The sequence below is a fragment of the Tiliqua scincoides genome, chromosome 1 (assembly GCF_035046505.1).
Source record: "Tiliqua scincoides isolate rTilSci1 chromosome 1, rTilSci1.hap2, whole genome shotgun sequence".
NCBI lineage: Eukaryota > Metazoa > Chordata > Lepidosauria > Squamata > Scincidae > Tiliqua > Tiliqua scincoides.
Genome location: NC_089821.1, coordinates 237,204,342 through 237,348,520, shown reverse-complemented (window position 1 = coordinate 237,348,520; position 144,179 = coordinate 237,204,342). Strand labels below are relative to the sequence as shown.

The following is a 144,179-nucleotide window of genomic DNA, read 5'->3' as shown; positions in this document are numbered from 1 at the left end:
CTTGGTCAATACAATTTAAGTAGCCTAATTTTAGGCAGAGTTAAAGCCTCAAGCTACATTCTTCTGTGCGCTTTCTTGGAAATAAATACCACAAAGGCTGCAGTCCTAGACATACTTACCTGGAGGTAAGTTGCATTGAACTCAACAGGGCTTACTTCTGAGGACATGCATAGGATTGTGTGGTGAGTCCATGGAATTTATTTCTGAATAAGCATACATAGAATTGGGCTGGTAACATCTGTGGTAAAACAAAACAGAAGTGTCTAGAATGCTACCGTGCCTCGATTACTCCATACAACCAATTGGTAAGGAAATGCAACCGGCAGCAGTACATGCGTCCCAGCCTTTGCACAGCTGAAATGTTGATATAATTGAATCAAAACTGAATGAAGCAATTCTGTTGAATTTGAACTTGATGAGAAAAGGGAGTGGTTTCCTCAAAAAAGGAAGTAAATATTGTATCTGCTTTTACTATGCAGTGCCATCACTAATGACTGCTACTTGGGTGTATCTTGTACCATCTGCCTGAGGTGCAAGTGAGGCATGCCTCCTCCAACTGGCTTTGAAGTCATGTGCACTCTGCATAAGATTGACACCTGCTATTTATTTGCTTAATTTTAATGACTTGTATCCTGCCTTTCCAGTCAAAGGTAGGCCAAAAGTGACTAGCAATCATCTAAAAATATGTATAATACTACATTACATACATTATATGCTAGCTCTTGTGTGTGTGTGTGTGTACAATTTTTAGACCACTTTGTCCACTGGACAAAATGGCCACCGACCCACAAAAGATTGCCCAACAATTAATGTATTTGAAAGATGCCAACAGAACTCTTTCATATGCTTTTCTTTTCTGCATCTCTCACAGATGCAGGTCCATATCACACTTTACATTTTCGATGACAATGCCTCCTACTTTAGCACTGCACATCTTGGGAGGGGGGGTGGTTGACATCACACATTCCAGTTTGATAATTTATTATTTATAAGTCTCTTTCCCATCTCATTTCTGAAGTGCTCAGGTTGGTTAACTTTGTAAAAATTAAAAAAATTATAAACTATTAAAACAGTAAAAGTGACTTTTAAAAAAAAATGTGGCGAAATAAGGGGGAAATAAGGGGGATAAAAATTCACAAGCCGGCCAAGTCAAAGGACTAGTAGAACATATCAGTTTTCACTCTGTTACTGTTAGTGAGGGGGCAGGCAAAACTTTTGGCAGGAAGTTCCACAGCTGAATGCTACCAAGAGGCCCTTTCCTGTGTTCCCAACGATGGAGGGAAATGAAACAGTGTCTCCCTTGACAATCTAAGTGAATGGGCACAATTTCATTTAAGGTGTGCCCCTAAATTTTGTGTGTGCGAGGCCTCGTTAGTACTTGGATGGGAGACCGCCTGGGAATAGCGGGTGCTGTAGGCTTATACCATAGTCTTTCGAGACTGAAGGTTGCCAACCGTGTGTGTATCTAAAAGAAAGCAAAGTTCAGCATGTAGGTGAGAAACATACTTAGCATGCAAACATGCCTATCTTACAAGTGAGTGTACTTTCTCTAGTGAAAGTACAAACAGTGAGAAACCTGGATTTGCCTCTCCATGGCATGTTGTGGCGTGTTGAAGTTCATGTGGCATCTGTGGGGTCACGAAGAGTCGGACTTAACGAATGAACAGCAGCAACAACAAATGTATGAATATGAAATGTTCTTTATTCTCCCTCCTTTTCCAATACAACACTACTTTTCAAAGTTAACATCTTGTACCTTTTTATGAACAGTGCCCTTCTAGAGTGTCTAATTTGAATTTACAAGGTTATTCACTTTGAACTCTACTGAACATAAAACCTTTACAACAAAATTGAGACTTTAGAGTTGTTTAGCTCCCAGTCCTGAGCATAAATTTTAATTAAGTATGAGTCACAATATTCTGCTCCAACATAATTTTATTATACTATACCAAAAAGGAAAAAAAAACAAAACCTTACAAATAAAGCTATAAATTAGATCGCCATGAAATGCCAAATAACCATCCAAAAAAGATTCACTAAAAGAATTTAATAGAAAGATGGGTTAATTTTGTTAAAGTTGCCTCATCTGAATTAATAGTTTGTTTTTTTTCCAGCCCATCTTGTAGGAATTCACCTTCAATTATTTCATTACGGTTCTTGCCCCAAGGGACTCTAATTTTCATTTAAGTTAATTGAATGTTGAACTGGAATGTAACCCTCTCTGCCCAACATTAATATTCAAACATGTGCTTTTCTCATAGCTCAAGATGTCTGTCTGGTATTCAATGATCTTTAATTAAAAACAAAAAACACCCCCCCCCCCCCAAAAAAAAAAATCCTCCACAACGAAACTAAATACGCGGCACTCAGGGTAATCATACTGTACATAATTTATTCTGCTTTGGTTTTTAAAGAATGTGGAATTTTTTGGAAGGGAAATGGAAGGGAGGGAGGCATGGGCACAGAACTGTGGACAGATGGAGATAGTGAGAGGCAAGGGAGCTCTGTCTCAAAGTAGTCCTTAACGGCACATTTAGGATTAAATGGAACTGGTTGCCACTCTGATCTTTAACGCAAGGCATAGGTGGCTTTCATCATAGAAATGCATAGTGATCGGTAGCACAAGACAGAGGGTGAGGGTAAGCAGGTGCCCCCAGATAAGCTCACCCCCTGCTTCCCCCTATTGTTGGACTTCATGGTAACTTGAAGGAAAGATTCTTTTCATTATCGTAGTGTTTTTCTTTATTATATTAATCTGTATGTATAAAAAGTGCATGTGTGTGTGCACGCACATGAGAGAGAGAGAGAGAGAGACAGAGAGAGAGAGAGAGAGAGAGAGAGAGAGAGAATAAGCTCCTCATATGCTCACTTCCATTTATATTTTCGAAGAAAGTGTTGAATATGAAAATTATTTTTATCAGCTATATGATGCTAGATAACTGTGTGCCCAACCTGGATGCTAGATGCAGGATTTCTCTCCCTAAACTCACAGTGCACCCATCAGTATATCTGTAATTTGATTCAAAAAGGAGATTCATGCAAGTGCAAGTAAGCCTTCTTGGAACAGGAACTATTAAGGGGCAATTCATTAGTAATGCTGCAACCACACTGAACAGGAAGCAATAAGAGACAGAAACCACAAGGAGGATGCTTCTAGAAAATGTTGTAGAGGGTGTTGCAGAATGTAAGTAAGTCCTTTTCACAAGTTCCCCTCCCATGCTCAGTGAACAAATTACTGACCATGCTCTCAGATGGGATGCACTTGGTATTGTGGATAGCATACAGCAGGGGTCTCCAAATCCTGGCTCTGGGGCCAGATGCGGCCCGCGACAAGATGCTATCTGGCCTGCGGCAAGCCTCTGGACCCCTGCAAGCCTCTGACCTGCTCAACCGAATGTGACCAGAGCTGTGCTCCATTTGCGCCTGGAGGGTGTTCTGAGGGCTGGGAAGGTCATGCACCTCCCTTCAGACTGCCTTCTAAAAGCCTAAAAACATCACTTCCTGGTTTCCCTGAAAAACCAGAAGTGATGTTTTTGGGCCATCTGAAGGCTGTCGTCATTCTGAAGCTTTAGAATGTATTTATTTAAATTTTATATTTAAAATCAATTTATTTTTCTGGGCCTCGACACTATGCCAGGTATTTGATGCGGCCCTCTGGCCTAAACATTAAGAGACTGGAAGCGCCTTCTGTTACATCAAGGAAGCTTTCTGAGACCTGGGGAGACCACCTGCACATGGTACATAGCACATGGCCACCCCACATGGTAGTCTTTTATGGTCACTTAGGGTGACCCATTTTATGGTCACCCACTTATTTTTTTCTAACTGCTATTTCAAAGAGTAAATTCAGTCTGGAAGAAGAAATAAATAGGAACTTCTAGAAGTACATAAGAAGTACAATCCTATACGCACTTTCGTGGGAGTAAACCCCACTGAACACAGTGGGACTTATTTTTGAGTAGACATGCATAGGACTGTTCTACTAGCCTACTAACAAAGTTTCTACACTTCAGATATATTTTGGAGTCTGACTTGGTGTACTGAGAATGGATAAATAATGTTTATGTCAATGAAACAGACCTTTCAGAGGCTGAAAGATCTTCACAAAAGTTGAGCTCCAGCTAGCGTGGGCTCTGTAGCTCTGTGAAAGAACAGAAATGGCTTCAAAAAAGCAACCAGGTGCTGAAAGCAGTACCAGTACCACAAAGAGCACAGAGAAGAGGGTGAGTAAGGGGCTGACTCTTAGTGAGAAGATCAAAATCCTGGACATGCTGAAAAGTGGGATGTTTTCAACTGAGGTTGTGCACAAAATTGGGAAAAAATTTAGCAACAGTTTGCATACTTTAATGAGGCATGTTACAGTACAGTATTTACAGTACAGTACCTGTAAAACTAAACTGTTCATATTTTAAACACCTGCCTGTGGTCCTCTTCCTTTGTCCCTGGGTGGTTTCTATTTAAATGTAAATTTCTATAGGCTGCCCAAACGTTGGTTTAGGCCGAAGCGCTGTTTGCGTATGTCTTAGTTAATTTGCGTATCCAAATAGTAGAATCTAATGTTATTTGCGTAACTTACGAATGTACTTACTTACCAAAAAATGTCATTTCCGGTTCCGGTTTAGATCTACGCGAATTTTTTTATTCGCGGAGGTCTCAAGAACGGAACCCTCACGAATAATGAGTGTCAACCTGTATTCCTATAACCCAGCAGTTCCCAAACTTACTCTGGTCATAGCGCCCTTCTTCCACAGCACCCTGTTGTGGAGGCCAAGCAGTTGCCTGCACTCCCCCAAGATCATGCAAGATCTCAAGCAATCTTGGCCCAGCCAAGATAGCAGCTCCTAGTAGAGCCAGAAAGACCTTCAGGGACATCCTGCAGCACTCCTGTGAGTTCATTCTGGGGTGCTGCAATGCACAATTTGGGAACCACTGCTATAACCCTACAGACTTCAATGAGGTTTCAAGCAAGGGTTTTCTGGCTGTGTTTCCTCACTTATAAACTCTCACTTTCCTTTTCACTATGAGATTGTAGACTAGAAATAAAATAATATCCAGTGTCATAGCCAACAATAACAGAATGTGAGCATGCCTGGTAGAGACTTTTGTTTTTGTTTCTTAATAATCAGGACTGAATTCGTAAGGACATTGAAAACATGCGATGTGTCTTTAGATTTATATGTTTATAAGTCCAATTTATATATAGGCAAAAAACCTCTAGGGTTGGAACATTTGTTCTCATGAGCCCTTTTCTCATGGGGCACAACCTGATGTTTATCAGATTGTTCCTTCTCTGTTTCTTCCTGGGGCATTTTTTCTTCTTCTCTGCTACTTCATGTAAGTTTCCTTAGACCACATTTTTAAAATTCTTTGTACATTTGAGTACATTGCTAACACAAGTCTCATAATCTCCATGACCACATACACACCCCTCTATTTATACCAAAAATGGCTCCTTGAAGTCAAAGGAGTTGGGCATGATTCAGCCAAAATTAAGCATTCCTAATCTTGTGGCTATCCTTGGAAGAGATATACAACACAGTTCCATTCATGTTTACTCAGAAGTGAGTTACATTGAGGAACTTACTTCCAAATAACCCTGCATATGACTGAAGCACATGCCAGGTAGCCTAATCCTATACCTCAGAAACATGGTACTGAGTTGTATATGTATATTTACCTTCAGGTGCTGATACAACTACAGCTGCACCCATGGGGGCAAAATCCTGCCACTGTAGTCCTAGTTTCACCAGCAGGTGTACCATGGATATTGTTGGCACAACACTACACCAACAACCTTCCCCACTGGTGGAACTACAGGGGGGCTTCAACCCCAAAAGGGGATGGAGATGTGCACAGGAGTTAGACAAGATGTGATCAAGAATGTAAAGGAGCCCCCTTATCCATAGGAGTCAGTGGGTTTGTGCTCACTCACTCCTCACTCATTCCACCCCCCTTGCCCCACTCTTGCCCTGCTCTCTCACTCCTTGCTTGCCCAACTTGCTACCCACCCACCCCTCACTCCACTTGCTTCCTAACCTACCTCACTTGCTTGTTTGCCCACCCCCTTGTTCATCTGCCCCTCCCTTCTCATTATACACTGGGGGCGGGTACATGCATGGCAGGAGTAGCATAACTGAGGGGATTCAGGAAGCAGGGAGGGCTGCCCCTGCCACTGAACCTGGAGTTAGCACATAGCCTTCATGACTGGTAACCACTGAGAATTTCTCCTCCATGACTTGGTCCAATCATTTTTTAAAGTCATCAGAGCTAATGACCATCACCACATCTTGTGGCAAAAAATTCCATTGTCTAATTATGCACTGTTTTAAGAAGTGCCTACCATTGTCCATCCTAAATCTCTGACCAATCAGTACGACCTATAAACTTCTTTCTTCCTTTCTTCCTTTCTTCCTTTCTTTCTTTCTTTCTCCACACCATGCATCTAAGTCTCAACCATATCTCCCTATGGGTTTCTTACCCCTCCTCCACTTGCCTCAAGGGGTCTCAAGATTCTAGAGCTTAATTCCTTGTCACTTCTCTTTGACTCAGTTCATCAGACTTTGTCCCCAAGTGGGTCTGTTCTGGCATGGGTATCTGCCCTACATCTGCTGTCTTGAAGACACATGCAAAGGGTTCATTCAGTTTTTCTGCAATCTCTATATCCTCTTTAAACTTCCCTTTTAATTCTTCATATTCTCTTTTTGCATGATTTATTGTTTCCTTACATTTCTTTTGCTGGGGTGTGTTTCTTTTTGTTTTCATTTGGGCAAGAGTTTCATTTTCAGAAGGAAGATTCCCTGCCTTTTATCATTTCCTTGACTTACTCATGAGCCATGCTGGTTGTCTCCTGGACCTGGTAGTGTCTTTCCTATTTAGTGGTGTTCATTCTGGTTGAGCTTCCCTCCACATGTCCAGTCGCACAGCCCACAAGGGAAGCCCACAGCATGCCTGGCAGCAGAGACCAGTGTGATCCCAGCTGTTTGTCTGTGGGTTGCTGACCTACTTGTCCCAGACATGCCACTGTCACTTTGCAAATCCCATGACACACAGTAATATACCTGGTGCAGCCAGACTTCGTTGACAGCTGCTATATTGCCATTTGTCAGATAACTTGAAAAGGGATTAGAGCCCTCCTGGGACAAGATGGCTGGCAGCCACACTTGTCTGTGTCTCAGATGCTGTTCCATCTTTGATACTATGCAATAAAAACTTCGACTTGTTTCAGGCTTACTGTCACTTCGAGAGCAAATAGGGATTCCTTCTCCCCACCCTAGTTGCTTCTTACTTCAGTGGGCCTCAAGGTGGAACTCTTCACAGGAAGGAGGACGGGCTTCTTTGCTACCAGGCTCAGGGGCTCTTTGACTTGTTGGGCTCCCCTGGGGGAGGGGGGATACACCCACAATGGTCACAAGCCTCCTTCTCTCTGCTACCATAATGCAGACAGATGAGGAGAAGAGAGAGGCCAACATGTGGCACCACTGTGGGCAGCTATGTGGGACCACTATACAGCTATGTGGGACCACTGTTGTGGCAGGTTCAAAGCAATGATACAAAGGGTGCAGTGTGTGTGTGGGGGGGGCTGGCTAAATGACTGGGTTTCTGCCGTAGGGGCCCTGTGCCACATGCAAGCACAATAATTGTTCCCTGCAGTGTTCCCTCTGATTGGTCCATGTATTATAGTCTCCCAACCAGGTGTGCTTATTTGTAGTGCAGTGGAATGCTAAATATCCCATGAGGTGCTCTTTGCAACAGTCTCCTGCTGAGGATGAATGGTTAGTGAGCAGCTGTGTAGTCTGGCTAGAATGGGCGCCAGACCCCCTCACTTCTTTTGCCGCTGCTATAGATGTTTCTGGCCAGTCATGCGAAAGATCAGTGTAACACTCCACCAGGGAGTTGTTGCTGGACAGGCTTAGGATTGCTGTTCCATGTAGCCATGTGTAGCCATGAAGCTGTAAACAGAGGCCCATGCAGCTTGGAGTTCAGCTTCCTGAAAGTCAGTGATGATTGTCAGAGGCGTAGCTAGGTCATTTGACACCTGGGGCCCATAAATTTTTGTCACCCCATACGACATAAGTAATTAACATTTTTGTACCACCCTTCCTCTGAGCAGCTCAGGGTGTTGTACATGGTTCCTCCCCTTATTTTGTCCTCACAACAACCCTGTGAGGTAGGTGAGACTGAGAGATAGTAATAGTCATGACATGAAATGAATAATAATAATGGCCAGAAAATAAATGTGCAGTGACTATTTCCCTATAAGCAATGGATGAAATTCTGCATCAAATGGTATATAACATGATGGTATTATTCCTAAAAGCCACAATTTGCAGAGTTTTGGTCACTAGGATGACCCCCCCTCCCCATGTCTCATTGGCCTGTTTTGAGTTAAGGCAGTGGTTTTTAAACTTTTAACACTGGGACCCACTTTTTAGAATGACAATCTGTCCAGGACTCACCAGAAGTGATGGCATGGCTGGAAGTGACATCATCAAGCACAATAAAATAATTATAAATAATTAAATTAAAGAAAAACATAATTAAATAAGAGGAAACTAGCCCTGTTCCATCAAGTGAATTTTCTCTGTAGCCTGCCTGCAAAAACACCCCCCCCACACACACACACACAAAAACATCAGTGAGATTTTCAGCCCTGCCCAGTTCAGTATAAATTCTTATATTCCAAGCATAGCACTATCAGGACCCACCTGGCTTTACAGGTCTACAAACAAATAAAATGGACCTTACCAGCGGAAGCCTCTGTTTTATTCTTTGTGGGGTGCTGCCTTCTGGAGCATTTGTTGAGCTCCACTTTCATCAGATTGGGACCATGCAGCTAGCCTTGCATTCCCCTTTGCCTGACTCAACCAGGAGCCAAGGCATGTTTGCTTACTCACGAGTAAATGCGACCTTGTGGCTTGCTTTCTCTTTCCATAGGGCTCAATACATTTGTCTGCTTGGAGGGAGGGACTTCCTTTTTGGGTGTTTTTGGGAGCTGCTTTCATTGGATATGAACCATTATGGTGTCATTGGATTCCTCTCAGCCTGCCCTTTGCGACAAACTATGGGAAGTTAGCCTACTCATGAGTAAACACGCAATATGGCTCGGTTTCATTTTCTATGGGGTTCCATGCATTTTTTTGTTTCCAGTTTTTTGGCCATAACTTTTGATGGAAAGGAAATATTTCAATCTGGTTTTTTGCATTGCATGCCGCTGGAAATTCTGCATCCAACGGCATATAGCATGATGGGGTTACTCCTAACCTTTGTGATGTTAGTGATGTTGGGATATTTGTGGTGTGTCACCACCCCCAAGGCTGGTATCCGGGGCAGACCGTCCCCGCCCCCCGCTAGCTGATGATGGTGATGTTATTGTGAGTGCTCTTGAACTGCCACCATGCAGCCAGGGAAGGGTTCCATGCAGAGAAAATTAGGGGGAACGATGCTTAGGAAATGACAGATGTTGCTTGGACATTGCAGAAACATAGCAATGACACTACAGCCCACCTTGAGGCATGGGCAATGCCATGCACAGCAGCTATGCTCCAATCTCTCTTCACAAAGACTTTCCCCCTAAACTAGTTGATGACTGTCCCATGGGTATTATAGAACAGGTTATTGCCTTATCCCAGTCACTAGAAAGACACCTTAACCTTTCGTAAGTGTCCAGTGCCAGGTAGGTCAATCACAGATACAGTATACCCAATGTAAATGAATTGAACCTTAAGGCCTGGGCAGAGAGATCAGAAACCTGTGACTAATTTCAGAACAAGATAAAATCAACCTTTTTCTCTTTGAATAGTGCTATGAAATTGTTTCCATTCTTTTTTCTTTAAATTAAGCGATAAACAGCACATTCTGATTTATGCCTTTCTTTTATTTAAAAAAAAACAGTATGATTCAAGTTCTGTCTGAACCCCACAGGAGTTATTTGATTTTTCTCTGTAAACCGCTTTGTGAACTTTTAGTTGAAAAGCGGTATATAAATACTGTTGATTGATTGATTGTTGATTGAGTTAAAAAGATGATGTTCCTTTTTCCTCGGTACTAACTCCATCTATATAACTGCAGGAACCTTCATTTTCTTGCATGTACAGTATGATATGCACATTTTACAAACGTGTTTAGTTGAAAGTTGTCTCCTATTGAATGAAATACAGTGGTTGGCATTTCCATTTCAACCAATCCAGTAAATGTTTCCAGATTGCTTTCCAACTTGTCTGGTAAAGTTTGCCAGACAGAATACAGTATATCTTTGTGTGGTGTTAATGTGTGGAGCTTCTGGATTAGAGAACACTTTCTGACAAGAGTACTTTCAGTGGAAAGCGTATACAGTACTATGATATGGGCAGAGGCAAAATCAAACTGCAGGTGCGTGATCTCATTATTGCTGATTGTGAATTAGTTTTTCATTCTGGCTGATGAACAGTTCTGTGTAACTCAAACTTGCATACTAACTGCGGTGATCAATGAGTTACATTACCTTTCTTGTTTAATAGTAGGATAAGACATGATGCTGTCTTATTTTGATTCTGACCATTGGTCCATGTAGCACAGTACTGTCTGTAGCTATGACACAGGTTTTCCCTTTAAGATTGTTAAATTGGGTCCAGATTGTGACTGGAAGATACATGAGGCAGCAGCCTTGCTAAGTTAAGCAGCCTGACTTTAATCATATGGGAACCCTGAGCTCAATCATGGAAGCAAGGTTGACTGTACATTTAATAAAATAAGCAATCAAACTGTGTTCAACAACCACCTTGCTTTTCTGCCACTCTGCCACTAAGCTATGAGCCCTTTCCACAGCGTTGGACATTTTGTACACATGGATGAGATGGGAGAGATAGTAAGTTGCCTTATTCACCCAATACATTCATGGCTGACACAAAATTTGCATTATGGACTTTCCAGTTCTCATACTTGTTGAATTCAGCCACAAATCTTGTAGCACCTTAAAGACTAATTTTCATCTCACGCTTTCATGGACCACAATCCACTTCATGCTTCCAATGACATGGATTGTGGTTCTTGAAAGCTTATGCTGAAATAGGTCGGTCAGTCTTTAAAGTGCTCCAAAACCCTTGGCTGATTTTGCTACAATAGACCAATTCTGATATCTTTCTGGAAATTGTAGAATTCAAGGTCCTGGCACAAATGAATCATTATTAATCTGAAGGATGGATTTAAGCAAAACTCTTTGTTCCCACATCTAATTTGGAAAATCCTACCAATGTCTTAGTTTTTTGTTGTTGTATTTTGGCTAAAATTAACTCATTTTTGAAGCAGAATCTTCCCCTGGATGCAATACATTGCCCAGCTAACGGATGTAACACTGTCTTCTTGCGTATGCAGAATTGCTTATTGATGCTTAGCTATCCATACGTCTTTTAAAGAACTCTTTCACTTATAAGGGAAACTGAAATATAAACTCCAATATCATCTGGACTGACCTGAGACTTTTATCACATAAGGGAAACAGCTATTATGGACTGGGACTGGCACTTAGATTGACTGCAGGTATGACTTTCTTCACTTCCTTTAGGCAGCTCCTATTTCACTTTTTATTTGATGAAATTCTCCTGGGTATAAAATAATGCGGACCTGTAGGAAGTAGAAAATGCTACAATATACATTTTATTGGTAGGAACGGTCAAGCTGAGAAGGGTGAAGAACAATAAATTGTATGAGTTTCTATTCACACTCAATTGATGGTGCCCCTCAGAGTGTGTTGCTACTGTGCAAACGCCTTTTCTTTTCAGTAGGATCCTGTTTCATGGAAAAAATGGAAATGGCACAGCAGCCACATTGCAATCAGGAGATTGATGATTTAACTTTAATACACAGATTAAAGGAGGAGGATATTGCAGCGGAGTTTTCTCTTAACCTTTCCTTTCCTGTTCCTTTTGTCCATACACACAATACTTTCTGTGGTGAGCAAACCTCTGACTGTAAGGGCACCTCCCTTACAAGGAAAGGCTACAATGTTTGGGGCTCTTCAGCCTAGAAAAGAGGCAATATGATTGAGGGTGCAATCCTAATCCCTTATGTTAGTGCTTTCCAGCACTGGCATAGCTGTGCTAGTGGGACGTGTGCTGCATCCTGCAGTTGGGTGTCACTCACAGAGGCCTCCTCAAAGTAAGGGAATGTTTGTTCCCTTAACTCAGAGCTGCATTGCCCTTATGTCAGTGCTGGAAAACACTGACATAAGGGGTTAGGATTGCGCCCTGAGGCATATAAAATTATGCATGGGATGGATAGAGTGGATAGAATGAAATTCTTTTCCCTCTCACATAACACCAGAACTAGGGGACATCTATATAATTTTCCGTTACCCAGTGTGTAATTAATTCTTGGCACAGGATGTTATGGGGGCCCTGGCCTAGATGCCTTTAAAAGGGGATTGGATAGTTTTAGGGATGGAAAGTTCATCACATTTCAGGTTTTAGAGGTAGCCAAATTCTGAATGCCAGATGCAAGGGACTTGCAACAGGACACAGTTCTTGCTGTTTTGTAAGCTCCCAGAGGCATCTAGAGGGCCAATGGGAGATAAAGGAAATGGGACTAGATGTGCCCTTTGCCTTGATCCAGCAAGGCACTTCTGATGTTTTTATGTTATACTATTCAGCAAATGGGACACCAAAGGACCAGGAAATGAATCATCAGGAAAAACTGAAGCTACTATTTCTTCCACATGATCAGTACTTTTAAAGAGACAATGTGAATCTCTGGGTTGTGAACTGCAACCCAACCCAAAATTAACAGGAGCTTCTAAAGCTCAGTATTTCCAAAAACAGAATTCTGGGTGCTTTATGATATGCCCACCTTCAGATGTTAAAAGACAAAAAGTGGCTGAGTTCCAATGAAGAGATGTCTGAACTTCCTGTTCAGCTTCTCATTAAGGGATGAACTTAAAAACATAAGAACAGCTCTACTGGATCAGGCCATAGGTCCATCTAGTCCAGCTTCCTGTATCTCACAGCGGCCCCACCAGATGCCCCAGGAAGCACACCTGATAACAAGAGACCTGCATCCTGGTGCCCTCCCTTGCATCTGACATAGCCCATTTCTAAAATGAGGAGGTTGCATATACACATCATGGCTTGTAACCCGTAATGGATTTTTCCTCCAGAAACTTGTCCAACCCCCTTTTAAAGGCATCCAGGCCAGATGCCATCACCACATCCTGTGGCAAGGAGTTCCACAGACCAACCACAAGCTGAGTAAAGAAATATTTTCTTTTGTCTGTCCTAACTCTCCCAACACTCAATTTTAGTGGATATTCCCTGGTTCTGGTGTTATGTGAGAGTGTAAAGAGCATCTCGCTATCCACTTTATCCTTCCCATGCATAATTTTGTATGTCTCAATCATGTCCCCCTTCAGGCGTCTCTTTTCTAGGCTGAAGAGGCCCAAATGCTGTAGCCTTTCCTCATAAGGAAGGTGCCCCAGCCAAGCACTCATCTTAGTTGCTCTCTTTTGCACCTTTTCCATTTCCACGATTTCCTTTTTGAGATGTTGCAACCAGAACTGGACACAATACTCCAGGTGTGGCCTTACCATCGATTTGTACAACGGCATTATAATATTAGCTGTTTTATTCTCAATACCTTTTCTAATGATCCCAGGCATAGAATTGGCCTTCTTTACTGCCGCGCACATCGGGTCGACGCTTTCATCGACTTGTCCACCACCATCCCAAGATCTCTCTCCTGATCTGTCACAGACAGCTCAGAACCCATTAGCCTATATGCGAAGTTTTGATTTTTTGCCCCAATGTGCATGACTTTACACTTACTTACATTGAAACACATCTGCCATTTTGCTGCCCATTCTGCCAGTTTGGAGAGATCCTTCTGGAGCTCCTCACAATCACTTCTGGTCTTCACCACTCGGAAAAGTTTGGTGTTGTCTGCAAACTTAGCCACCTCACTGCTCAACCCTGTCTCCAGGTCATTTTCATAAATGAGGTTGAAGAGCACCGGTCCCAGGACAGATCCTTGGGGCACACCGCTTTTCACCTCTCTCCATTGTGAAAATTGCCCATTGACACCCACTTTCTGTTTCCTGGTCTTCAACCAGGTCTCAATCCACAAGAGGACCTGCCCTCTAATTCCCTGACTGTGGAGTTTTTTCAGTAGCCTTTGGTGAGGGACCATGTCGAACGCCTTCTGAAAGTCCAGATATATAATGTCCACGAGTTCTCCCACATCCACATGCCTGTTGACCTTTTCAAAGAGTTCTAAAAGGTTTGTGAGACAAGACTTACCCTTACAGAAGCCATCCTGATTCTCCCTCAGCAAGGCCTGTTCATCTATGTGTTTTAAGATCCTATCTTTGATGAGGCATTCCACCATCTTACCCGGTATAGATGTTAGGTTGACTGGCCTACAGTTTCCTGGGTCCCCCCTCTTTCCCTTTTTAAAGATCTGCATGACATTTGCTATCGTCCAATCCTCTGGCACCGTGGCCATTTTGAGGGACAAGTTGCATATTTTAGTCAAGAGATCAGCAACTTCATTCTTCAATTCCTTAATAACTCTTGGGTGGATGCCATCAGGGCCCAGTGACTTATTGATCTTTAATTTATCAATGAGGTCTGAAACATCTTCTCTTTTAACCTCTATCTGACTTAATTCCTTGGTCAGGAGGGGCCGTTCGGGCAGCGGTATCTGCCCGAGGTCTTCTGCCATGAGGACAGATGCAAAGAACTCATTCAATTTCTCTGTCATCTCTAAGTCTCCATTTATCTCCCCTTTCCCTCCCTCACCATCCAGAGGACCAACTGCTTCTCTGTCGGGTTTCCTGCTTCTAACATATTTAAAGAAGCTTTAATTATGCCCCTTAATGCTGCTGGCCATTTGTTCCTCATAGTCTCTTGGCCTCCCATATCACTTCTTACATTTCTTTTGCCACAGTTTATGTTCCTTTTTATTCTCCTCATTAGGGCATGACTTCCATTTACAGAAGGAAGCTTCCTTGCCCTTTATGGCCTCTCTAACTTGGCTGGTCAGCCATGCGGGCACCCTCCTGGACTTAGTTGAGCCCTTCTTCCTTTGCGGTATACACTTCTGCTGGGACTCTATTACTGTTGATTAGAGCAACCTCCATGCACTCTGTAGAGATTGGACTCTTTTTACCTTCCCTTTCAACCTCCTAACCAGCCTCCTCATTTGAAGGAAGTCTGCTCGTTGGAAGTCTAGGGTTTTTGTGAGAGATTTGCCTGGTATTCTTCCCCCGATGTGCATGTCGAAATGGATTGCAGCATGATCACGGTTCCCCAATGGCTCAGTAACATTGGCATCTCTAACCAGGTCCTGAGTACCACACAATATGAAATCCAGAGTCACCTCTGGTGGGCTCCATGACTAGCTGCTCTAAGGCACAGTCATTAGCATGTAAAGGAATCTGGTCTCCTTTTCGTGACCAGAACACAAAATGACCCAGTCTATATGAGGATAATTGAAGTCCCCCATGATTACAACCCTGTCCCTCCTTGTCACCTCCCTGATCTGTTTCCGCATTTTAATGTCCCCTTCCGGTTTCTGCTCAAGAGGACGATAGTACGCCCCCAGTATTACATCACCCCTCAGGCCTGGTAATTTAACCCATAGAGATTCTACGGTGGAGTCGGACCCACCTTCAATCTCTACTTTGCTGGATTCTATCCCTTCCTTAACACGAATGACCACCCCACCTCCAACACGCCCTTCCCTGTGCCTCCTGTAGAGTTTATAGCCTGGGATTGTGGTATTCCACTGATTCTCCGCATTCCACCAGGTTTCTGTTATGCCCACTATGTCAATGTTTTCCCTTGTCACCAGACATTCCAATTCTCCCATCTTTGCTCAGAGACTTTGGGCATTTGCATAAAAGCATTTGTACATGGAATGCCCCACGATGGGCTGCTTATTAGCTCCTTTATCCCTGAATCCACTCATTGTGCCAAACTGTCTATCACATCCCATCATGTTACCATTCCCAATTTCTTCTCCTACTCTGCCTTTGTCCTATTATTCTCTAACCTCCCCATCCTCATCCCATAGGGATGAGGGATGCCTGATAGGGATGATGCCCATAGGGATAAGGAGTTCCAAACTGGATACCCCTCGGCTCCTGTCGGCCTTCCCCCAGGGATCAGTTTAAAAGCTGCTCTGCCATCTTTCAAATGTTATGCGCCAGCAGTCTGGTTCCATTCTGGTTCAAGTGGAGCCCGTCCCTCTTGTACAGGCCCCGCTTGTCCCAAAACGTTCCCCAGTGCCTAACAAATCTAAACCCCTCCACCCTACACCACCATCTCATCCATGCATTGAGACCCCTGCTCTCTGCCTGCCTAGCTGGCCTTGCACGTGGAACAGGTAGCACTTCAGAGAACGCTATCTTTGAGGTCCTGGCTTTCAGCTTCCTACCTAATAGCCTAAATTTGGCCTCCAGGACCTCCCAGCTACACTTGCCCACGTCATTGGTGCTGACGTGCACCACAGCCGACATGCACCACAACGACTTGACATTTTTGTTCATTTTTGTTCACGCTTTCCAACAAATCTTGTTTTTAATACAGGTCGTCCCTGACCTACACACAGATTCCATTCCAAATGTTTGTAATTCAGTACCAACGTAAATCAGGACAGTACTATTGTGCGGGTATGAAAGCCAAGGGTAGACAGATCATAGCCATGTGAACTTGCAAATGCAGCTATCTATAAGTCAAGCTATGCATAAGTAAAGCATCTGAACCACAGGAGCTAGTGCTATTCAAAGCTGAAAATATGTGAAGCCTTGCCTTCAGTGCAGACAATCATTATCCAATGCTATGTACACAAATTCTGTGTACCCACATGTATGTGCATGACTTACAGCATAATCCTATGCATATTTGCTCAGAAGTAAGTCCATCTGTGTTCAACGGCATTCCCTACATAAACATACATAGGCTTGATGCCTGATTGTCTTAACACTTGATTACTCAAACATTTGATGAATCACAGTAAAATGTGTGACCTGTCCACTGAAAAGCACTGAGGTGATGAGAAGTGAAATTTCTGTTAGTCGTGTTTGATTTGAGATTGGTCATTCACTGGATGTCAATCGTCACCTAAAGTTAGAGACATCAGCTGGTAATTATTCATATGTGAACCAGCCTTTACAGACATCAAAATCCTAGAATACAAATAAATATAAAAATTCCAGGCTAGTGCCCATTTAACAGAAGAGATAATAGAGAAATACTGCTTCCTTTTACGCTTGCCATTTATTCTGGAATGGACCTTGCTTGTTCACCCAGGTGTTACAAAGAATCCACGTGACATCGCTGTTGGCTTGTTGCAGTCCAATATTTTTCATGTTGTCCTCCCATCTTTTTTCATACCTGATATGTGTTGAATTTTTGTCCAAAACTGAAGCTGCAATGCCAGCCTATCCAGTCTGGACTGGAAAATGCTATTGAGGCTTATAGGTCAACTGACACTTTAATTAGTATATTCCTCCTTGCCCTTTTCTTTTAAAGAAGCTAATTAATTGCTTCCTTTCACTGGCTGTGGAATTGTACTTTAATTCAGTTCCAGCACCCTGCAAGGGGAGAGGGATTTAATTGCTGATTTTTTCTTTATAGGAAGAGCATTTGCTAATGAATTTTTTTTAATCCTTACTTTTTTATGAGCACAATTTTGCAACATGTTTTAAGAACAAGGTCTGAGGAGAGTCATGATCTCTACATCTCTTTCTTGCTTCCTCCTCCCCATCCCTATCTGCTATGTAAGAATAAAAATGTTTATCTTAACAGGGTTACTGTAACAGTTAACGATATCATGCAAGTGGTTTGAACACTATATAAATGCAAAAGATAGATAAATATTGGAGAAAAGAAGACCACAAAATATATGCTTCGTTTATTTGAGTCTGCATATACCATTTCATTCTTGCAAACATGAAAAGAGAGTATACAATTATAAATTCTGCAAATACTTCTGAGACAAATATCAGTAAAACAGATTCCACTGAGGGCAAAAGGGCAATGATAGCTAGTCCAACCTTTAAACAAATTTGTATGTCTTGGATTCCATAGCAACCCCTCTGGAAATTGCCTTTGAACTGAGGGAGATAAGTGATAAACCATCTTCAGAGGAAGAGGCAGTTTTTTGAAAAAATAGAGTTGAACATAAATTTCCAAAATATAGAGGCTTGGGTTTGTTTAGACTTGAGTTTGCTTTTCCAATTTCAACTTGGTTTCAGTTCTTTGGATTGTGCCAAGTTATATTTGGTTTATTGAGCTTCTTACTCTGTGGTGGGTTGCAGGAGTCCTGTGAACTCTTTTAAAAAGATTGTTTCTCTGGAGCAAGGACGGACTGACAATGGCAGGTTACAGCACTGCTTGTTGACCCATTGCAGGGGGAAAGCCTTCTGCATGAGGGATTTGGGCAGCCTCATCCTAACCAAGCTCCCACAAGCCAATGCAGAGGTGCCAGCATGGGCTCTGCTGAATCCTAGGGAGGTTGTCAGAACTCTGGAGGGCTCTGCAAGATAAGGGGACATCCCCTTGCTCCAGGATAAGCCCCAGCTGTGGCAATCAGTCTACTCAGACATGTGTCTGCTAAATTGCTGGCACAAGTCTGAATGGATCAGTGTTGGTGGATATGGCCCATGAAGGGGTTAGGTTATGGCAAGTGCCACTGCTGCTGATCTCACCCTCCTCCGAGGCCAGGTATGCTGAGATTGAACAAACTAAATCCAGACAAGACAGAGGTTCTTTGTGCTAAGTAATCCACAATGCAGGTACTGGATCATAGTCCTTCTCTGAATGGGGTTGCAATCTCTCTGAAGGAGCAGGTCTGCAGCTCTTAGAGTGCAATCCTAACTGACTTTCCATCACTGAGATAAGACCAATGCAACTCTGCAGTAAGGGAACAAACATTCCCTTACCTTGAGGAGGTCTCTGTGACTGTCCTCTAACTACAGGATGCAGCACATGCCCCATTGGCACAGCTATGTCAGGGCTGGAAAGTTGGTTAGAATTTGGGCCTTAGATTCTTAACTATTCTGACAGCTGTGGCAAGGGGAGACTTTGCCCAGCTTTAGCTGTTGCACCAGCTGCAGCTGTACCTGGGTTGTTTGGACCTGGCCACATCAAGATTAGACTATGGTAAAGAAACTGCAGTTAGTGCTGAATGTGGTGACTTTTGTGGTTACTGGAGGTTGGCAATTCGACTGATGGCAAGTAAAACGTTTGGCTGCATAACTAGTACAGCAACAAGAAAGAGTGGGAGAAGACACGGAGATGGAACGGGAAAAGAAAGAAAAACCCTCATCTTAAGCATATTTGCTCAAAACTAAATCCCACTGAGTGGGAGGGACAGAGAGAAAAGAAAACCAACCATGTGCAATGTAAACCTTGAGACAACAAACTTTATCCAGACTGTCAGGAAGCCTCTACTCCCTTGTAAATAATCTTTATAAATAGGAACTGTTTTCCAAATCTCCAAAGAACCCTTCTATCTGAAGATTAGATTTATTGAAAAAAGCAGAATTCATAGAAATTGTTTTTCTAGTTGCATGCTCCAGTGGTCAGGGAAAAAGATGGTCCTGATGTTTGAATCAACCTTCTGGGCATTTGTATTTTCTGGGAAATGTTGTCTTACTACCCACAAGGCAAAAACAGCTTTTAGTTTGCCCTGGGCACACATGAATAGATCTACTGTAGAGGTGTTATACATTGCCAATAAGGTGTTTCCTTATTCCTTCTTTGTAGACTAGTATGAATTATGGGTTGATCCTGGAAATGAAATCTTCAGCTCTGCTTTGCATAATTCACCATAAGCAAATGGCTTATTTATCACCCAGGAGCACATGCAAATTCAGCTATGTTTGAAAGGCCGTGTGCCTCTGTCCCCATCCAGCTCAAGGCCCTTACCAGGAGGCATCTGGTTACAAACATCGCAACCACCAAGAGACACAGGCTGTATTTTAGTTCTTTCGTGATACAAGTTCTTCTGGCACTGGCAGATGTCTCTATGTTTAGGGACTGTCATTTTGCTACCCAAAAGAAAACTGGTTTAGAGGTTTGGCTCACAGTTTGGCTCCATAGAATCTGAACCATTCTAAGCCCCAAACCCCCCTGTCAGTTGCAACCATCTCTGGGCCTAACCAGCTATTACCTCCCTAACCCATCCTCCACAATACAGTCTTTTCATCATGTACAAGCTATGCATGCCCATCAGTGAGGAGGAGGCCAGTTTGAACGTGGGTGAAATGGACTCCGGAGCTTCTTCAGAGGAACAATTAATGCATTCACCAACTGCATTTTCCTAATAGCACAGTGTTTTGTGCTAATAGTGTGCTACCTGATCTACATGAAGGAGAGCAAATAGTCTGGCTACAGGGGGAAAGCTGTGCAGCTATTTGCCCCTCTGGATTTAGGTTATACCTGCATAACTTGTGCCTTCACAATACACAAGTCCAGTGTTTCTCAATGTTCGTCCTCCTACTGTACCACTTTGCATGATCCATCTATTTGAAGTACCACCAGAAGTAACTGGCGATGGCATCATCACCAGTTACTTCTAGGTTGGGAGGCTAGATGTGACCCAACAAACACCAGTAAGAGGCCCAGGATGGACAAAAGGGCTTTTTCTAGAATGGGAAAAGCATGCCCCTACGCTGTGTTTGTTGTGTCGTGGCCTGGCTATCTGGTGGTGGATGGCCAGGGGTCTTGCAAGTACCACCAGACACCTCTTCACCACTGGTGGTACCTATACCACTGGTTGAGAAACACTGCACTAGTCATTTATGGTGGTCCACCAGGGGCTTATTAAGGCTCCTGGTTTTGTTGCCTGGTTGAGGATTTTGACATTGAAAGACTGTCAAGTACTTGACAGGCTATAATATGTTGCTGGTAGGTTGTGTTTTGCTTGGTCGGTGCAGGCCTGTTTTCAGGGTTCTAAATCTTATGTGCAGAGCCTACACAAACACTTTGTACAAGCGTATTCTAGGTTTGCTGAATGCATGTAGGTCAGGATGGACTCTGCTACTATAATCTCACTTCCCCTATAAACCTATATCATAAACCTTCACGGATTTACATGGAGTCTGGATGAAACTAGTCCTGGAGATTTTTTTTCTCAACATGATATAATGATAGAAATTCCTGAAGGCCCTATTAAAATTGCTTTCTGTGGTCACCTGGAGGTGGATGTTGATTCCTGAAAACTCCAGGTCAATCTTGGATGATTAACAATCCTAAGGAATCAGCATCCATCTCCAGGTGACTACTGAAAGCAATCCTGGAAATTTTAATAAGGCCTTCAGGAATTTCCACCATTATATCACATTGGGGGGAAAAACAGCTCCAGGAATAGCTTGACTTAGAATTGGTAACTCTAACTTTCATCTACTCAAGATGGACCATTCCCAAGAGCTTCCAGAAACATCTTGTGATTTTTCTATCAAGACATCTTACATCTTTATCTGAACCTGAATGCAACCCTATGATGTGGGTAGATCAGAATAGTGGTCCGCATAAGCAGGGATTTCAGCCTAGTTTGTCAAACATTACTCTGTCCACTGCACAACAGTGGTGAAGGATAAGCAGGGTTGTTCTGATTTTTGTTTTAACACTGAATGAAAAAGCAGGAATGGATCATTTTATACTTTTGCTTTTGTAATTACTACTGTGGATTAGAGCCACTGTTTCTAGTTTTAAGCTTGCTTTCAAGACTTCTTTTTTAAATTCTCATTTTCAAAGATATGTTAGAATATACAAACAAGTTTGCACAGGCTTTGTTTATATTTCCTTGGTTGTTTTATTTTAAATTTCGTCACTGAGAACAGGGCTTTAATTTAATCCTAACGAGTACTCTCAAAATCATATGGCAGATTAGTTAGCCCTTAACATGCTTTCAACATCCATCTGTTCTCACAAAGAGCGATAAAAGGGGGGAAAACGCTTTTTGACAATTTCTTTGCTTTTTCTTTTTTAGCGGGAACAAAAAGACACTTGAAGTACATAAAAGAGATTATTCAAAGATAGCAGGCTAAAAGTCTACAGTGATCCTATTAAACTGCATCGGTGATGAACATGGCAGTGGAGGTGTTTTTGCCACTGTGCCAAGCTCTGCTTCCTGGCACATGTATTTGGCATGCACTGAAGTCAACCATTTGCCACACGCACATGTTACAAGTTTTACAAACACATGTAAAATGCCTGGCCTGCTCCAATGAGAAACTTTAAAAACATTTGTGATCCCTGAGGCTTGTACACATATTACCAGCAATCACAAAAATTGATACATGCACCTGGATGTCAATCCTGTTTGCAGCATGGAGATGGGGATACAGGACCCCTTACCATATGCATAAGGTAAGAAAAGATGTGGAAGATCTCTGCATCTCATCATTTTATCATACGTGCATAGGCTTAATTCATGGGATAAACCCCCATCCACACATTATCTCTGTTACGTTATAGGTCTGGTAGAGGAGATGAGCATGCAGTGGTGAACTCAATTTCTGGCTGTTTTTCAACCATTTTGAACCTCAGAGGCCTTTGTGATGTCTCTGCACCTTGAAGGAGCCACTGAGTCATTTGAAGACAGTAGCCATGTTTTTCCTGTTGTATTGCTTATGGTTTGAGCATTCCTTCTTCCCCAACTGACCAACAAACCACCTGTTTTTGAGCCAGTACTTGGGACCAGGACTCCAGTGACACCCACCCATCCACCCACCCCAGTATCCAATCCCACAGTGTGAGTAAGCAGGGAGGGAAAATATACAGAGAAATCAAGTCAGGTTTTATTTGCTGTTTCCATCTTAATATCCTTGCCAACATTTGCCTCTTCCCCTTTTCTCCTTTTGTTGACTTATCAGTGTATTTTTAAGTGTATTTTCCCTTCCCTTGTTTTTCCAGCCCCTCAATAAGTTTCTTGTAGTTTACTATTTGACCCAAGTTTCACTTCATTCAGAAGGGGGCAGGTTGTCATGTCACCCAGACTGCCCTGTTCCACGGCTGTCTGATTTAAAGATTGCCCCTGCCTGTCGCAGGGCAGCAACAGGAGGGAGAACTTCCTCCTGGGCAGCAACTTCCCTACTAGGAGGGAAGCTTTCCCAAGCTTGTCTGGACTTCCCAGCCCTGGGTGGTGACAACCCAGTTTAACAAGGGTGAAGAAGGAAACAAGGATCTGGGTCCTGGTTACTAACCACTAGGCACTGCACCTGTCTAGCTTTCCATCTACCCTTACACATGTCCATTCCTCTGCTATGCAAACAGACCTGATGGTCAGCTAACAGCACAATCCTGTGTTTACTCAGAAGCAAATTCCACTGTGTTGAATGGGGCTTCCCCATGTAAAAGTGTTTAGGAGTGCAGTCTAAGGACCCAATCCTAAGCTTCATGCATCGGCTCACTGCTGGCACGCACTGTTGCAAACGTACCATAAGACACGTTTGCAGGGCCCTAGCACCACCGGTGCTAGCCCAGCACTGGGCTAGTGCTGGTGGAGCACCAGAGCTCTGCCACTCGGCGGTTGTGCAGTCCACCAAGCAGCAGAGAGGTAGGTGGGAGCATGGGGGAAGGCGGGGAAGAGATGTTCTGGGGCAGGGGGGAGGCAGAGGGAAGGTGGGGAGAGGGTGCGGAGGAGGCATCCTGGGGGGAGGGAGGGAGATGGGCTGGCCGCCCAACACAGAGGCTCTTCATTCTACGCTGACCTTCAGATCGACATAGAATCGAGTAGCTGCATTGCGGGGCTACTTGTTTTACCCAGGGGAAGCGGTCAAAAGTCCTCTTCTTCTGAGGAGGAGGCGGCAGCTGCCTGGAGTGCACCAGATGTGGCGGCAGCCATTTTTAGCATCGCTGCAGCCCCACTTGCTGGGCAGCTCGGGATTGGGCTGTAAGTCTAGGAACTTGTTTAACTCAGTTAAATCCAAGTCTTGGAAATGCACTTCATATTTTAACACACACAAAAATTGTGTAAGAACATAAGAACAGCCCCACTGGATCAGGCCATAGGCCCATTCAGCTTCCTGTATCTCACAGCGGCCCACCAAATGCCCCAGGGAGCACACCAGATAACAAGAGACCTGCATCCTGGTGCCCTCCCTTGCATCTGGCATTCTGACATAGCCCATTTCTAAAATCAGGAGGTTGCACATACACATCCTGGCTTGTAACCCTTAATGGATTTTTCCTCCAGAAACTCATCCAATCCCTTTTTAAAGGCATCCTTTAAAGGCGTCCTTTACCCTTTTAAAGGTGTAAATAGAAATGTGCTCCCTGCAAGTGTCAAAATAAGTCTGTTTTTTTTCCCCCCAGAAATAAATTCTTACTTCTGGCAAAACATGACATGGTTGCAAATAGCCTTTAATTGCTTGTTTGCTCAAAAACATCATATTAAGGGGAAAGCATGCAGAAGCCGTGGCAAAATCATAGAAACCAATTTCCCAGCACTGGATTCTGCCACGGGTCTCGAACCTGAAGCAGGAAAGTGAAATGCTTGAAAGTTGCCCCCACCAAAGGGAACGGGAGAGCAAGTTGAAGGAAAGTACAAGGCTGGGCAGCCCCATCAGAAATGCTTAACATTCCAGGCTCTCCACAAAGGGCAGGTCAAGAAAGAGGGAATGAGTGGTTGGGAGAGAGCGCATGCCACAGATATTTTGAAAGCACTGTTCAGCACAAGCTCTCTGCTCACATCAGTGGCCACAAGAAATAGAGCAGGAGTTTGGTTGAGAATGTGGCAAACGCTTTGAGTAAGTGCACATCTGCACAATTGGAGCAAACAGGGGAAGCCAAAATAACAGATGTTTGCCGAATTCACAGGCTGGGATTGCAGTGAAAGCTGTGTGTGTCCTGAGCACCAGACGTTTCCAAAATGAGTAGGTTCCATTCAAGGTGAAATTGAGTTCCAAATTGGCTCTCCATGTTGTACATCTGTTTTTAAAGCCTGAACTAAACAACACATTTCATAGTTTATTATGAATGCCATTTTATTCCTAAACACCCCAGCTACGGAGAGATGCCATGAAAGGTACAGACGGCAACTTTCTCAAATTATCTGCACCAGTTTGCCAAACAGCCTTTCATGTGAGTTGTACAGCAGCAGGAACCAGTCCAGACAGACCCTGCAGGATGGACCCAACAAAGGACCCAATCCTATCCAATTTTCCAATGCTGGTGCAGTTGTGCCAGTGGGGTGTGCACCGCATCCTGTGGTGGAGGGGCAGACACTGGGGCCTTTTTAAGGTATGGGCACATGTATGAGGTGGCTGCATTTTGGCTACACCAGAGCTGGAAAGTTGGATAGGATTGGACCCAAAGAAAGCTCCTATGAAGCCGTCACCACCACCACCCATCTGTGGCCTCCCTATAGAGCACTGTGGACTGGTCCTCAAGTATATTTAAAAGACAGTTTCTGGGTTTTGTCATTTTTTGCATATTAGCATGATAGCAACTGTTACCCTGCACATGCCTGATCTCATCTGATCTTGGAAGCTAAGCAGGGTCAGGCCTGGTTAGTACTTGGATGGGAGACCGCTTGGGAATACTGGGTGCTGTAGGCTTATACCATAGTCTTTCGAGACTGAAGGTTGCCAACCATTTTAGCATGATAAAGGCAGAGCCCAGACTGGTGCTATGTAGGCAGAGACTTGATCTGCTCTTCATGGTTCTCACTGACTTTTGTAGTAGAATACTAAAAAGAGGCAAATTGTGATTGCAATTGAAGAAGGACACAACCTGCTTCTTGCCCCAAACACTAGAGTCAACAGGGTCAGGGAGCAGATTAGCTAATATCTCAGTTGTGTAAACCAGTGGTTGCCAAACTTTTTTGCACCAGGATCCACTTTTTAAAAGGTCACTCAGGGCCCAATACTACCCAGTTTTCCAGCACCAGTGCATAAGAACATAAGAACATAAGAACAGCCCCACTGGATCAGGCCATAGGCCCATCTAGTCCAGCTTCCTGTATCTCACAGTGGCCCACCAAATGCCCCAGGGAGCACACCAGATAACAAGAGACCTCATCCTGGTGCCCTCCCCTACATCTGGCATTCTGACTTAACCCATTTCTAAAATCAGGAGGTTGCGCATACACATCATGGCTTGTACCCCATAATGGATTTTTCCTCCAGAAAATCGTCCAATCCCCAAATCTGCAGTGCAGCCCCAAAGTAAGGGAACAAATGTTCCCATACCATAAGGGGGCCTCTGTGACTGCTGCCTCACCACAAGATGCATGCATGCCCCATTGGCAAAACTGCACCAGCACTGGAAAATCGGATTGGGCCCTCGGTCTGTAAGGACTAACCTAGCTTTACAAACCTAAAAAAAAGTTTCACCAGTTGCTCAAGCTTCTGTTTTTATCTTTTTTACTATGGTGGGGTGTGTGTGTGCCTTTTTCAGCATTTGTTGAGCTCCAGGTTCATTGGAACAGGACCATTCTGGTGGCCTTGTGTTCCCCTCAGCCTGCCCTTTGAAGCAGATGAAGGCATGATCGCCTGCTTGTGAGTAAATGAGCATGTGCTGCTCCTTTTCAGTTTCCGTAGGGCTCCATACATTTTCCTTGTCAGCTATCAGCTTGTTAGTTTTGTGGCCCACCAAAAATTGGGTTGTGACCCACTGCTGGGTCACAGCCCACAGTTTGAGAAATGCTGGTGTAAATTGATTGAAACAACAATCTTTCTGTATGGCATTTTGAGGCTAGAAGAGGGAGGGAAAGGATTACACTGGAGTGCAAATAGTCTGGGTGGGGTTGTCTTTGTTTCATGGTTTTACTGATTTCAGGTTTGTTTTTTTCCATCGGCTGTTGGTGGAGCTTTGTTCTGAGTGACACCCCAGAGAGGAAGAAGGATAAGTCTCACAGAGCTATTTTAAACCCTGAATGGCTTGACTCAAGCCAGGATGCTTTTACCTTATTGTGCAGTGTGCCAGTGATTTCTGTGGGTGCTGCTTTTGTCACTGGAGTTTTGAAAGCAATTGGCACCAGCTGATTTCCTCCTGGCTGCATGTTGTAAAAATTTGCCTTTGGGGCTACTTTGCTAGCGGTTATCTTGGGCACTCTGTGGTGGGTAAAGGAGAAGTTTACAAAGCTGTTTGCTGCCATCCCTCATGTCAGTAAATGTCTGTTTTATTACTGCTATTAGGTTTCCATTCTTTGTACTGATTAACAGTCCAATCCTATCCAAACCTTCCTGGGAGCAAGCCCCATTGACTACAGTGGGACTCACCTCTGAGTAGGCATGCCTAGGATTGGGCTGTAAATTAATGTTGTGGCTTATGAATAAAGGGGGATGCCTTGCTGCTATGGGTTTCTGGGTGGGCTCTGTGTCTGTGTGCGTTTATGAAATGTTTTAGTGGAATTTTTTTTATGTTTTGTTGAATGTATTTGTATTATTTATTCAAAACAATACAGCACCTTGAGCTGTTTTTTTTTTTTAAAACGTGAGGTAAACATCTTTTTATAAATAAATAAGGATCTGCTGTTTATTCTTACAGGAAAAAGTAATGTGATGAACTTGCAAAAAAATATGTTGCAGTGCAACAAAATCCAGCTTTATCTCCTTGATCTGGTCCAGTGAGTAGGATCCTGCCACCATTGCACTTGCGAAGAATGCTGAATTGGAACGAAACCCTCAGAGTGAAATCAGGAACAGCTTTGAGGAAGGAAGGCAATGTATGCAATTCTTCTGACTTCCAAGTGCTCCAGAAAGGGCCTAGGTCAGGGTATGGTCTGAAGGTGCGAGATACAGCTACACTAAGCAGGCTTGAGATTGGTCATTGCCTGGAAAGGAGATAACCTGGGATCCCTCTGCGTGCTGCCTTGAATTCCATGATAGAGACATATTAAATAAACATTAACATATTTTTCCCCATGACAATCTCAATATGCGCCACAACTACTTGTTTTGCCTGTCTTCTAGAATGCTGTGTTTTCAAGGATTCCCTAATTCCCCCATGGTGGAGAAGTGAACCTGAATTAAAAGTTCTGCATCACATCTGCCTGGTGTGATGCTCACCTAGAAATCTGGAGTCCTAAGAAGTCGACAGCAGAATTGCTCTAATATATCAATTTGAAGAGGGCTATAGAGTAACCACTCTCCAGGAGTGATCGATCATTAATACATGTTAGGACATTAGACAGGAAAAAGTAAATTACCATTCTTGGAAGCTGGTTACAGATGAGGCTCCTCTGATCTTTGCAGAGATGGCTATTATCTCACAGGGTCAGCTGCCAGACATCTTTGGGTGGTGCCCACTCAGCCACCCACTTAATAAGTGGTCATTAAAGCCATTTTTGTTTCTTAACCCCTTAAAAGAAGCTTTCAAATAAGTTTAAGTTCAAAGAAGCCTTCAGCCCTATCAAAGCCACTGACACGCTCCTTCAGGTTAATGCAGCAGCTTTCAACCGGTGTGCACATTGGTTTGCTGCAAAAGGTCTGCAGGTGTTTGGAGCACAGTGCTTGAAAATAGCTGGAAAACTCTTCTGGGTCCTGTGGCTCTGTTTCTAGGGCCAGCCGAGGAAAAGGGACAGACAATTTGTTACTACAGACAGTTGACCTAGAAACAGAGCCACAGAGCCAGGATGAGTCTCCCGGAAGCCAAAACCGACAGCATAAGAGGAGGAGACCACAGAGGGCAGTGTGCCATGAGAAGAAAAAGCTGAAAAATTGTCATTAATGGAAGGAAGAAATGCTGGTTTGGAATTAGTGAAACACACCTCCGTTCCGTCTACACTGCCAGACCAAGCAGTATATGACCTATATTGGGAAGTGCTTCATTCCAGTGGAGTTCCTTACATCCGGAAAAGGAGAACAGTTATCAAGTCCTCATGTGGAGACAGTCTTGCATTTTTAAATGCACCACCACAGCAAGGCTGGCTTCTGCTTTGCTCTCCAGTGTGGTTTTTCCACTGGCCCTGCTTCCCCCTCCTATCTGCTACAGCTAGCAGGTCTCTGATTTTGCTCAGCAGCAAGTGGGGAAACAGTGTTGCTGTGGGAGGCCAGTGGCGGACCAACAGCTGCCTTCTCTCGTTACCGTTTATATCCATGGGCAAGGACCTGGCGAACCTAGTGAATGATTAAATGTAAAGTCATAAAACTTTGGATCCTGCACTGTGTAGCATAACTAGTTTTGGCTGCAATCCTCTGCACACTTAGCTGGGAGTAAGCCCTATTGACTATAATGTGACAATTCTGAATAAACATGCATAGGATTGGGCTGTAAATAACTTTTTGGATGGAAATACACATTTTAAAAAAAATAATAGATGGTAGATTAAAGAAATAAATGGCAAGGAGAGTGCAGCAGGAGAGTGAACCCATAAAACCTTGAAACCCATTGTGAAAAATGCTCAGTTCCCCCCTATTTTTCCTTATTTTTGGACAACTCTAACATCACCACCACTTCCTCCCCAATTCTCCTGTGCAGATTTGATGGCTAAAAATAGCTGCAATGTTCTCTGACAGCCACCTTTTGTCCTTTGTCTGTCTGAAACTCCATTACTAGTGAGCCCTTGGTGTTTGTGGGTTCAGAACCATTCTTCCCTGTCTGGAATAGCCAGTCATAGGCATGCCCTGCCAATTGGACAGCAAACCTGGCTATCTAGGTAAAAGGGGTGGGATGAAAAAGCCAAGTAGTTTCCACTCCTCCAATCAGGTAACTTGATGACATCATCAAATCTAGGTTGCTTAAGTCCAAGCACAAGGAAGCTGTGTGTGTTTTTCTGCTAGTTGGCCATGGAACCTAAGACTGGCACATGAACAATACCCACTTATTCTCCAGTAAGTGCAGGAACTGAGGAACAATGTGAATAGCTAGCTAGTGATGGAGACTATAATCTTAGCTAGATACATCAAGGAATTTATTTCCCTTTTGTTTGTTTACTCCAGGCCCGGCCAGCCAACCTCATGTTTTAGCAGTGGGGGGGAGGCTTTGTTCCAGAGTAGTATTCCAGTTCCTCCTGCTGGGTGTTACCAGTTATCATTTTATTGCATCCATTTAATCAAGCTTTTTTCTTGGGTCCAAATTCATGGCCCATCCAGCTGTGTTCAGGCATTTCCCATCAACCTGCTAGTTCCCAGATAATTCAGTAGGTTGTCATGTCTGATCACTTTGCATGTGTCCAGTAATGGGAAAATGGAGAGCAGGAAGGTGTGCACAGGCACTAACCACTAGGAACTACTCCCCTCTGTTAGCCTGCCTTCTCCTGGCTCCTTTCCTAGGCAACCATACTTCAAACAAACCTGAACAGTAGGCCTTTCAGCTGGGATGGGTTGTGCCATGACAGAATCACCCCTGTTAAGTTTTGAGTTTAACAGTTATGATTATGTGTATGCTAGCCCAGAGGCATTTGCCAGGCAGAGTTTCTTTCACAGTGAAATACTTCTGACTTTCGTTTATTTCCTACACATGCTCATTAAAATGCTGAACACAATCTGATCAAAATAAGCCAGGCTGAACCAGAATGCATGCTGTCTTCCAAAATGAATGCACTGCCAATCTGGGCAAGTAATTTGGCTGACTTCAACAATGATAGTTTCTAAAAAAAAAGTTAGTAATTGAGGAGCTAGTTCTTGCCTACAGAATTATTTGTGACAGACTGGATGAGAATGCATCATGGTTAAGCTTCTAGAATTAGACAGCCCTTTGTATGTATGTTTGCTCAGGAGTAAGTTCTAATGGAGTTTGTTCCCAAGTTAGTTTGTATAGGATTGCCCTGCCTGTCTTTTTATTCAGATGAAATGTTTGCAGTTTGCAGACAAATGACTGTCTCACGATTACGATAAGAATCAAAACAGTATGTATGGCATCCGAAAAATATTGAACACAACAAGCGTCTGCAGCCTGCAGTTATTTCACGGCTTCTATAAAGAGCCAGGTTCGGCGTAATCTGCAGTTGGAGGTTCAGCTCTGCTCTGCTTTTGTCAAACATCTTGCTACTGCTGAATCATTGTACAGCAAGTATGCAGATAAATTTGGAAGATGGCTGTGTAGTAGACGATGGATTCAGAAGGACTTCAGTCCTTTATGGTGCAGGAGGTTGCCTATTGAATGACAACTATTTTTACCTAGGAAATCATTCTGTTTTATATCTTGATCCAGAAAAGCATATAGCCAATGGTCAACTGTAACTTGAGTCATTCTGTTAAGTTAGTTGGGAGAACTTGTCTGCTTCAGTTAACAATCGAGCCCTTCAGGCAATGTCTCTTCACCTAAATATACTCTTTCATCAGAAGCTGGTATACATTCAAAACTCATCACTGCCATCTCCTTAAACAACCTCTCCACGTACATTCCTTCTGCATGGGACCCAGGTTTTGTCTTTCCTTAACTCCCACGAAGAATAAGAAACTCAAGCAAATGGCTTCAAACATGTGGTTTGGCTTTCTGTGTGTGTTTTTTGGAAATGGCACCCATTGTGAACCCCAGAAGACCCCTGTGTGTGGACTGGGGGACTGGGTCCAGAGTGACCGGATACAAGAAAGGACAGAGCGCCTCTACCTTTAACCACTGTATAGAAGAGGGAATTTTGGCAAGTGCAGCTCAACAGGGCAGGGTTTAAAAGGCTGCACCAAAATTCCCTCTTCTATACAATGGTTAAAGGTAAAGGTACCTTTGTATCTGGTCACTCTGGACCCCAGTCCACACACAGGCTTGGTTCACCCACAGGTTTACCAATTCATCTGCTGTGGGTGAACTTGGTCAGAGTTAGGCTATGATCAGCTGTCATGAACCATAGACCATGTCCAGTGCTAGATTAGACCCATTCCAGTGCTGAGAGATAAACTCAAATCAGATAAAATTCACAGTGGGCAGAAGGCCAGGGAGACCACATTAGCTGTGGATGATATTATGCCAAAGGCAAATTCATTTCATGGAGCAGAAAAATGGAGCAAATGAGACCAATATGTTGATGATTAGGCTAAGCACACAGAAAAAGAAAGTTTAAAATTCTAGTGAGTAAGGCTATAATCCTATGCACTTTCCTGGAAGTAAGTCCCACTGAACACAATAAGACTCACTTCTGTGTAGACATGCATACAGTTGTATCACTTTAAAATTCTAGTGAGTAAGGCTACAAACCTACATACTCTTTCCTGGAAGCAAGTTCCATCTGAACACAATGTCTTACTTCTGTGTAGACATGCATACAATTGCACCACTAGGCAACTAGTTTGAATGCCTGCAGGTCGTTCAGACATCATAATATTAAAGACTCAGTCATACCTAGTTCTAGAATTAGCAGGGGATTACTTGATCAAAAAAGGTGAAGTGCATGCACTGAAAAATGTGATAGCATGGATGATACTCCTTAAGGAGGTAGTGTTCTGGACAACTTTACCACTGCAAGCAGGTCCCTTAAACTTAGACCCTATTCACAGTTGATGCTTAATTCCGTTTTGCATTTCTTATATCCATAATTCAAATGAGAAACAAGTGTGAAACAAAGATGAAGGTAAAACATTTACTGAACTTTACACAAAATGAGAGAGACATAGGAGCATCTCTCTCAGGGCAAATTGTAGTTGGGGGGGCAATTCTGATCAGGACTACAGCAGGGATAAAGGGTTAAAGCCCTCTCCCTCCACACTGTGGTCTCAATCTGGATTGTGGTCCCCTACAGCTATTTCAGTAAAAAAGATTAAAACACACAAGGCCAAACAATATGGTCAGAGGGTGCAATCCAGTGGCGCTCTTGGGTCGGCGCAAGTCCCTTGTGCCGGTCCAGGAGGGTCATAAATGTGCCGTAAGGCACGTTTGCGCCTTCTTGGGAGTCGGCAAGGCCAGCCCACGGGCGCGCCAGCCTGAGGAGGCCATGGTCGTTGTCCACAAATTGGGGCATCTGTAAGTCAGATGTCCTTTAATCAGGGACTACCTGTAATATTCTAATTTCTGTCTAATGTGGCACAGAAGAATCATGTTACAAAGGTACAGAGAATTTGTAATATTATGACTAATATATTTTTCAACCAAAAAAGAAAAGGGGTGAGGGGAGGGGCTTTAATACTTTGCCCCCACTGCAGTTCCAATCTGGATTGCACACTGTTCACAATAGTAAAACAGTTTCCACTGAAAGTCAGTAAGGCATGCTCCCAGATGCTTCCTTAGGCATCTGGTGAGCCACTGTGAGATACAGGAAGCTGGACTAGATGGGCCTTTGGCCTGATCCAGCACAGCTCTTCTTATGTTCCTATGTATTAAAGCCCCCAACTTCTCCTACCTCAGTGGATCATGCGTCCGCTGTACAGTGGTTTTTTTGGATTTTCGAAATTGTTCTGACTACAATAAACGTACAAGTCAGTCTCACTTCAGCATTAGCGATCAATTCTGTGAAATTGTATTACTGATGATGTCTTACATCCAGACAATTCAAAAGTTTCTCACTGGAATAGGGATAAGCTTGTGCCATAGACAGTATCTTTAGGATGCGGTGCTGCTCAGCATATGATCAATGTTGTCATAGGCTCCTAGAAACTACCGTTAGGAGTCCCTTACACAACTTTACTAGACAACCACTATTTTCCTCCCCAAACTAAAAGTTTATGCATTGGCACAGAAAACCAGGTTCACAATAAATGTATACGAGATTGAAAGTATAGGAGATTGAAAGGCCAAGGTTATATAAAATCTCCACAATTTCCTTCTTTTCTTCAATTTTCCGTAATGCAACTACACTAGCAAAATAGGTTCTCAGTCTGGTGGGACTGGTGCACTACCCATTAGCTTGTCACTATGTTTTTGCACAAAACAAACAGCTGTGATATTAGAAGAGCTGGTTGAGTAATATCATCACTTTTGATACATGATCACTGACAACATTAAATAGCACTTGAAATACAGATTTGGCATCAATTATCAAATTGCCCATTTCTTATCCAATAATTTTTGAACCTGAATTCAAATTGGTCTGTCGTTATTCTTAAGAACATAGGAACAGCCCCACTGGATCAGGCCATAGGCCCATCTAGTCCAGCTTCCTGTATCTCACAGTGGCCCACCAAATGCCCCAGGAAGCACTTCAGATAACAAGAGACCTCATCCTGGTGCCCTCCCTTGCATCTGACATAGCCCATTTCTAAAATGAGGAGGTTGCACATACACATCATGGCTTGTAACCCATAATGGATTTTTCCTCCAGAAACTTGTCCAATCCCCTTTAAAGGCATCCAGACCAGATGCCATCACCACATCCTGCAGCAAGGAGTTCCACAGACCAACCACACTCTGAGTAAAGAAATATTTTTTTTTGTCTGTCCTAACCCTCCCAACACTCAATTTTAGTGGATGTCCCCTGGTTCTGGTGTTATGTGAGAGTGTAAAGAGCACCTCTCTATCCACTTTATCCTTCCCATGCATAATTTTGGCATTCTTCTCTGCAAGCTTGCCTCATTGTATTGCCAACAGAATATTTACCAGTGTTGAACCTAGGTCAATAAGTACTCTCTTCCTAAGAATTTCACTATTATCTGCAAAAAGTGGGAGAGAATTTTTTCATACACCCTGGAGGTATTCACATTCTGTCAGGTTTCATAGTTGCTTCTTGGAAGCTTCTACAGTTGATGGACTACTGTTTGTGTTTCAACTGTTTTTTTTCATAATATCTCCCATATGATTTATTAACTCAACAGCTGTTTTCCCCAGCATAGCTGAACTTTGCTGGTCTTTCTCACTGAGTCACTTGCCCTGTACTTCTTGAGATGCCAAATCAAACATTTTGCATTACAGTTCACTTCCAGCACTTTCTTGTCACCAGACCTTAGCTTGGAAAAAAAGTTTGATCTTTTGTTGTTCAGTTGCACACTGTTAGGCAGGACAGTGTGCAACTTCCTTGTCTATGCTACAACATTAGATAGTATGGCAGAGCTAATCAGCCGGAGGAAAAAGCATTTATTCTTCTATTGTATTAGGCCAGCTCTCACAGTTGTTTGTTTACTTTGAAATTAAACAAAAACCTGGGTAGTTCAAGGTATTTTTTTTCCTATATAGAAAAATTCTGAGTATCCTTGTCTATATATAACTATATCTGTGATGAAGTGTGGCTTCTTGGGTTTTTATATGTATGTGCACTGAACTTTTTCACAAGCACCACCCAGGACTATTTTAGTTTCTGGAAAGCTAACCTGTGATTATCTACTGTCTGTGCAAGTCACAGCAGCAGGACAAACTGAACACAGTGTCAAATAAAGGGATGGGATAATGAAAGCGTGTTGCTGTATATATCCCTGAAGTACGTAACTATTGCCTGGAATTATTTAGAATTACCATGGTATTAAAATATATTTTTTAAAAATGACATTCTGTACAGAGGAAAAGGAGTCTTTTTTTTTTTTTAAATTAAGTTCATATACATTTGTAAATCAATATAACAAAATATATTATATAACAGAAAATGACAGAAAATTAAAGTATTCCACTCTTCCGATGAGATCAAGAATGTTAAATGTTGGCAAATTCTTCTTTGTCAACAACTTGCTTGCAAGCAACTGAACACCTAAACTGATGGTATCATTTTCAAGTAGTAAATAGAACTGTATAGCCAGAATTGTAAAAATGAAACCATGAAAGAGATCTCAAGAATTGACCATTAAACATGGATACTTGTTCAGGAAAATGTGACCGTTAAGGAGCACGTGTGTTCCTCTCACCCTATCATTTCATGCTGGAAAGCAACTGGAAAGATCCCGTAGTCATATATTCTGTTCAGATATCATTTGTGGGCAACCCAATCCTAACTGTGCTGAAAAAGCAGGCCAGCTGGCCTGCCCATATCCAGCATGGGGTTGGGGCTGCCTGAGGCTTGGCTTGGGCAAGGATAATTCGTTCTCCTTACCCTAGGTAACATGGCAGCCGCCCCAATGAGACTACTCAGATCTGCGCCACCTAAAGAGGTGGCACAGATCCAAGCAGCCCGGCACTGTACCGAGTTGCCCGGGAGTGGGGTTAAAATCTGGCCGAAGGGCTGTATCCTGGTTCTACCTCCCCACCTGCTCCTGGGCTGCCCATGGGCTCACCTGCCCTTCCCCTACCCTTCCCAACCCCTGTGCTGACCTGGCTCAGCAGACATGACCTACCATTGCGCCGGCTCTGCAGGGCCCATGTTAGTCTCCAGAGACTGGTGCACAGACTTGCACAGACTTTCCTCTTCTCCCAGTGGTGCAAAAGTGTTTGACCGCACTTTTATGACACCACCGGGCCTGCACATGGGCATTTCTGGATTACTCCCTGAGTCAAGTTTCTGTATTGCGCCCTGAGCTGAGGCTGGCACGGGGGTTTGGGGATGGCGGAAGCGTAGAAGCTACATTTCAGATGAAATGGCCAGTCTAAGAAAACAGTATTTTTATTCACAGCAGATGCAGAACGGTGGAGACAAATATTTACAACACAATCCTATGCAAGTTTCCTCAGAAGTAAGTTCCATTGTGTCCAGAATGGCATTTCTCCCAGTAAGCTGTTTAGGGCTACAGCCTTATAATACCTTTATACAGGAACCTCTATTCTCAGTACTCCTAGGAAGATCCTCTGAAAAACCCTTCATTTTATTGATGAAAAACATATTGCACATTTTGGCTACAAAAGCCTCTTGAGATGAAAGAATATATCTTAGAAGCTGAAAGGGTGTTTAAAAAGAAAAACCATCAGACTCTTGTTGATGAGTGACTCCACAAGGTCTTTTGTAGAGACAAAACTATATTCATGGAAAATCTTAGTCATGAAGTTCATTAAGCTGAAGACCTGTTTAACAATTCAGTTTACTTGGGCTTCATCTACCAGGCAAATGGCTCTTAATGAAGAATTATCTAAACTGACTTTAAAATTACCTACTCTTTTAAAATACCTCATTTGTAATTAAAATGCCCAAACAAGTTTAGGCCGGCCAGACTGTTGTTGCCCATAAAGCTGTGCTTTAAACTGTGAACTTTGGCTGATTTACTGCTTTCAACACAAAATTACAAACATATTTAATTGTACCTTCTTTTAAAATTAGCCCTGGTTCATATGTTCCTGCTACACAGGAATGGCAGAGGTCAAAGACAGATGGCCTGACAGAGATGACCCCAAATATTTTGATGTCTGGGGCAGATCTAAATGGCTTCCTGGTGGTGGTAGAAATGTAATAATGCATGATAATTTGCTCCGCTTTGATGGAACCCAAAATCTGCCTCCTGCCACTTTGCTCCTCCTATTGGAGGAGCTACCAGTACTACCAGGGGATTGGACAAATTTTTGGAGGAAAAGTCCATCACAGGTTACAAGCCATAATGTGTATGTGCAACTTCCTGATTTTAGAAATGGGTTATGTCAGAATGCCAAATGCAAGGGAGGGCACCAGGATGCAGGTCTCTTATTGGCTTGTGTGCTCCCTGGGGTATTTGGTGGGTCACTGTGAGATACAGGAGGCTCGACTAGATGGGCCTTTGGCCTGATCCAGCTGGGCTGTTCTTATGTTCTTATGTACTTGATCCTTGGAAGCCTAAAGATACAGGGGGAAAATGAGAAATGATAAGCTGGTTATCGATCCCAGTGAGAGGGAAGTAAGGCATTTAAAGGTTGTGTGAGTAATACTTTCCTCTCTTAGGAAAAAAGGCTTTGTAGCTTCATTTGGGGCTTTGTAGCTTCAGAAAATGTCAGACTAGGGCTAGCCTGCCAGGAATGCCACCATTTCAAGTGGCAAATTACTTGACCATCTGCTGGCCATTTCACCAGGTGCTTGATCTCAGCTCCACTAGCCACCCTTGCCTCCACCTGACAACACCTCCTGCAGCAGCCAGCCCGGCTGCCTCCATATTCAAGTGGCCTCCCAGAACAGGCACACTCTAGCACATCCTACGGAGAAGAGGCAGAGCAGTCAATCTTGTTTATCCTACCACCCACATTGTGGGAAGCTGAGAATCCTGCTGAGAGGAGAGTCACAGCCTGAGTGGTTTATCCAAGGGCTGAAAGATGTGCTCCAGTACCCTTTGTAGAGAATTATCATTTGGTCCGTATAGTACAGGTTGTCCTGTTGCCTTTAATCCTACAGGGAAAAGAGACATCACAGCTCTAACTTGATTGCCTTGGATTGGCATGTGGGGGTGGGGGGGCTGAAACAAATGAACTCCAGCACCTGTACAGGGCAGAGTGGTCACCATCAATCTCATCACCCAACCAGTGGCAATGCTGCTGTTCTGCTGTTCGGAGTTCTGTCCCTGGGTGAAAAGTTTTCATAAGACCCCACTGCTTTTCACACTTTATTTGAAGGGCAGAGAGAAGCACTGGTGATGAGAGGGGAGGACAAAGGCCCCCAGCAGGACTTCTGCTCCCAGGAGAGGGACTGCTTAAGGAAACCAAGCCTCATGTTCTGGTAATGCGAAGGAAGAGGAGAAAATGAAGTACCCAGCGCCCCTCTTCTCATCTGCTGCAAAGGGGTGGCTGATAAGGCCAACTTCTTTTCTGACTACAAAAACTGCATGCCCATGGAGTGTTAAGAAAAGGCCATGATTAGTTCCTTTTCCTTCTTTTGGATTCTCCCCATGTTTGGAACAGGAAACCTGGATTTGCACTGGCTTGGGAGAATTAAATGGATTGCATGGCAGTGCAATATAATGTTCCTTATTCATAGTGGCCCCCCCCCCACATTCACACACATACACCCAACAAAGGGTTTGGTGAAAAGCAGTTACCTTTTTAAAATCTGTGGGTTTAAATAAAACTGAAAATAGCTTCAGATTGTTCTCTTCATTTGAATTGTTAATTGGTATCTAGAATAACCAACAGATTCACTGCCTAATCCTGAACAGTGCACACCGGCTTACGGCAGGCGTGCACTGATGCAAATGTGCCATAAGGCAGGTTTGTGGGCCCTATCACCAGGTGAGTGCCAGTGGCAGCCCAGTGCTGGCTGGCACTGGGCTAACACTGGGCAGCCGCCAGAGCTCTGTAGCTTGGCAGTTGTGTGGACTGCCAAGCAGCGGAGAGGTAAGTGGGGGCATGGGGGAGGCAGGGAGGAGTTGTTCCGGGGAGGGGGGAGGCAGAAAGAGGGCAGGGAGGAGGCGTTCTGGGGTGTGAGAGCAGAGAGGGAGGCAGGTGGGACTGGTGGAGCTTTGCTTCACTGGATCCAGAGCCTCCGTGTTGAGCTCGCCGCCCTACATGGAGGCTCTTGATTCACTACCGACCTTTTGGTTGGTGGTGACTCAAGTAGCCCCATTGTGGGGCAACTCGGTTTACCCGGGGGAAGGGCATGAAAGTCCCTTTTATGTATGTAAGTTATGCAGGATCGAAATCCTGCATAACTGATTGGCCCAGACTTATGGCTGGCCAATCAGGTGGTGGGTCAAAATCCTACCATCCGATTGGCCCTCTAGTTAATGTAAGTTCTGGCCAATCGGGTGATGGCTCTCCAACAAGGCTCTCCAGCAGCATGCGTACCCGGTGCCGGTCATCAGCCATCTCCTCACCTCCCTTGCAGGCTCCAAGGTTTTCGGAAAATTGGACTTAGCCCAGGCTTATCAGCAGTTGCCAGTGGATGATGACACAGCAGAGGCACAGTTACCCACTGGGTTGCCTTTAGGGTCAAGCACTTACAGTTTGGCATTTGTGTTGCACCAGGAATTTTTCAGGGCCTCATGGACACTCTCCTCAAAGGAATTCCTGCGGTCATTCCCTTCTTTGATGACGTGCTGATTGCTGGGGCATCAGATTCGGAATTTGCCAGTCGCCTTCACGAGCTCCTTTGCCGCTTCCAGTCTGCTGGACTTAAGGTAAAGAAAGAGAAGTGCATCTTGGGAACCCAAAAGTTGAGTTCCTGGGATACCTCATCGATGCTAATGGTATCCATCCTGCACCAGAAAAGGTTTGAGTTATCGTGAATTCCCCACCTCCAACCTCCAAGCAGGAATTACAGGCATTTTTAGGACTCCTGAACTTTTACCATTCCTTTTTGGCACATAAGGCAGCGTTAGCAGAGCCACTCCATCGCCTCCTGGACAAGAGGACCCTCTGGATCTGGGGCCGCCGCAAGGATGCTGCCTTCCAAGAGGTAAAGAATTTACTCACTTCCAACTCCGTACTGGCTCACTTTGATGAGTCACTTCCTGTTGTCCTTGCATGTGACGCCTCTCCATACAGTATTGGTGTAGTCCTCAGCCACACACTCCCAGATGGAAGAGAGGCTCCAGTAGCCTATTATTCGTGCACCTTGTCTCCTGCTAAACGGAATTATGCACAGATAAAGAGACTCTGGCTATAGTGGCGGGTGTCAAAATTCCATGACTATCTTTATGGTCAACGGTTTTTGATATGGACAGACCATAAGCCTCTGCTGGGTCTTTTTGCCCCGGAAAAACAGATGCCACAGATTCTGTCTCCCTGCATCCTGCGTTGGTCCATATCCCTGACAGCATATCAGTACTCCCTGAATTACAGGCCTGGCAAAACAATGGGCCACGCAGATGCCCTCAGTCGCCTTCCGCTGCCTGCTCATGGACCCGATCCGGCTCCAGCACATCCTGGAATCGCTCCCAGAACCACCGCTCCATGCGTCGGATATGGCTTCACACTCAGCCAAGGACCGTATCCTTTCCCGTGTTCTCAACTGGGTGTGGAGGGGGTGGCCTACGGACCGCATGGACACAGAGTTCACTGCATATGTCTCCCACCAGCACAAACTCTCAGCCCATAAGGGTTGCCTCCTCTGGGGAAGCCAGCTCGTCATTCTGACTAAGCTCCATCACTGGGTCCTAGAAGCCCTACATGAAAACCATCCGGGCATCATACGAATGGAGGCACTGGCCAGGAGCTATGTCTGGTGGCCCAGAATTGATGCGGCCATTGAAGAATGGATGAATCGATGCAACACCTGCCAGGAGTCTCAGCCAGAAGCACCTAGAGCGCCCGTACGACAGTGGGAGTCCATTCGCACCCCGTGGTTCCGACTACATATAGACTTTGCAGGACACTTTCACGGCCAAAATGTCTTCATTCTAGTGGACTCCTACACCAAATGGCTAGAAGTTGTCCCAGTAGCAGCTATGACATCCCAGGCGGTCGTCAAGGCTCTCCACAAGATCTTTGCTACCCACGGTCTGCCTGATACAATCGTGTCTGATAACGCTGCCCAGTTCACATCAGCAGAATTCAAGGAATTCATCGGCAGATATTTGATCCGCCTTGTGACATCAGCTCCCTTCCATCCATCCACGAATGATCAAGCTGAATGCATGGTGAGAACCACAAAAGAAGCACTCACCCGCATCATCCAGGGTGAGTGGGACCATCAGCTGGCAGCATTCCTTTTCAGCCAGCGAGTCACCCTATGCACTGCCACAGGCTGCAGTCCAGTGGAACTTCTTATGGGGCAGCGCCTGACAACACGTCTTGACCAGCTGCACCCAGACAGGACTTTGGAATGACCACCGGCCTCCGAGATACGAGAGGGTGTGCGTGGGTTCAGCCCAAATGACCCAGTGTATGTACGGAACTATGTGAATGGTCCAGCATGGAACCCAGCAACCGTCATTAGAATCACTGGCCCTGTCTCATACGAGGTGACCATTCCGGATGACCGGACCCTCCGCCGTCATGTGGACCAGCTGCGTTGCCGCCTGGCTGACTCAGCACTCACCACGCCAATTCCAGTTCCCGGTGGAGAGCATCAGGTCTTGCCACAGTCTGGAGAGGCCATCAGTCCAGACGTGATACTGCAGGAACCGGAGACCTCCCTGTACATATCTGAGCCGCCAGATGTCAGCGCACCTCTGGGGAGTCCCTCTGCCATAGATGTGCCAATCCCAGAGCTGACTGAGAAACCAGAGGTCCTGATACCAAAGCTGTGCCATTCTTTGCAAATGCGGGTACGGCCCCGCCACTTACAGGACTATGTTGATTAATCTTGAACTGTACTTGGGGGGGAGGGGTGTTATGTATGTAAGTTATGCAGGATCAAAATCCTGCATACTGACTGGCCCAGACTTATGGCTGGTCAATTGGATGATGGGTCAAAATCCTACCATCCGATTGGCCCTCTAGTTAATGTAAGTTCTGACCAATCGGGTGATGGATCGAAATCCTACCATCCGATTGGCCCTCTAGTTAAGATTTCAATTGCACCAATCACGGGAAGTCTGGGCGGAGTTAAAGGCTATAAAAAGCCAGGGGTTTGCCTTGTATTTTGCTAGGTTCTGTTTTGAAGATGGAATAAATGTATTGAGCTGTTAACACTATGCCTTCCTTTATTCGCATGGACCCACTATGTAACAGTCCCCTTCTCCTGAGGAGCCAGTGGCAGCTGCCCGGAGCACGCAGGATGTGGTGGCAGCCATTTTTGGCACCGCTGCAGCCACTCATGCCAGGCAGCTCAGGACTGTGCTGTAAAGCACTTTGCAGCAAAACGTTGCCTGTGCCTTTGCTAGAAGCAAACTTTGTGCAATGTGAAACGAACATGATTTGCACCACAATTGTAGGCCTGCCTGCTCAGAAGGAAGCGTTGATTTCAATGCTGAGTAACTGTACAGGGTTGCAGCCTTGAAAAGATACCATCAAGAAGCCTTGCGGTTGGAAATGACCTTTAGAAATCCATCTAGGTATTTGACTCTCTCTCTCTCATGAGTGTGGGGTTTGCGTCATTGTTTGTTTACCATTATGAGTTTTCTTAAGACCACTGATAGCATACGCCTTGGAGCAGCCATGCTGTTCCTTAAGAGACAATGTCTTCTTTTAATTGTGCCACCGATTCATAACTTTAAAGGAATTAGTTCTCTTGACAGGGTTGGTGACTCCCAGTGACACTGTTTCTGTGTGAATACTAGTGTTGTGAAATGCTTAGGCCCAAGTGGATTATATTTGTTAAAGTTTTATTATTATTATTATTATTATTATTATTATTATTATTATTATTATTATTATTATTATTTCTTTGCCTGATTAAACGTGTGTCTAATATTTTTAGGTATTTTGTTAGTAACAAGGAATGATCTTCTGGATGTGTGAAATTGTACTGTCCCATTTGCAATTCTGTCTGTTCAAAAGAGCAGGAACTGGCAAATCAAAGTGGTTATGAGAATGAGCTGGGAATCAGGGACTCCCTGGTTTCAGTCTCACCTCTGCCTCTGAACTCACTTGCCTTGGGCAAGTCTCAGCTTCCATAAGGGCAATATTTGCTTATTTTACAAAGCGGTTTTATGACAATGACAAGGGAATATATGTGAGGTGCTTTTAATGCTTGAAAGGTAAAGGCAAAAGGTCCTCCCCCCCCCCGGCGTTAAGCCTAGTTTTTTCCAATTCTAGGGGCGGTGCTCATCTCTGTTTCTAAGCTGAAGAGCTGGTGTTGTCCATAGTTTCCGTGTTTCTGTGGACATGCGGCCAGCATGACTAAACACATCATGGAATGCCGTTACCTTCCCACTGAGGTGGTACCTATTCATCTACTCTCAGTTTTACAACTTTCAAACTGTTAGGTTGGCAGGAGCTGGGACAAGCAACGGGAGCTCACCCCACTGCATGGATTCGAAAGCACTATACAAATATCAAATATTGCTATCTGTCAGGGTCCCCCTGACTTACCTGGGGGAAACCTGGGGGGAACAGGCTTGTAGGGTGAGAGGAGGGCTCAAGGCAAAGAGAAAGCAGGTCCTGAGGCAAACTGCAGGAGGAGTACTGGCCGGGAGAGCCAGGAAGGAGAGAAGCACCAGACCTCAGCCTTTTAACTGTCCCATGGAGGAAGGGGCAGGGCCTGGAGGGGCTGGTCACCATCATAAAGCCAAGCTGGGCCAAGGATGAAGGCAGTCTGGATTAGGCAGCCAGAGGGAGCAGAACCTGGCCTGCCTATGATCCAGGACTTGCTGGGAGCCTAGAAGCCCCAGCAGCTGGGGAGAAGGGCCAGGTTTGGATTGGGCCAGCAGCATTTGGTGGGCTGCTGTGAGATACAGGAAGCTGGACTAGATGGGTCTATGGCCTGATCCAGTGGGGCTGTTCTTATGTAGGTTGACTCAACCCCCTTCCCCCACACTCCTTGTTGAGTGGTGGCCAGGTTGTTGCTCCTGAACCTCTAGTGCCCCACCGCTGCCTCTCCCAACTAAGAGGGTCCCGCACAACCCAGGACACACATTATCTATAAAACAGGCTAGTAGTTCCTTTTACAGGCTAGTAACTTTTGTGGGCATAATCACAAGACTGGGCAAAACAGTCAGTAGATAATACTGCAGTCCTGTCAAGCCATGGTGGATAGCTCTGAAAATGGATAGGGATGGGCGAGTCCAAGGCAGCATACCAACTGCTGCTCCTTCAGCAATGATATGCCACCCTCTGCTCCTTCCACTCTCCAGAGTTCTGGTTCAGCACTCTCCTCCCTGCCACATTTCCTCTTCCTCTCTGTCCCCGTCTTCCTTTCCAAGCCAGGGAGTGGGATGAGGAGGAGGAGGACCTGGGGAGGCAAGTAGGTGGACAGAGATGAGCATCCCCCCACCCCACCCCAATCTGCTGCCTGAAGCAACTGGCCTCAATTTGGCTTCATGGACAAATGCATCCTAACCTAGAGGAGAACTCTGCAACTGCCCCACACCCCCATAGAATGCAGCGATCACCATTTTGGCATTGCTGCGTTGACATGGGGACAGGGCACTGGATAGGATTGGGCTGTTGGAAGCCTAGAGCAAGGCCTCTTAAGTACTATCCTTTTTCAATATTAGCAGACAATTAACACAGACAAATGAAAAGATAAACTTTTGCTCGGTAATTAAAAGTAAGCAGAAGTCAGCAATCACCAAAAGCCAATGACAAGTTCAGAATAAATCTGATAATTATTTCTTCTTTTCAGAAATGACTGTCCTTCTGGGTATAAATGGACAGGAGCAGAGCCCATCTATTTCCCACTGAAAAATTTACTCTTACCTGATTCGGTTTACCCCACCTTCGTATGAACCCTTGAAATGTTATCAATACATTGCACTCCTTGTGAAAGATATTTGAAAAGACATGAAAGAAGCAATTCTTGACACAGGTGTCATTCCAGGCCCATTTCCCATGTTTTGAACATATTCAGCCCCCACACTGAAGTACCAGACAGAACGTCAAGGGAACCAAATTCTGTGGAAAAGTTAGTTTTGGCAAAATTAGAAATGAAAACAAAATGTAACAAAATGCAGATGGGTTGATCTGCCAATATAAAAAGAATTGCAGGAGGGGTTTCCTCTTCTAACATGATTTTTAAAAACATATTGCGCCATTGCACGAACACTTCATTAAGAGCTAATGGCCAGGAATTCTGTTTTTAATGCATAGCTGTGATGTAAGTCCAGATGTAGGGTGTAATGAAAACACTTATGATCTCAACTCAGATGCATATATTAAATGTAACTAGAAAGATTGCTTTGAATCTTTTTAAAATGCTGGGTTTAGACTGCAGACAGGTACACAAAATTACATGCTTTCGTGACATAACATTCGGAACATAACAAAAGCTTTAAGTAGGGTTGACAAGATGAGACGCATATGCAAAATCACACTTTCTATGCACACAAGGTCGGGTGAGTTTCATCTTGTATATGGGCAGATAGTTTTGTTGTTTTAATACTGTTGTACACTGCCTTAAGCACACAATGGAAAGGTGACAAAGAAAGCTATATGCAAACAAACAAGAGTGTCTCCTTACACCCGTGGTTTTAACTTTGGGGCCGGCCTTGGGGCTGGAGGGAGGCAAACACTTTCCATTGGAGGGGGATGAAGTTCTAGGGAGGAAGAGAATTCTACAAACAGGCAGAGCAGCATTACTGCAACACTAGCCTTTTTTTTTTTTTACTATTGACACTGTTTGCTGCCTTAACTCATTGATTCCTCTTTATTTCACTCCCATATTTTCTCCACTGGCTACCTTTTTTTTTTTTCCAAGTCTTGGCTCATCATGGTTTTTTTTTTAAGTTTCCTGTTACAGCTGCAACACAAAGCTTTTAGGTGAGAATCCACAAACAACTCAGTTGCTTTGCTGGTCTTATTTTTGACATTGGTAACAGTGTGAAATTCTTCCTGTCCCTCCTTCCTTTCAAAAATAAGTGCTGATTATATGCAGGAATGAAAGAAAAAATTAGATATGCTAAAAAAAACAAGAACAACCCTGCTGTTATATCTGGGAAGAGCTTGTGGGAAGGCAGTCCAGCAGCAGGACTGCTTGCACCCTTCAAATGCTTTGGACAGCTACAGAGCTGGGATGTGCATGTCTTTCTTTACTTTTTTGCTCAAGTCTAATATACATCATGTAAGATATCCATGATTGAAGTCCTCCCAACTTTTGCCCATACTGTAGTTTAACAAGCCACAGGGTGGGGTGGCTGGGTCTATTTTGATCCAAACAGCAGGTGTCTGGGCAACCCTTCCTTACCATACACATTCCCTGATCTAAATTGCTCCCACACTCACTTTGCACCCATAGTGGGTGAAGATATACAGTACAGCCTCTGTGTGTTTGACTACCTTAGGCTGCCAAGGGTAGCTGCAATGAGCTGGAAATTTCACAAGGTAGACCTGCAAAGGGGGGGGGGGGAGGTCTAATAGGTTTAAGAAACCCTGTGTTATATATACTGTGCACATATAAATTCCTAGTGAACTGTATTTTAGAAGGACACCATACAGTCTTCCCTGTCTCCACTTGCTCTTGCAAAATTCTATTTTGTTACTGATTTCAATTTTGAGGTAACTATTTCGGATTTTCTCCTCTATTCACTAAGAAAATCTGTAGACCAGAGGTTACCATGTTCAGCTTGGAAAAATAATAACGGCCCCACTTTCCAGTCCTTCCTCCCCTCTCAGCACCTGGAGAGCAGGATGGACTTAATCAAATGTCCATGAAAGGAGAGCTACTTTAAGGGCGGAGGTCACAGTCAGGTCAGGTACATTCTGGTGTTAACTGAAAGAAATGTACAGTATTAGAAAAGCAAGAAGGGCTTCAGTTCATATTTGAAGCATATTGCAACAAGCATTTCCTTTTGAGTGATTTTAGAAAATGGAGTTGAGAGCTTCCCAGAAGACATGTCTTGAACACATCACTGAGCACAACATTATCAAGGCCCAGAATCCAAGCATCCTACAGGACTCTAAGGAACTAAGATGTGTATCTAGAGTTCAAGATTTGAGTCCATATTTGGCAGGGAAGGAGTAACATGCACACAGGAAAAACAAGTGACAGAGTCAGAAAAGCATGTATTTGCTTGAAAGAAATGTATTGCTAAACAAAAGCATCATCAGATCTTTCCACAAGGACTTGAAGGGCACTGTTGTCTTCAATGGCTCCACATCAGACCCCTTTGACATCCAAAGCGGAGTGAAGCAGGGCTGTGTTCTTGCGCCAGCCTTGTTTGGGATTTTCTTCTCTGTCCTGCTAAAGCATGCCTTTGGAACTGCAACAGAAGGCATCTATCTCTGGACCAGATCAGACGGAAAGCTCTTCAACCTCTCCAGACTGAGAGCAAAGTCCAAAGTCCAGCTGAAATGTCTGTGTGACTTCCTCTTTGCCGACGATGCAGCTGTCACTACCCACTCTGCCACAGTTCTCCAGCAGCTCATGGATCGTTTTAGCAAGGCCTGCCAAGATTTTGGACTAACGATCAGCCTTAAGAAAACACAGGTCATGGTTCAGGATGTGGACTCACCTTCCTGCATTACAATCTCTGTGCATGAACTGGAGGTTGTCCATGACTTTGTGTACCTTGGCTCAACGATCTCCGACACTCATTCTCTCGATACCGAGCTAAACAAACGCATCGGTAAAGCAGCTACCACGTTTTCCAGATTCACAAAGAGAGTCTGGTCCAACAAGAAGCTGACGGAACATACCAAGATCCAGGTCTACAGAGCTTGCGTCCTGAGTACACTTCTGTACTGAAGCGAGTCATGGACTCTTTGCTCACAACAGGAGAGGAAAGTGAACGCTTTCCACATGCGCTGCCTCCGGTACGTCCTCGGCATCACCTGGCAGGACAAAGTTCCAAACAACACAGTCCTGGAACGTGCTGGAATCCCTAGCATGTATGCACTGGTGAAACAGAGATGCCTGCGTTGGCTTAGTCATGTCGTGAGAATGGATGATGGCCGGATCCCAAAGGATCTCCTCTATGGAGAACTCGTGCAAGGAAAGTGCCCTACGGGTAGACCACAGCTGCGATACAAGGACATCTGCAAGAGGGATCTGAAGGCCTTAGGAGTGGACCTCAACAAGTGGGAAACACTGGCCTCTGAGCGACCCGCTTGGAGGCAGGCTGTGCAGCATGGCCTTTCCCAGTTTGAAGAGACACTTGGCCAACAGACTGAAGCAAAGAGGCAAAGAAGGAAGGCCCATAGCCAGGGAGACAGACCAGGGACAGACTGCACTTGCTCCCAGTGTGGAAGGGATTGTCACTCCCAAATCGGCCTTTTCAGCCTTTTCGGCCTTTAGACGCTGTTCCTTAACCACCATTCAGAGCGTGATACCATTGTCTTTCGAGACTGAAGGTTGCCAACTAGCACTAGCTAAACAAAAGTGATGCAAAATAAAGGCAGATTGTATGGGTATGAACAGCGGCAAAAACAGCTTATTTTTCCAGAGTATTATAGGACTGACTATCTTAATAGGTTCTAGTGGGCCAATTCTGGTGGGCAGATGGGACTGCCTCATCCCATCTCAATGCCTCACGGAATGGAATGCCTCATCAAATATAGAATCTCAAAACACTTAGACGAACAAGCCTTGCTGAGGGAGAATCAGCATGGCTTCTGTAAGGGTAAGTCTTGCCTCACAAACCTTTAGAATTATTTGAAAAGGTCAACAGGCATGTGGATGTGGGAGAACCTGTGGACATCATATATCTGGACTTTCAGAAGGTGTTCGACACGGTCCCTGACCAAAGGCTACTGAAAAAACTCCACAGTCAGGGAATTAGAAGGCAGGTCCTCTCCTGGATTGAGACCTAGTTGAAGATCAGGAAACAGTGGGTGTCAATGGACAATTTTCACAATGGAGAGAGGTGAAAAGTGGTGTGCCCCAAGGATCTGTCCTGGGACCGGTGCTTTTCAACCTCTTCATAAATGACCTGGAAACAGGGTTGAGCAGTGAGGGGACAAAGTTTGCAGACGACACCAAACTTTTCCGAGTGGTGAAGACCAGAAGCGATTGTGAGGAGCTCCAGAAGGATCTCTCCAAACTGGCAGAATGGGCAGCAAAATGGCAGATGCGTTTCAATGTAAGTAAGTGTAAAGTCATGCACATTGGGGCAAAAAATCAAAACTTCACATATAGGCTAATGGGTTCTGAGCTGTCTGTGACAGATCAGGAGAGAGATCTTGGGGTGGTGGTGGACAAGTCGATGAAAGTGTCGACCCAATGTGCGCGGCAGTAAAGAAGGCCAATTCTATGCTTGGGATCATTAGAAAAGGTATTGAGAACAAAACAGCTAATATTATAATGCCGTTGTACAAATCGATGGTAAGGCCACGCCTGGAGTATTCAGTTCTGGTCGCCACATCTCAAAAAGGATATAGTGGAAATGGAAAAGGTGCAAAAGAGAGCAACTAAGATGATTACTGGGCTGGGGCACCTTCCTTATGTGGAAAGGCTACAGTGTTTGGGCCTCTTCAGCCTAGAAAAGAGACGCCTGAGGGGGAACATGATTGAGACATACAAAATTATGCATGGGAAGGATAAAGTGGGTAGAGAGATGCTCTTTACACTCTCACATAGCACCTGAACCAGGGGACATCCACTAAAATTGAGTGAGAGTTAGGATAGACAAAAGAAAATATTTATTTATTCAGCGTGTGGTTGTTCTGTGGAACTCCTTGCCACAGGATGTGGTGACAGCATCTGGCCTGGATGCCTTTAAAAGGGGATTGGACAAGTTTCTGGAGGAAAAATCCATTACGGGTTACAAGCCATGATGTGTATGTGCAACCTCCTCATTTTAGAAATGGGCTATGTCAGATGCAAGGGAGGGCACCAGGATGCAGGTCTCTTGTTATCTGGTGTGCTCCCTGGGGCATTTGGTGGGCCGCTGTGAGATACAGGAAGGTGGACTAGATGGGCCTATGGCCTGATCCAGTGGGGCTGTTCTTATGTTCTTATGACTGGGATACAAGTTCTACTTTTATTTGAAATATCAAAATGCATGTTAACGTAACATGAAGTTGAGGTTTGGGGACATGGTGAAAGCATGGTGAGAGACATGCACATGAATCTTTTTGGCATGGCCTGTATGCATAAACATTGAGGAGGAGTCTCCTTCTTCCTGCTCGCACCATGTTTTTGGATGACAGGAAGCCACTTGTACCTTCCAATGAGACTGAAGAGATGCATTTGGCAGCCATGAAGAAGGAGACTTAAACCAGCTTAAACCAGTTAAAAAAGAATTAACAGCACATTTTCTACCAAAGTCAGCAAAGATCTCCAGTTATACTGGTTTTCCTGCTCCTTATCTATAAAGAGTACAAGTATAAACCGGTACATATTTGCCACATCAAAATGTCTTAAGGCCATCTGGTTTTATGCCAATGCCAGTTATACAGTACTGCCAATGCCTATATAATACTAGTATAATAGACAGTTGGATGGAAACAAACCAATCTGTCACAATTGGTTGTTAGGTTGAGACAATGCTTATTAACTTGTTCTTCTTTAATTTAAACCAACTTGTATATTTCGTGGTACAAACTCCATGCCTGAATCAGGTAAATAATGCAGGGCAGGACAACATGTTCTACAAATCATAACACAAGCTAGAACACTATATTTTGCATATTTTGATCTTATAATTGTTGGAGCTTGCATATTACCCCATGAATCATTCTCAAGAATGAGGGTCGGTGTATATACTCTCTGCACTCATGACTTTATGGTTAGACTGCAGAAGCCACATCTAAAATCTCTACTAAGCCTTGAATTAATTGACTGAACTTCGGTATGCCACTAGCTTTCAGTTTGTTGTTATAAAGACAAATAAGAATTGCCAATAGGTTTCTTGACAGAACTGTTCTAAAAAATGAAAAACAATGGGTTGTAGCTTAAGGTTTCCTTTCTCGGAAGGAAAGAAACTATAACCCATGGAGTGTAACGTGTTATTTCTCCTTTGATGTACTGGTTGCATTTATTCTGCAATATTCTTAATACTATTATTGTGAAACATGTTATTCTCTAAGTGTGAAAAAAATGCAGCAAAGAAGAACCTCAGAAAATAAAGGTTAAAAATATTTTGAATTCAGATTTTCAATTCCTTCCAGTTCCTGGAGAACATCTACCACAGCCAGCTGAAACTCAAGTTATCAAGTGACAAGATGTGGTCTTCACAATTTTGCTTTCACTGATGGGGAATGCATCCATGAGAAGGCTATATAGGGTAGATGATCTATAGCATCTTTATTTATATTCCACTTTTCCACTTTGGAAAAGGCGGCCCTACCAAACTAAATGCGGCCTTAATGCGCATTTTCCACTTTGGAAAAGGCGGCCCTACCAAACTTATCGCGGCCCTACCAAACTAAAATTATTTGAACTTCTGTACTGTACAAATCATTCATAACATCCATAAAATTTCAGTAGAAACACAACAACCAAAACCCAACAATCAGATGTTGAATAAATCTTTCAAAGCAATATGGAGACATAGTATCATGGAGTGAAACATAAAGGTACAGTATGTACAAGTTTATAATCAGAGCAAAACGAAACAGAAAATCATCCTTAAAAAAAACACAAGTAACCATAATGACAAAAAAATGGAAAAAAAAAAATGAAAACTACCCAGGGTAGTTTTCTACCCAGAGTAGACATGACAAATCTCTCTTGGTAAGGATTTCTATACCTGACACAATTGCCAAGCATTCTCTTTTCCTTGTTCCTGGAAGAAATATTTTCAGATGCTGGCAGGACTCTCAACAGAGCCTCCTCATATTGTGGAGCTCCCATGGGCTATTTTGGTAGAGATGGTCCTTAAAAAAAATCTGGTTGCAAACTGTTTAGAACTTTAAGCCATTTCTGCCCAACGTTACATATACACAACAGGGACCAAATGGGTATACCTGTGGGCTGAGCAAAAATGGGTTAAACAGGACCAACCTAAGGCCTCCTGGTTGAGGCAAGGGGCAAAATACCACCACCATTACCCAGTGGTTTGCCAGCTGCTTCTACTCCTTTTCCTGTTCCCTGCCTTCAAAAAAGGAGAGGGAAATGAAGTAGAAGAGAAAATGTCAAAGGAGAAGAAATGCTCTAGCCCAGATGTTCTCAAATGTTTTGGTCTCTGAAGCCCTTTACACTTCTAAATGGAGTCGGGGTGGTGGTGCATGCACTGAGTCTCAGGGAGCCCCAGAGCATTGGTCCAGACACAGAGTGGTGCAGTGCCAAGCAGGTGGTGGCCTCAAATGGTGTGCTTGTGGAGCTCCTGAAGGGCTCCTGAAGGTCTCAGGGAGTCCCACCACTCCTAAGAGGACACTTTGAGAAAGGCTGCTCTCGCCCACATGTCCCCCTGCTCCATCCTCTCTTCCTCTCTCATCCAGTGAGTGGAAGAGGCTGCGACATCACCAGGTAAGGGGGGGGGTCAGCATTTGGGCAAGTAGGATACAGTTTGAGACTATGCATGCCCCAGGATGCCACCAGCTGTTGTGTCACAAGCATCCACAATGCAAGTGGTAAATAAGTATTATGTTTTCGAGAAAATAGGGTGAAGCATGAAAGAAAAATACTACTGCCAACAGAACAACGGTGAGTTCCTGTTCCCTTTTCTCCAGCCAAATACCATAGGAAGTCTGTACTTGGTAATTTTAGTTTATTGCTCATCCCTGCTGTTTCCTCCTCTTTGCTTAATTAGACAGCAATAGAACAGTGCTCTCTACATTGCCATTAATGTGCTATGTCCCAAAGTAACAACGTGATTTAAATCATTCTAACCCAATTAGCGGCGTTTTGTTGGCATAAATAGTGCATTGGTTTCCCACTGTAAGTTATGTATGTCATGCATCCATTAAGATTTAATTGAAAAGGTGTGCACCAGGGCTGGCCCAAGACCTCCTGGCACATGCTGTGCTGAATACTGCCCCTCTTACCTAGATGTGCCAGCCTCTGCTCTTCTATTTTAGCTAATCTGCTCAGCTCTCCTGTTTTGCCCTCCTCTTCCTTTTCAATCCAGGGTGTATGAGGATCAGCAGAGGCATGAAGGTAGATGGAAGGGGTTATCGCCTGCCAGTTGGTCCCCACAAGTTGGTCTCATGGATGGGCCAACTCTGGTGAGCACTTGTTTTAAATGGAAATTGCAAGACATGCAAGTAAAAAAAAGCAAAGACTAGAAAATCAGGCTTCTTCCTGAATATGGTGTCTTCAAATCTGGTTCTGTGCACAAGCCCCTTTCCTTGCTGCACCTGTTATCTTCTCATTTTGAACACCGTGCTGCAGTGGAATTGGGATAAAAATAAATCATGCATTACAATATGCCCAGTGTAGACAGCAGCCAAATAAATACAAGGGACTCTACATAGTTAAATAAGAAGCAATTTGTGCATGGCACATCCTTAGCAATACTGAGAGGAAGGATCTACAATGCAGGTAAAAACCTTCTGCCCATAAACCTGTATTGCCACAGCAACAAGCAGAGATTCTATCCCACTGACAAATTCCACCCTTGACAAGAGGGATCACAACTAGGAAAAGCGGAAGCACGCTACAAATGGCAGAAACCATGGCAGAAACCGAGCACTGATGTTTAAACCTCCTCTGCCTAGCTCCAGGGAAAACAATTTAAACTACAGTAATAAGCAGTACAAAATGGCAAATATTGTTCACTGGGTACTGTGTAAAATTCAGCATAGGCAGCTATCTGTATTTTATCTTCCAGTTTTACAAAGCACTCAGACACATGCTTAAGCTTCATTGACTGTAAACTGAAGCAAGGTCTCATGTTTTTTTTTCCCTAAGGAAAACTTTTTCACAAGTCAATTGAATCTTTGTCTGGGTAGCTAAAACTGGTCTTCAGATTTTGGTCCAATCTGCTGTTCAAAGCCAGTATTATCATAATCTCAACTCACATTGTCCCCCCTCCAGTTTTTGTTTTTTTTTAAGAACTTTTTCTCACTTAGCTGTTTAGCATGTCCTCCACACCCTCCACACACACTTCATTTTCACAGGCATTCCTAATTTGTCAGTTATAGATATTTATGCAAGCACAGTCAAAGCCGTACAGCCTTGTAAGGTATCTGTATGAGAACAATGAAAGTTTAAAGTATCCATGACTGACGAGTTGGTTATTTGGTGTTAGGGTCAGGAAAGAAAAGAGAAAAAAACCACTTCATTCAAATGTTATTCAGTCCTTTTTAGGTTTTATAGAACAGATGTGAATAAAAGTGTGTCCAGACCAAACGATTTAACTGGCTTAACAAAGAGAAGAAGAAGCAGCAAGGCCAGGCTGTGGGCTATGGAAGGCATCTGTCTTTGTCCATTAAGATGACCTCCAACTCCTCCATATTTTTCCAGAGGAGGAAATTCCTTATGCCACAATATAAACATTTATCACAGACTTCAAACTCTCCACAGCGTGAACAGAAGGCAAACTAAAATAGCTGCACAAACCACGTTGCCTTGCATATAGACAATATAAAGCCAAGGAAAGTCCAATAAACTGAAGACCAAATAAGTCACCATAAGCAGAGTAAACAAAACAGTTTTCAAAAGGAAGGGGGGGGGGGTTGAGTAAAATATGAAAAAAGAAACATTCATTGAACATTCACTTTGCAAACAGAAAGTGCTATAATACAGAGATGCTGAGGAAAAGAGTTAAATTTGACTAAGGGTGCAATCCTAACCAACTTTCCACCACTGAGGGAAGGGTAATGTAGCTCCAAGATAAGGGAACAAACATTCCCTTACCCTGAGGAGGCCTCAGTAACTGCCACCCAACTGCAGGATGCAGCACATGCCCCATAGCGATACCTATGACAGGGCAGGGAAGTTGGTTAGGATCTGGGCATAAAACATTCAAGTAATATTGCAATTGGGGCTGTGACAGTTCTCTCTCTCTCTCTCTCTCTCTCTCTCTCTCTCTCTCTCTCTCTCTCTCAACAGACAGACAGACAGACAGAGTGAGCACCATGAATGGGCATGGAATCCAGAAGGATATGTTCAAATATGTTAGAAGCAGGTAACCCGCCAGAGAAGCAGTTGGCCCTCCGGATGGTCAGGGAAGGAAAGGGGAGATAAAAGGAAACCTAGAGATGACAGAGAAATTGAATGAGTTCTTTGCAACTGTCTTCGCGGCAGAAGACCTCGGGAAGATACCGCTGCCCGAACGGCCCCTCCTGACCAAGGAATTAAGTCAGATAGAGGTTAAAAGAGAAGATGTTTCAGACCTCATTGACAAATTAAAGATCAATAAGTCACCCTGATGGCATCCACCCAAGAGTTATTAAGGAATTGAAGAATGAAGTTGCAGATCTCTTGACTAAAATATGCAACTTGTCCCTCAAAACGGCCATGGTGCCAGAGAATTGGAGGATAGCAAATGTCACACCGATCTTTAAAAAGGGAAGGAGAGGGGACCTGGGAAACTATAGACCGGTCAGCCTAACATCTATTCCAGATAAGATGGTGGAATGCCTCATCAAAGATAGAATCTCGAAACACTTAGACGAACAAGCCTTGCTGAGGGAGAATCAGCATGGCTTCTGTAAGGGTAAGTCTTGCCTCACAAACCTTATAGAATTCTTTGAAAAGGTCAACAGGCATGTGGATGCAGGAGAACCCATGAACATTATATATCTGGACTTTCAGAAGGCATTCGACAAGGTCCCTGACCAAAGGCTGCTAAAAATACTCCAGTCAGGGAATTAGAGGACAGGTCCTCTCATGGATTGAGATCTGGTTGAAGACCAGGAAACAGAGTGGGTGTCAATGGGAAATTTTCACAGTGGAGAGAAGTGAAAAGTGGTGTGCCCCAAGGATCTGTCCTGGGATCTGTCCTGTCCTAATTACATTTGAAATGCACCCAGTGGCCCAGTGTGTGTGCATGCTGTTTTTGTGAAATCATGGCCCAGGGGGAGCTATGAAACAGAATAGAACCACAGTGAGAAGGTCTTTGCCTCTGTCATGATTTTGTTCCCAATAATTTCCCCACAGTGCCCCAATTTAAAGAGAACAAGGAAGCTTCCACTGAAAGCCAGAGGAAATATTTTTCCACTTTAAAATAGTGCCTACAGTTCTACTTGGTTTCACATACCCCCAAACCACTATTGTAGAAAAATAGGACACACAAAGCCACATTACACATTTTGAGTATTGTGTAACTTGGCCTTGCAGATTTATGGTGGCTTAAGCTTTTGTGGATTGCATCAGGCACCTGCAGTTGGCTTCATTTTGGTTTGGTATAAAGACGAAAGGACAAAGTATGTGTTATGTTAAACATGTGCTTGACTCCCTGATGTGCTGATTTAGTCCCGAAATTGCAACTCCAGCAGGAGGGGACAGCTGGACAGTCCAAATCATGACTGGGGGGGGCAAAGGTTAAAGTCCCCTTCCTGGGTCCCAGTCGGCATAGTTATTATTTAGGGAATAAAAACATGTGCTTAGTATGATAGTTAGTTTGGTCCCAAATGGTGTCAGCGATTGCCTCAAGGGGAAAAGCAACCCAACTAGGATCACCCCATTTGAGGCACAATTACCCAATTACCACAATGGAAGTTGGAAGGGCAAAGCTGCTTAGGGACAACCTGTGTCATGCAAAAGCACACTGATCAGCATCTCCATGGCCATAGCCACAGAGCTGCTTGATCTAGGTCTCCATATAGTGAAGATGGAAGCAGATGCCTGTGCACAAGTTCCCAGGGGCTTTGAAAGTCCTTCAGTGATCCATGATGACAGTGGCAAAAGGTAGAGGGCTTCAGGAAGACTGGTGAAACCTAGGGAAGCCAACTGCAGATGAGGTGGATGGTCTGAGTGAGGGTTGACCTTCCTGCCCACCTTTTTGAGACTCTGAAAGATGAATAGCCCTTGTCCTTCTTTCTTCCTGTATTGATGCCTTGTTCCTCTCGCCTGTTCCACTGGGACTGCTGCCTAACAGCCCAATCCTATCCAATTTTCCAGTGCCGGTGCTACTGTACCAATGGAGCATGCACTGCATCCTGTGGTGGAGGGGCAGACATAGAGACTTCCTCAAAGTAAGGAAACATTTGTTCCCTTACCTTGGGGCTGCATGATGACAGCACCAATGCTGGAAAGGATTGGGCCCTAAGAGTCACTGGGAATTCCTTGCAAATCACAAGTAGGACAAATGGTTCAGCCAGAGGCTTCAATGGGATAAAAACTGCAAGGCACTTCTCTCACTGTGTTCAATTCCTGGTTTATCACACTCGTTTCATTTTTTTTAAAGACTTGTACCCTCATTTTTCTCATATCAACAATAAGTTAAACATAACAATACATAAAATAAAAAACATCTGCAAGGCAGAGAAATAATCGCAAATGTAACAAAATCTGAATGACTGAAAACAGTTTTGTGATTTTAGACGTCATCTTTGTGCATGGTAAATTTGTCTCAGATGACTTCTTCACCACATTCTCAGCTGACAAAAAGACTGAAAATATAACCAAATAGAAATCATGTGCATCAGCCTTTACAACAAACTAGGGGTTATGTCCCAAATGTGGGTCACATGGATGTTCCTGAAGGTTTCAAGAAGGTCTTTCTTATTATTATCAGTGATGGCACAGCCCATCAGATGTTTGGACTGGGACCTTTGGGTGCTCATTAATTCAAACTCTAATATTTCAAGAACTGAATTTTAGGCAATGCCATCTGTATGCATTTAATATGCATGGTAAATTTGTCTCAGATGACTTCTTCACCACATACTCAGCTGACCAAAGGACTGAACATAAAACAATACAGAAATAATCATCATTATTGTCTTTATCATCATCATTATTATTATCATGTACCAACTTTGTGGGTCACCAGACTGAGGGAAAAACTGTATTTAGGGTTACAATCAAAAATATTTGGGAGACAATGCTTTAGAAGATGAAAATGAAGAAATATTGAAATATAAGCCAAACAGAGAGAAGTTTAGAGCCACAGAAGCCTTTTTCGTTTCCACAGTTTGAAATCACAGATTCCCTACATCTTTTAAAAAATCCCTGCATTCTGCTATTCCCCCCCCCCTTTCCCTTTAGTTGCATTCCTTTCTTGAGCATGCAAGAAATAAGGACTGGAAATTATGAGTGCAGTTTAATAACTGAAACTTGGGGGGCTGCTGCCATCCTAGAAAGCTCCTAGGTATGCCTACAAGTGACATTGGCAGAGCTAGAATCTCAAAATTAGGGCTACTGAAGCAGCACAAACATTCATTTCAGACTTCACATTATCAATCACCATGTGCAATATAGGTATATCACCTCACTTATATACGTAGATATCCTTAGCAGAAACTAATAGCAGTGCCCTTTTGCACGGCTTTTTCCAAAGCCATAATCCTAATCTACCAGTTCTTACCACTCCTTGTTTGGGGTGAGGAGGGTGCCTTTTACCCTATCATCCATAGCTTAACCCCACAGTGAAATACAGTATTTGTTTCCTGTTTTGAAGGAAGAAGTGAGCCGTTTCATGGTTGACCACATGTCGCGCTTTACGGATGGAGCCAGAAACAGGTTCAATGAATGAAAGGTGCCTCTTTCTGAGAGAGGTGTTCTCAGCATCATTCGTTAGGAATAGCTGAATTAAGAGAGAGAAGGGAGAAAATGAGAGTACAGTACAAGCATGCAGAGTTCATGAATGTCACTGAATAGGAACAACAAGAAAAAAAATACAAAAGACTGCAGCGAGGGTGCCCCTGTGTGGACATATAGCCAAATGCATTAGATTTCCGCCTAAGAGAAGTTTCCATTCTAGTTTGTCTTGTTAACAGGAAAAAGCAACAATAGTATACTTTAAATAAAGAATAAATCCCATCTCTTCTTACATTTATTATGCATGTTTTGTTACTGATATCTGTCTGAAAATAAATCATACTACACCTGCTTGTGGACTTTTCCAAGTTCATCTCTTCAATTTCCTAGGTCCTTCAAACTGCCTTTGAGTTTATTTACTTGCTGTGGCTTTATCTTTGCTTTTATTGTATTTTAAAAATACTATGTTATATTGCTCTTTTACTTTTTAAATTTTCTGAGCTGTCCTGAAACAGGATGGAAGCATATTAATTAACTAACACAGGCCAACACATATTTTGCTTCCTTAAATGTTACACCAATTCATGCGTATATTTGGGATGCCGATTCAAAAAATGGCATCCATTTTGCCCTATCACGTCTAGTTTTGGATATATAGTATAGCCTCTTTAGTGAACGGTTCAAGCAGCTTCCTCATGAGGAAGCCTACACCATGGCTTCCTCGTGAGGAAGCTGCTTGAACCATTTACTAAAGACTTTACATTTCTCTCCACTGAACTTTATCTTGTTGGTATGGGCCCACTAGTGGAGCCCATCAAGATCACTTTGAATCCTAATTTGGTCTTCCAGGGTGGTCTTCCAAGGTGTTAACCAATTCCAGGGAATTTGGTCTTCCAAGGTCTTCCACAGCTTTGCATCACCTACAAATTTGATATGCATTTGCTCTATGCCTTCAGCTACTTGTAGATCTTGGATAAAAATGTTGAACAGCACAGGGCCCAAGAACAGAGCCCTGTGGCACTCCACTCAATACCACCTTCCAGGTTGACACCAGTGGCGTCGCTAGTGGGGTGCGGGCCGCACCAGGTGACGCGCACGGGGGGCGACAGGCTAAAATTGCGGTGGTTAGGTGTAACCCTGTCATATTATATACTGTTGGATGCAGAATTTCCAGTGGAGTGCAATGCAAAAACCAGAGTGAAATATCTCCTTTCTATCAAAAGTTATGGCCAAAAAACTGGAGGAAAAAAAATGCATGGCGCCCTATGGAATGTAAAACTGAGCCGTATTGCACATTTACTCATGAATAGGCAAACATGCCTTAGTCCGTCGGAAAGGGCAGGCTGAGAGGAATCCAACGACACCAGAATGGTCCTGATCCAATGAATGCAGCCCCCAAAAACACCTGAGAAGGAAGTCCCTCCCTCCAAGAAGACGAATGTATTGAGCCCTATGGAAAGCGAAACAGCTTCACGGTCACATTTACTCGCAAGTAAGCAAACATGCCTTGGCTGGTGTAGAAGATCAGGTGAAGGAGAGTGCAAGGCTACCAGAATGGTCCTGATCCTATGCACCTGCAGCTAAAACAAGTGTTCCAGAAGGCAGCCTCCCCCCCCCCCCCCAGCTTCAGCTGATAAGGTGAACTTTTTTGAGAATCTCTATGGGTTAAATTACCAGGCTTGTGCAGCAATGTAATACTGGGGGCGTCCTATCGTCCTCCAGACCAGAAATCTGATGGGGACCTTGAAATGAGGAAACAGATCAGGGAGGTGACAAGGAAGGACAGGGTTGTAATCATGGGGGACTTCAATTATCCTCATATTGACTGGGTCAATTTGTGTTCTGGTCACGATAAGGAAACCGGATTTCTTGACGTGCTAAATGACTGTGGCTTAGATCAGCTAGTCACGGAGCCCACCAGAGGACAGGTGACTCTGGATTTAATTTTGTGCGGTACGCAGGACCTGGTTAGAGATGTAAACGTTACTGAGCCATTGGGGAACAGTGATTATGCTGCGATCCGTTTTGACGTGCACGTTGGGGGAAGAATACCAGGCAAATCTCTAACAAAAACCCTTGACTTCCGACGGGCGGACTTCCCTCAAATGAGGAGGCTGGTTAGAAGGAGGTTGAAAGGGAGGGTAAAAAGAGTCCAATCTCTCCAGAGTGCATGGAGGCTGCTTAAAACAACAGTAATAGAGGCCCAGCAGAGGTGTATACCGCAAAGAAAGAAGGGTTCCACTAAATCCAGGAGAGTGCCCGCATGGCTAACCAGCCAAGTTAGAGAGGCTGTGAAGGGCAAGGAAGCTTCCTTCCGTAAATGGAAGTCTTGCCCTAATGAAGAGAATAAAAAGGAACATAAACTGTGGCAAAAGAAATGTAAGAAGGTGATAGGGGAGGCCAAGCGAGACTATGAGGAACGCATGGCCAGCAACATTAAGGGGAATAATAAAAGCTTCTTCAAATATGTTAGAAGCAGGAAACCCGCCAGAGAAGCGGTTGGCCCTCTGGATGGTGAGGGAGGGAAAGGGGAGATAAAAGGAGACTTAGAGATGGCAGAGAAATTAAATGAGTTCTTTGCATCTGTCTTCACGGCAGAAGATCTCGGGCAGATACCGCTGCCCGAACGGCCCCTCCTAACCGAGGTGTTAAGTCAGATAGAGGTTAAAAGAGAAGGTGTTTCAGACCTCATTGATAAATTAAAGATCAATAAGTCACCGGGCCCTGATGGCATACACCCAAGGGTTATTAAGGAATTGAAGAATGAAGTTGCAGATCTCTTCACTAAGGTATGCAACTTGTCCCTCAAAACGGCCACGGTACCAGAAGATTGGAGGATAGCAAATGTCACGCCTATTTTTAAAAAGGGAAAGAGGGGGGACCCGGGAAACTATAGGCCGGTCAGCCTAACATCCATACCGGGTAAGATGGTGGAATGCCTCATCAAAGATAGGATCTCAAAACACATAGACGAACAGGCCCTGCTGAGGGAGAGTCAGCATGGCTTCTGTAAGGGTAAGTCTTGCCTCACAAACCTTATAGAATTCTTTGAAAAGGTCAACAGGCATGTGGATGCGGGAGAACCCGTGGACATTATATATCTGGACTTTCAGAAGGCGTTTGACACGGTCCCTCACCAAAGGCTACTGAAAAAACTCCACAGTCAGGGAATTAGAGGACAGGTCCTCTCGTGGATTGAGAACTGGTTGGAGGCCAGGAAGCAGAGAGTGGGTGTCAATGGGCAATTTTCACAATGGAGAGAGGTGAAAAGCGGTGTGCCCCAAGGATCTGTCCTGGGACCGGTGCTTTTCAACCTCTTCATAAATGACCTGGAGACAGGGTTGAGCAGTGAAGTGGCTAAGTTTGCAGATGACACCAAACTTTTCCGAGTGGTAAAGACCAGAAGTGATTGTGAGGAGCTCCAGAAGGATCTCTCCAGACTGGCAGAATGGGCAGCAAAATGGCAGATGCGCTTCAATGTCAGTAAGTGTAAAGTCATGCACATTGGGGCAAAAAATCAAAACTTTAGATATAGGCTGATGGGTTCTGAGCTGTCTGTGACAGATCAGGAGAGAGATCTTGGGGTGGTGGTGGACAGGTCGATGAAAGTGTCGACCCAATGTGCGGCGGCACTGAAGAAGGCCAATTCTATGCTTGGGATCATTAGGAAGGGTATTGAGAACAAAACGGCTAGTATTATAATGCCGTTGTACAAATCGATGGTAAGGCCACACCTGGAGTATTGTGTCCAGTTCTGGTCGCCGCATCTCAAAAAAGACATAGTGGAAATGGAAAAGGTGCAAAAGAGAGCAACTAAGATGATTACGGGGCTGGGGCACCTTCCTTATGAGGAAAGGCTACGGCGTTTGGGCCTCTTCAGCCTTGAAAAGAGACGTTTGAGGGGGGACATGATTGAGACATACAAAATTATGCAGGGGATGGACAGAGTGGACAGGGAGATGCTCTTTACACTCTCACATAATACCAGAACCAGGGGACATCCACTAAAATTGAGTGTTGGGCGGGTTAGGACAGACAAAAGAAAATATTTCTTTACTCAGCGCGTGGTCGGTCTGTGGAACTCCTTGCCACAGGATGTGGTGCTGGCGTCTAGCCTAGACGCCTTTAAAAGGGGATTGGACGAGTTTCTGGAAGAAAAATCCATTATGGGGTACAAGCCATGATGTGTATGCGCAACCTCCTGATTTTAGGAATGGGTTGAGTCAGAATGCCAGATGTAGGAGAGAGCACCAGGATGAGGTCTCTTGTTATCTGGTGTGCTCCCTGGGGCATTTGGTGGGCCGCTGTGAGATACAGGAAGCTGGACTAGATGGGCCTATGGCCTGATCCAGTGGGGCTGTTCTTATGTTCTTATGAGACTTGCAAAGCCAGGTGGATCCTGACACTGATCTGGTTTAAACAGAGGTTCTTAAATTGAACTGGGCACTGGGTAGGGCTGAAAATCTTACTGATTTTTGGGAGGGGGGGTGTTATTGCAGGCAGGCTACAGAGGAAATTCACTTGGTGGACCAAGGCTGGCTTCTGCTTATTTAATTATTTGTTTTACTTTAATTATTTATACTTATTTATTTTAATTTGCCTGATGATGTCACTTCCACCATGACATCACTTCTGGTGGGTCTTGGACAGATTGTCATTCTAAAAAATGGGTCCCAGTGCTAAATTTTTGAGAACTGCTGCAATAAGGTGTTAGTTAAGTTGACATCCTGGTGTGTGTGTGTGTGTGTGTGTGTGTGTGTGTGTGTGTGTGTGTGTGTGTGTGACACCACTAGTGACCAAAATCACTAAAATCAGAGTTTGGAGGAATAATACCATCATGTTATATATCAATCAATGCATAATTTCATGCAGGATGTGTTCTATCTTTATTCTATCAAAAGGTACAGCCAAAAAACCAGTGGGGGCAGAGTGATGGTACATCACCACGCCCACCACCTGGGGTGTTGCCCTGCCCACTGCATAGGGGGTGATGCGCTGGCATCCTGCACCAGGTGACGCAAACCCTAGTGATGCCACTGGTTGACACAGAACTCTTTAAATTAATAGCACACTTGGAATAGTTATTTACCCAGGTCTAGAGCTGCCTAACAGCAGAACCATCTAGCCCACATTTTATCAACAAGGCTATCATGGGAGTCTTTATCAAAAGCTTAGCTGAAATCTAGGCATACCATATACACAGTGTTCAACTGTGTACCAGACTAGTCACTCTATCAAAGAAGTAATTTATTTTTCACATTTCACATTGATGTTAGTCTAGCAAAACTTGTTCTTGACAACTAGGCTGGTTCCTAGAAACCACCCTATTATTTTCTAAGTGTGCATGGACATTCCACTTAATAATCTGTTCCAAGATCTTTCCTGGAATTGACATCAAGCTAACCGGTTTATCATTTCCTGAATCCTGCTCTTCCCTTTCTTAAAGATAGGGACAAAGCTTATTCATCTCTATTCCTAGCAGTTCTTCAGTTCTTGAACCTATTCTTCAGTTCTCACAGACAGCAATTCTAAGATCACATCTGCAAGCTCCTAACATCAATCAATTATTCAGCACAGAGGTGGGCTAACAGGTTTAAGGAGCAAAACCAAAAATACTGAAACACATTGGAGAGAAAAAGAGTGCTCTACAAACATTTATTTGCTTTATCTGTCATTACCCAGTACTTACAAGCTGTAATATTTGGTTTTTCAAAGCTTGATGGCTTTCACAGACAGAAAAAAGCAGGAAATGTTTCCTAATAGTCAGAGGTGACAGATATAGTACTGTACTTGTGGAAAGGATACTGCAACATTTTTGTATTGCTTTTGCAGATATTAAAATTCTTTAAGTCCTGCTGGGGGAATTCCCGAAGAAAAATTAATTCCATCAAGTAATACTGAATTTAAGTTTCCACATAATAAAACTGTGATCTAAAAGTACATGTTCAGTTCTGTTTCCTTAGGGGTTACCCATCATATTAAGTATGCTGCTACCAGGGCTAGTTACCTGAGGTTGCAAGCTAAATGCTGCCCTCTCTTACTGATGATATGCCAGCCTTTGCTCCTCCCACTCTTCAATGTTGTAGCTCAGCACTCTCCCCATCCACATTTCTTCTTCCTCTCTGTCCCCCTATTCCTTTTCCAAACCAGGGAGTGGAAGGCAAAAGAGGAGCAGTGGGGACAAGGAGGCAGACAGAGATGGGCACTCTCACCAATCTGCTGCCCAAGGTGACCACTTCAGTTGGACACATGGATGGGCCAGCCTTGGCTGCTGCTAGAGAACAGCCAAATTTCTTTCTTCATGAAGTTATCTGATAAAGATCTGTAAAAACAAGAGTTCCCTGCAGTTTGAAACTCCATGCCTGCTTCCTTAACAGAAAAAAAAATATGGAAATGCTTCTTCATAAGAGGAGACGTTTTAAAATAACATTAACCTGCATAATATGAGAAACAGAATGGTCATGTTTCCCATACCACAGGAAAGATGAGTTGCCACCATGAAAACTACAGACCCTATAGCATAAGTGATCTTCCCTCCGTGCGAAGGTATATACGCAGTAGTTCCTTTGAATTCCTGCAATGACTTCCAAAAATTGTGTTCATTAGTGCATCAATTCTGCACTCTTTAGAGCAGGTGTGGGCCAACATTTTGGCAGAAGGGCCACATCATCTCTCTGACACTATGTTGGGGGCTGGGGGGGAACAATCAATTTAAGTTTCAAATTTTCATAAATGTTCATAATTTTACATGATTGAATACAACAGAGACAGAACTTATATAAATGAATGAATTTTACTGAGCTTATTTATAATACACATGAGAACTATAATACAGGCATGTAAAACTGCATGAGAACTATGAACTGTTTGCCACACACCTCTTGCACAGTGAAAACAAGCTAGCCAAGCCAGAAACACATGGTGACATAAGTTGTTCAGAGGCTTGGGAGGGTGTAAAACAATGCCCAGCAAAAAGCAAAAAACACAAGGAGAGTATAAAAGGTCGTGCTCTGTCTTGGCCTGCAGCTCATGTCTAGTGGTTGTGACTGGCAGTCATGGGCCAGTGCGGGTTCCAACAGTCTTCAATGGGCCAGAGGCCCATTGGAGACTGGGGGCTCCCTGCGGGCCAGATTGGGGATCCCTGAGGGCCGCAAATGGCCCCTGGCAGGGATTTGCCCACCTCTGCTTTAGAGGGAGAGCACAGGAGGTACCTCCTTGGCTCTGTCTGCTTGCTTTCTGGGCAGGGCAGCAGGGAGGAATGGGCCACTTTGGCTGCTCAGAGATGGTCAGAGGAGAAAATAACTGGTTGAGACCCTTTGGTTGAGAAGGTCTGCCTCTGTGCTAGGCTGCTTCCATAGATTAATTCAGTCAGATTCAGAAGGAAGGAGGCACAGAGCAGCTGCTTTGATCCTAGACAAGAGGGCAAATTAGTGGCAATTGCACAGAACAAGTATTGCTGCCTCCATGTGTTTGTTTGCCTTTGCTCTCTGAGAGGTGTAGTGGTTGAGAGCCCAATCCTGAGCTCTGGGAGTGTGCAGCTGGTTGTTGGTAGCCCGTGGGCATGGGCGGCACCTTGTGAGAAGGGGACTTTCATCCTCTTCCCCCAGGTAAAGGGAGTAGCCCCACAATGGGGCTACTCGATTCACCACCAACCAAAAGGTCAGCGGTGAGGAAAAAGCCTGTGTCAGGTGCTGAGCGTCACTCCACCGGTCCCACTTCCCTCCCCTGTCCCCTCCCCCAGCACACCTCCCCTCACCCTCTCCCCGCCTCCAGCCTCCCTGTCATGCGTCCTCTCCACCCTCTCCCTGCCAGTACATATGAAATGATAGTAATTCTTGCTGTATCAGACTGAACCTCAAGTCAAGGGTAGAAGAGAAACTGTTGCTTCTGCCCATTGGGTATTGTTGACTTGGAAAGACTAGGCCAAGTGGTTCTGACCTGTCCCAAGAGAAGGAAAAGGTAGCAGGTGCTCCTCTTCTCTTTCGCTGCAAGGCTGTGAGGGCAGGGCCCAGCCAGCCGGGGCACCCAAAAGAACTATGAACTATGAACTAGCAGACAAGCAGGCAAAAAAACTCTTTCCATGGCATGGCAGAAACTGGGCCCACTACCAAGTTTCCAAAAGGGAGAGCACATGTGAGTGAACAAAGCCTCACTCAGAGCTGCAAAGACTGACCAAAGGCTCAGGGCCCAGTCCTATCCAAATTTCCAGCTCTGGTGCAACTGCAATGCAGCTCTGAGGTAAGGGAACAAATGTTCCCATACCTTGAGGAGGCCTATGTGACTGTCCCCCCACTGCAGGATGCTGCACACACCCCATTGGTATTGGTAGAGCATAGCCTTTTTGTAATTAGTAAACTATATATAATAAAGTATATGGAATATAGTGTTTAAATTAACCACTTGAAGTCCATGTGTGAGTGTTTTTAGCTTTTATTTTGTCATGCCCCACATTTTTCTGGGGTGTCTGACATTCTGGGGTGCCTGGTCTTCTTGCAGTTATGACATGCGGTCACCCTGGGTGCAGCCCGATCTCCAAAGGGAGCAAATTAGCTGGAATTTTCTGGAGCCAGGGGGCAGTGGGCTGGATCGGACCACGACTGTGATGCTCAGAGAGAATGAATGTAGGATTACCAGGTGCAAAGAGGCCAGAGTGCCTCTCCCTTCATTGCCCTCTCAGAGCTGCAAAGCTCTGAGTGCCCTCAGAGCGCCCTCTCCCTTCATTGGGAGAGGCATTGTGGCAGGTGCAGCTCATCAGGGGAGTGTATAAAAGGCTGCCCCTGCCCCAATTCCCTCTTCTGTGCAAGGGCTACAGAGGCACTCTGCCCCCTCCTTTGCATCTGGTCACCCCAGATGAGCTGCCTTCTCCTCCTCTCCTGGGGCTGGGTGGCAGAGGGCCCAGGCGGCGCGAGGAGGAAGAGAGGGCACCAAAACCCCACAGGCCAGTGAGAAGCGACCCCTGCCAGCTGCAGCTCGCTGGGCGGGCGAGGCTCACTCCCTCTGCCGCAAGTGCCCGAGCAAAGCAGGTAAGGCGTCCGCCCTCCCGCCAGTATCCGGGCCTCGGAAGCTGTGGGCGGCCCTTGAGCCTCGCCACCGCCCCTTTCCTCTGCCCGCTCGGGAGGGAGAGCCGAGGAGGTCGCTGCCTTGTGAACGCCCCAAGCCCGGTAAGTAGGAAGACCCTGTGCTGAGGAGGCAGGGCGGGCTCTTCAGCTCTGGCAAATGGGGTGCAGGCGGGGGTCCCTGGAGTCAGGCCACTGGCAGCACTGGCGCTGCGTTGCCCCGGCCAGAGCCCCAGCTGGAGAAGCACCAGCCTGGTCTGCAGTGCAAGCCCGTCCCTGTCCCTGCGGCTTCTCCCAGGGGGGCTGGCGACTGCCTGGCTGCGCAGATCGGTTACTGGGGAGGGCGCTTGCTCTGTATTGTGTCACGCGGTCCTCGACTGGCTGCTGCTGTGTCGCTGGCAGGTAGACCAGTTGCTTTCTGAGTGCGCTGCTGCTGCTGTGGAGGTCCGGGGTCCGCCTTCCCAGTGTCCTGCCTCTACAACCTGGCTGCTCCTTGAATAATCTTTGTGGTGCCCCAAACGCCTTACTGCAGTGCTTCCCAAGCTTTTTAACACCGGGACCAACTTTTTAAAGTGATGCTCTGTCAGGACCCACCTAGCTTTGCGGAACTTTAAAAAAATCTAGAAAGGAATAATATGTTTTTTCATTTACAACCAGACACTTAGAACCATAACAGCCAGAAAAAAAATGCTCCAACATTTATCTCCCTGTATTAACACTTGCTTGCAATCTGCAGGAGCTCTTTGCAGGGCAATTGGCTAAATGATATTTGAAAAGCCTCAGGCAGTTCCTTGAGGCAGTTCCTTCCATCACCAGTGACTTCATTGGAAGCTCTGCTCAGCTGCTGTGGGACCCACCAAAAATCAGCTCATGACCCACCAGTGGGTCCCAGCCCACAGTTTGGGAACCACTGCGTTATTGCAAGTAGACCTCATTTTCTGTTGAGCTTCCCCCCCCCCCACTACAATTCATTGCTTTCTGTAGCACCTCTGTAGCTTTCTCCTAACCATATTATGGCTTATATATTATTGAATAAGTTGCACTGACCTATTTGCAGGTTGATTTGTTTTTTTAAAGCCTGATCCAATGCATGTTAATAAACAACTCACACTGTATTAACTATTCCTAGGGTTGAGTCTTCACAGCCTGAGCTTATGCATGCTTACCTGGAAGTTAGCTTCACTTAACTCACTGAGTTTCTCAACCAGTGGTTTGGGGTGTCTCGTGGTATTTGCAGGACTCTCAAACTCCACCTGGCAGCAAGACCACCTATGCAATGCAACAAACAGCAATTAGGAGGCTTGGCTCGACAGGCAACCTCCAGGGTGCACTTTTTGCATGCTCATAAAAGCCGTCCTCTCCACCCTGAGCCTCTTACCTGTGTTTGTCATGTTACATCTGGCCTCTCAATCCAGGAGTAACTGATGGTGACATCATTGTCGATTATTTCAGGTGGTACTTTGAATAGATGAACCACGTGTGGTGGTATAGTGAGGAACAAATGTTGGTTCACAACTTTAAATTGCAGTGTGCCTCAAACAAGGCAAAATGGAAGCCACTGTTTTTGTTTTTACTAAAGGGGAATGGACACTGAGAGATTATAACTTGCCCAAGATTGCATAAGTAAGGTGGGGCTTCTTTGAAACCATTCAACCCAGATTCCCTAGCCCAAATCTGTCATCACTGAACACACCAGTTCATTTAATATATTTAAATTAGCACATAAAGATGTCTTCATTCAACAGACTTATTTTGTAATATTGGGGAGACTTGTTTGTTTTCTTTTAGATGTATCGTACTGTATAGCCTACCACATCCAAGTGTTGGGTAAGTAACAAGTGCATTAAAACATCTGCCACACTCTAAAACAGAGTTAAACATACAGTACTTAACTTTGAGTTGTAGTCTGACAGTTTAATCTGGACATCTGAAAGCCAAATAGGAAGCCAGATACTCTTAAACTGGAGCTGAAATTTCCCAATTGACACAAAGATGGGACAGCTAGGGCTATGGTAATCTGAGGACTTTGGAACTAATACAAGGTACATTCTGAAGATCTTTATTGACTCTTTTCATAGTACCTTACTGTATTAACAAGGACAGACTTAACATGGACTGCTTTCAATCTAAGCAGAGCAAAAAGGCATTTGGATTGGAAAGACAGCCCAGTTTATGTGAATCACATTAACTTCTCTGGATTTCCATTGAGATGAGCTATTGCCACACCAGTGTGATTAGGGTTGATGCCTAAATTGCCTTTCAGTTAAGAAGTCCTACGTAACTAGCTTGTAAATGGAATTGCCCATGTCAAATTAGTGTGTTATAAAAGAAGCAAAAAGTTTCAAGGAAGTGTTAACGCCAATTTTTCCCCCACTTTGTCTAATTTCAGAAGAAAAAAGGCATGTCCCTTTCTGAATACAAAAGGCTAATATTTAGCCTAATGGCAGGGGCTGCTGGAATAAGTTTGGCCCTCCTTTGGTACCAAATGACTCAGAAACGCAAGAAAGCTTTGCATCTGTCTACATTTTGGAATTCAGAGTACAGTTATGATGTGGTAGATCTTCAGTTTGAAACTCATGAACAAGGAACCATAATGATATTGCAAGGAAGACAGCTTCAGATCCTGGAGAAGCTGGATGGCCTGCTGGTAAGCATGGAAGAACTTAAAAGAGAGGTGGCGTTTCTGAAAGAAGCTATTCCAAAGTTGGAAGAACTTGTTCAAGATGAACTCCATGGAAGAACAGATTCTCGCAGGGCCAGCCCTTTACACAGAGCAACAAAGAAAAGGAGAACTGAGTCAGCTCGTGGTGTGTCAGGCACCACCAGCTCTGAGGAAGCAGAAAGTGAAGGCGGGTGGGTATTTTAAAATATTTTGGTTCTAACACTTAAGAAAATGTTGTGTTTTTTTTAAGTTTGTTGGTGATATTTCTGAATAGACCAACTATTCACTTTTCTCAATAGACTGAAGGTGATTTTTGTCACATTTGCTATATCCTGAAATATATGGACAGTTTTTTGCTTATTTTCTAGTTCCTGTAATGTTGAGAAGCAGGTGCAATGCCTGCAATCTTGGAATTGTTTCAGATATTTTGGGAAAACTTATGGAGTGGGAATATGCTGCCTTTGCTTGTGCAGCCTACACAGAACAGGAGTGATGAGATGACGATCCAGTTCTCCCTTTAGCCTTTGCACAACTGTTTTCAAATAGTCCATGCTAGTTTGATCCTTGGTTTGTCTCTTCATGTTCAGGGACCTATAATATTATAGCTGTGCAAACTTTGCACTTTTGAGTCTCCTATGGTTTACCATGAACGATAAGTTTCATCACAAGAATGTAACTCTGCCAATACAGCTTTATCGAATGCTGGATCGCTCTTGCTCCTGCTTTGCCTTCCAGTGCCAGTACCTCCTGGGAATGGGCTAGTTCTTTCTTTTTACTTGGAAGTAAAGTTGGGCATTGTGTGCATGCCAGGAACCCTGAACAACAAAATACATACACATGTGGGGATGCATGTAGAATCTAAACACTTTGAATTATTTGAAATGCTTATGCTTTCACATCCTTCATAAAACCAAGGCAGTATCCAATTATTAAAATATTAAAACCCACAGAACATAATGAAATTGCAAGATTATATCTGCAAAGTGGATAATATTTGTATCGTAACTAATCTAATGTAACATTAGCACAGGTATATTATATGGATGAGCCTATGCTTTCATTTCAAGTTCTGATATCAAGAATGGCTGATTAACTTGTGAGGCAACAAAATACTCAGTTACCTGATTCTAAAATAGATTCCTTGGACCTGTTTCTAAGTAGATCAAATATATCAGCCAGCAAGTATTACTGCCAACATCTGCCTGCCTTAGCACAATCAAGTGCAATGTGGCCTTTGTGGGATTCTGAACAATACTGTCTATGTCGCAGTCTGTTCCAGTTGCACAAGCACAGCACACTGGTATTTGAAGTCTGATCCCTTACCTAGTGAAATTTCATAGGTAACACTGGATGCTGCCTTAAACTGAGTCAGATCATTTGTCCATCTAGCTCAGAATTATTTGCACTGACTGGCAGGGGCTCTCCTGGCTTCCCACAAAGGTCTCTCCCAGTCCTATCTGGAGATGCCAAAGGGGGAAAGCTTGCGATCTTCTGCATTAAAATCAGGTGCTTTACAGGATCTGTGGTCTCTCCTGTTTGGATTGGATTAAAGATTTCCTAAGTGAGGCAGGTGGGTGAAGACTGCCTTTTTGTATTTGTTTTGGCTTGTGCCATTTGAGGCTTCCTTGTAATTTTAAATTGAATGTTTTCACTGCACATGAAATTCATGTTAGAAGAGGAAATTGCATGTCTGAAATCAGAGCTGGACATGTACTGGGGAGCCATGATTAGGCATGGATATCAAATACATGCCCATCATATGCTTGACATTCTGCATACATTGCAAGGCCTCACTTAAAATATACTTATTGTGTAAAGCTTGAAGGTGGTATTAGTAGCGATGGATCCAGTGCTATTCAGAGGCCTCTTTAGGGTGAACATTGCTAGAACTGGAGCCACCATAAAACTCTGTGGGTCTGTCTGACATCATAGTCCTATACTGTAAGTGTTGTATTGACTTGATACATGTTCTCCTTTGTGCATTAATGTGTGTGAATTGAATTATTCTGAGCGACCACCATTAGAGGGCAATCACGTGAAGGTTACTAGTTTGGATAGGAAGATGAAATAAGGGCTGCTTTGATGGACGGCTCATGGATAGCTCAAAGCTATCAGTTTGAAGGTTTACCATGGATTATACAGCCCTACAAAACTGAGAGTTAGAAAAGTTTTTCCCAAACTTTATGGTGGTTTGATATGAATTTGGGGTGCTGATTCCAAAAATGGCATCCGTTTTGCCCTATCACGTCTAGTTTTAGAGATATAGTATAGCCTCTTTAGTGAATGGTTCAAGCAGCTTCCTCAGGAGGAAGCCTACACCATGGTGATACACTAGACTAGACGTGATAGGGCAAAACGGATGCCATTTTTGGAATCAGCACCCCAAATATACCCAGGAATTGGTGTAACATTTAAGGAAGCGAAACGTGTGTTAGCCTGTGTTATTTATACCCAACAAGTGTTTGGATGCTGTGTGTAGTTAATACAGGAATATTTAAATGAGTTGTGTTAAACCTAGAAAAATAAGTGTACAGACTAAAGGCAGAAGACTTGAAATGGTGATTGTAAAATAGTTTGTCTTGTCATTTGGGTGTTTTTTGTTATATAGTCTCAAAGCTCTCAGTATTCCATTTGACAATTCTTAAAATATTAGGGGAAACCCCTAGGAGATTTTCCTGACCGTGAGGGAAAAAAAGAAGCAGTGATTTTCCAATACACTTCATCAGTCAGCACACAATCCTTTCCTTCAGTCGTGGCTCTTCCTCTCCAATTACAGAGGGCCAGGACATTCAAATGCTGTAGCACAAGTATGGGAAAAGCCAAGCCAAATATATAGCATAAACTGTCTGGCTTGACCAGAACACTTCTCACTTCTCTTCATGGATGCATCTATTACTATTTGTAACCTAAGCACTGAAGAGAGGCAATTGAAGCAAAATTTATTTTCCTTTATTTCCTTTTATATACCACCAGTTTTCACAAGGCCAAAAAAAAAGTTGTTGTACATTTATAAGACATCCAGACACTGTTTGGACACTTCTTGATGTGTTAATGTCTACTTGCGCAGCAAGTCCTGGAATACCCATTAGTGCTGCCTCAACCTTGCAAAAACAAGACCTTGACAGAATTGTTTTTGTTGACGGGAAGAGATAATTCCTCTCATCTCAAGGTCTCAGTGATTCGATGAATGACATTGATTCCCAGGATAAATCAAAACACCCTTTGAGGCTTCTAAGCATTTGGTGTAATGCCGAAAAAGTTGTTAGCTCTGAAGCTCATGATATCATGCAGAAACTTGTAATTCCATTTTATGATTTTTAATCTTTGCTACTGTTCAAGCATTTTAATTTTGATAGCTTTAATTAGTAAAATTTAACTTCCAACGTTCTAAGGTTCTGTGATTCTAAGATGCTGGGTTAGATGGTTCTTTGGCCTGATCCAACAGAACTCTTGTACCTACAGTATATCCAGTTAAATTTTACTAACAAATCATTTCAAACGCATACTATGTGCAGGACTTTACATTTGTCTCAGTTAAGCCTATCAAAATATTTTTCAATCCTGAATCTCTGAAAATTTGATAAGCATTCACTCGCTCATCCAGATATTTTATAAAAATGTTGAACAGCACAGGACCCAAGACAGAACATTGGGGCCCTTCATTTGATACTTCTCTCCAGGTTGATATGGAGTTATTTATTAACACTTGTTGGGAACCGTTGTTCAATCAACTTTGAACCCACCTAATGGTAGTACCTCTAGGCCACTTTTTATCAACAAGGATATCACAGGAGACTTTGGCAAATGCTTGTTGAAATCTAGGCACACTGTGTCAACAGTGTTCCCACCATCTACCAGACTCTGTCAAAGAAGGAGCTGGTGTTAATCTAGCACAACTTGTTCTTAGCAACCAGGCTGCTCTTAGAAACCATCTAATTATTTTCAAATGCTCATTGACATTCCACTTAATAATTTGTTTCAAGATCTTTCTCAATATTGAAATCATGCTAATTGGTCTGTAGTTTCTTGGGTCCTTCCTTTCTTAAAGATAGGGAAGACATTCGCTCATCTCCAGACCATAGATACTTTAATGCAAACCCAGCACAAAGTGAGCAATATTATATGTAACTGGTAAACACAGTTGCTTTAATGATGGTTCTCTGTTAGAAGGCTGAAGATTTTTTTCCCCTTTCTTTTAGCTATATTACAGCTCATACAGACACTGAAGGAGAATCTGAAGAAGAAAAAGGATGGGTCAATTCTTCCCTCTCTTCTTACATGCCAGAAGAGAAAATAGAGTTGTTTAATCTTCTACAGGACATTGACAGGTTACGTTGTGGTTCTGATGACGAGAAAAGAGAGAGCTTTAGACTTTTACGTGAAAATGAAGAAAAGGTACAAAAACATGTCCTACAAATTGTTTTTTATACTGCAGTTTATAGGTTCAGTATGGTATATGTCCTTCTCTAAGTTTGAGGGAAGGGTATGTTAGAACTGATGTAGATATTTGAGTAGGCTGGTTTTTGCTGTCCTTTATCTCTGTATTATCGTAAAAAAAATTGACCTTGATGTTCAGTGAACATTTTCTAGTGCTGCTCATGGCTGGTGACAAACATTTTGACACTGAAAGCTCTTTCTCCTGCTCCAAGTGATGGAGACTGATTGCAATGAGGAAAAAAGCTTCCAGACTTATGGTACTGCTTCCATGTTAGTAGATGAATTCAGAAGTCATTTCCCTCACAGAAAAAGCCATGAAGTAAATGGGAAGCTTCTCATGCAAAGGCCAATATGCAGTGTAAGTCTTCCTCTCATGTTACCCATATAGTATCTGAGCAACTAATGCATCACTCCTTCCTGCACTTCAACGGTAACACGAGGACTTCTGCACTGGAGGAGAGGCCATGTCACAGCAACCCACACTAGTGTTGCCTATCCCAGAAACTAGGGTAATGCTCACACAGGGAAGAGCTGTAGTATTGGTTTTGCTTGTGGCTTTTAATGCTACCTTACAGTCTGGGAAAGAACTCGGTTGCGGCAATTCCCACGCCAGTTAAATTTCTATTTCCCCCAGAGTTTTCAGAGCATTTCCAGAGCCTTAAATCCCTATTTCATAGGATCATAAAGTTGAAGACACCCCCCCCCACAAGGTCCTTTAGTCCCACCCCCTGCCTGGAGCAGGAAATCCTTCTAGAGCATCACCAGCTGGTGCCTGTCAAACCTCTACTTAAGATCTCCAGTGAAGAGATCTTGGTAATTACTGCCTCCCTTGGTAATAGTTTCCACTGCTGAACATCTTCACCATCAAGAATTTCTTCTTGCTGTCCAACCATAATCTCTCTTCTCTTGTAATTTGTACCTATTTGATTTACTTCTGCTCTCAGAGGCAGCTGAGAACAAATTTATTCTTTCTTCCATATGACAGCCCTTCACACATTTGAAGAGCATTATCATATTCCTTCTCAGCCTTCTCTTCTCCAGGCTAAACATACCAAGTTCCCTCAGCCTTTCCTCATTGGGCTTGTTCTCCCATCTGCTGATAATCCTTATTGCTCTTCTCTGAACCTGCAGCAGTTTGGCTGCATCTTTCCTGAAGTAAGGTGCCTGGACACAGTACTTCAGATGAGATCTGACCAGCACGAAGTAAAGTAGAACCACTACTTCTTGCAACTTGGAAACTTCTGTTCTACTAATGCAGGCTAAAATTGCACTAGCCTTCTTTGCAGCTGCATCACACTGCTGACTCATGTTCATCTTGTGATCCACTGCAACTCCAAGACCCCTCTTACATGTTGCGCTACCAAGACACTATCTCCCATTCTGTATCTGCATCTTTGGTGTTTTTGTCCAAGTGCAGCAGAATCTTGCATTTGTCCCCGTTGAAATTCATCTTATTTGTTTCAGCCCAGTATTTCATTATTTCAAGGTCTTCTTGATTGCTTTTACTGTCTTCTGTTGTGTTTGCTATTCCTCCCAGCTTGGTGTCATCCGCAAATTTAATGAAGCCTTCTTGTATCCCTTCATCCAAGACATTGATGAAGATGTTAAAGAGAACTGGGCCTAGGATAGAACCCTGGGGCACTCCACTTGAAACTGTCCTCCAAGTTGATGCGATGCCATTGACCAGCACGGTCATCCAAACTGTTGCGAATCTAGCTAACCATTTATTGTCTAGCCTATATTTCAACCACTTTGCTGCTTAAGATGTCATGGGGAATCTTGTCGATTTCTTAGCAGATGTATACGTTTTTGACAAATAATGCCATCCCCTCTCCATTTACCACATCTGTTCTTCCTGAACAATGGATATCCTTCTGTCTGTGCATTCCAATCATGGGAGTCATCCCACCAGGTTTTGGTTATTCCTATCAAGTCAAATTTACCTTCACTTGCTAAAATGTCAAGCTCATCCTGTTTGTTTCCTGTGTTCTGTGCATTCCTGTGTTCTCGTATATGCACTGTAAGTCTTGGAGGTTATGACCCAGTGTCCTTTCTGCTTCCTTTAGGTTTGGGATTGCTGGGCCTCTTCAAATGGCTCCTAGTTATAATGGTGTCCTGAGGGTTTCTGCCTAGAGCAATTAATTTCTAATTCCTGAGATGAAATTGACCACTCTGTTGCCCAAAAGCCCCCAACCTTAATACATTTTGCAATGCTTTAGCATCACCAAATGTGAAAACAACTCAATTCTTTTAAAGACAGTCTATATGTTGCATTTATATCTCACCTACCTTCCATTGTAAGACTCAAGTTGGTGTATGTGGAGTTCACTAAGTACTGACCAAATCTAGAGGTATATAACTTCAGCATGGTGGCTGCATCATATTCCTTTTAGCTATATCCTCGGAATAGCATTGAACATGCTATTTGGGTGGAAGAACTGCGTTTTCTCAGGAACAAAACTTGGATTGAATACTAGAAATACATGATATTTCATCTTCAGAAACTCTACCTTGATGATGTGTGGATTCTGCACAACAAAGGAGTAATAGCTTTGTTATTAATTGAAAGATTCTTATTTTATTGCAAATATTTACTGTGTATCTCTGAAACACTTTGTGCAGTAGAAATACAAAATGGCAAAATATAAAATGTGTTCAGTTCCGTCTGCAGACTGGCATATAAGAAACAGGATGCTTAACCTATTTTAATCATATCAGAGGAAATTATGTATGGAATAAATATTTGCAGTGGAGGGAGTTTTAATAATATCATTCTGTTTACATGCAGTACAAAAACTATGCTGGCTTTCTTTGGAGACTTGCCCGAGCTTATGGTGATATGTTTGAAATAACAACAGATGCTGAAGAAAAAAAGAGCTATGCTTCTGAAGGTAGAGCACACTAAACTCTTTGATCATAATGATAACCTGATAATTCAAGTTGGAATACTACAGAAGTAAGATTTGAATAGATGTGTGCAAGAAGTGATTTTTTTGACCTTTGTCTTTGGCTGGAGAAAATAAATGAGATCAGGAGTTCAATGTATGGCTGCCCCCAATCTGATTCTCCGGTTTTTCTTCTGGATGCCCTGCCTTTCGTACAAAAAGGTGTTACTTGTAGTATACTGAGCTACTGGGAGTCCAGGATACAGGAGTTTATGCCTTGTCTAACTTCCTAAGTAATTCCTAAACAATGAATTTAAACCTGTCTAACTTTGCCTAGGATTCAATTGCAGAAGTAAGTGTGGTTGAAAAGACTAAGACCTAAGCAGGGCCGGCCTGCCCATGAAACCAACTGAAGTAGTTGCTTCAGGCAGCAGATTGATGCAGGGTCACCCATCTCTGTCTGCCTAGTGCTCTTCCTTCTCCTTCTACTACCTGGATTGGAAAAGGAAGAGGGAGCAGAGAGGAAGAAGAAATTTAGAGGGTTGGAGAGTGCTGAACTAGAACAGGGGTCTCCAAACTTTTTGGCCAGAGGGCCGCATCAAATATCTGGCGTGGTGTGGAGGGCCAGAAAAAATTAAATATAAAATTTAAATACATAAATTAGAGATGGAATTTGGATGAGCAAATAGATGAATGAATGGGCTCATTCATTTCACCTCTCTGGCCCTCCAGACACAATCAGAGCACAGTTCTGGTCATGTTCAGTTGAGTGGGCCAGAGGCTTTCATGGGACAAGAGGTTGGCTGCGGGCCGGAAAGAGGCTTGCTGCAGGCCGCATCTGACCCCCGGGCCAGGGTTTGGAGACCCCTGAACTAGAACACTGGTGAGTGGGTGGAGCAGAGGCTGGCACATCATCAGGTCAAGTGTGGCATTTAGCATGCTACCTAATATGCCAGTGGGCCCAAGGTACACATTAGATAGGTGGTGTGCTGAGGTGGTAGAATTCTGGACTGTTCTACTTCAGACTGCAGGCAAGGAATAATATTTTAGAATTTTCCCCCATGCAAAGTGCACGTATGCACGCTCACCCAATGCACATAGTAAGCCAGCCGGAGAAAGGTCCTGACTAAATTTTTCCTCCAAAGATGCTCATTCACTACATACAGTGAGGAGTTTTTTTGCATAGAGAAGCATTCTAAATCATGGCTTCCCACCCGCAGTCTAAAATGGAAGAGTACAGACTTCTGCCATTTCCATCTGCTTAATATTTAAATTGGGTCTGAAATCTATTTTCATATTTTTGAACAGAACTCAAAATAAATAGGATTTATACCTGGAGTAGGATTATGACTTTAGTTTTCAAATATAAATAAAACATTTTCTTTGTGGAATTGTTCTAGAGTTAATAGTCTGGTATGATATTATAATTCCCTGCAACACATACTTTACAGGAAAACTTGTGGGTGAAAATGCTGTTAACCTGGATTCGTCAAGTGCTGAGAGTCACCAATGGTAAGTTTGGATGATGGAGGACGTGAACTCCTATTAAAGGGTCTCGTATGTGATCATCTTGCACCTGTGTTCAAAAGCTTGCAAACTTCGTATACACTATTTTGCTGCATGAACCAGTACTGTGTACACAAAGGAAAACCAAACACTCAGCCAATTGCTGCTTCTCAGTATCTTCACCATGGTGTGGACATATTGTGTGATTACAGGAATCTCCCCATATCTGTGGGGAATTCATTTCCACCGAGTGGCATCGCTAGGGGGGTGCAAAGGGTGCGGGCCACACCAGGTGATGCACCTGGGGGATGACGTGCTAAAATCACGGTGTTAGGAGCTACCCTGTCATGCCATACACCATTGGATGCAGAATTTTGAGCGGAATGCAATGTCAAAACCGCAAGCGAAATAACTCCTTTCCTTCAAAAGTTATGGCCAAAAAACCAGAAAGAGAAAAATGCATGGAGCCCTATGAAAAGTGAAAGTGAGCCGTATTGTGCATATACTCATGAGTAGGTAAATTTGCCTTAGTCAGTCGGAAAGGGCAGACTGAGAGGACTCCAACAACACCAGAATGGTCCTGATCCAATGAGTGCAGCCCCCCCAGAAACACCTGAGAAAGAGGTCCCTCCCTCCCAGTTGAGTCTATTGAGCTCTTTGGAAAGCGAAGCAGCCTCACGGTTGCGTTTACTTGTGAGTAGGCAGACGTGCCTTGGCTTGCGATCAGGCCAGGCAAAGGGGGATTTTATCTTGATATTCCTGAAATAGAAGAACTTTAAACTGGGCACTGGGGAGGGCTGAAAATCTCGCTGATTCTTTTTTTTTTTGGGTGGGGGGGTTATTGCAGGCAGCCTACAGAGAAAATTCCCTTGGTGGAACAGGGCTGGCTCACCCTTATTTAATTATTTATTTTAATTTAATTATTTATAATTTATTTTAATTTGCTTGATGTCACTTCTGGCCATGACATCACTTCCAATGGGTCCTGAACAGATTGTCATTCTAAAAAGTGGGTCCCAGTGCTACAAGTTTGAGAACTGCTGCCATAAGGTGTTAGTAAGTTGACACTGGGTGTGTGCTTATGAAACTACAAGTTTTCAAAATCACTAAGATCAGAATCTGGAGGAATAATACAATCATGTTACGTATCAATCAATGCATAATTTCATGCAGAATGCAATGAAACAAACCACATTGAAATATCTGTGTTCTAACAAAAGGTACAGCCAAAAAACCAGTGGGGGCAGGGTGATGGTACATCACCATGCCCACCACCTGGGGCGTTGCCCCGCCCACTGCATGGGGTGAGGCATAGGCCTCCCGCACCGGGTGACGCGAATCCTAGTGATGCTACTGTTCCCACCCCTGTGAGTACAGAAACCACAGATAAAAGAGAACCCTATACTTTCTGTGTCATCGAGTACTTGTGTCTCTTCTGCCACAGCCTGTTACAGAGGAGGAACATGAGAAGTAATCAGCCAGAACTCTAGTGGAGGGTAATGAAAAGAATGCTAGAAGGAAGCATCCTGTTAGAGTTCTGGTTAGCGTTCACTATGTTACTCAGAATGATGTGGAATTTGAAATGACTTATGAGTCGTTTATTTCTGGAATTTTCTGTTTTGGGGCCATGGTAAACCACGGATAACTGTGAAACTTGCAGAAACCGAATCCACAGATCAGTGGTGGACCTCCTCAGCCCCACTCTCTGGGGCAAAGGTCCGTGATGATGCCCCCGTGGAGTGCCGCCACCCCCTAATCACCAAAACACTGTGGAGCCTCGCACGACACCAGGACATGTTGGAAAAGCGTCCTGAGACTTGAAGGCAAACCAGAAGCACAGTTTCCAACTGCATCCGGAGCCTCAGTGAGGCTTCCGCGTGGTCCTAGAGATACATGAGGCTCCGTGCCCGGAGCATTTGCACCATTAAGTGAATGGCAGGTCCACCACTGCCACACATATGGGGGTTCTAATATAAGTAGTTTTCCCTTGAATTAACTGGTTTTGTTAGTTTGCTTTTAAAGTTGCAATGAACCATACCAGTGTTTCTTGACTGGTGGCACTCATACCACCGGTGGTTCTTCAGATGGTGTCTGGTGGTACACGCATGACCCCCAGATCTCCACCGCCTGTTCACGAGACCAGAGTGCAACATGACAAGCAGCAGTAAGAGGCTTGACTTGGTAGGCAGAGCTCCAGCATATGCTTTTTGCACACTCAAAAAAGCCTCCTGTCCACCCTGAGCCTCTTACCAGTGTTTGTTGCATTGTGTCTGGCCTCCCAATCATCACCAGTTATTTCCATTGTTACTTCCAGTAGGAGGACCATGTGAAGTTATACAGTGGGTTACAAACATTGAGAAACGCTAAACTATACCACTTACCTGTCAAAATAAGTTAACTTTTTGACTGTGTCTTTCATTTGAAAATTGTCATTTTTATGTGTGCATTTTTCTGGACCAAATCAATGGAGTTTGGAAAGTAATATCCCTTCTGACTGAATAACATTTTTATACTGTTATGAACAGTGCTAGGTCTGTCTTCATCCCCAAGTTTATCTATAAAATTTGAAAACCTTCAGAAAACTAGCTTATGAAAAATTGTGCAAAGCCTCTCGCAGCCCAGTCCTATGCATGTCTACTGAAAAGTAAGTTTAATTTAATTCAGTGGCGCCTTATCCCAGGTAATGAAGTATAGGATTGTAGCCTTTAATTGGTTGCATATTTCTAACTGGACCACTAGATGGAGTACATGATTATTTTTCCTTCGTTTTGTACTGTCTTCAAGATGACCTTCTTTGTTCTCCATTGCATATCTTTTTAGGTTGCTGAGTTACTTCACAATTCATCAAGGCCACATTCTTGCTTGCAGCTGCCTGACTAATTTATCTCCCATTAAGTTTAGTGGAATTTAAGAGCACCACTGGGTGTGGGATTTCAGCCCAGGTCTCTCTTGATGTTAATGCATCTAATGCTTAGCCCTCCTGTTACTCTTGTCCCTTGCACTACTGTCTTGAATACCCCCCATGTCCCCAGCTATTTTTGTCTTTTTACTATGTCCCTACCTTATAGGCTGTTGCAAATAATTGTCAAGTTTGTTACTTTTTATGTTTTTCTGTATTTTGTTAGTTCGCTTTTCATTGTAGAATCTACTATAGAGGTCCAATTGCTTATTATTTATTTAGCCACTTTCTGACTGTCCAGTGTTGACTACATAACCTAGCCACATGGTAGTTCTGTACACCCTCTTTTTCAGCCTTATTGTAAACTTTCTTTTACAACACTTCTGTTAATTTTCTCCCTTTGTGTGTGCCATTTCAGATTTTATTTTAAAACTTTTTTATTTATTCTTGCTTTGATATGTATGACTGCCTTCAAATAGTTACCATTTGGTGCCATTTTCACAGGGATTTATTTCCTGGCCTTATAATATGCCCTCCCTGCATGTTTTGTGTCTGTATGTTGATTCTATTCTCTTCAGTAGCAATTGTCCTTGGATCAGATCCTCCATATACCGTATTTATCGGCGTATAACACGCACTTTTTCCCCCTGAAAATAGGGGGCAAATGATGTATGCGTGTTATACGCCGATGTCCAGGAAACGGAATCCTCTTTAAGGGATCCCGTTCCCAATAGTGCCTAGCGGCGGCGCAGCGTCGTGACGTGATGTCAGCGCTGCGCCCGCCGCATATTATCACAGCCGCTGGCAGCTGATGAATATGGTAAGTGGAGACCCTTTCTTTGGGGAGGGGAGGGGGAGGGATTGAGGTGAGGTGGCATAAGTAATGCTTTGGATGGTGAAGAAGATGAGCTGATTTATGAAGATAGTAGCAGTGAAAGCAGCAGTGTTCATTGCGATTTTGAAGATAGCAGTGAAGATGAAGAGTTTCTTGGTTTCCCAGATAGTGATTTCTGAGTAAACTTTTGTAAAAACAAAATATCCAAGTTTCTTTTGTTAAAACAGTTGCTTTTACTGTCCTTTTACATTATTTACCTTATATGTGGTAATAATATTAATAAAAAAAAGTTCTGAGCTACCCTTATTTTTTTCCTGAAATTTCCCTCTTAAAATGAAGATGTGTGTTATACGCCTGTGCGTGTTATACGCCGATAAATACGGTAGTTTGCTACATAGTATAAAACGCACTAGCTCAGCAAATAACATAATGTCTTTTATTTCATTGGATTGCTGCAGTTAGCACATCCATTTGTGACGGGAACAGGAAAAAGCTTGGTGCTTATCCCTAATGATGTAGAACTTCCAGGTCCCACAAGAGCTGAGTTTTACATTGATATAGCTGATGGTATGCATCCTGGATGGGATGGGGTGTGCTTACAAGCCCCATCTGAAAAAACTCAGTCAGCTGTAGTTATTCTTGAGGATGAACTAACTATTAGAGAACTATAAACTCTGAATACAAACTTTGCTAACACACTTCCAGTGAAGGAACCATACTGGAAATTCACCCTCTGTACTTGATATTCATTATCTTTGACTTTTTTCTCTTTTCATTAATGCTTCATTACATGAATAGATTCTATTGTTTAAAATGTATCTGACACTAATATATAGGAACACAGTGTGCCCAAATAAGTACTTGGTATTCAGTATTATTTAGATTAGGCCACTCTGCTTATGAGTTTCTTTTAGAGAATGTAGCTCTAATTAATAATGTGTATACTGTGAAGAGACACTTGGCCAACAGACTGAGGCAAAGAAGGAATGCCCATAGCCAGGGAGACAGACCAGGGACAGACTGCACTTGCTCCCAGTGTGGAAGGGATTGTCACTCCCGAATCAGCCTTTTCAGCCACACTAGATGCTGTTCCAGAACCACCATTCAGAGCGCGATACCATAGTCTTTTGAAACTGAAGGTTGCCAACAACTGTGTTTTATAACTCTCTTTATTGTAATGCCCACATACTAGATCCTACTTTACAGCCTCTCCAGGTAAAGTGGCTTTTGCATGTATATTGTGCAGAAGCAACTAAACTGTTGCATATGATCCAGTTTGATAATCTCTTATCTAAGGTGCCCATTGCTGGTAAATTTCCTCCTTGCAAGGACAGAACTAGTTCCTGCGTTCCCTCTAGTTTGACAAAATAAGTCCTCAACCTATTGGTTAATATCTGTGATGTCACTACAATTGATACCAAAAGTTTTTCCTCACACCCATGCCATTTTCTGTCCCCTTTTTGAGTCGATTTTCTTAAAGTATAGTCTGATGCACTTAAGCCCATGATGCTGAAGTGCAAGTTTAGTCATGCAGGTCTTCACATGAAGAAAAAAAAATTGAGGAACGCTGGCAAGAAGACCACTTCCTTATGTAGCAGCATCCCTACTTTTAATAGTCCTTCTGCCTCAAAGGACTCATGGTTCCTGTCTTCCTTCCCCAAAACTGCTTCCATGTCCTGCAGTATCTACACCCTGCCAATTGGAGTGGGGGACAGACACACACCGATAATGGCTTTCTGCATGCCAAATTACAGTTAGCGTGGCTTTCGTGCATAATGAAAATAAGCAGCTTTTAATTGGACCGGAAAGGCCTTTTCATGTAGAAGTATCTCCTGTAACTGGTTTAACCCAGCACTTTCTTCACTTGTCACGCACAGACCTGGAGATGCTGAGAGACCCCAGATTAGCATGTTTGCTTTTCATTGTTTTCTTTTCTAGCTACAATCCGTTTAGCTATGGTATGCTAAGTTTATCTGATTAGCACCTAATGAGCCAAGGCAGGTTGGAGAGAACATGTTGCCTGCATCTTATGGGAAACGAAGTTTTTTTTGTACCCTTTTCTCTTCCAAATACTTGGAATTCCATCACCTTTCCAGCAGTATTGATTTTTGACAGGTTAGTCCTGAGAAATCTCCCCCCCTCCATGTCTTGAATCAAGAACCTGCTTAATGGTTGCTAGATGCTACTCCTAGCATCTAAGCAACCTGCTTAATGGTTGCTAGATGCAGGAGTGAGCAAGTGGAGGGTGGTGATTCCAATCTGCTTCTCTCCAGGATTTGCCACTTGAGACTATTCTTTTCTCCTGCTGCTTGCTAAAACCGGGCCTGCCTTTGGGAGACAGGCGCATGAATTTGTACTGTAAGGGAAACAGAGTAGGGAACATTTAAGAAGTTGTTGCTCTATCCATAAAATGGAGGACTCATTCAACTTCAATTAAAAAAAAATTATCCCCATCTTCCCTCTGCTGTGAGGCATGTGCAGCAAGTATGTGGTGGTGTGGCAAGGAAGAGGTAGAGTAAGGCACAATGTTGTGTACACTCGATTGTGTGCTAAAGCAGCTGGTGTCCCCACTGAGTCAGAACCACCCCTATCTTTTTTATCTCATATTTCTGAATCTGGATTCAGAACATTATTGCATTATTGTTGAAAATATTTATATACCACTTTTCAACAAAAAGTAGTTCACAAAGTGGCAAAACACAGAGTATTTTTACATAGCAAAAACAAATCAGGAAATGATCCTTTGACATCAGAAGGTTAACAGTCTAAAAAGAAGTGCAGAAATGACACCCGCAACAGCCACTGGAAAAGATTCTATGGTGAGGTGAAAGGGGACAGTTGCTCTCCCCTGCTAAATATAAGTGGACACTTTAAAAAGCTGCCACTTTGCTGAGCTAGTGATGGTTTAGCAAACTTAGCCAAGCATGAGGATCTGAGTCACTGGAGGCCGCAGACGAATTTGTTGTTGATGTGTACATCAAAATGTGTTGATGTGTAAATATACGTATGTTAAAATAGGACTTCTGCATGAAAGAAAATATTAATAAATCATATGAGTTGAATTACAGTGCAATCCAAACTACATGTTGGGCCGTTACAAGTCCCTCGTGCCTCCTCATGAGTCGTCTCCTTGTGAGTCACCTTCTGGTGAATCAGCTAGGCCGGCATACTGAGGTGCGCCAGCCTGCAGAGGCAGGCTAGCATAAGCCTCTGTGCCGACAGAGGCACCAAGTCTTGTGTCGGCTGAGCTTGGCTGACACAAGACTCTGGGGTGGGCAGGGAGGAGGCGGGAGGAAGGCATTCTGGGGTGGGGGGATGACAGGTGGTGGGCGGCCCTGGGAGCAGGAGGCGGGGCTGGGATCCGGCAGTTATGCCGGATTCCAACCCCCCCCCCCTATTCCTGGGGATCTGGGAGTGGCTTCAATTCGCTTTTCTCAGACTTGCACCACCTCCTGAGGTGGTGCAAGTCTGAGGAGACCCATAGGAGTCAGGGTGCTTTACCCAGAGGTAAGGGGAAAAGTTTCCCTTACCTCTGGCTGAGCTACTTTGGGCCCATATCCTGCACTGGATATAGTACAAGCCTCTTGACTTGCCTGTTCCAGTGCAGGATAGGATTGTGCCCTTAGTTAATTAAAATTACAATCTTAAGCACAATTATCTGGGAGTAAGTAGCGATAAACTCAATGGGGCTTATTTCTGAGTAGGCATTCATATTGCATTGCAAATCTGCATAAACTTCAAGAAGAATAGAGCAATTCTAGCATAGAAGAATGTTGCTGGATCAGATCAAGTGTCCATCTAGTCCAGCTTCATGTATGTGTTCTCTCAGGGAGAACGCAAGACAACAAAATAACCTGTATCCTCTTGCCACTTCCTAGCATCAGGCATTCAGAGACAGGCTACTTCTAAAACCCGATGGTTGCATACAGTCCTCATGACTTGTAGCCTGTGATGGACTTCTCTTCCATAAATCTGTCCGATCCCTTTTTAAAGGCGTCTAGGCCTGGTAAGCAAAGGAGTGGTGGTGTTGTAGATGCTGTGACACTTGTAGATGCTGCTTACAAGTGTCGCAGCAGGCAGCCTCTATTAGACTAAGCATTCCATCCTGTGTAAGGGGAGAGGACCTGCCTTGTCTAAGATCATGTCTGTCTCCTGTGGTATTTGTAAGTCCTTGTACCAAAACCAGTTTTGCTTAATAATTTTTTAGAAAATATATTCTGCCTAACTAATCTGGGGTAAATCTTTAATCTATAAAATGCTTTTATTCAGCTAATAGACTGAACAATACAGCCCTAACTAAATATTTGGTTGGCTCTGAATCAATTTTGTCTACCCTTGCATGCCACATCATACTAGTTTTGCTGCTGATTTCCACAACCCTCAGCTAGGTTGGCATTACTGTGAATGTTTAATTTGCCCCCCTTCTCTCATGCCATTTCTTTTTTCAGGTTTGCAATGATGTGTGGCTACATGTCTCGGTTTGAAAGCATACAGAACAAAATCAAGAATGGCTATCTCTTTAAGGTATGTTTCTGGTATCGTTCTTAAGCTGCTGCTGTTATTAAATTACTTCCTCCTGACAGTTTTGAAGAGAGTATTTAGACTCTGTGCCTCAGGGCCATGCTTCAGTTCCAGTGTTATGGAGATGAGAGGATTTTCTTTTTGTAGACTTCTATCAAATCTCATGAATGAGCTTGTAAACTGAAAGGATTTAAGCATGACTTCTTTAACTAGCCATAGGAATTTTGTTCTCCTTTTCAGTCTGAATACATAAAGAATACTCCAGATTGGGGCACTCTTGTATCAGACCACTCTTCCGGTCCTGTATATTTGGACTGATTTTGATCTGATGAAAGGCAGAGAGCCAGATATTGGGGGGGGGGGGGGAATGTCACAGAGTGCACCCCTACCCTCCGTTTTCCCTCTACCCTCCATTTTTTTCTTTCTAGTGACACCTTCAATATTTTATGCCTTAACTGCATATGTTATTATCAATTAAACTCTGACAGCCTGCCTAGCCACTAATTCCTCCCTTTTCTCCCTGGGATAGAAATGAGAACTGTCTATAGGCGGAGAAACCCAGAATTTAGCATAACTATGATTGGGCAGCAGCAGTGTGCCCCCTTTCTCCAGTGAAAAGTAGCAGCAAAGACTAGCACTTCATTTCTAGATGGTGAGGTGAGCTGCAATATCTCTGTGCCCTCAACATTGCAAGCAGTTCTGGAAGTTCCCACAGAAAACTCACTCCTTGTGGGTGGGTGTGTGTGTGTGTGTGTGTGTGTGTGTGTGTGTGTGTGTGTGTGTGTAGTTTTAACGATTCTTTTAATTTTCAGATTGGTGTTCTACATTTCTCTGTCAAGTTCCTCAACTGTGAAGAAACAACTACCCTTTAGGTGGCTCCATTTCATTTCCAAACTGATAGATACCTAAGCACTTGATTTTGATTTAGGAAATGCCAATGAGGGCCCAATCCTATCCAACTTTCCAACACTGATGTGCAGAATGTTTGATCTCTTGAGTTTGCTTAGCATGTGACTTCTTCAAAAGTCCTAAAATGTTTGTCAGGATATTTTGACCCAGAGTACTAGAAATTTGCTGTCTGCTGTATGTGGCAGGGCCTAAATGTTCTGACCTGTATTTGTAAGCCCATATAAAATGGAAGTACCTGGATGTAACTCTTTGTATAACATGTGACTCCAGTTTGACCAATCCTGCAAGTGTAAATGTGCTGAGTCGTGATGACTCTACAACCTTCAATGTAAGTGAATTGAAAGAGTGGCAGCTGCATCCTGGGAGGCTGATGCAATAGATCTTGTGAGGATGAGGTCATGGGATGAGGTCATCCTCAACCTGATTGGTCAGTTCAAGTACTTAAGGGAGGCAGGCACAGCCTACCCTCATGGGTTGTTGTGGATCATGATGAGGAATCCGAGATCGTGTTTTGGAGTGTTGAAGAACTGTGCTGTTCTGCTGAAAGAGAGCCTGGCATCTGTACAATTTGTAAATACAGCTTGGTGGTAGAATTCTACCTAATCTGTGTGATTTCTTCGTGGGACTGTCTTGGATTGCTGCTGGTGCCAGCATTTCACTGCACTTCATCTTACTCTACGAGTTGTGCACGCAACATAGCCCTGACAATGTTGAACCACATACATCATAGGGCAGGGGATCCCAAACTGGTGGGTCACAACCCACCAGCCAAGGAAGCACTTATCCCTGCCCCTTTAAGGGGTGGGGAGTGGGGAAGGCAGCAGTGTTATCCCCAGGATTGCACTGCTTCTGGGGGGAGGTTTTTTTTTAACTTACCTAAGGGATTGCTGGCCTTCAGGGGGTGCAGGGAGCCCTGCAGACACCTCCAAAACAGTAAAAAAAAAAAAATCAGAAACCACTTGGTTCCCCTGCCTCAGGACTATGTTGTGGCTGCATCAGTGCTAGAAAGTTGGAAAGGATTGGGTCCTGAAAGTGAAATTCCTTCTTCCAGATCGCCAGGCTTTTTTTTTTTTAAAAGCTATATAAGCAACTCTTGCCATTTTCTTCACTAGAAGTAAGACAAGATCCTCACCTACTTGCTGGCAAGATGTCAGTTCTTCTCTTCAGTGTTATAGTTAACTGCTTGGGCTTTGCAGTAGAATGTGCTCTGGTACACTGTGTGTATGTGCATTCATCAATTCTAGTTGTGACTTTAAAAATATAAACATGCTTTTTTGCCAGTTATAATATTTAGAATACCTGGACAAATTATGGAAAGGCCATGCTCAAGTGGTGCTATGTGTGAGCTTAAAGCTAAGGCCAGACAACTGAGAAGGCAGAGGCCACTTTTCATTTTGCTCTTCTTTCCTACAGGAGCATCTAGACAAAGCAATTGAACTTAAGCCTCAAGATCCCCTTTTATATTACCTAACTGGAAGATGGTGCTATGAAGTAAGTGTACTGTAGGCCTTAAGTCATTTACACAGCAGTAGTCCACAAAGCCTATTTAGAAACTGCACACCTATAGAGCCTTACACAGATTCAGACCATTGGTCCATTTTGCAGCCTAGCTCTATCTCCACTAACTGGCAGACTCTTTCCAGAGATCTTTCCCAGCATAGCAACCTGAAATCCTGAATTTACTGAAGATATTGGGGTTTGAACTTGAGACCTTTCGCAAAGCATGTTTTCTCACTGAACATTGTGTCTTTCCAGAGTGAGTTTTAAAGAGTAATTTTGACAGATTCTGTCTATTCATGCATGCCAGTATTGCTGCCTAATCAGGCCTTCGATTAAATAGAATGGGCTTTTTGTATCTTCCCTGGATGCATCTCAGGCTCATTATATCATTAGCCATGGCCATGTTAATCTTATTGTTGCTATTTTTTGAAGCTCAAGCAGGTTTGGGTAGGGTTGCAACAGAGCTTGGCTTCAATGAGGTGGATACTTTTATCTGGGTGAGCTGAAGTTCACTTGCAAATGTTCAGACTGGCTTTTCAGTATTTGCTCAATTTCACTCTTGTTTCTATTTAAAATTCCATTAAAGCTTGTAAATATGCACTTTGGTTTGCACTTCATTTGCATATTTATTAACCAAGTTTACCATTTTCAGCCAAACATATTTCAAACATAGTTAATGTTCAAATAATCCTCAGTTGGGAGAATAAAATTTGACTTTACTCAGTTTTGTCACAATAGCCAAGAATTATTGTTCTTAGACATTTTCTTAAAATACTGTGAGTGTGTGTGTGAGTGTGTGAGAGATAGAGATATCAGGGTGCCTTTGAATCTGAGGCTGTAGCAATAGCTCTTCACAACAGTAATTTAGCTCTTCCAGTAAATCTACAACCAAGGTCACCTTCAAGCCCGTTACCTTTTGCTTTAATTATTGTCTGTCTTTGAAAGCAGATGTTATTTGGTGTTAAAGGATTTCACTTGAAGTGAAATATAACAAGCATATGTCTTGTACCCTAAAGCTGTTAGCAACTAAGACATGAAAATCTCATGTTTCACAACAGAAACTGTACTATTTGTAAGTAGCATCTTGGTTTCAAGTTATTTGAACTTGCATAGACACCACAAAATTTTGAGACTGCAACAGTATCACATTTCAGTAGGTCAGAGAAAGGAGCATTTTAGCCAAATTGGAGAGTAACCACGATATGGAGGATAGTATGGTTGATCCAGCCAGTGCCGGGAAGCATAGGATTGGGCTGCCTGATGATTGCGGGTCCAGTCCTATCCAATTTTCCAGTACCAGTGCAACCACAATGCAGCCCTAAGGTAAGGGAACAAGTGTTCCCATATCTTGGGGAGACCTCTGTGACTGCTTCCCTACCACAGGATGAAGTGCATGCCCCATTGGCACGGCTGCACTGGCACTGGAAAATTTGATGGGATTGGGCCCTTCCTCAGTTAGCAGCATGAATGAGCCAGCCTTGACAAATGGAATTAGTAGCATGACTAGATTCTTTTGGATCTAGGCAAACCCAGATGGCTGTGGGCAAATTCAACATCCTGAAGGGTTATTGTTAGACTGAATCATGGGATGAAAACCAGAATATGAATGTGAAAAATAAAAAATAAGGGTTTGTCAGAAAAGACCAGAGTTCAAAATTTGTGTTGGTTATTTTGAGACCAAGTTCAAAAGTCAGACATCTTATAAAATGTACCCATTGGACAATATAATGCCATTGCTAAGCAGAATAGCTGCCCCAGACAGAAGATGGAATCCGAATCCACATCCCCATCTGTTTTTTCTCTCTAATTATGGCATTTCACACCGTCAAAGGCTGCTTGTAAAGTAACTCCCAGAAACAGAATAGCACAGAAATTTTGGGGGAGTTAAAAACTGTCCAAAAATACAGGAAAAAACAGGGGAGAACGCAGGGAACTTATCACAGAGGCATGCTGTTGAAACTTACTCAGTGAATTTGACCAGTCACATCCACTGTCAGCCAAGCCTACCTCACATAATTTTTGTGAGGAGGAAATGCAATAACCCCATGAACATTCCTGTGACCTCCATGAACAATGAAAGTTGAAAATAAAACTTTCAGAAAGACAGAATTATTCATAAACTTTCTCCAGCTGACAGTTAAAAAAACAAAAAAAAAACCTATTAGGTTCAATCAGAATAATTACAGTGCTGTTAAAATTGTGTGGCACATAACAGCATTTCCCTTTAAAATAGGTTTAGAAAGTCAGTGCTCTGTATGCAGCTAATATCATTCTTTGGGCTACTTTAAATTAGTGGAAATTCATTTTTATTAGTAGCGCCAAGTGAAACAGTTTTTCTTCAGGAGAATCACTGAACAGTGCAAATCAGTAGCGTTGCTATAAAAGTGCAGGGTGTAGCAAATGCGCCGGGCTACAGCTGCTGAGAGGGGCAACATCAGGGGCTGGGGGGCAACATCGGGGCAACTCAGCCGGCATGCGAGTTGCCTTGCGCTGCTGCAGCCCCGCCAGGTGCCCTCGCTCTTCGTTTGGGCAAGAAGGAGGCGAGGAGACGTGCCGTGTGTCTGTTGCTGGTGGAGCCTGGACAGTGGTCGAGGCGGCAGCAGTAGCAGGCACTGAGCGTAGGAAGTTTGCAGCTGTGCTCCGCTGTGCCCGAGACCTCAGCGGGGCTTTCGTGGGGCACTTCAATACTGGGAGAGGAGGTGCAGGAGGAGGAGGCAGCAGCAACTGGGCCTCCTTCTCCCTCTGCTGAGAGCCAATAGCTGCAGGCGCTGAAGGCTTCGTTTGCCCCATCCCACCAGAGCCAGCAGCGGCAGGGAGGGAGGATGAGGTGCATAGCCCCGTCCTCCCCTTCCTCCTCCCACCACCACCACCACCTCAGAGCACAATCCTATGCATGTCTACTTAGAAATAAGTCCTAGGAAAGCATGGACAGGATTGGAGCCTCAGTCAGACAGGCACAACTGCCTGCCTGCCCCAAGACCCAGGTCCTCATCCTCCTCCCAGCCGCAGCAGGAAAGCCTTCCTTTCACTCACCCACTCAGAGGTAAGTCCCAGTGTAGCCAATGGGGCTTACTCCCAGGAAGGTGTGGAGAGGATTGCAACTCAGAGCCCAAGCCTGTGCTGGCCTACTCAGAAGTAAGTCCCATTATAGCCAATGGGACTTACTCCCAGGAAAGTGGGGCTGGGACAGGAGCCTGGGAGCCCAGCCCAGGCAGGTCTACTCAGAAGTAAGTCCCATTATGCCCAAAGGGGCTTACTCCAAGGTAAGTGCAGATAGGATTGGAGCCTCAGTCAGTCAGGCACAACTTCCTCCCCCCTGCCTGCCCTGAGTTCTCCTTCCCCCACAATGTGAACGGTGGCTTCTCCACAGCCTCCTCTCCCCCCCCCTCCCGCAGTGGCTGGACCTGAGGTGTGCCACCAAACAAAACGGGCGCAGGGCTCTCCTCATTGTAGCCCATTGCCCCCTGTGGCCCAATGTGCCTGGCTAGTGGGGCGTGTGCCTGTCATGGCAACTGCTTATCCCCCCCACCCCCCGAGCCTGACAGGGCTGCAGGAGCAGCCCAGTGTAAAACCTCAGAGGGAATGGAGCTGAAGTAGGAGGGAGCTGGTGCTGGGGGGAGGCAACTTGGGGGATGTGGCAGACTTTTTATTTTTCACTTTTTAAAAAAGCGGGTGTGAAATCAAAACCTGGAAGTGATGTCACTTCCGGGTGTGACATCACTTCCGGGGCAACATCTTGAGCTCTGCACTGGGCAGCAGGATTGTTAGCTACACCACTGGTGCAAATCAAACCCTATGCCAGCCAAGGGATGAAATTGAAACCCACTACATCAGTTCTTACTAAATCTTTCAAGCAAACATATACAGTGCCAGACAGAGCTCATGTTTTAAAAAGTTCAAGCCACAAATTTTTAAGAAGCTAATTATAAACTGCACAATGGAAAAAATTAGAAGTCCCTATGCTATTACATCACGGCTGTAACTTGTGTGGGATCTAGCAGTGTGTGCCACTGTGAGTGTGTGTGTGTATACATTGAACTTTGGGTGGTCTATGGGACATTAAATCAGTGTTTTCCCACTTGTTTTAGTCTTCTACCCTCCCATATGTGCTTGCTCCATCAGGCTGTCTGAATCTAATGTTAATATATGCATAGACCTACACTTCAAGAGAATGCAATGCTTTGGGCTGCAGCAAAGGGAATGTTCCAAGTTGTCTTCAAGCTGCCACAGAATTCCAGTCACATCCCAATCCTGCATTTGCTAACAAATTCCATTTACTTCTGAAAAGCCACAGCCAGCAAAGAACTTTACAGATCAGGCTGCCATGTTGCTGTGAAGGAGGGGGGGAGGCTCTTACCAAACACTGGATCCTGCCTGCTTGCCATAGTTTGGGGAGAGCTGGTTTAATTGTAACATATATTCAGGATAGGTTTGTAGTGCAGCCTTTTTTCATAAATGGTTGAAAAACAGCTTTATTATGACAGCTTGTCAAATTTTGCTTCATGTCTGAGTAGCATCTGTAAATGGATATGTTTTGTCTCCTTCGAAAGGTAGCTCAGTTATCTTGGATTGAGAAGAAAGTAGCTGCTGCTCTTTTTGGAACTCCACCAACATCAACAATCCAGGAAGCTTTGCAGAATTTTCTTAAGGTAGCTATCCCTCTCCCCCCCCCCCCACGGCTCTTTTAAAAGGCCTACCTCTAAAGGATCTGGTGTTCAAGAGATTTTTGCTTAAACTAAATTTCAGTAACCAGCTATGTTGGTATTTGCTTTTTCACACATATGGTACATTGAATTTTACAGTAAAAGCTGTTTGTCTGAAAGTGTTTGCTCATGAAATAATGGCCACCCAATATGACTGTTAACTAAACCACATTGGAATAGAAACCTGGCTTGATCGGTGGTGACGATGGAAGCCTCCCCTGCGGAACCGTAAGTTCTGGTTGCACCGGGGAGGCTGTTTGTGGTGTGCAGCAGTCTCCAGTTTAGAGACCATTGCTCTTGCACAACACCAGAATCGAGACATCCACTTAAAATTGACTGCGTGTGAGTCAGAACAAATAAAAGGAAATAATTCTTTTCCTGGCACATCATTAATCTGTGGAACTCCTTGCCACAGGATGTTGTGATAGCACCTGGCCTAGATGCCCTTAAAAGAGTAGTAGTGGTGGTGGCACCCTTCTAGCACTGCTGGAGGGAGAAGAAAAATGCTGGGGCAGCTCCATATTACCATCCATAGATTTATGGAGGAAAAGTCCAAAACAGAATACAGATGACTTTATGCAACCTCTGGGTCTTAGAGATAGTCTATCTCTGAATGCCAGGTGCAAGGGAGTGGCAACAGGAAGCGGGTATTTTGTCTTGAGTGCTCCCTGAGGCATCTGGTGGGCCAACTGTGAGATGCAGGAAGCTGGACTAGATGAGCCCTTGGCCTGTCCCAGCAGGGCTTTTCCTATGTTCTTATGCATGACCCTGATCCCTTATGCCTGCAAAATGTCAGGCAGGGTCATCCTGTTCCAAACTGTTCCAGCTTTCTGGGATCATAATCTTGTGGGCCATCTTGCTTCATCTTGCACTGTTGAAGTTGTTGGAGGTGCAGGCGTGACTAGTTTCACTCTTCCTCTGTTAGTACATCACATTTGTCCTAAAGAGTGTGTGTATTATTTTAAAGCATTTCTTAGATTTGCCTTGCTGTGCCATTGCTCTTGTTTTTTGTTTACTCAGGTTGAAGAAATACATCCTGGATATTCCAAATACAATTATGTCTATTTGGCAAAGGTAATAGTTCTTTTAAAAAAAAAAAAGACGCAAGAGTTTTATTAGCTAATTAATTAAATGTCTGCTGTGATTTTCCTCTTTCTTTCTACCCCCTGCTGCCCTACTCATCTAGTGTTACAAAGATCTTGGCCAAAGGAGCAAGGCTCTGAAGTGGTGTGAAACTGCATTGTCAATTCTGCCCATCACCAAAGAGGTGGGTCTGATGTCCAATTTCATGATCTACCTTTATGACTTAGTTGTGATCACTCCCTCTTATCAGTAACATCTGAATGTTATGATGTGGGTAGCCTGAATCATGAAGGCACTGCAGCAATGGCGGGGGAATGTGTGGTAATACTTTTGTGCGGCTCTCATGAATGCCAGTAGGATTTTGCAGAGAACTTCTTGGTGAACTGTGCCTGCGGCTTTAAAGGAAGATACACGAACATGAAGGGGAAGTACCGCACTTCCAATCTTGTGAAATATATCAGTCGCATGGCAGATTGCTATATTGATATGATGTAATCATGTTTAAACACATGATTGTCATCATGATGATGTTTCTTTTAATGAGGAACAAGCAACATGTGTTTCAGTTAAGTCACATTGATCACAAGATCTGACTTTGAGACGTTGCATTTTTGAATCATCATGGAGAAGTTACAGTTACCCGGACTGGCGGAGCTGCCAAGCCCACTGGACAAAACAAGCTACAAATTCACCTAGGATAACAGACAGTTGGGAAATGAATTTGATTCAATGAACCTGGTTTTATATTTTGTGCTGTACTTCAGCTAGAATGTAGAAGTGTCCAATTTAGTAGTGCAAACTTTGGACACAGTTGCAAAGAGGTTCAGTCGTATGCTGTGGAGATTAATCTGACATTTTTCCTATCACTGACAGGATTTTGGCAAAAATGCACATGAACACAAACATGTTTTGAGGCATTGATACATGATTACTTGGCTAGTTACAGCTTATTACTACTGTTGAAAGTTATCACATGAAAGCTTTCAGCAGGCACATTAATTGTGAAATTGAACAGAGCTTCCAAGTCATCCATTTGAATCCTGTGTTCCAAAATAAACTAAGATGCCTTCACAATTGCCTGTCTAGCTTTTCCTTGAAGACCTGAAATTTTATAACTAGGTGGCTTATTCTTCTATGGAACCACTTATTATGAAAAGTTGCCAAATATTTTAGATAAACTTACTTTTCCGCACTGCATATCTATAGGGTGCAATTCAGAGTTGCCTAGGCTGTAATGTGTTTATGGAGCTCTGTGTGAACAACAGTCACACTGTTCTGAGATGTTTTGCATCTTTATTGTAAGAGTATATATAGATGACTTGCACATCCACCCTAATGCATACAACACTTAGTATGCATATAGTTAGGGTAAGCCATTCACGAGGTCAATCCGCAGCACATTGGTGGTGTAGGTGGTGGGGCGCCCATCTGTCCACCGACTTGCCTCCACTGTTGCTGCTGCTGCTCCTGTTCCTTCCACTTCCTGGATTGGAAAAAGAAAAAGGGGAGAGACATGGAGGGTACTAAGCTAGAATGTTGGAGAATGGAAGGAGCAGAGGCAGGGACATCATTGGGAAAAGGGGGCTGCATTTGGCATGCCATCTCAGGCATCAGGAGGTCTTGGGATAGCCCTGCATATAGTGTAGCCACCTTTTTTTCTTTTTAATCTATGCTGTAAGGACAAAGTTTGGGACTAATGGTAAAGTAGACTCCAAGGTAAAGTTGCTGAAATTATATGTATTCAGATGCATGTAACTATTATTGACACTCCACACAGTTCCTTACATTGTTTAAAAAATGGCAATATAAGGCTATAACTTCACTCGCAATGTTAAAATCTCAACACTTGAAATGGTGTTCTTCTCTTTAGCCTTCACTAATTCAGGTGGTACAGGACTCTTTACAGATGTCCACTTCAGAAACTATCAGTCTCTGGCAATTTATTTCAAAGCTTCAGTTTGCAAAAAACACAGGCTCCAGAAATCACTGAAGCAAATAGCCCAGGGAAGTAGATGAACCCTGGAACCAGTAACAATATGTGGATATTGTGTGCCAACTCAAGCAGACAGAATTATTGTAATGCTCCTGTTATTTCCTAACAGTTTTAAATAACCCATGCTGTTTAGAGTTTAAAATAGCTCTCCTGCAAGAGAGTGTCTCTCTTTTACTCTGACCTGTCACTCAGAAAAATACAGGAAGTCTTTATAGTACCCTGTGTTCAAGAGCCAAAAGGCTGGACTGGCTGCTAGAATCTGGGACTCCTGTATTTCCCAGAAAGGTATTCTAGACTTGGTGACTCACCAAACTCATGTTATTGCTGGGGACTCTGACAGATATGCACTGCCCACAGGGTTCCATTTCAAAATGGACCAAAATGCATTTGGGTGCATGTATACATTGAGCTTGAAGCTCAAGGGCTGTGGCTTGACCCGAAGCAGCAAATAAGTTCAAGATGCAAACATGGTGGTTATAAATTAAATCCTTTAACTAAATATGCATTTCAATTTTTTGTAATTGATATTTCAATGTACTTTAGGAAGAAATTGGAAAGGAAATATATTGTATAGAAAACCCTTTTCTTTTTTCTTCAGTGCAGTTTTAAAATGTATTCTAATACATTTATGTTCTGCCTTCCTTGCCTCAAAGATACTCCAAGGCAACTTTAAAAACAAAAATAAAACTAAAAAATTCTAACAAACCCAAACTGAAGGCCATCCTAATCACCCCAGCACCACTACAAGCCTTACCCGTCACTCAGAGCTGAACAAAAGAGCCAGGTTGTGCTTTTGTGAAATGACTGACAGAAAAAATAAACCCGTTCTGTTTTAATGGGTGGTTAATGCTCACAATCTCTTGTTTTGATGCATAAATTGGCATTGGATATAGCAGCTGTGGGTGGTTCTCTGGATATAATTGCAGAAGCTTAGTTTTTTTTCTCTCTTTTAGGATAAAGAGGCTCAGAAGGACTTAGAACTTTTACTTCCATCCCTAAAGCTGTGAAAAACCGAGCACTTTGAGTTTTCCTGATTGGTACTGTGATATAATGCTGAGGAAAAAATGCTAGCACCCTGTTCTGAAAATGTATATATGCGAGTCTTGTAGAGTTTCGTGGGCTTTATAGCTCAGTAGGGGTAAAGGTTAGGACTGGGGTTCTAATCTCAAGATTATAGTGATGGAACTGACAGCCTGATCCTGCACTCCTGTGGCTGTGGTGGCACCGAAAACAGCTGCCGCCGCATCCAACACACCCACGGCAGCCACGGCAGCACCTCGGGAAGTTAAGGAAGTAGCCCTGCAATGGGGCTACTTGTTTCACCACCGACCAAAAGGTCAGCGGTGAGGGAAGAGCGATCGTGCAGGGCACCAAGCCCTGCATGAATGCTCTGGATCTGAAGGAGCAGAGCTCCACCAGACCTGCATCCCTCCCTCCCTGCTCTCTCCCCCACCTCCGCTTACCTTACCGCTTACCCATGCAACCACTGAGCGGCAGAGGCCAGGCTCCTACCTGGCACTAGCCTAGCGCCAGCCAGCACTAGGCTAGCATGGGTGCTCATCTGGCAGTAAGCCGGCATGTTGAGCCCAGGATTGGGCTCTGAGTTACCTAAACCCACAACTCTCAAGCAAGTTACATCAGACCTCAAAATGAGAGAATGGCAGCTGTTCATGTGCAGCCAGTGCTATATGCGAGATTGTTCTGCATGCCACAGCCGAGGCCCACTAATTTGGGCTTGTGGAGGCATGCCCTCCAGCTCTCTGCACAGTGATTGGTCCACACAACAGGCTCATCAGAAACTGGGAATGACTACAATCCTGTCCACATTTCCCTGGGAGCAAGATAGGCCTTAATTCTGAATAGACACACAAAATTGTGATGTTAATGAAGTTGTGATGCATACACTATATCTTCCAGGTGTTTCAGCTTGGACTGGTCTGAAAAAAAACACAGCTCATTCTAGATTTGCTTTTAAATGCTTCTTCTTGGCAGTATCTGCTCATAAGTGCTTTGAAGCAGAACATCTCCTCGGGCCCCTGTGGTGATCTGGGTGGGAATGTTAGGTAGGAAAATAGTTGGCATCCTTCAGTCTCGGAAGACTATGGTGTCACGCTCTGAATGGTGGTTCTGGAACAGTGTCCTCTCCAGTGCGCGAAGCCTGGGTAAAGTAGGTATGGAGGATAGGCTGTTACCCATGCAGCAAATCCCCCCTCTCCACGTCGCTGAAATGGTCCAATGGAAAGGCAGAGGCCAATACGGTTGGTTCCAGCGGCGTTGCAGGAGTTGCCAGAACGTGACTGTGTTCAGCCATGAACTGCCTCAGGGACTCCGGCTCCGGATTTTGCCTCGAGGTTGACTCCTGAAGCCTTTTCCATAACTGGATGTAGCCACAAGGCAGTGGAGGTTTGGGATCAGAGTTTTCCTTCTCTCAGATGAGCTGCCTTCCCAGGCTGACGAGTCCCATCTACCCGGTGGCTGTTTAGTCGCCTCTTACGACAAGTACAGCCAAACTGAGGGCCTATTCTTATCCCCAGCCCCCAGGGGAAGGGGAAGGGGAAGGGGTAGGAAAATACAGCCCATACATTCCCATGTGTCCTTGGGTTCCTTCCAGAAAAGCAGAATGGGGTAGTTGCTGCCACCAGAAAAGGAAAAGACCCAAGCTGGGTGAAGGGGTCAGCTCTCCCAATCTTGTAACTGGGGAAAGCCCAGTTACCAAAGTTCTTTCTATGGGGTTTTGAAGGCTTGAGGTTTTACCCTTCTGGTTGGCTAATCCAGTGGTGGGAAACTCATGATCAGCTCTTTGAATTTCCCCTTGGCCATGTTCAGGTGGATGGTATTGACTAGTAGCCAGGAGTTTGTAAAACCTAGCAGGGTGTTAGTGACTTTTGCATGGCCCTTTGCTTCACCTAAGCTAGAGCCACACACCAGAGGTGTTCCTGAGGCTTGTGCTGCCCTAGACCTGTCCCTTGAAATGCCACCCCCTGACCTGGTAATAATTGTAGTGATGTGGTGATGTCACCACAATTACAGTCAGGCCTCAGCATCTGCAGGGGTTCTGTTCTTAGATAACCATAGATAATTAAATCTCCAGTTGGGCAGCAGGGAACCTCCTTGCCTTCCTGTTGAGCCCAAAGGGTGTTCTGAGATGCAGGAGGGCCTGTCTCAGAGGGCCTGCCCATGCCCTCTAAGACGCAGTTCTGGTTTTTCTGAAAACTGGATGCCTCCCAAAGGCTTTCTGAGATGCAGAGAGATCACATGCAGCCTCCACACACCTCGGAACAGCCTCCAGATAAACAGGGATCAAATGTGTACACCTGTGGGCTGGGCAGAAATGGGTTAATAGTACTCATCTGCAAAAAAGAAGTGGCAAAGAAGTGCCCCCACTGACTGCCTTCCCTAGGTACACTAGTGCTACATACCATAAGACCCAAAACATATCCAAGTTTTAAGGTTTTATGCTGGTTGTGTATATTATTGATATCTAGGTAGAGATACTGTCCAAGCTGACTCATCTAAGCCAGCACCATGTTGCATGCCCATATGGCCATACCCAGGTCTTCTATGAAATTCTTGTTCTCCACAGCACTGTGCTCCTTTTTGTTTTAAACCATTTCTACCCAACATTGCATATATACAACAGGGATCAAATGTCTACACCTATGGGCTGGGCAGAAATGGGTTAATAGAACTCACCTGCAAAAAAAGAAGTGGTAAATTAGGGCCTCTGAGGCCCTAGCGCTTGGAAATCTCACATTCCTTTTTTAAAGCCATAGTACTCTTTTTACTAGTTTTAAGTTTGGGCTGGGAATGTCCCAACATGAAATCCACTGCTGCCAATGGATGCCTTGGTAGCTGCTGAGTGATGAACAGTGATTGTGCTGAGAATGATTAGCTAGCTCAGGGGTGTCAAACTCATTTCATATAGAGGGCCAAATAGCATTCATGATGCCTGCTGAGGGTCGAAAGTGATGTCATTAGGTAGGAAGTGATTTCATTAAAAAGTTCATGACCAAAAATAAGCACTTTTTCTCACTTGGAAACTCATTAGCTGCAAATGACAGAAGAGAAAATAGACATGTCTTGATCATATTCAAGATATGGGAGAGCTCAATTTTCAAGTGGGCTGCCCTTTCAGCAGTAACACCTCAGCATGGCTCAGCAGCTGAGAGCCTGAGGGCCGGATAAAAAGCTTCCGCGGGCCTTATGTTTGACACCCCTGAGCTAGCTGGTCCTTAATGCCTGTACAGAACTTTATGTAGCAATCTACTGTATTTTTATTTGCACAGACAAAGGAAAAAATATATATTATGTATAAGTGATGCTGTGGGAGGATGGAGAAATTATTCTTAAGTCTTATTTTATTATCTGAATTTTAAATAGAAATGTGAATATTTTATAAAGCAAGTATTTATACAATGCTTCTTGAAACGTCAGCAATAAAAACATTTAAATGAATTTGATGTAATTGGCTGTGGTGCTATCTTTTGTGTGAAGGAGCAAAGTTACTTCCATTATAGCAATTTCTCAAACTGTGGGTCGGGACCCACTAGCTGGTTTCAGGTGGGTCCCCATTCATTTCAATATTTTATTTTTAATCTTAGATTTGATGCTACTATGGTATGAACTGCATTTGGGGAAATGTGACAGATCTGTACTCTGAACAGGCTACTATGTATATATTTTTAACAATGATAATCAATGGGACTTCCTTTTGGGAAAGTGTGGGTAGGATTGAAGTCTAGGATTGTTAAAAATTTTCCTACTTGATGATGTCACTACCGGTCATGACATCACTTCCAGTGGGTCTTTAGATTCTCATTCTAAAAAGTGGGTCCCAAGTGAGAACCACTGTATTAGAGGCATTGTTTTTGCAGAATAACTGTTTCAGTATTAGGCTCTGGTTATCAAAGAAGAGCTGGGGCATAGTCAGTCATAAGTCTACAGTGTTTCAAACAATGGCAATGAAATATGAGTTGTCACCAAGCTGCTACATTCCAGTTCTACTTATTTGATCAGTTTATTATAGGCAAATTATTGCAGTCTGGGAATTTGATCAATTCTGGTTTAGTTCTATGATTTAAAATTTCAGATTTGTGTCTCCATTATAGATTCATAGGCAACAACTACCTTAGTAAATTAATACACATTAACGTGTGTAACAGGGCAGGAGGTCTGGTCTAGAGGGTAGGGCCTCCGTTAGCCGGAAGATAACATCAGAAGGTCGCCAGTTCAAGGACAACTGCAGCTCCCTGAAGGGCTGAGAATGGGGAGACCTTGAAGCAGCTGACAAGCCGAGCTGAGTGATTCCAACTGCTTTTGGTGTGAGCAAGAAGCATCTTGGCTGCCCTCCATGTGAGAGATGGAGCTGCCTGTCAGCCTGCGTGGGAGAACTGGAGGCCAGAAATGAGACCAAACCAGGAAGATCCATTCTGAAATGTTGGTTCTTGAAAGAGAGAACCTCTATGTTTGTAAAAATCCCCTTGAGGGATTTAGAAATGCCTGCCGTAATCCGATGACCAGAAAGGCGGTATATAAATACCCAGTTGTTGTTGTTGTTATATCCTTCAAGAGAGATTGCATTCCCCCCTTTGAGTCCTAGTGTGCCTTCTGATCTTGCCTTATATCATCTATGTATTTTTATGTAGAAATGGCTTTGCATATTGTACAAATTGTTAAACATATATATTCAAAAATAATCTAACCTTTTTAAGGTGCAGGAGCTTGCAGTGCTCCCTTCTCTCTTACCTCTTGCCAGATTGGTATTGGTGCTTTTATTCTTTGCTTTGGTTTATCAGTTGGTCTTTGTGTACTCTTGTCAACCTGCCTGACAACACCAGATTGTAAAAAATATATGAATGTGCCTTTGTACACACCCAACAGTTTGTTTTGGAATCATTTTCCCATTTCCCTCTCCTGCCAACAGGTCACTAATTTTTTTAACTGTCTTTCTCTCTGGAAGCCAATTCTTCTGCAACTGGTTCTTTCTTGCATTCTGTCCCTTCCTGTCTTTGACATGCTGTTTGCTCCCAGTTAATCTCTGAGACCTGCTAACTCTTTAACCTACCCTAAACTGTTCAAGGAATGTGGAACACACAAGAAGGCAGGTTAGCAAACTTTTTTTCTGCATGTCAGAGTACTCTGGCAACTATTTTGTGTCTTTCTGAGAGACATTATTTCCTTGCGATGATGGGACTTTACTGCAAAAATATCCAAGAAAAAGAGCAATGTCATTAATACTCCCCTCTGTACCTCAGGAGCAAATAATCTGAAGTTTGTTCATTGAGCTACGCATCAACATGTGTGCTGGATCTCCTCCAGCTTTCTTGCCAAACCAAACTCTGTTTGCATCCAAGCTCAAGAGGAAGCCGAGGTGTAATCTTAAACCTGTGAGCCCTCCAGCCAAGTTTTTACTGATTAGTACATTATTTTTGTGCCAGGCAGACCACTCAGCTGTGACCACAGGCCAGTCAGCAAGCTTCATCTTCAATAAAGGAGACCTATGGGCAGGGATGAAAAATGTCCATGAAACTGCAATTGCCAACTTCCAGCAGTGTAAATTTATAGAATATCGGTTTTCAAGAATGTGTCTTGCTGTGCATGTATTCGTGGAAGAAAATGCACAAGTTGTCTGATAAGTATATCGTCTCGTGCTTGTTTAGTCAGTTTAGTTACTGTTACATTTATATATACAGTATCAGCTACACAAGTGAAGTTGCACATCCTGGATTTTGCATATATTTAATAATACTGAGGTAGGTTTAAATGCATAGCTTTTATCTCCGTTTTTATCAGATGATATTTCAGCAGGAGGAAGTATTATAATTTAATCTTTCTTAGAAATATTATCCTAACCTGTTATCAAAAACTCCTGCTTATTTAAATTTGCTGTGTGACACTTTGTGAATGTTGGTTCCATTGCTTTGAACTTCTGATCTTATTGGAATAATTTGTATATGTTCCCATTTCCTCTCTCCCCTTCAGACTTGAGTGAATCATTATTTAGGGCAGGGCCGGCCTTGCCATGATGCAATTTGAAATGGTTGCATGGAGCAGCACCCTAGAAGGGGCGGTGAACAGATGAGTCTTTAGCCCATCTGTCTGCCGCCCTCTCCAGCCTGCCACACCACTGGGGGCTCTGATTCTCTTCGGACTTGCTGAGAGCAAGTATAATTGCTGTATAATTCCAGGCAATGTGCTTTCCCAGAGCAGTGCTGAAGACTACACCTATTCTTTTGAATCACTTCACAGTCTGTTTTGGTTTTTACCACTCTGAGTAGCGTGGTATCTGCAAACATGATCAGTGTGTCCTGTTTATCCCAACTCTGGATCATTTATGAACAAATTAGAAAGCAGCAGTCCCTACACAGACCCCACACTTTACTTCCTCCACCATGAAAATTGCCCATTTGGTCCTATTCTCTGCTACTTGTTCTTTATCTAGTTACGAATCCATAAAAGGGGCACCCCTCATATACCATAACTGCTAAGTTTATGCAGGAACGCTTGGTGAAGGACATGGCATGAGGATACTGAAATGTTTAGTGCTGTTCAGAACAGTAAAATCCAAGGGCACCAGTAAGTCAACATTAAGCACTTTTAACTCTTACTGGGTAGCATCCAGAGATAGTCTTCCTACAGCCCAAGAATTACTTACTTGGGAGCAAGCTACTCTAGATGGTACCCATCGATTCAGCCTACTAAACTCAATGAACTGTGGAGTGCATGGGATCCTGTTTACACAAAAATAGCTCCCATTTAGATCCAAATTACACATTGCATTAAGCATGTGTCATTGGCCCTTTTGTGCATGGTTTTGTTTTCTAATAAGCAGTGGTGGCCCCATTCAGGATTGAGACTGGGGGGACAAAGTGTTAAATTCCCTCACCTCCACATTGTGGCCCCAATCCCAATCGTGTTTCCTGAAACTGCTATTTATGAGAGAAAATCCAAGCACACAGGAGCCACTGCCATACTTAATGTGTGGTGTGGTCCAAATTTAACCTCCTAGTATATGTAGGTTAAGACTACCACACAAAATGCTTCACTTCCTACTATGCAATGCTGCTCTTTGGCCCTTTCCCATACCACAGATTTACCTTACATTTGGGTCTTTCTGTTTTTCAAAGCTGATATTCTATTTAAGTCTCTCGCTCTTCTCCAGGCTGGATTAGCTGATCTGCAACCAGCTCAAAGTTGCAAACATACTTGTCACGCACTTAGAAATACCATTTGGCAATGGCATACAGGATGTTAGAAGACATCCAAGAGAAAGAATGCATTAAAGAGAAAGGGCTTAGCAAGAATACTTCCCTTTTGTTTTTGCATCACCTGCAAAGTTTTCCCACAAGGCACACTGTTCTGGAGGCAGGTCTCACCTCTGCCAGAAACAGAAGAGGCCAACGGAGGTACGTCTTGCAACATGCTGCAACATGACACAGCATTTCAGATTGAAGCTGTTCAACTTAACTGAACCTCTGCAACAGGAAGCACAGTCTTGCTATACTTAAAAGAAATTATCAAAGTTTCCTTTCCACTCCACAGATTACCTAGGAAAAGATTTAATCTTCCGTTAATATGTTCTTGAACTAATCAATCATCTCAACCAGAGACATTCATCTACAACTTAGGGAAAAATCTGTATTAAATTTTAAGGCTATGTTTCCACTAGACCAGAGATTAAAAGTCAGGATTTTTTTCAAGATACTGAAAGGATGCACAGGAAAAGATCCTGATCAAAAATGGAGTACCAAGGTTTTATCAGCACAAAACTGTGCTAATTTCCATACCAATTTGGGTTGCCAATTTCTGATTCAGTCCTTATACAGTACCTGTGCTTTTAAAAGTAGAGAAGTAGGACAGACTTTTTTTCTGATCACTTGGCAACTGTAACAGCGACACTCTAATAGGCAAGCACAAACTTGGAAGTAAGAGGAGTGGCACTGCATCTGAAGAAGTGGACTGTAGCCCATAAAAGCTTGCACTGAAATTACATACACTCACTGGTTAGTTTGGTGATACAAGACTCTGTTGTTTTTGCAACATGACCACCCCTCTGGAAGAACCATTGTTAAAACACTCTCAATCTAGTGAGTGCCTGAGCATTTTACAACTTCCTGGATATCTTGTTCCTCATCTGCCAAGAACATGAAAACAACAGACTTGTTTTGTGATCTGCCTTACAGTCCAAATCTCATTCACTGACCCTACCAAGCTCTCCTCCATCCAGCCTTTCATGTTGCAAAATATCTTTAGCAAATGTCCTGCTCTTTACTTCTAAGCACAGTGATTGGGATAGTGAAAAAAAAACAATGTTGCTAATACCGGAGGGGGATTATCTCCCCAGTTTTCCCTAGCACTCTGCTTCCATTGCACAATGACTAATGTGATAGACATACTAAAAATACAGGGATGCCTTTATGTTGGAATATTCACATATTACTGTATAGTCTTTGGGCTGCTTCCTTACATGCTTTTAAAGGAAGAGAAAAAAGTAGTGTGTGAAGGCATGAGAGGGACATACGACAGAACCTGCATTTTCCCAAGTTGGAAGCAAGACAAAATGTTGCCCTTGAACGCTTCCGGATGCTGGCTCATCACAGTAACAACATGGTAACATTTGTTCCCCCTGGAGGAGACTCGGGCAGCTGCCCTGGCCCCATTCGATACAGCAGTGGCCATTTCAGTACTACTGGGCACTGCCAGGGATTAGGATTGAGCTGCCTATCAAGAATAACATACGTTAAGCACTTTTCACACTGAGTGCCCTATAAAGGTTAAGAATTATTAACCTAAAGTAAAAGGTCCACTGACAAAGGCCAATTCTATGCTTGGGATCATTAGGAAAGATATTGAGAACAAAACGGCTAATATTATAATGCTGTTGTACAAATCTATGGTAAGGCCACACCTGGAGTATTGTGCCCAGTTCTGGTCGCCGCATCTCAAAAAAGACATAGTGGAAATGGAAAAGGTGCAAAAGAGAGTGACTAAGATGATTACGGGGCTGGGGCACCTTCCTTACGAGGAAAGGCTACGGTGTTTGGGCCTCTTCAGCCTAGAAAAGAGACGCCTGAGGGGGGGACATGATTGAGACATACAAAATTATGCAGGGGTTGGACAGAGTGTATAGGGAGATGCTCTTTACACTCTCACATAACACCAGAACCAGGGGACATCCACTAAAATTGAGTGTTGGGAGAGTTAGAACAGACAAGAGAAAATATTATTTACTCAGTGTGTGGTTGGTCTGTGGAACTCCTTGCCACAGGATGTGGTGACGGCATCTGGCCTGGACGCCTTTAAAATGGGATTGGACAGGTTTCTGGAGGAAAAATCCATTATGGGTTACAAGCCATGATGTGTATGCGCAACCTCCTGATTTTAGAAATGGGCTATGTCAGAAGGCCAGATGGAAGGGAGGGCAGCAGGATGAGGTCTCTTGTTATCTGGTGTGCTCCCTGGGGCATTTGGTGGGCCGCTGTGAGATACAGGAAGCTGGACTAGATGGGCCTATGGCCTGATCCAGTGGGGCTGTTCTTATGTTCTTATGACTAACAATGGGCCTTAAGTATACAGTGAATTGAATGCAGGAGAAGTGATTTTCAACCTTTTTCATCTCAAGGCACACTGACAAGGGCACTAAAATGGTCAGGGCACACCACCATGTTTTTGACAACTGACAAGGCACACCATGCTGCTAGTGGGGCTCACATCTCCCATTTGCCCTATTAATAAATAACCTTCCCCCAAATTCCTGTGGCACACTTGTGGCACAGTGGTTAAAAATGGCTGAGTTAGAGACGGAAATATAACTCTGTGTTACAGACATATACAAATGTCATGTTATCAGCCAGAGATACTTTAAAGCTTTTACAAAAAGCAGAACAATACAATCAGCATTTGTTAAAATAAACTCGACAAACTTTGAGTTATGGGAATTATTCTGTTGAACATTACATTCTCTAAGATAGACATACATATTATTATACAGAAATATAAAAGAAATGGAAAAAAATAGTATCACCCTAATGACAGATCTAATGTAGACCTGAGCATGAACATGCTTCATGTAGTAGAGCTTTTCACAGGCATAGGCTAAGTTCTGGGATATCACAAGATTTATTTTTCTCATCTACAAAACATCTAAGGATACTGTATTTTCTTCTGCTATTTTTTAAAATTTCATTTTCAATTTTACAGTTTCTGTGTAAAGAGGTAGATTTGAACTGGAGAAACAATGAATATACATAAGTTCATATCTTGTAGGCAGGTCCCTTTGAATTTCTTGAAAAGAATGTGCTCATTGCTCCATGCAATTGCAGAATTATATTATACATTGCCAATTAAGTATACACATTTTAATTTGCAGAAATGAAATCCTGGGTTTCAGTAAGGCTTGAGTGGGTAGTGAGAAATATCCCACCACAAACAGAGTTATGAGCTAGTGGGCACAATGACAAAGAAAGTTTCAAACTGCAAGGAAGGAATTTACAACTCAATTGCTTTTTCCTCAATCACAGAGAGATTGTGTTAAGTTTCCTTGAGGTTTAGCCTTGATATAGGCCCTGACAGCTTGATGTTCTACAAAAATATGCCTTTGGTTGCAGGAGTTAAAAGACATTTGCCAGAGTGTCATCATATGCTCTACATGTCCATAACTATGGAAAAAATAGAGATAATATTTTCTCTTGAGCCCACTATAGCCCAATGCAAATATAACCATAGTTGTATATAATGTACACATGATGGGATATTACGATCATGCTTGTGTGACATCTATACTTTGGAAGACATTCAAACAGGACTCAACATATATGGACCTCAGAGTGCACATAGGTCTTAACACCTGATTTTGAGGGATAATTAATGATTGTGCTACATGCATAGACACCTGTTTGAAAGGGACTCAAAATGTTTGGCAAAACAATCCCAATCTGTCACCTCATAGATGAGAAAGAGGCTGCACAAGACTATTGTTCCTACTGAATACAACTGTAAGTCTATGTATTTTAAATCAAAGATGGATCAGATCTTCAATCTTTCTGCTACGCATCTTGGTATTGGCAACCTTCAGTCTCGAAAGACTATGGTATCGCGCTCTGAAAGGTAGTTCTGGCACAGCGTCTAGTGTGGCTGAAAAGGCCAATCCGGGAGTGACAATCCCTTCCACACCGGGAGCAAGTGCAGTCTGTCCCTGGTCTGTCTCCCTGGCTATGGGCCTTCCTTCTTTGCCTCTTAGCCTCAGACTGTTGGCAAAGTGTCTCTTCAAACTGGGAAAGGCCATGCTGCACAGCCTGCCTCCAAGCGGGCCGCTCAGAGGCCAGGGTTTCCCACTTGTTGAGGTCCATCCCTAAGGCCTTCAGATCCCTCTTGCAGATGTCCTTGTATCGCAGCTGTGGTCTACCTGTAGGGCGCTTTCCTTGCACGAGTTCTCCATAGAGGAGATCCTTTGGGATCCGGCCATCATCCATTCTCACGACATGACCAAGCCAACGCAGGCGTCTCTGTTTCAGCAGTGAATATATGCTAGGGATTCCAGCACGTTCCAGGACTGTGTTGTTTGGAACTTTGTCCTGCCAGGTGATGCCGAGGATGCGTCGGAGGCAGCGCATGTGGAAAGCGCTCAGTTTCCTCTCCTGTTGTGAGCGAAGAGTCCATGACTCGCTGCAGTACAGAAGTGTACTCAGGACGCAAGCTCTGTAGACCTGGATCTTGGTATGTTCCGTCAGCTTCTTGTTGGACCAGACTCTCTTTGTGAGTCTGGAAAACGTGGTAGCTGCTTTACCGATGCGCTTGTTTAGCTCGGTATCGAGAGAATGAGTGTCGGAGATCGTTGAGCCAAGGTACACAAAGTCATGGACAACCTCCAGTTCATGCTCAGAGATTGTAATGCAGGGAGGTGAGTTCACATCCTGAACCATGACCTGTGTTTTCTTCAGGCTGATTGTCAGTCCAAAATCTTGGCAGGCCTTGCTAAAACGATCCATGAGCTGCTGGAGATCTTTGGCAGAGTGGGTAGTGACAGCTGCATCGTCGGCAAAGAGGAAGTCACGCAGACATTTCAGCTGGACTTTGGATTTTGCTCTCAGTCTGGAGAGGTTGAAGAGCTTTCCGTCTGATCTGGTCCGGAGATAGATGCCTTCTGTTGCAGTTCCAAAGGCCTGCTTCAGCAGGACAGCAAAGAAAATCCCAAACAAGGTTGGTGCAAGAACACAGCCCTGCTTCACTCCGCTTCGGATGTCAAAAGGGTCTGATGTGGAGCCATCGAAGACAACAGTGCCCTTCATGTCCTTGTGGAAAGATCTGATGATGCTGAGGAGCCTGGGTGGACATCCAATCTTGGGGAGAATCTTGAAGAGGCCGTCTCTGCTGACCAGGTCGAAAGCCTTTGTGAGATCTATGAAGGCTATAAAGAGTGGCTGTCGTTGTTCCCTGCATTTCTCCTGCAGTTGTCTAAGGGAGAATACCATATCAGTGGTGGACCTGTTGGCTCGGAATCCACACTGCGATTCTGGATAGACGCTCTCTGCAACTACCTGGAGCCTCTTTAGTACAACTCGGGCAAACAGCTTTCCTACAACGCTAAGGAGAGAGATGCCGCGGTAGTTGTTGCAGTCACCCCTGTCACCTTTGTTCTTGTACAGCGTGATGATGTTTGCATCCCTCATGTCTTGAGGTACTCCACCTTCTCTCCAGCAGAGACAGAGGATTTCATGCAGCTCAGTGACGATGATCTCTTTACAGCATTTTAGGACTTCAGCAGGGATGCTGTCTTTTCCAGGTGCCTTGCCAAAGGCAAGGGAGTCCAGGGCCACGTGAAGTTCTTCTAGGGTTGGTTCACTGTCAAGCTCTTCCAGCACAGGCAGGCACTCAATGTTGTTCAGTGCTTCTTCGGTGACTACATTTTCTCTGGAATATAGCTCAGAGTAGTGCTGCACCCAGCGTTCCATCTGCTGCGCCCGATCCTGGATGACCTCGCCTGTGGCAGACTTCAGAGGGGCAATTTTCTTCTGTGTTGGACCTAGGGCCTGCTTGATACCATCATACATCCCCTTGATGTTGCCCGTGTCAGCTGCTATCTGTATCTCGGAACAGAGCTGGAGCCAGTAGTCGTTAGCACATCTCCTGGCAGTCTGTTGGACTTTGCTGCGAGCAGTTCGGAGGACCTGCAGGTTGCGCTCACTGGGACAGGCCTTGTATGCTGCTTGAGCGCTCCTCTTTTCCTCAATGACTGGTGTCAACTCCTCAGAGTGGGCTTCAAACCAGTCTGCCGCCTTGTTGGTCTTCTTGCCGAATATGGACAAGGCGGTGTTGTAAACGGTATTCTTGAAATGTTCCCATCTGTTGGATGCGTTTGCATCGGCCGGGCCTGGAAGAGATTCCTCGAGCGCTTGTGCAAATTCCTCCACTTTTCTCTGATCCCGGATCTTGCTGGTATCAATGCGAGGACCAGCTGTCATCGACATGGAGCTGAGCAGACTGCAGATGGACATCGTCGCCCTTCAAGAGACTAGGCTGCCAGATTCCGGATCTGTCAAGGAGAGAAATTTCTCATTTTTCTGGCAGGGAAAACCACCAAACGAAACCAGGGAACATGGCGTTGGCTTTGCGGTCAGAAATACCCTGCTGAAATCCATCATCCCACCTACTGTGGGAAGTGAAAGAATTTTGTCCCTGCAGCTCCAGTCATCAGCAGGACCTATCACTCTCATCAGTGCTTATGCACCGACTCTGTCGTCTCCAGCAGAAGCCAAAGACAAATTCTATGATGACCTGGCCACCACTGTCAAGAAAATCCCTGTAAAAGAGCCACTGTTCATCCTCGGCGATTTCAACGCTAGAGTTGGTGCTGATAACAGTTCATGGCCCACTTGCTTAGGTCAGTTTGGCACTGGGAGGATGAACGAAAATGGCCAACGCCTGCTAGAGTTTTGCTGTCATCACGGTCTCTGTGTCAGCAACACATTCTTCAACACAAAGCCCCAACATAGAGTCTCTTGGAGACATCCAAGATCAAAGCACTGGCACCAGCTCGACCTGATCCTCACCAGATGCTCCAGCCTTCCCAGCATCAAGATCACACGCAGTTATCATGGTGCTGCCTGCGACACTGACCACTCCCTGGTGTGCAGCAGAGTGAAACTGCAAACAAAGCGCTACGCATCAATGTGTGTCTATTGTAGAAGAAAAGGTTGGCTTTTTATTTAATAGACTGAGGGCCTAATCCAATCTCCTGCCAGCCCATAGCACACAGCATAGCTGACAGAGCACATCAGGCATGCTGTGGGAGGGGGAACCAGACAGCCAAGGAGAGGTAAGTAAAACTTTTTCTTAATTACCTTACCTCCAAGTAGGTCACCTGGCCTCCAAGGAGACTCAAGGGCCTGTTTGGGGCCAAGAAAAAAGGACTGAATCTCAGCATGTGCTACTGAGATCCTCCCCTACCACCCAGCCCACTCCCTGCCCTAACTACCCATGATCCTCCCCCAAGCATGTTGGCCTACCTGCTCCAGTAGGACATCTGGGAGCTGCTGTTCACATGCGGGACCTTGAGCTATCTGCAGCTTTTGTGCTACTGATCCAGGACCATTTTTGTGTATTGATAAGAGGTAAATAGATAACTTTCTCACATTTTTAAATGCACTGTCCAAATCAAGAATTGCTATGCATTATGCTTGCTTGAGAAACATTTCAGAATGATATTGTGCTTATTTTTAAAATCTTTCTTTTGAAAAAAATTGACTTGGAATTTTAACAAAGAGACATGACCAAGGTACACCATAATCATTCTCAATTATAGTCTCAATATGATAGGATAAAGAGAATACTTCGGGATCATTTTCCACTTTGGGATGCAGGATCTTTAAAAGTAGATCAGGATTAAGACCTATAACTTTAAAAAAAAAATCAGCCTGGGAGAGTGCCTTTAATGTTTATGGCTAGCAATAAACACAGAGGTCATGAACTTACCAAATACTCATCAAACCAAATACTGACCCCCCTAAAAAAAGGATTGCTTTACTTCACATCATGCTACTAGCTCTCCAAAATACATTATATTTCAACATATTTCATTTAAATATAAAAAGAAAAGGATGGAACAAGATCCTTATACAACTATACCAACAAAGGTTCAAACTGCAGGCTTATATCAGTTGCTTATGAGGCAACTTTCACCATCTTGTTCTGCCTGAAATTTCTGTACAGCATTATCCAGCAAATCCATGGTATCCCGAAGCATGACATTGACTGTATAAGGTTTAGGTTTAATAGTCAATCCATAGGTGAAATTCATGGTGGAGTCTTCAAGTGGATTAGCAGTGAAATTGCACTGGTGTACCAAAATGGCAATGAAAAGAAAGAGCTGCACTTTGGATAACTCTTCACCAATGCACCGACGTTTGCCAACCGAAAAAATCATCACACTGCTTGTGAGATCTTTGTTGAGCAAGCCATTCTCATCCAGGAATCTTGAAGGATTGAAGTCCTCTGGGGCAGACCATTTTGCTGGGTCATGATTCACTGACCACTGATTGACAAAGACAACCGTATCTTTGGGGATGTGGTAGCCCATTAAGGTGGTGTCGACAGTGGTGGAGTGTGGGATGGTGACTGGCACAAAGCTGCTGAAGCGCAGAGATTCATAAAGGAAAGCCATAACATAAGGCAAGCTGCACTGATCCTCGGCACAAGGCAAGCGATCACGGCCAATCACCGTATCTATTTCTTCTTGCAGCTTAGCCTGCACTTTTGGATACCTGATGAAAAGGAAAAGAACCCCAAAATAGCTGTTTATTAAGCTCTTCTTACAATTCCTGGAAAGCTTGCCACCTACCCTCCCCCCCACCCCAAAATTGATACAGACTCAGTTGTGGCATGACAAAGACTTTAAGCGCTTGGCCGCAATCTAGATGGGGCCCTGTGTGCACAATTTTACATTAAAAAAACAAGCATGCAGCTTGTGTCGTGCATGCAAAAATTAACACCTGGCTTGACTCACAGTGCTCAGAATTTGCACACACTGTCCACATTCCTGCCCAAACTATGCCCACTCTTATATTTCTGCTCAGACAAGGAATGGCAGCTCTAAGCACATATTATTTGATTAAGTCAAGAAGGCAGGATAGATGGAGGCACAGGACATACGCACAGGCCTCCCAACAGCCTGGTGTGTTGGGGTAACAAACACCTGTCACTTTGTTATGCCCTAAGGGAATCCCTCTGCACATGGGTACTTCATCTGTGAACTGTTCAGAGAATGGTCTGGATCAAGACCCATACCACATTCCCTCTAATGTGCCGGTGGCCAATGTAGAGAAATATTTGAATGCAGTATGAAGATAATTATTATGGTTTTTTGTTTATTATTTTTACACCTCCTATATCTCTAAAAGCAACTGGTGTCATGCATTTATTCTCTCTTTGTTGAGATAGTGAATCTTTTTCTTTATGAAACCAGAATTGGGATTTGTTATGGACATGTATACAGCACACTGAAGTCAAACAATACAAAATGCTGCTGTGAGAAGAGCAAACATGCAAACACTGGAGATTATATCCTGGAATTTAAATATTTATTTGCTTTTGAGAAAGTTATTAATGAGAATAGCCTGAGGGTTTTTGGGTTCCCGTCTTCCCACTAAATAGATCTTACAAAATACCGGCAGAAAAAAACTGACTGACTGGAGGAAAAATTTTAATACAAGTTTCTGTTCTTTGAAATTAGTTTTAGGGCGCAATCCTAACCCCTTATGTCAGTGCTGGAAAGCACTGACATAAGGGCAGTGCAGTTTTGAGGTAAGGGAACAAACATTTTCTTACTTTGAGGAGACCTTCGTGAGTGACACCCAACTGCAGGATGCAGCACATGTTCCATTGGCACCGCTATGCCAGTACTGGAAAGCACTGACATAAGGGGTTAGGACTGTGCCCTTAGTCCAACACATCTTTTGTTTAGCAGCCCAATCCTACCTTAACTTCCCACGCAGCAATGCAGTACTGTCAATGTGGTGTCTGCTGCATCCCATAGGGGAGTTTTGACATGTTGAGCCCCCTCCCCCCAAAGGGAACATTTGTTCTCTTGCTTTAGGGTAAACCCCAGCAGCTGCCATGGGTCAACTTGGACCTGTGTCAGGTCTGTAGCTGATGCAAGTCCGTATTGGCCCATGAAGGCAGAACAGGCTCAGGAAGGGGGCTAGGATTTGAGAGGCACCACTGCCATTGAACCATCCCTCCCAGGCCAAATTCACCCTCTTCCCTGCCCCCCCTTCTGCCCACCACTCTCCCTCCCCCCAACCCATTTCACCCCCTGCTCATCCTTACCTGCACTGGCAAATGCCCCCGTTCTGTCAGACCACATTTCTGGCAGCTTGCTGCTTGCAGCAGCAACCAGCCCACAGTCACTGGTATAGTTGCATTTGCAACTGCCATGAAGTGCCATCAAGTGTAAAGTGACTGCGTAAAGCAACTGTCACCAACATAATGTGTTTGGTGGATTGGGCTGTAAGGCTACAGTCCTATAAATTCCTTCCTGGGAGTAAGCCCCATGGGACACAATGGGACTTATATCTGAGCAGACAAGCATAGGATTGCAATGTAAGGCAAATAATGCAAATAGCTTACAGGAGGGTCTGGGCAGGAGGTCTGGTCTAGAGGGTAGAGCCTCCATTTGCCTGAAGATTAACATCCACAAGGTTGCCAGTTCGAGGCCACCGGCACCGTGCGACCTTGAAGCAGCTGGCAAGCTGCAGCTGAGCTGTTCCATCTGCTCGGAGCGTGGGAGGATGGAGGCCAGAATGTTAAACCAGATCGGATTGAAACACCTGAATGTAGTGGTTCTTGAAAGAAAGAACCTTCTTTCAATTTGTAAAAATCCCTGCGTGGATTTAATAAGCCTGCCTATGTAAACCGCCTTGAATAAAGTCTTGAATAAAGACCAAGAAAGGCGGTATATAAATACTGTATATTATAAATACTGTATATTATATTACATAAACTCTGTTCAACAGAATGAGTGCCAAGGTTGCAATTTTGCACATAGGTTGCAATTCGATACAGATTTGCCTGGTCCACTGAATTTAGTGGGATTTAGTTTTGAGTAGATATGCATAAGACTGCACTACTGCAGCCCAATCCTATGCCTGTCTACTCAGAAGGAAGTTCTATTATATTCAATGGTGCTTATTCCTAGGTAAGTGTGAATAGGATTACAGGATTAAGGCCCAATCCTATCCAATTTTCCAGGGCCAGTGCAGCCATGACAATGGGTTGTGCACTGCATCCTTTGCTGGGGAGGCAGACACAGAGGCCTCCTCAAGGTAAGGTGCCATTTGTTCCCTTATCTCCAGGCTGCATTGCAGCTGCACAGGTGCTGGAAAGTTGGATAGGATTGGGCCCTTAGTCTGCTTAAATCTCACTGCAGGATTGCATAACTAGTTTGCACAATAAGGGCCCAATCCTATCCAATTTTCCAGTGCTGCTGTGCCTACAGGGCAGCCATTTTCAACACTGGTGTGCCGCGAATGGTCTGCAGGTGTGCTGTGGGAGTTTGGGCGAGGGCCATTTATTAATAGAGCCATTGGGGGATGTGAGCCCTCTGCCCACAGTACAGCGTGCCTTGACAATTGTCAACAGACTGATGGTGTGCCTTGACAATTTTAGTGCCTTGACAGTGTGCCATGTGACAATGTGTGTGAGATGACAGTGTGAGATGAAAAAGGTTGAAAATCACTGCTATAGGATATGCACTGCTTCCTGTGTTGGGAATGCAGTCACAGAGGCCTCTTTACAGTTTGGGAACATTTGTTCCTTTACCCTGGGGCTGCACTGCGGTTCCACCAGTGCTGGAAAGTTGGATAGGACTGGGCTGTAAGTCTTTTTTGCCCATGTCAGGCTTTCATAATAAATATAAATATCATAGCATGCAGGATATAATAAAAACATTTATAACACAGTGCATCAACTTCCTAGTATGTTTAAGCAGAGTTTATCTCATTGATCTCACCAATTTTAACTTGGCAAAAATGTGTGACACTCCAGATATAATCTTGTTGCCATTTTGCCAACTTTTCCCTAATATGTTTCACCGATATGAACTTTTTTCTCTAACTTAAACAACTTTTGGATTTGGCAAATTTCCCAGAATTTCTGTGTTAGTGATTCATAAATTAAAACAGCTAGGTTCCTCCTGTGCCTACTGCATACTCGTATTTTCCTGCTACTGGAAACACAATGCTAATCACCAGCTCAGATCGGTTTAATGCCTTCACGTCAAGGGACAGCTAGAGCTGCAACCTTATACATACCAACCCAGGAGTAAGTCCCATTTAACTCAATATGGGGGCTTACTTCTCAGTAGAAATGCACAGGATTGTGCTGTAAGTTTTTGTTCTCAAAATAATGGGCTAATTTGTATTTGGGAATATACATAGTGTATTACACACCTTATTTCAAGATAGGATCCAAGTTTTTTGGTTTTTTTTCCCCTGCAGTCACATGAAGCGTTCCAGATAGCAAGATCTCGCAGCTTGTTTACATTAGGAATCCTTTCAGTGGCAATAAGACTGAGCAACTGGTTAGGTAAGGGGATGAGTGGGTTCCCGAACTTGACTTTTCTTGCTGCTATAGTAAGCAACATATGTCACATCACAAAAATAAGGAAAAGGAATCCAAGGGGGGGGGAATTATCCCAGTAGTTCTTGGACTGCCTCTGGAGGATGGGTTTCAGCACTACATTTCTTCTTAAATCCTGTATCTCCTTCACGGACCCTGCTAGCTATTTCATTTAGATCCATCAGTGGTTGTACTATGAAGCAAAGTAAACCAACTTGGAAGCTAAGGATGGTGGCACGGAGACACTAATCTGAACTACTGGACACAACACTGTACACACGCACAAAACATGTGCACATGAGAATTGACCAGTCACCACACTGATCAGTGTGCATTGGGGTCATGGAGGAAGGGCTCCATTTGGACTTTTTTTGTAGACTCTGGCACCAAAATCAGGTTGAGAAGGTAAATCAGAAGCATCTGAATACGACAGAGGCAAGCCACACATTTCCATGGCACACATACACACACATTTCTTTTCAAAGACCTGGACTATAGATCCCTAGTAAGAACATAAAAAGAGCCCCACTGGATCAGGCCAAAGACCCATCTAGTCCAGTCTCACAGTGGCCCACCATATGCCTCAGGGAGCACAACAAGAGACCTGCATCCTGGTGCCAAGTTCTGTTTTACACCACAAGCAAGGATGACAGGTGGGATGAGTGCCTGTCTCAAAGGTCTTGATACACCACCTCTGATGGGGGGGGGTACATCCTATTATCTGCTTCCAGCCTATGCACGCTTTCCCGAGTAAGCTCCACCGACTATAACGGGGCTTACTTCCGAGTAGGCAGGCATAGGACTGGGCTCTTAGGCAGCAATCCAACGCACACTTTCCTGGGAGTAAGCCCCATTGACTATAATGGGACTTGCTTCTGAGTAGACAGGCATAGGCTCAGGTTCTTAGGCGGCAGTCCTGTGCACACTTTCCTGGGAGTAAGCCCCATTGACTCTAAGGAGACTTACTTCTGAGTAGACATACGTAGGACTGGGCTCTTAGTCGGCAGTCCTGTGTGCACTTTCCTGGGAGTAAGCTCCCTGGACTCTAAGGGGGCTTACTTCTGAGCAGACAGGCCTGGGCTCTCGGAGCTGTCGCCCGCCCTCCGGCGCCCCTCTACCCAGGGCACGTGTCCACGCGGGGTGACCCACCCGGCAGGGCTCACCTGACGAGGAAGACCAGGAACCACTGCAGGGCGGTGGAGAGCGTGTCTTGGCTGGCGCCGAAGATGTCGGTGAGCGTGGCGGGCACGTGCTCGAGGGGCAGGGCGGGCTGCGCCTGCTGCAGGCGGATGCAGGCGTCCATGAGGTCGCGGGGCTGCGCGCCCGGCCGGAGGCTGCGCTGGTGCTGGACGAACTTGCGGCGCACGAAGCCGTAGAAGTCGCGGTTGAGGGCGCGGAAGGCGCGGAAGGCGGAGCGCACGGGGCTGGGGAAGTGCTGCAGCCAGGGCAGGACGTCCACGAGGCTGCCGGCGCCCACGGCGCTGCCGAACTGCTCGTTGCGGCCCACCAGGCGCTGGAACTCGGCGTCGCCGTGGCCGTAGCGGCGGCCGAAGCAGAGCGCGCTCATCACGTTGGCCACGGCCACCACCAGGCTGCGCGCCGGGTCCACGAAGGCGCCGCCGGCGCAGGCGCGCAGCAGCAGGCCCAGCAGGGCGCGCGTCTCGGCCAGCAGGGGCCGCTCCAGCAGGCGCGGAGGCCGCGCCGACAGGCCGCGCAGCGCGGACAGCGCCAGGCGCCGCTGCAGCCGCCACAGCTCTGAGGGCGCGCCGAAGGCCAGGCTGTGCCCGCCGGACACCAGCCGGAAGCTGGGGAAGCGCGGCCGCCCCGCGAAGGCTGCCGCCTGGCGCACCAGCGCCTGCCGCACGGCGCGCTCGCCGCTCAGCACCACCACGGGCCAGCCGCCCAGGCGCAGCCGGAACACGTCGCCGTAGGTGGCCGCCAGGCGCCCCAGGGCCAGGTGCGGCGCGCGGCCCAGCTGCGCCGCGTTGCCCAGCAGGGGCCAGGGGAAGGGTCCCGGCGGCTCCGGCCGCTTGCGCCGCGCCCGCAGCAGCAGCCTCGCCGCCTGGAAGGCCACCAGCAGCGCCAGCAGCAGCAGCAGCGCGCCCTGCAGCGGGGGCCCGCCGGCCGGCTGCGCTTCCCTGCGGAGAGAGGGCCGCGTTAGTCCGGCAGGATCGGGCTCCGGGCTTCGCCCAGCTGCGTGTCCTTTAATAAAACGACCCCAACACTTTCATACAAACCCCAAGAAAATAGCCCAATATTTTAATAATAGCCCAATGAAACACCCCAATATTTTAATAAAATACCCCCAAATTATCACAACTATAGTTTTTTTGTGCCCAGGAAGCATTTCAATAAAATATTCCAGATGTTTTAATAAAATACGTCAATATTAAAATATTTTAATAAAATACCCCCAAATGGTCACAACTATAGTTTGTGTGTGTGTGTCCAAGGTGTTTTTTCCCCTCGGGAAGCAGTCAGACAGGCAACCTGCAAGCTGAAGCCTGAAGGGCATAGTCCAGAGAAAGATTTAAGCCTTGATTCTGCTGGAAATAATACAGCTTGATAGCACTCTGAGCCACTGATTGATTGAAATCGGGTGGAGGTCAAATTATCAGGAGGAGGAAAAGACTAGTTTGAAATACTGCTTTAAAGCAAGTTTCCCCTTTCATTAGTTAGGTGTTTCCTATATAATACACTGTAATAACAAAAACATATTGGACTGCAGCTCAGTAAAACTGTATAATTCATAATTCAAAACTTCCAGTTATGTTTCTTTGCACTAAACAGTTATATGTGCTTAGAGAAGTGGGGGAGGGACTATGAAAGTAAAAATCCCTAACTTGAAAGCAGTGGCAGCAATCTGACATAGAGTTAGGTGTGCAGGATTGTGAACTAAGGACCCAATCCTATCCAACTTTCCAGTGCTGATGCAGCTGCAGTGCAGCCCGGAGGGATGGGAACATATGTTCCCTTTTGGGAGGCCTCCAGGAGTGATCCCCTCCACCGGATGGTGCAGCAAACGCTCCCGTTGTCACAGATGCATAGCACTGGATAGGTTGCACACTTACACCTTAGGTTGCATACTTGCAACCCAATCCTGTGCTTGTCTACTCAGAAGTAAGTCCCATTGTGTTCAATGAGATTTACTCCCAGGTAAGTGTGGCTATGATTCCAGGCTTACCTGGTAATCCTCATTGAACTCCAGAGAATGTAACTCTGAGTAGACATGTGTAGCACTGGGTTGTAGGGTAGTAGACAAAACAGTGTTTTTCCATGAGATGGAAAGTAAATGTCCACAATGTTTGGCGGATGGGCAGAAATATTCATAATGTGCTACAGTAATAAATATATGATCTAATGTATCGCACTTATAACCTTACTTCAGAATTCAAATATTTTCCCCTAGGTTATTATTTTTTTTACTTAGAAAACCAGGCTTTCTTTCATACATTGTGTGAGAAAGAGGGTCATGGTTTGAGTTTTAAGAGAAGTGTGGAGTTTAACTCCTGTTATAGCAAGTGTTGCTATTAAATATTAAACAAATAAAACAATCTTTAAAAAAAAAATCTGATGAGTTTTTAACAAAAAAAAATTTATGCATCCTGCTTATTCTCTTTGGCCATCACTTTTGAAAGGCATCCTGCAAATGTTTCTGGCAGGACTCTCCTACTTTAAACAGCTGCCTGATAGGCAAAAATTCAACAGGTTGTAAGCGTTGCTCTATTACTGTATTTCAATGCCAGGAAAGGCTGATGTATTGACTTTTTGCTCATTGTAGATTTTCAAGAAGAAAAGGGTATCTATCACACAAAGCTTTACATTTGGAATGTTATGGGAATATGTCACATTTGTGCAGTCAGACTTATGAAAGTAGGAATGTATGTTTTTAGGTAAAGAGCAGCAGAGGAAAATGTGAAGTTTCTGGATAGCATCTCCATGTGTAGACATTCATGGCATCAGAAAACAAGCCCTTCAGCACAAAACATTAGGCCAGAATTGGATTGGAAGGTAGCAATGAGTAGCTGCCATAAAGATATGTTAAAAGATCCCATGAACACTACTAGATGCTTGCCCAAAAGGCATTGCAGTTCTGAATGATACACAACTTTGGGCTTGGTTGGATCTGGAGGAGAAGGGAATTACCAACCTGCAGAAGAGCCACCAAAAATGTTTCTCTGTCCAACCTTGCTGCATAGATCATGGCTCTGTTAGGAAATCCTATTCATTAAATGACACATGACACCAACATATTTGAAAAATTAATGTGGATGATGTCACCCATTTGAGTTTCTTCGAAAGACTGGATTGTAGCCTTCTGAACGAACCCAATTTGTAGCATCCAGAAGCTCAGTCTTGCTACTCTGCCCTTAGTAGCAATAGGTCTCCTCCCACCCCTATTCTTTTTCTATGCACAGCATTATTTTACAGTTCTCACTTCAATTTAAATCCTCATGACCCCAGTGAGGTAGGTTAGACTGGAACTTGTCCGAGACCTTGCAAGGATGGGGATTTCAACCTGCTCAGCTCCAGTGCAGGGTCTGTATATCCCAATGGAAGGGGTCCCAGAGCCCACAGACTCACTTCTCCACACACACACCCCCAACATAGGGGCTGGCAGGAGAGGTGAGATCAAAGGAATGATGAAATCACTTTCTACCCAGAACGGAGCAGTCCATAGCAGGGAAAACTGCCCATGCCCCACTTTGCGCCTGACCAAAAAGGTGGGATGAGGCTCGGGGGAAACTTGGGACCTGTGATTTGGGAAGGGAATCGCATCCCCTCGGAGCGGGACTGACCTGCCAAGCAGCTGCTCTCCGCGCTCGCTCTTGCTCATGGTGCCTTCAGGCGCCGAGACGGAGCTGGTCCCTTCGACGTGCTGAGCAGGGGAAGAGCCCAGCGGGCTGGTGGCAGGTCCCGGGCGGAGGTGCCGGCAGTGCTGCGCCCGGAGGGAGCCCTTCGCCGGCGGTCCGAGGGCTCTTGCACCTGGCTGCTCCCTGCGCGGTGCCCAAGACGCAGTGCCAGCTGGCGGGCGGCGGGAAGGGCTCTCCCCTAGCCCTGGAGGCTGCGAAAGTTTCCCATCCTCGGCTGCTGCTGCCTCTTGTCACCTCCCCGTTGCGTGCCGAGTTCCCATCGCGTGCTCTCCTGCTGGAAAGCCTCTGGCCATCTCCTCCCCTTCTTTCCCCGCATGAGATGCTCACACGCAGTGGGGAAGTAGCGCCCAAGGGTTGCAGCAAGGGGGGCGCTGGGAGGAGAGGAGGGACGGTCAGCGGCACCAAGTTCTCTGTGAGGATCTCACGCTCCTTTCCCAGCCACCAGCACCGAGAAACTGCACCACCTGCCTTGGAAGGTACCAGCGAGGAACACTCTTCCTGCAATCCGGGGATGCCAGCAGCACTGGCGACTGAAAGCAGGCTGCCTGCCCTCTCTTCTCTGACCTGTTCATGCCATGAAGCCATTTTCAGCCACTGTGCTGTGGCACACTGGTGTGCCACGAGTGGTTCACAGGTGTGCCACAGGAATTTGGGGGGGGGGTCATTTATTAGTAGGGCCAATGGGGAATGTGAGACCCCCACCGGGAATGTGAGCACCCCCCAGAAGGGCTTCATTTGAACCAGAATGGGACCAGACTGCTGGCGCATAATATTTAAAAGGTGGCAGAGCAGCTTTTAAACTGATCCCTGGGGGAAGGCCGACAGGAGCCGAGGGGCATCCAGTTCGGGACTTCTCATCCCTATGAAGATGGGAGGTTAGAGAGGAAGAAGGCAGGGATAGAGTAGGAGTAGGAATTGGGAGCAGAAACATGATGGGATGTGATAGCCCATCCAGCAAAATGAGAGACTGCAAGGATAAAGGAGAGAATAAGCAGCCTATCTTGGGGGACTTGGTATACAAGTGCTTTTATGCTAATGCCTGAGCAAAGATGGGGGAACGGGAGTGTTTGGTGACTAGGGAAAACATTGACATAGTGGGCATAACGGAAACCTGGTAGAATGCAGAGAACCAGATGCAGCTCAATCCTGGGCTATAAACTCTATAGGAGGAACTGAGAAAGTCGTGCTGGTGGTGGGGTGGCCATCTATGTTAAAAAAGGGGTGGAATCCAGGAAAGTAGAGATTGAAGGCGGGTCTGACTCCATCATAGAATCGCTGTGGGTTAAATTACAAGGTTCAAGGAGCGATGTAATGGGGGGGTATGCTATCATCCTCCAGACCAGAAACCAGAAGGGGACCTTGAAATGAGGAAACCAATCAGGGAGGTGTTGAGGAGGGACAGGATTGTAATCATGGGGGACTTCAATCATCCTGACATCGACTGGGTCAATTTGTGCTCTGGTCATGAAAGAGAGACCGGTTTTCTTGACATAGTAAATGACTATGCTTTAGAGCAACTAGTCATGGAGCCCACCAGAGGACAGGCGACTCTGGATCTAGTATTGTGTGGCACTCAGGACCTGGTTAGAGAGGTAATTGTTTCTGAGTCATTGGGGAACAATGACCATGCTGCAATTAGTTTCACCATGCATGTCGGAGTAAGAGTGTCAAACAAATAAAACACAAAAACCCTTGACTTCTGAAGGGCGGACTTCCCTCAAATGAGGAGACTAGTTAGGAAGAAGTTGGAAGGAAAGGTAAAGAGGGTCCAATCTCTCCAGAGTGCGTGGAAGCTGTTTAAAACAACAGTAATAGAGGCCCAGGAGAAGTGTATGCTGCAAAGGAAGAAGGGCTTGACTAAGTTCAGGAGGGTGCCCACATGGCTAAGGAGCCAAGTTAGAGAGGCTATAAAGGGCAAGGAAGCTTCCTTCCGTAAATGGAAGTCTTGCCCTAATAAGGAGAATAAAAAGGAACATAAACTGTGGCAAAAGAAATGTAAGAAGGCGATACGGGAGGCCAAGAGAGACTATGAGGAACACATGGCCAGCAACATTAAAGGGAATAATAAAAACTTCTTCAAATATGTTAGAAGCAGGAAACCTGCCAGAGAAGTGGTTGGCCCTCTGGATGGTGAGGGAGAGAAAGGGGAAATATAAGGAGACTTAGAGATGGCAAATTAAATGAGTTCTTTGCATCTGTCTTCACAACAGAAGACCTCGGACAGATACGGCTGCCTGAAGGGCCCCTTCTGACTGAGGAATTAAATCAAATAGAGGTTAAAAGAGAAGCTGTTTCAGACCTAATTGACAAACTAAAGATCAATAAGTCACCGGGCCCTGATGGCATCCACCCAAGAGTTATTAAGGAATTGAAGAATGAAGTTGCTGATCTCTTGACTAAAATATGCAACTTATCCCTTAAAACTGCCATGGTGCCAGAAGATTGGAGAATAGCAAATATCACACCGATCTTTAAAAAGGGAAGGAGAGGGGACCTGGGAAACTATAGGCCAGTTAGCCTAACGTCTGTTCCGAGTAAAATGGTAGAATGCATCATCAAAGATAAAATCTTAAAACACATAGACGAAAAAGCCTTGCTGAGGGAGACTCAGCATGGCTTCTGTAAGGGTAAGTCTTGTCTCACGAACCTTTTAGAATTCTTTGAAAAGGTCAACAGGCTTGTGGATGCTGAAGAACCCGTGGACATTATATATCTGGACTTTCAGAAGGTGTTTGACATGGTCCCTCACCAAAGGCTGCTGAGAAAACTCCACAGTCAGGGATTTAGAGGGCAAGTCCTCTCCTGGATTAGGAACTGGTTGAGGTCCAGGAAGCTGAGAGTGGGTGTCAATGGGCAATTTTCACAATGGAGAGAGGTAGAAAGTGGAGTTCCCCAAGGATCTGTCCTGGGATCGGTGCTTCTCAACCTCTTCATAAATGATCTGGAGGCAGGGCTAAGCAGTGAGGTGGCCAAGTTTGCGGATGACACCAAACCTTTCTGAGTGGTGAAGACCAGAAGAGATTGTGAAGAGCTCCTGAAAGATTTCTCCAAACTGGGAGACTGGGCAGCAAAATGGCAGATGCGTTTCAATGTAAGTAAGTGTAAAGTCATGCACATTGGGGTAAAGAATCAAAACTTTATATATAGGCTAATGGGTTCTGAGCTGTCTGTGACAGATCAGGAGAGAGATCTTGGGGTGCTTGTGCACAGCTTGATGAAAGTGTCAACCCAATGCGCGGTAGCAGTAAAGAGGGCTAATTCCATGCTTGGGATCATTAGGAAAGGCATTGAGAATAAGACAGCTAATATTGTAATGCCATTGTACAAATCTATGGTAAGGCCACACCTGGAGTATTGCATCCAGTTGTGGTCGCCGCATCTCAAAAAGGATATTGTGGAGATGGAAAAGGTGCAAAAGAGAGCAACCAAAATGATTACTGGGCTGAGACACCTCTCTTATGATAAAAGGCTACAGCGTTTGGGCCCCTTCAGTCTAGAAAAGAGGCGCCTGAGGGGGAACATGATTGAGACATACAAAATCATGCAGGGGTTAGACAGAGCAGTTAGAGAGATGCTTTTTTCCCTCTCTCATAACTCCAGAACCAGGGAACATCCACGAAAGTTGAGTGTTGGGAGAGTTAAGACAGACGGACAAAAATATTGCTTTACCCAGTGTGTAATCAGTTTGTGGAACTCTTTGCCACAAGAAGTAGTGATGGCATCTTGCCTGGATGCCTTTAAGAGGGAATTGGACAAATTTCTGGAGGAGAAGTTCTTTACGGTTTACAAGTCATAGTAGGTATGTGCTGCCTCTGATTGCCAGATGCAGGGGAGAGCACCAGGATCCAGGTTGTGTCTGTTGTCTTGTGTGCTCCCTGGGGCATTTAGTGGGCCACTGTGAGATACAAGAAGCTGGACTAGATGGGCTCTTCTTACGTTCTTATGTCCTCTCCCAATCCCAAATATAACCAGTTGGTTTCAGACTGGGAAGCAAAAGCATTTGCACATTTATAAGAAAAAGTTTTTATTGGGTGACTGCTACAATTCTGTCATATCGATATGAGGTTATGAACACAGGGTTAAGTTTGGACAGAGGATACCCCAGAACAAAACCTCCCTCAGCCAAGGAGCTCACTGGGAGGCCTTCCTGGGGTGAGTCATTCAGCCTAATCCACTTCACAGACATGTTGTGAAAATAAGTTGGTAACTGCAGGTAACCATGCTTTTAACTGTCGTAAATAGGTTATCAAAGATCTTAGCCTGGAAGAATTTCCCTTGGCTTCCACAAACCACAGGGTAGAGCACAGGAATTGACATCTACATCTACTACAACTGTTTTCTGCTATTATATTTTTAGCCATTTTTATTGCCACCATTATGTTTTTGTCATTCATTTTTCTTCCTGTTATCGTAAGCTGCTCTGAATTACTTTTAAGAAAAAGTGGGATATACCTTTCATTCATCATCATTATCATGCTCTCAGACTTACATCCCATTGAGTTCAATGAAGCATAATCCTAAGCAAGTGTCTGTACTTCGCCTAAGGCTGCAATACTGTAGCCCGAAGTCTCCAAACTTTTCAACCAGAGGGCTGCATCAAATATCTGGCATGGTGTCAAGGGCTGAAAAAATTTTTTTTTTTTAATATGAAATTTAAATAAATACATTAGCGATGGAACTTAGACAACTGAATAAATGAATGAATGGGCTCAAATTTCAAGGATTTTTCCAAGCACCAACACATGCCACAAAATAAAGCACATACTCAAATGGACCCCCAAATGGAAGCCCATTCAGGAAGTTTTCTGAAAGCCTTCTAAGGCCTTCAGAGGGCACAAAAAAGTTACTTCCAGTTTTCGGGAAAACCAGGAAGTGATGTTTTTAGGATTTTAGAAGGTGTTCTGAGGTCTGGGAAGGCTGCATGCAGCCTCCCTGGCCCTCAGAACACCCTCCGGTTGTGACCGGAGCACAGCTCTGGTTGTGTTCAATCAAGTGGGCCATAGGCTTTCAATCAAGTGGCCATAGACCAGAGGCTGGCCATGGGCTGGATAGAGGCTTGCCATGGGCTGCATCTAGCCCCCGGACTGGGCTTTGGAGACCCCTGATGTAGCTTACGGCTGTCCGTATTGCAGCCTAAAGCTGCAATCCTATGCACAGTTACCTGGGACTAACTCCCATTGAATGCAATGGAACTTACATCTGAGTAGACATGTATAGGATTGCACTGTTAATTAATCAAATGCCCTTCCTAAGTTTTGAAACCACGGGGCACGTCTTGTAGTCTGTTTATTTGTACTCATATGCTGCTCAGATAGGGTGAGTACAGTACTTCTAATCTCATTTATTCTCACACCATCATTGTGATAGGTTCCATTCTCCATTTACATTCACATTCAAATTGTAAATTGTGATAGGTTCCATTCTCCATCTGCTGGCCTGAGGCTGTGTACAAAGACAATTGTATTCAATTGTACAAAGACTCTGTTTTGATTAATAATTTCTGCCCAGCCCACATTTGTATGCATTTGACACTTTGTACACATTTGTACACATATATGCAACATTGGGCAGAAATGGCTTGACCTACTGTTGCTACTAGGGAGCCATTATGACCAAAAGGCATCAATCAATACAGTAAATAAATAGGACAGAGCTGGGTTCCAAAGCCACAATGCAGAGGTGGCAAATGGTATGACCTCATCCGGAGCACTGCACATTGCAGAAATCTGTGACCTCCAAATTAATTCCATTGGTTCTACAGTAAACCACTTCCAATGAATTAAGGAAGCCGCCCAAAGTCAGAAATCACATGATCACTGCTAAGCAGAGGAGATGCAAAGCAGGTCCAAATTCTTGTCAAGTGTTCAAGTTTGATTCCTCCTTCATCGGAACAGAAATGGGAAATTTACTTTTTCTCTGACCAGCCACTCAGAATAGAACTCTATGTGGTACAAGTCATTTCATAACCTACCACCTGCTTGGCATAAAGGGATAAACAGTCAAAGGCTGCATCTTCCAGCTTTCAGGCACGGACTTGTAGTCTTTGCTTGGAAATGTGTGGGGAAGGCTTCCCATGCTTTATTTGGAAGATCACAATTTTATGCTACATTCTGACAGAAGTAAGCCCAGAAGCCTTTGACAGAAGTGCCTGACATTGCAACTATTGACACTGCAGGGCAAGTAATTTAACTATAAATTGTTCATTTAAAATCTGGAACACTGAAACTGGACCTCCTGTTACTCTCACCAAACCTGAAGATGCCAGAAGAGTTACTGTGGCATTCTATTACACAGACTTCATCAGCTGGACATTCCTGTGTTCCTGGTTTGCTCTACAAAGCTTTCACTGGCCAAATGAACGTAGGCTGCACCTCACAATGTAAGGACTGCTTTACACAGCCTGGGGCGGTGGTGGGGACATTATTTGTAAATAAAGTAAATGCACCGTTGTTATTCACTGGTTGCAGGCAATTGAGATACTCAGGTTTGTGCTTCTTGTTGGACTGCAAAAGTCACCATTCCAAGTACTCCAATTGTAAGGGTAGCAGGCACTGATTGGGTAGTGCCCATTCAGCATTAGGGTGGAGCACTGCATCCCACCTCTAAGCCTGCATCATTTTGTGAAATATGTTGGGTATTTATTTATTTTCTCCTTTGGAAACTATGAGCCCAAACCTGTGCATGTCTACTCAGAAGTAAATCCCATTATAGTCAATGAGGCTTACTCCGAAGTAAGTATGAATAGGATTGCAGCCTGAGTACTCCTCTGCTTTGCCACTAAGTTGCAGGACTGATATTTTGCTATAGGAAGAAACAATGGATAACAAGGCTACTCCCCTTCCCTCCCACCCTCAATAATGCCCTGATTCAAAGACTTTAATGATTTTTGAAAGCAACGTGTTCCCATTCTTCAGTACCAGAATGCAAATCTCCCAGACTCTTCCTACTGCTAGCAAACCAGTGTGGTAGGACTGCAAAGCTAGAACTTCGACTTTATGTAGGGACAGGAGTCTGTGCTCGGAGCTGGATTAGTGCTGGTGCAATTATGGCACTAAGAAAATGGGGGGCTTTTATTGTTCGGAAAGGCCCTAAGTCAGACTTGGCATTCAGGACATAGATGGTCCATTTCCACTTGCCTGCTTATAGAAGAGAACTGTGTTCACAGTACATAGGTGTTTGCCTTTCCTTTTGTTCACATGTTTATATTCTCAACCATAAAAATGTACCTCAGGCAAAAAGTCTTCTGATTTTCAAAACCGTAAGGAGGAGAGAGATTTGTGGGATTAAAAAGAGGAAGTTTATCCAATTCATGAAAGCTCTTTTCATCTGTAGTCTGTTGACTATTTGACTACTATTGAGCTGTTCAATGCACATTATTCCTATCCTTGTTATATTTGGGCTTTTGTTACAGACATTTAAAGGACTATGAAGAGACTCCATTCAAGTCCCTTCCTCCCTCTGTTGTTTTTCCTTTAATATTTACCAACCGTTCTCACTTCTGAACTCAATGCCTATTTTGAGAATGGAGGAGGGGGCATCTTGTGTAGAAGGCGAATGTTCTGGTGGACTGCTATCTACACATTATCTTAAGAACTGAATTAATTAGGAGTTTATTAAGAGTTGGTGCCGAGTTGAAGTTGATTTAACCAGGGGGCAATCTCAGTATAACAAATACCTTGGATTCAAGAGCAGGCAGCATTGCATAGTTCAAGTTCCACCACTTGAAGAGGCTTATTTTTTAACCCTCTAAGGGCCCAATCCTATTAAACTTTCCTGCACCAATGCAACCTCAATGGAGCCCTGAAAGGGAACAAATGTTCCCTTACCTTGAGGAGGCCTCCATGACTGTCCCTCCACTGCAATGCCCTGTTGGCATGGTTGCGTCGGGGCTGGAAAGTTGAATAGGATAGGGCCCTAAATGTGTGAAGATGGGAACCCAAGTTAACCCAATCCTCAACGCTCTCAAGGTTGGTTCAAGTAGTCATTTTCCTCTGCATGGGAGCTGCTTCACTTGTGTGCCTGCAATTATGGTGGGTACAGTGCTAATTGGCCAACCCTTCTGTCAGTCCTGAGGTCATTGCCCCCTTCTTGAGCCAGGTTTTCAACTGTAAAAAACTAGTTTTATAAAACATACCAAAATAAAGTGGCAAACCAGTGTTTAAGTGGGGAGTAGCACAATCCCAACATGAGCTGGAACAGGCCGACTGGCGTGCCTGCGCTGTATCCAGCACAAATTTCGGACTATCTGAGGCTCGGTCCGAGGCAAAGGGAAACTTTTCTCCTTATCCCAGGGACAGCTGCAGCAGCCCCAATTGGGCTACTCAGATCTGCACCACTAAAATTGGTGGAGCAAATCTGAGCAGCCTGGGACTGCCCCAGGCCATCCAGGAACAGGGCTAGGATTCAGCATAAATGCCAGATCCGGGCCCTGCCTCCTGCTTCCTGCCCGCCCCCAGGAATGCTTGCCACCCACCCTCCCTCCGCCTCGAAACACCTCCTTTCTGCCTCCTCCCCACACACCCCCACAGACCCCTGTACCAGCCAAGCTCAGTCGATGCAAACTCACCTGTTCCTGGGGCCTGCGTTGACACAGCGAGGCCGGCTTTATGGCACTTTCACAACACTCCTTAGCCCACACAAGGGACTTGTGCCGGCGGAAGCGGTGCTTAGGATTGCGCCCTAAGTCTCTCTAGAGGTGTTTTAAAAAGAAATCCATGATACAGACAGATTGTCTGAAGCATGGGAGTGGAGATGAAAAGAGATACAGAATCACTACATAAGTCCCTTGTGGAACAAAGGTGGGAGAAATAGGCCCCCCCCCCCATGATTCCTCCACCCATCCTTGCAGGGCTTGATTGTGCTTTGAGGTTCTACTGTTGCCTTTGGTTCTGGGGGTTCAGGACTTGGCTAGGCTGGGTGGGTCCCCTAATGGACTGATACCAAAGGCCGTGCAACCCAGTTACAGATCCACCACTTCTGTGCTATTGAAAAAAACACCTTATCATGCTCCCCCCATGCTGCCAGCAATCCCAGAAGTGTGGGACTTCTGGTTTCGTTTACAAATGCTCTGTCCCCTAAATGAAACTGGAAGTCCTGTTCTTCCTGGTTTGATGGCAGCACACAAGGAGCATGATACAGAGGGGAATCATCTGCTTCTCATGAGAATGGGAAGGAGATCATTGCGGCATGGATTGTCAGTAGGTTGGAGGGAGGCAGTACCCCAAATCTGAAAGCCACCCCAAATCTGTTGCCTCCTCTCTGACCCCTCTTTATTCTGCCACTGATGTCACTTGCATCAGGTAGCCTCATGGATGGACTGGCTGTGACTGTCACCACCGCCTGCAACAGGGAAAACTGGCACCTGCTTCTGTTCACAGGTATGTCTGAAGGCAACAGGTTTCTGTTCTGCAGAAACAAATGCAAATGGCATATATCCAGTAACAGCCACTGCAAGTGCCAGCTTGCCTGGTGCCAGGAGCACTCCCAGGATATAAACATGCTTTTCAGGAACAATGTGACTCGATTTATTCCAGATGCACATGATTCTCCTAGTCCTATGACTCTCCAGTCATTCTTACGTTTCTTATTTGAATAAATTTCTCTTTGCTCATCTTCATCCAGTCCTCCGCAATTAGTAATATCCACCTAATCCGCCATTGCAGCGATCATTAACTGAATAGCATGAACACTATTTTTCACTTGTGGGAAACAATATAGGCACTGTGATAGCTTTCATTGGATGGTGTGATGTTGGGTGATGATGATACGTGACTTTAATAAAAAAGAAATTACATGGATCTATTACATATTGCGCTTCTAATACATTCATCTGGTGGATCCATGTCTTCTCTTATTATTACCCTTTGGTTCAACAAAGTAATTTTTCAGGCCTTGCTCTTGGTTTGAAGCAGTACTATTATGGGAGACACTATTTACAATTTTCAGAACATATGCTTCTAAGGTGTTTGCTGATATGTGCATAAGCATGTATGTGCTTCTAGATCAGTGATTTTTCATCTCACAGTGCACCGATAAGGCACTAAAACAGTCAAGGCACACAATCAGGTTTTTGACAATTGACAAGGCATACCATGCTGCCAGTGAGGGGCTCACATCCCCCACTGGCCCTACTAATAAATGATCTTCCCCCAAATTCCTCTGGCACATCCATGGACCACTTGCGGCACACCAATGTGCCATGGCACAGTGATTGAAAATGGCTGTTCTAGATGCATAATTACAGCTGGAGCATTAGAAGTGCATTCAGCAAAATTGTATTTCACTTTTTTAAACTCTTACAAATTGTTGTAGACACAAACAATTTGATGTATCAGAACATAAGAGTTACCTAAACAGATAATATAGATTTTGTGTGAACCTATTTTGCTATAATAGTATGCACACTTTTCCAGTACTTCATTGGGTAGACACATAGGGTTCCCAGGAAATTAAAGAAAGGGACTGTAAGGGTTAATTTGAGAATAAGTACCATTGAATTCTGTGGGATTTATTACTCAGCAAAATATGCCTAGGACTGGGCTTCAAGGCTTTGTGCCATGATCAAATTACAGTATACAGGAGAAAACAGCACATGACACAACACTAACAAAGTACAGCAGAGCACATTTTCTTTGCCTTTCAAGAGCCTCCACAAAGCCTCCAGAAGCGTGGCTTTTACAAACCATCATGAAAAGATCTGTTCAGATGGCTAGCTGCTACAGTGACTGCGAACAAATTGCAACAAATACTTCCTTGGCTAAATGTGGTTTAAATTATGCATTTCTTTTCCCGAACATACTTTGTAGCTTTGGCTGCATGTAGAATAAGAAGGTTGCATACATGGAAAGGCCAAAATAGAATGAAATAAGGTTCTGTCACTTTAAAGCCTTCCTCTCCACCACGCCCCCCCTACCAACACCACCATCCACTAATTGCCTGCAGCAAATCTATTGGGGGATTGCGTGCAAACTCTGACATAACCCTAGGCTTAACATAAACTAAACGCTCTCAGGTCATTGGCAAATAACAGGTATATCTGGTTTTGCCTTTGTACTTGTCTGTGCACAAATTAAAAGTGCATGTAAAGTAACCATAATCAAAGGTAGAAAGGAAGAGGGAGGCAGAGTTAATAATCTGGTAGGTCACGCTATTCATTGCACTCTTGATCAGTGACCCAAGCAGCAACTGAGGGACTGAAGCATTCTGCTATCCCAAGTGTCTGCATGGTCTGGTGAAAGGTGTACCCCTACATTTCTTATAACACTGCAGCTGATGTGTGTGCAGCTGATTGTGTGTGCAGCTGATTGTGTGCAGCAGTCTTAGGATCTCTGTGAAATGCAGCATGTGGTGGAGGGATGTGTTCACATGGTACATTTTTTCACAGGAGTATAGTCAAGGGGAGAAGGGAAGCAGAGTTTGGGGACATTCCTGTTCCTACAGGAAGGGTAATGGCATCAATAGGAATGCTCTCTAAACTCTCTCTAGAAATGGAGTTCAAGGACTGTTCCCCTATCCCTTTACAGTTGTTCCAGGGTACCCAGAAGGCGGAACTGTGCCTTCTGAAGATGTGCATTTAGGGACTTGCAGGCCAAACAAAAGGCTGAAACTGGGTTCACAACGTGATCTATGACACACTAGTTACTAGAGAAAATTGGAAATGTGACAATTGGGGGTATGAAGATGACCTCATACCACCTAATGATTTTCTTCTGCAAACTGGGCAAGGGTACTTGCAAAGGTTTTTTAAAAATATTTCAAAAACTTTTCGCAACCCATCAAAAATTAGCCTGTGACCCACTGTTTGGGAAACACTGCTTTAGCCACAATGAAGCATCAGGTTCAGCAAGAGGCAAACTGAGGAATTGCTCTAGGGGCACCCAGTAACGGAGCTGGGGGCAGAGCTGTAAGTGCTGCACAGCTCCAAAACTAGCCATGTAAGCTGCCCCTCCCTCTCACCCTTCCAAGAAGTGAAAGCATCACAGAGACGGAGACATCTCCTCTGCATTGCTTTCGCTCCTGTACAGGGTCTGAGAATGAGGGAGAGGAGCAGCTTACACAGCAAGTTTCAGAGCCATGTGGCACTTACAGCTCTGCCCCCACTGGCTCCGCTTCTGAGGGCATTTGTTTATGCTAAGGCCATCATCTTTCTGTACCCTACCTGAGAGGCAATATGTAGCTTATGTTGTGTCAAGACTACAGTCTTACATACATTCACATGGGAGCAAGGTCTTTTTAACACCGTGGGACTTGCTTCTGAGTAAATATGCATAGGCTAGTACCATAATATATCATTTGATCAATACATCAAAATATCACCTGGGATATTTTGTATCCAATTCTTCAATTTTTATACATTTGTTGTAATCTATTGCATCCTACATCAGGAGTTTGGGATGAAATGAGCAAGATCTTTAAATGACGCATAATAACTTTCAAAGAAGAAATAAGTGTCAGATAGAAACCTTCTGATAAAGACATTTAAGGTTGATTTTTTTTTTTGCTTGTTATGTACTATTAGTGGGGAATGGTTTTAGGGCATGGTTATGGGGGTGTAGCTATGGGGGTCTCATTGCTTTTTACAACTTGAAGCATATTTTTCAAAATATGATAACAATGCTTTTTTAATCATTATGCAAATGGGAGACAACTACACAAGGAGATCTGGTTCTTATTCCTGGTTCCACCATGGATCCATTGAATGGTGTTTGAAAGTAACCAGGACTGACATCATTACACCCAACAGTTGATTGGGTTTAAACCCAGTATAAGGAAGCTGTCTCCTTCACTATATCTCATCTCAGTTTCAAAAATTAAAAAAGATATTTTGCGATTATCATCTTTGCATCAAGTTAAAACCAGATGAGCTTAAAAACCAATGCAACTCCAAATTGTCATAAAGAGGCATGGGTTTCATCTCTCCTCTCTCTTTTCATCTTCTGTTTTCCTTATGGGAAACATTGTATATTCAGGCTTTTCTTTCCAATAATGAAGACTACAGGAGTTTGAATTGTAAGATTACTGGTATAGTAAAGCAATTAAAATCAAGAGCCATGAATTTGGAGGTCTTGGGCACAAGTCTCAATTCAGCTGTGCACTTGCATGTTCAAGATTCTGGGGAAAACTAGGCATTCCAGTTTAAACATTTGGTTGGGACTTGGTTTTTATTCAATAAATAGCAGGTGAATTGGCTTCCAGTTTGTCCCCTGTCCATGGCAGTTCTTTACCCTGGGGAAAAGATTTGGTTGGTGCCTATGGGAACTTTTGTTCCAGGGCAAATAGCAACTGCAGGAGGGAGTCTGGATTGGGACCACAGCAAGAGCAGAAGGTTAAACTCTCCTTCTTGGCACTATAGTCTTAAACCAGGGGTGCCAAACCCCAGCCCTGGGCCACTTGCGGTCCTCGAGGACTCCCAATGCGGCCTTCAAGGACACCCCAGTTTCCAATGAGCCTCTGGCCCTCTGGAAACTTGCTGGGCCCACACTGGCCTGACGCAACTGCTCTCAGCGTTAGGGCGACTGTTTGACCTCTCGCGTTAGCTGTGGGATGAGGGCTCCCTCCACTGCTTGCTGTTTCACATCTGTGATGCAGTAGCAGCAGCAAAGAAAAGGCCAGCCTTGCTTTGTGCAAGGCTTTTTATAGGCCGTGAGCTATTGCAAGACCTTCATTCATTCATATAAGTTCCACCTCTAGTATATTAATTTATGTAAACTTATGTAAATTTATTCAAATTTTAAATGTAAATTAATTCCCCCCCCCCGGCCCTGACACAGTGTCAGAGAGATGATGTGGCCCTCCTGCCAAAAACTTTGGACACCCCTGTCCTAAACAATGGGGGCCCCAGTCCAGCTCACTAGTCCCATTTGTGTGCTTAACATTACATCTAACTTTAAAGGGCTGGAGATTGCTCAAGATATTTAACTGGCTTGAACTTGGAACAAGCAAGTGTTCTGATGCACAAGTGGAGCAATCCCACTCCTGCTGGTAGCAAGGACCAGCAGGGCCCTTCAATCATCCTGGAGCCCAGACTAGGAAGATTCTGAAATAAGGATGATCTCTTATGCATTCTCATTAGCACAGGTATTGACAAGATAACATTATAAGGCAGAGAAAAGACTACCTGGATCTTGATGAAGAGTGGAGTGATATTGTCACTTCCTACATTCCTCAACCATTCTGCCCTGCTGCAATCGGCCCCCTGAGGGCAGCCAAATGTAATTAACATAGGAGATTCACTACTTCCCCTAATAAAGTTGACAGGCATAATCTCATAATATAAATGAGAGACAGTTCCCCAAGGTGATCGTTCTAGACACAAACATGTCACAGCAATACTGTACAGTGATGTCTGTAAGCAGCTGCCACCAGGGGTCTCAGGGCAGCAAAACATGTTGACCTTGCCTCCAGTGTTTGCTGTGGCTGAGGTGAGGAAGAGAAACACAAGCCACCTCTTAGGACTCAGGGCAGAGTCGCACATCTCACCGTGCTGTGTTGGCATGTGTGTGCTTAGGACAGCATATCCCGACACCAGTGTTAGCGTAGTGTAACAATACAGAATGATACTTGTTCAGTTGTTTCTGGCAAAGAAAGCCTAATGGGGATATTTAAGAACTTTGCTGGACTTGTACACCTGGCCTGAACAAGTTACTATACAGTAAATCTCTGCAAGAGATTGAGAGGAGAGATGGAATACTTTCTATTTATTGGTGTAGATTCCTTCCCCTCTTGGCTAGTGAAAATCTTGCAACACTGATCTGTGCTCTACAAAGCTCCAGGGTTCCATGACATCATGCATGATTATTGCATAAGAGAACCCCAAAAGAATCAGCTGGTTGAGGCTACAATTCTGACAGCAAGCAAAAATTATCTCATGGGGATGTCTCTGAAAATAGTGGGACTGGAGTAGAATTATTCAGAATATAAATTAATTGCATTTTTATCCTTCTTTTCCTCCAAGGAGCTCAGGCAGCATACATGGTTCTCCCCCTGTCTCCCACACGCACTGAATTATTCTCACAGCAATCCTGAGAGATTGTGAATGGCTGTGGTTTTTGGATTGCAGTCTAAGCCTAAATGCATAGGATTTATTTTAGCAGGAAACATTCCCTGATCTCCTTCTGATACAAACACAATGCCAATTGTGATGGTCAGATCCAGCTCTAGACACCGTGCCTCTAGATCAGTGTTTCTCAAACTGTGGGTCGGGACCCACTAGGTGAATTGTGAACCAATTTCAGGTGGATCCCTATTCATTTCAATATTTTATTTTTAATACATTAGACTTGATGCTACCATAGTATGTAACTGCATTTGGGGAAATGTTACAGATCTGTACTTTTAACAAGCTACTATATATACATTTTTTTTACAATGATAGTAAATGGGACTTACACCTGGGTAAGTGGGGTAGGATTGCAGACTAGGATAGTCAAAATTTTCCTGCTTGATGACATTACTTCCGGTCATGACATCACTTCCGATGGGTCTTGATAGATTCTCACTCTAAAAAGTGGGTCCTGGTGCTAAATGTGTGAGAACCACAGCTCTAGATTCAGGGACTCTAGAGCAGCAAGAGAATGAACAGTAGCAGCAGCGCCTCCTGCACGCTACTCAAACGGTTTATATCACATTACCCATTCCCACCACCAGCATTGAGTGAAATGTCTCTCATGACAGCAAATGGAAAGAATGGGCTGGCAAATGACACAGTTTAGTACTGGGATGAGAAGAACTACTGCTTCCTAGTATACTCCTGCTTAAAAGCCCTTGAAACTCCAAGCACAGTCTTTGGGTCTGGCAATTCTAATGTCACCACTTGTGATTTCTATACTGTTTGGAGCAGCAGGGGGGGAGGAGGAGGTGGTGAGCACCAAAACATTGCCTTTACATGGCATTCAATGTATTGTTGTTGTATCAATCTGGGTACAGTACCCCAAAACAGCTTTGAACTTGTCTCAGATAGTAGAATGTTAGGTATTAGGAGCCACTGGGGCCAGAACCTGAAAGCTTTGGCCCTGTGTCTGGCTGCCTATGTGGTGAGCCATTAAGGACTATGCGTTAAACCATCTTCTTAGGCAGTGAAGTATTATCAGATGCTGAATTAGCCTCAAACTAGCCTTTTGTCCTTCCCAGGTAGGAAGCATAGTCAAAGGTTTCCTCTTTGGTTGGGACTTTGCCTGGGCAACAATTATCTCTTGGTTCTGGCACATTTTGGTTTGTTCTTCTGATCAAACCCTCACATACAGCTTGTGTCCTGATTAAATGAAAGGCTATCTTTTCTCACACATAGCTGACTGTGCGTGAACATTCTCATCAGAGTCCCTTTTCTGGGTGCCTCCAACTTCTGAAGAAAGTTGGATGGAGATTGTCAAGAGAGCATTCTTAGCAATCCCTGCTAACTGGGCAACTTTTAAAGTGGTGACCACTTACCTTTAGTAGGGGGAGAGGATATGTCCCTTTTCATCCCAGCATGGCATGGTGTCTTTTCCAGTGGTTGTTGCTGTTGTCTCTTCTGCACCTCTTTTTAGAGTGTTAACCCTTTTTGGACAGGGAACTATTTTACTTTGTTAACTATCTTTTGTTCAAAAATGGTATATAAATATTCTTACAGTACAATCCTATGCATGTTTACTCCTATGTTGTTAAATGGGCCTTACTTCCAGGTAAGTCTGTATAGGATTGCAGCCTTCATCATCATCATCAACAACAACAACAACACCATGAGCTCTGGGCTTGTCATGTTCCCCTCAACTCTGGTCCCCTGGGACAACTTTTGACTCCACTCTGATTAAGATCTGTGGCTGAACTGGGGAGGGTTCCTGTGGCCATAGGAAGAACCATGGTTTGCATTATCTGCTATGGTCTTATTAGGCAAACTGGGCTGCCCATCTGTTCTTCAAGACACAATTACATGTGACTTACCTGCGTGCTTCAAAATGCTGCACGCAAAAATCTTTAAGCAATAAGTAATTATAGAAATGTGGTGGAATAAACATTGTCTAGCCAGCTATGATCTGTAGAAACACCTGAGGGCAAAGTTCACTGAAGTCATTTATCTTCAACTTGAAATATACCTGCTGTAGCTTGAATTTGCCTGGAGTTAGATGAAGCCGATATCATCAGACCATCATATGTTGCATGGAGGTTGTGAATAATGTTAGAGAAGGCTAATGAAAATTTAAAAAAAAAAATTAGCACGCACCCTCTGTTAATGTAGAGGCAGTTCTGAAACATAGTAGACCTCTGTTTGGGTCTAGAATGAGATTTTGGAGTCATGGTGGTATGTGGCAGAGTCAATGTAAATGTTGATCCAGTATGTGGCAGGTGTTAAAGAAGGCAAATTCCATGCTAGGAGTCATTCTGAATGAGATCTAGAATAAAACTCCTTTAAAAGCATCATACTGTCATACAAACCTATCTTGCAGTCTCATTTGGAATACTGTGTACAGTTCTGGTTGCCACACCACAGAAAGTCAAAGCTGGAAATGTTGTGAAAGAAGGCAACCAAAATGATCAGAGGACTGGGGTGCTTTTATATGAGGAAATATATAAGCCTACAAAAATATACGAGCCTACAAAATTTGGGGTTTTTTTTGTTTGTTTGGAAAAGAGGCAATTAAGGAAGCATGATTGCGGGCCTAATCCTATTCGACTTTCTAGTGCCAATGCAGCCACAATGCAGACCCAAGGTCTGCAAACAAACATTTCATTACCTGGAGGAGATCTCCATGACTCCCCCCCCCCCCTTGCAGGTATAGCCCACACTATGTTGGTATAGCTGCAGCAGCGCTAGGTAGTTGGATAGGATTGGGCCCTGAGATTTATAAAGTCATGCAAGTATGAAGAGAGTGGGGATAGGGAGAAATGTTCTATCTTACAGCATTAGAATTAGGGGTCACCCGATGAAATTGTTTCGCAGGAGATTCAGAACGGACAAAAGGAGATACTTCACATAGCACATAATTCGTCTGTGTGCAATTCTTTGCCACAAGATGTAGTTATGGCCACGAATTAGGATGACTTGGAAAAAGAACTAGACAAATTCTAGGAGGACAAGTCCTTCAGAACCTGCTAGTCATGACGACTATGAGCTACGTTGGGTTCAGTGGCTGTGTACCTGTGAATACGTTGCCCGGAAGCACTGGTGGGAGAGGAGTATGCCTTTGTCTTCTGCTTGTGGGCTTCCTAGAAGCAGCTGGTGGGCTACTGTGTGAAACAGGATGTGGGACAACATGGGTCCCTTTGGGCTTGATCCTACAGGGCTTTTCTTGTGTGAGCAAGTGTTGTTTTTATTTCATTGCTTAGTTGTATAATTTTTTTAAAAGCAGTTTTGAAATGCTATCTTATTATTATTTACAAGTGAAATTATGGTCACCATTATAAATATTTATGGCAGCAATCCTGAATACACTCTTGGGAGTAAGCCCCAGTGAACACAATAAGACTTACTTCTGAGTGAACATGCGTAAAACTGAATTTTGAATTTTTGCTGATTAGATTGTCTGTATCACTGGGGTAATTTATGGCTAAATGAAATAATAGGCTGAATCCATCTAAACTTTTACAAAAGCAAGATACAAGTGGAGTTGCAGGCCTTTGTGTGCAAGACTTTTGATGAAAGTGAGTAAAGAAAGAAGTCTACATGGAAAGACACACCCAGTGCTCTTCATTCCAGCAGCAGCCAGCCACCTATTTAATTTTGACCTTGCAACACTATAAAATGGACAGCCCAATCCTACCTAAATCCCTGTGTGGCAATGCAGTGGTACCAACATGGCATCCACTGCGTCCTGTAGCTTCCAGAGGCTTCCTCGGGGGAAGGGAACATTTGTTCCGTTCTCTCAAGGTATGCTCCCACTGCCCCATGGGTCAACTTGGACCTGCACCAACGATATTGCTGGCTCTAGTCTGTGTGAACCCATGAAGGCAGATTGGGCCTGGGGAGGCATTAGGATTCAATGGGCACTGATGTTGCCAAATCCATCTTCCCATGTCCAATCTGCCCTCATTCCCAACCCCATCTCTTCCTCCTTTTGCTCCCACCCCCACCCTGTTCCACTTCCTCCCTGCCTCCCTCCAACCCCCTATCTAAGCTTACCTTACCTTGGCACCAGGATGCAGGTCTCTTGTTGTCTGGTGTGCTCTCTGGGGCAATTGGTGGGCCACTGTGAGATAGAGGAAGCTGGACTAGATGGGCCTATGGCCTGATCCAGTGGGGCTGTTCTTATGTTCTTAACTGTGATATTGATTGTCCTTGTGTCGTGATAGGCATGCCATGTATGGGCCCTCTGTAACATTTTATGTTTTGTACACTGACAACTGAGATTGTAAATGGTCTTCATACTGATTGACAGCAGAGAACTGGAATTACCCAAGAAAGCATAAGACTCAAATCCATTCCCTGCCTTTCAAAGCAGAGAAATGAAAGGTGTGAAAATAAATGATATTCTTTTGTAGCTGGAGGCTTTTTCTTGGAACATTTTGATTTCTTTCACATAACATACCATTTCTGAAAGCCAAAGCATCTTAGCTAAAGAATCCTGGAAACTGTACAGTAAATGGTCTAGGTAGAAGCTAGATTTGTGGAATACAGATGGATAGTACAGTAATTGTTAGACTTGATCTGCTTACAAGCCCCACATCAAATACTGAGTAGCATTTTAAAAAAATTGGTGTCACAATAGCAAACTTCCTTCACACTGTTTATATTCCATTTCCAAAGATTTCTGAAACTCTGAAATACAATACTGGTTTAAGATAAGTTATTTTATGGCCCAATCCTAGACATGTATACTCAGAAGTCCCTTGAGTTCAATGGGGTTTAATGCAGGTGTATAGGGTGTATAGGTCTTTTTGAGTTTAACACCCTCATAGGGGTTTTCTCTCCCCCACAAACTGATGTTATTGTAGCTGTGATTTGATTCTTATTGATTGACCTGATGAAGCAGAAGATCTGCTCAGTTAATATGATTATAATTTCTATATATTTATTTAATAGAACGTTCATGCCTGATTGGATTGATTTTCTTTCTTTGATTAACTTATTAATTGGTTACATCATTTTTGTTTAAGAGCAGAGGAGAAAGATCAGAAGAAACAAAACCATCCAAAATCCTCCAGTTTTCCAGTGGGTGGTCTCCAAAATTATGGAACAGCCCATGATGAATGAGAAAATAGTGATGTCTCTATTCCTTTGCTTATTTTGGAAGGCTTAAAATATTTTTTTTTTTTGGCAGAATCTAGGTGATGAATCACATCTAGATAGTAAAATGGATTCCTCTGAGAAAATGTTTAATCCAAAAATGAATCCCATTAGTAAGCTTAGAAAGTTTTGAGAAAAGGTTTGCTTCACTAGGAAAAGTGCAGACATTACAGACTTGCAATGTTAGATTTGAAAATAAGATTTAAATACAAGAGGTGGGCAGTTGGAGCACTTAGATAATAAAAGTAACTGTAATAATTTTATTAGTGTAGTGAAGGGAAACAGCTGATATCACATGTTGAAGAACAGATAAATTTAGTTGTTGGTACAGAGGTGAATAAGCTGTAATTGAAAATATGTTTAGACTAAGATCAGAATGTCTGATTTGGATAAGAAGCCAAGAGACATCTGGGCAAAATCCAGTGATAATGGATTTAAGAAGTTAGTCCATAACATTTCTTGGCAGAATTCTGAGTTGAAGATCAGTCAATTTCTTCTCCAACTTTTCACTGACCTTTCTCTATTAACTTTAAATAAATATACTTCCTTAGTGCATTCTCTTCTCCAACACAGAACCATTACTTATAGATAGGAAGATTTTTTTAGATTTGATTTTTAGATTGTGAGCCCTTTTGGGACAGGGAGCCATTTAGTTATTTGATTTTTCTCTGTAAACTGCTTTGTGAACTTTTAGTTGAAAAGCGGTATATAAATACTGTTAATAATAATAATAATAATAATAATAATAATAATAATAATAATAATAATAATAATAATAATAATAATAATAATAATAGGAATTTCCAAATAAATTATTTTTTTTTTCAAACTGTGTGAAAAGTTTAGAGGAAGATAAGGCTTTCATTATACAGTTGGAACTAAAAGTTAAGGACAGGGGTGTCCCCCCATT

At 44.0% G+C, this 144,179-nt stretch overlaps 2 protein-coding genes and 1 pseudogene across 2 annotated transcripts; 2 read left to right on the top strand and 1 right to left on the bottom strand.

The window, feature by feature from the left end:
- Positions 1-25,417: 25,417 nt before the first annotated feature.
- Positions 25,418-25,534, top strand: LOC136637699 (5S ribosomal RNA; annotated as a pseudogene).
- Positions 25,535-67,711: 42,177 nt separating this feature from the next.
- RMDN2 (regulator of microtubule dynamics 2) lies at positions 67,712-99,425 on the top strand. Its single transcript, XM_066611552.1, has 11 exons — positions 67,712-67,760; positions 70,045-70,508; positions 74,517-74,712; positions 77,543-77,645; positions 79,091-79,151; positions 87,328-87,403; positions 89,723-89,800; positions 94,360-94,458; positions 95,533-95,586; positions 95,699-95,779; positions 98,542-99,425. Exons 2-11 carry the CDS (start codon positions 70,057-70,059, stop codon positions 98,593-98,595), a joined length of 1,254 nt encoding a protein of 417 aa, XP_066467649.1. The 5' UTR covers positions 67,712-67,760; positions 70,045-70,056; the 3' UTR covers positions 98,596-99,425.
- A 14,313-nt stretch (positions 99,426-113,738) lies between these two features.
- Positions 113,739-123,035, bottom strand: CYP1B1 (cytochrome P450 family 1 subfamily B member 1). The gene is made up of 4 exons (XM_066623133.1): positions 122,998-123,035; positions 121,383-121,437; positions 119,362-120,422; positions 113,739-114,345 (listed from the first exon to the last, which is right to left on the bottom strand). The coding sequence occupies exons 1-4, from the start codon at positions 123,033-123,035 to the stop codon at positions 113,739-113,741; spliced, it is 1,761 nt and encodes a 586-aa protein (XP_066479230.1).
- Between the last annotated feature and the right edge of the window lie 21,144 nt (positions 123,036-144,179).

What these genes read in the sequence shown, in the direction of transcription:
- RMDN2 (XM_066611552.1), top strand. Translation starts at nt 70,057, where the DNA reads ATGTCCCTTTCTGAATACAAAAGGCTAATATTTAGCCTAATGGCAGGG. An exon ending in AGTGCTGAGAGTCACCAATG is followed by an intron (nt 79,152 to 87,327) that starts GTAAGTTTGGAT and finishes TTCTTTTTTCAG; the next exon opens with GTTTGCAATGATGTGTGGCT. An exon ending in ATTATGTCTATTTGGCAAAG is followed by an intron (nt 95,587 to 95,698) that starts GTAATAGTTCTT and finishes CTACTCATCTAG; the next exon opens with TGTTACAAAGATCTTGGCCA.
- CYP1B1 (XM_066623133.1), bottom strand. Translation starts at nt 123,035, where the DNA reads ATGAGCAAGAGCGAGCGCGGAGAGCAGCTGCTTGGCAG. An exon ending in GGAGAGCAGCTGCTTGGCAG is followed by an intron (nt 121,438 to 122,997) that starts GTCAGTCCCGCT and finishes CCTACAACCCAG; the next exon opens with TGCTACACATGTCTACTCAG. An exon ending in AGTTCAATGAGGATTACCAG is followed by an intron (nt 120,423 to 121,382) that starts GTAAGCCTGGAA and finishes TTTGTATGAAAG; the next exon opens with TGTTGGGGTCGTTTTATTAA.